The 144179-nt window shown below is 39.0% G+C and overlaps 2 protein-coding genes across 2 annotated transcripts; both read right to left on the reverse strand.

Moving 5' to 3' along the window:
• Positions 1-3342: 3342 nt before the first annotated feature.
• On the reverse strand, positions 3343-65073 carry LOC310917751 (myosin-IIIa-like; the record flags this gene model as incomplete). Its single annotated transcript, XM_083876261.1, is given in 26 exon segments — positions 3343-3807; positions 5669-5809; positions 7513-7553; positions 10083-10192; positions 18970-19108; positions 19766-20678; positions 21475-21598; positions 24764-24850; positions 25489-25651; positions 26285-26396; positions 29209-29414; positions 32254-32331; positions 32954-33033; position 35153; positions 35157-35570; positions 37851-37906; positions 38616-38769; positions 46054-46201; positions 48023-48210; positions 52420-52534; positions 53856-54058; positions 54819-54902; positions 54983-55087; positions 55846-55962; positions 58280-58379; positions 65051-65073. Coding segments are annotated over 26 exon segments (4017 nt in total). The 3' UTR covers positions 3343-3692.
• A 4566-nt stretch (positions 65074-69639) lies between these two features.
• LOC310916224 (myosin-IIIa-like) lies at positions 69640-109011 on the reverse strand (the record flags this gene model as incomplete). The annotated part of the gene is made up of 6 exons (XM_083873600.1): positions 69640-69789; positions 71051-71127; positions 85236-85335; positions 86099-86203; positions 103845-103979; positions 108844-109011. The coding sequence occupies 6 exons, from the start codon at positions 109009-109011 to the stop codon at positions 69640-69642; spliced, it is 735 nt and encodes a 244-aa protein (XP_083729726.1).
• Between the last annotated feature and the right edge of the window lie 35168 nt (positions 109012-144179).

A 144179-nucleotide genomic window follows, 5' to 3' on the forward strand; every position in this document is an offset into this window, starting at 1 on the left:
CCCCCGCCTCCGCGCACCGCCAACGGAGGCGATTTCCCCACCGAACCGCTGGGTTTCTCTCGCTAGTTTTAGAGAAGCAGCGTGCCCCGGGAGCGCCGTTACCTGTTGAGTGCAGAAAGGCGTAATTTACGTCCGCTTTTTGGCAACCGCAGGGTTTTTTGTCGCAGGTGCAGGTCGGCCTCGGCTCCGCTACACCCGGGGCTGCTGCCCTGGCGCCGGTTTCCACGGGCTTCTCGGCATCTCCGTAGAGCAGGGCTTGACAGCGACACGGACACACGGCCTCGTTACCGGGGCACGGACCCCCGTCCCCCGCCCCCCCGGCCCGGGGCAGGTCCCCGGCGCTCCCCGGGCGCGCCCCCGCCGCGGGCTCCCGGGGCCTCCCCGCCCTTACCGCAGAGTTTGTTGCCGATCCCTCCCGTGAACTTCTGGGCAACCTGACACCAAGCTCTGGCTGCAAGAGAAAATCGAGCGGAGGGTCCGTGGGGACGGGCGTGGGCTGGGGGCGTCTCGCCCGCTCCCCGGGAGCCCCTGCCCGCAGAGCCCCGCGGCGCTGCCCCAGCCCGGGTCCCGCCGGCCGAGCCGTCACAAAGGGGGCTCCGGCGACCGGGCAGCGCTGTCACGGCGGCTCCGTCGGGCCGGTCCCGTCCGGCCGCTCGGCGTCCCCCTACCTGTGCCGGGAGTCTCGGCGGCTGCGGAGCCCTCCTCGGCTCCGAAGGGCCAGAAGCCGGAGCCGGGGCTTGCCATGGCGGAGGCGAACCGGCGGGGCGGGCGAGGAGCGGCGATCTGCAGCCCAGGCGGCCCGAGCGAGTGTGCCGAGTGTGAGTGTGCGGGTGTGTAAGAGCGCGCGGCTGCGCCAGGCGGCGGCAGGAGAAGGGGCGGGAGCGCCCCGGGCACGCGTGGGTGGGTGGGAGCGTCTCCCGTGGGCGCCCCCGGGGCGCGCTCCGCCGAGCTGCTGCCCGGGACGGGGCGGGCCGCTCCAGGGGAAGAGGTGACCCCTGAGGCCGCCAGTGGCGACGGCGTCGGCCGTCCTAAGGGGTGTCGGCACCCTGCACTGGAGGAGCGAGGGGCGGCGGTGGGAGCACGGTAGTGCTCGGGGCAGACCCGAGCCACAGGCGCGGCTTGGGCTGGGGCTGCAGCTGCCGTGCGGGGCGAAGGCGAGCGAGGGTGTGTGTGCCTTCACCCTTCCGTGCGGCCGCAGCCCGGCGGGGCGGGCGGAGCGGGCTGAGCCGCCCGGTGCCGCCGAGCGGAGCGGAATGGTAGTTTTCCAGGTCTTGGCGGGCGGTCGCGGTGGTCCAGCCTGGTACCTCGAAGGGAAGGTTGGGACTACGGGGAAGTGTCGTCAGTCCTTTAGGATGCAAAGCGAAGGGAAATCTCCCCCCCCCCCCCCCCACCTCCCACTTTTGCACCGGGGCACGTACGAGCAGGGCACTCCCGGGCGGGGCGCCGAGGCCGGGGACAGCCCGTGCCGCCGGCAGTCCCGGGGTGGGGAGCAGACAGCCCCCGAGCCCCCGCCGTCCCTTCGGCCCGGCCACAGCCACCGGCGGGCGCCCCGTCGGGCCGGGCCGGCGCGGAGAAGGCGCAGGTGGAGGGGCCGGCACGGGGCTGGGCTCCTGCTGTCCCCGCTGCTCCCGGGCAGACAGGGGCGTCCCGGCTCGTACGGACGGGCGGGAGGAGCCTTGCGCGACGCCGCGGCTGCCCCCCCATGCCCCTGGAGCCCCGGGGCGCTCCGGGCGCTTCCCGCAACATTCCGAGTTGGGGACCCTGGTGGAACCGCCATCCAGCCCCGAGGAAGCAGAGGGTCCGGCGGCCAGACGGGAAGAGCACAAGAACAACTGTTCACATTCCCTTCACGACGTCTCTGAAGCCAACCAAACCTCCTTTTCCCACGCAGCCAGGTCTCCGCGGCAGCCTTTCCCTGCCGCGGCTGCCTCTCCTCTGTCACAGGAGGGATTTCAGGCCCTGCCTTGGAGGGTGGCACCAGGACCACACCAGGTCAGGATGTGGCTCTGCCGGGACCGCTGGGCACGCAGGGCCCCCACGCTGCTCGCAGCCAGGCCGTGTTCAGCCCGGGGCATCTCTGTGCTTTCTGCACGTACCCACATGGTTATGAGGAGCCATGAGACCTCACAGAAATGTCTCAATGCTTTAAAACACTGCTGTGGTGGGAAAGCAGAAGAAAACCAGTCCAGGCATCTCTTTGTGTGAAATTACAGTCTGTTCCAGTTGCCGCATCACCCTGGCTTGCACGTAGACAATAACTCCAGCTTTCCACGGCCAGAGGCTGCTGTGAGCCCTTCCCTGCCTTGCTCACTCATGCCCCAGTCCATACACAGTGTTTTGTCGATTCTGGGTGTAATTCAGACACAACCAGCCGTATCACTGGTTTGTACTTTTTTATTTATTGTTTTCATAATACATGACAAAGCAACTTTAAAACAGATTTCAAAATTTTAACAATTTATAGGAAATTTTACATTGCAGTACATTTTAATCTGGTGCACAGCCTTGTAGCTAGTTACAGATCAGGAAGCAATGGTTATCTGCCTCTGGGGAAAAGGCCAAATGCGCGCGGGGAATGGACAAAACCCACCCCCTGTGGCTGACTGCTGCCGCCAATTGTCACATTTAGGAGAGCTGAGGAACAGAGTAGGATCAGGCCTTTATGCTGGCATCATGAAATTTGCCTTGTCTTGTTTTGCAGCTGGGAACACGCAATTATGAATCCTGAAAGGAAGCGCTGCAATTATCTGTGTGGTTTCTGTGAAATAAGGTCTTTTGAATAAGGAATCAGGGGGAAATTTGAACACTGTGGCTATTGCTTTTATTTTCATTTAATTTCTAGTGGAACTGATTAAGAATGATCATTACATTTCATCAGCAATCAACCAGAGAGTGTATTTCTGTTCCTTTCTTGGTACCCCAGAGATTAAGATTCCTAAAAATCTAATGCAAATGAGAACAAAGCAAACATGATTTAAAAGTTCATCACTTAGTCAAAGCTCAGAGGCAGAGGAGAGGGCTGGATATAATTCCCATAAATGGACATCTCCAACATAAAGATTGTACACACAATATTGACCTTTAAATCTGGCTACTAGCTTTACAGTAAAGTCAATAATGAAATAAACTGCCATAGTATGCTATCCAATAATCGTATACGTTAATTTTCATGAGAGAGACACTTGCCACAAATGGGTCATCCCAAAAATTAGGCTATGTAAACTAAATTAAGCAGAAATTCCCCCATGGTGCTCTTGTAATTCTTTTTCCTGTAAAAGAATTTATTAGAAACAATAACTTTTTCTGAAGGTGCATATGGAAATTTGAAAGCTTAACTAGTGAACTATAAAGTAAATTATTATTTTGATTGGATGAGACTGATGAAATGGAAAAAAAGAAATATGCACTGAGGAAAGTAAACTAGATTTAAGCTGTTTAATAATTGTAGGATGCAGCAATGGTACACAAAAGAAAGCTGATTTTTGTATTAGGGAAGAATACGATATGTGTCTGACAGTGTCCCTTTGCAATGGTGTTGGGCTGTGAACCACAGTGATTCATATTCACATGAACACACACATAAACTTGAAACATTGAAGATTAAAAAAAAAAAAAGGAAACACATGGTATAAAATGATAAAAAAAAAATTATGCTAATAAAAGCCAAATGGCAGCAGGAGCAGCAGCAGCAGCTAGAACTGCTGGATAAGGCGCCGGCGCTGTGAGGTCTTTCGCAGCAGTCGTCTGTAGTCATAGGGATTATCTTCAGCTTTGCTCTCTTCCAGGGATCTTTCTGCAACCCTCGACCTAGGGATTAAGCACAGAAGTGTTTTAGAAATTAGAGTCAAAACATTTACCTTGGCAAACATTCCTAATCGACTGCTTAACCTCCACCCTTGTGGGGAAAAAACAAAAGGAGAAAGAAAAAAAATCAGCTGACTTTGCTAGGCCTCTTCCTGTGCTGCACAAAACAAGCACCTCAGAACAAACACATTATATGCTAGAAGCAGATGAACACAGAAGAACAACATGTTCTTCTATGAAGGGGACATTATGAAAAGACACAAAAACATTGAGAGTATGGGGATGCTTTGCAGTAGGATTTGCCTGATGGTTACTGCACCAGATTTTCAGTTGGCATAAATTTGTTTGTTCTGTATTTAACCTGCTGGTGGAGTTCACTTTAAGCGTCCATCTCATTTTATTTTATTTTCAGATGGCAAGATGCATTTTGGATACCACCTCTGACAGGCTGGAATAGTGATGTGGCACCAGCTGTTACCATAGAGGAAGATTAAAACTAAAAGACAGTTATTTTAAAAGTAAATTACTCTGAAATAATTACAAAAATTTGTAGTGTTCTACACTTAAGGTGCCTCCACCACTGATTCTATACCAGTGTCAAAGGTAAATTGCTAAATATAAAGTACTCAATGCTTCACTTCTGTAGATTGAAATGGCTGTACAGTCTTTATGTCCTGGTGACCCTATTCAAGAGATACTGGAGTGCAAAAATGTTTACTAATTGCATTCATCTGCCCTCTGAGGTAACCGTAAATTTAAAAGTTACACATATTTTGTTTCACTATGGCTACTTAGGCTGCAATCAGAGCAGCAAACAGTAAAGGGTAAGAAATGCCTTTTAGTAAACTCAGTAGCAAAACTTTCACTCACCTTAACCAGACCTCAGGGTGACAGATTTGGTGTAATTAACCAATTTGGAAATGCAACATTTTCTAATAGTTATGAACTACATGTTAATTCCCTGATATTATTACTTATAATTACACATTTTCACTTTCCTGAAACTAATTTAGATCCTGTGTTTAAAAAGGCCAGAAATTAAATATGGAAGGTGCACAAAACGTTGTACATTCTAAATGTTCTACAATTATTTCCTCTATTACTGCAGATACATTTTCAAATTCAGTGCTCATCTCAGGCTTAGCATCTCCCTTAAGACTTTGACCAAGATAGTTTTCCAATCTTTTCTTACATTTAGGAACATGCAAGAAGATACAATTATATTAAGATATATAGATGTTTGCATGTGCAGTGTGTGTGAGTGCATTGGCAAGAGTGAGAATATGAATTTCCTTAGCCTGGCAGTGGTCACCCTCTATGAAGTCTATGTGTGAAGAGAGAAGGTTGAGTGAACCTTCCCTTTGGGGTTTTTCTCCTGGCTGTCCACCTTGGTGAGGTGCATGCAGGCTACAGACACCTGTGCTGCTACAGGACAGCAGGAGAAGGAGGCAGTCAACCTGATGTCTTACCTGCAGAAAACACGCAGAAAGTCTGGTGCATATCCACCCTATTTAAAACCTAACTAATCAGAAATACAGTTTTTAGGTTTTGCTTCAGTTTAATTTTATATCAGAGATGCAGAATGTCTGTCCATCTGGCCATTGGGAAACCAAAAACTGGCAGTTAAGCTGAACACCAATCACACTGGTATTTATCCCTCTTGCATGGGGAATATTTCATATTCCCATTTTGAGATGGGAAATTTTAGCTATATGTTTTGCAAGATAATTTGGCAAAAATTCACATGTAAAATATTAGATTTATGTGTAATTTGGAAGTGCATTTCTTTTCTTTTTATTAATATTTTGAATATGTCTACAAAGATAATACTTATTTTTTCCTGTAACTATTTTGTATGAATTACCTCTCAGTAGCTCGTAAAATGGAAGTCCTGCGCTCAATTGGGTATCTCTTCCTTCTTGTGGTAGTACTGCTGTCCTTGGAGCTGGAGTCAGTAGATGAAATTTCTTGGTAGTAGATATCTAAATCTAGCACTTTGCTCAGACTGTCAATAAATAAGAACACTAAGTTAACAGTTTAACTTTTTATTATTATTTTTAACATACAAACCCAAGGCAGCCAAGTATCATTATTAGTTCTGTTTTATGTTGAGGATCTAAGGAGAAATATATATTGGCACAAAAAATCAGTCTCTGAAGTATGACTGCTGTACAATGTAGATATTGAGAACTTTGAAATGCTAAATACTTTTATATATTCATAAAGGAGACACAGATTACTGAAATTGTTTGGGTTTGCCATTAGACTCAGTGGAGAAGCATTTTTATGGTATAATTCATCTGGTCTATTTTAGATATCTCTTTGAGCAAGAGATGAATTATTTTCCTAAAGATGACTATTTTTTTCTCTGAGTACAAGAAGAGAGTCTAAAGCATCTAGTTTGGATATGTGTGTCAATAATGCAGGTATCTCTTATTTTGTTAGGTGAATGCTATCCAGGGTATTATACATACAGAAAAAATCAATCCCAACATCCATTTTAGTATGGCTAAGGAAAGAAATAATATCCTAAAAAAGAAACTGAATAGAGAACTTCAGAATTCAATCCTCACATTGTTAAAAACCAGAAGTAATTAATTTATTTAACTTGTTATGTTCCACTAATACAGAGTCAGCATATGAAAGAAGATGCAGTCACGGAACTGGTTAACTAGATTTAAGATGAGTGAAACCTAACTGAGGCTAATGAGAGAAAACACTAGATTTTGGTGTGTTAGTTATTTTTTCCTCCTAGACTGGAGTCAACAGGTGTGAAATTTTTTTAGGATTCAAATGACATGAGAAAAAAAGAGCAAACATGGGGGACGTGGACATAAGGTCAATCCTTTAAGATGCAGCATAATCAAGTGCAATTTAAATTGTGGTTGAATGAAGTTCAAAGCTGTAAGCACATTTTATATAGATGTAATGTCATGCAACATCCTCTAAGATCCATATTTTAGCCACGGAGTTTGTATTCTGCAGCCTCAGCCGAGGATAGCGCAGAGCCCATTCATCTGGCAGCTATGAGCAGGCTGCCATCGCACACGGTGCCACAGCAGTGTCACTGAGGGGCCAGCAGAAAAGCTGCCATATAGAAACACAAATAAAACAAAGCTATGATGCATGTCAGGAGCTGCAAACCAGGTCTGCAGCACACATAAGGATCTAAGATACGGAAGGACAGAATATACCTATTGCCTCCTTTTCTGCAGAGATCCATCAGAATAGGTTAGCTACACTGGGAAGAAAATACTTCCGGTTTAAATTTCAGGGGCTTCTTCTTTAACTGTTATTCATAGTTATTGTTTTAATGTTTTATTACCTATTTCCAGACACTCATATATTTTTAGGAGAAAATTTTGAGAGTCTTTGTATTTTTGCTGACAAAAAAGAACTGGTTACCCATTTGCTTTGACTAGACTTTTAAGCACCTTCAATTATTTTCTGTGCCAGAACTATCTTTGATGTGGACCTTATCTTATTATAATGCCTGTGTTACCATGGTAAAAGACCATGTTTTAGGAAAACTCAAAGGCTGAATTCTATAATGGATTTTAGTCAATGAAAATTGCATTTTAACTTTGTATACACGTCCCCCTGTGAATCACCAAATTATTGTTAAATGCTTTATTCTCCTGGTTGAATTACAGCTAAAAACTATTCTAGAGTACTGGAGTGAAATAGTGAGATAATGAAAAAAATTACCTTTCTTTTCTTGGTTTCCGTTTTTCATCTTGTATTGATTTCTAGGAAAATAAAAAGTAATTAAAAATACTAAAAGGAAAGCTTATTCAAACATACAATTCATTAGTGTTAGGCAGAAGAGCATTGTATATTTTTCAGTAAAAGAAATGATAGAAAATGAGCAAATGTCCCAGAAAAACCTCTTTTAAGAACCTTTGAGACTGAGAATGAGATTAGCATTGTTGCTCCCAAATTTGTTGCCATACTGTGAAAAAAAGGCCAAATGATGATCAGAACAGAAAAAGGAGATCTGAAACTTTCAAATAGCTATAGCTGTTTTAATGAAGTTGATAACACTATCTCACTGAGGCAAATTTACTGTGATGCCATGAGAATTTCCATGAATAGAAGAAATGCGGTGGGAAGACGCATAATCCTATTCTCATTAATGCCAATGTAGTCTTCACACAGGTTTAGCAGAATAAAATGGACAAAGGCCCCATTTAAAAACAGTATAATAAGTGACAAAAGAACCTTTAGGATACAAGATTTCTAAAAATGCAGAGGAGAGAAGAGTCATAGGGAATGTGAATAATTTCTTATCTCTAATAGAGTTCTATCCCTACAGCCAAAACAATGCTATGTTGCAGCACCTAATGCATCATACTTCAAAGGCAGTATTTTTTTGTGCAGATTGTGGTCTTAATTGTGTTTCTTGCAAATGACTGAAAATGTATTAGAACTAGGGACTGTAAAATCCCTGAGAATCAGAAATCCTGATGGATTTCAGTATGCAGGCAAATGAACACGACATATAATTCCAAAATGAGAGGCTGATTTAAAGAAATATGCCCCAAAATAAAATTCTCGTGCCTTATATGAACAATGGGCTATTGTCAGACTTCTTTATACCTGTATACCTCTTCAGGTCATCTGATATGCAAGGAGATGTGTGAGAATGTAAGGTGTCTAATTAATGTCTGTAGCCTGATGTGAGAGAAATATCTGATTTTGAAAAGATAGAGATTTTTTTTTTTAAAAATGCACACATATTGTGTTTCTTCACTTTCATATGATCTGGGCTTGATAATAATCTGTGAATGCCTGAAGGTCACAAAGATTTTTAGTAAGGTAGAAAATCCTTAATAGCTGGGAAAATGGACTGCTCTCTAAAGCTGACTACCATCTAAAGTTAGAGCTTAATGACATACCTAAGGTCTAAGAATTTAACAACTAGTAAGTCTCCTTTCTAAGCTTCGGTGTATAGATATTTACATTGAACCTTTCCCTGACCAGTGAATTTCATGTCAGGAAGACAGCTTTCTCTTTTTCACTCTGTCTTGAAAATACAACTCATTGAAGGTAATATTGATTAATACATTGAAAAGCTGCTGCTAAAAAATTGATTAAAAATCTCCTGGCACTATTGCAGTTTTTGTTTGCACTGATGCCATGGCTGTTTTCTGGTATGGGGCTGGCCATGTAACAAATTAGCCCTCAGAAACTACTATGTTCCTCACCATATAGTCTTAGTTTCCTAAATAGGTATTTATTTCAGAATTGCCCTTCTCATAAATTTCTGAATACAGATTCTGTGTCAAGCCTTTCATTTTAGTCCTTTATCTCACCAATCTTGCTTTCACAAAACAAATTTTATTCTTACACGCAAATTTATTTTTAAGAATACAATTTCTTTTCAGAATATCACCATTCCAAAGCTGTGCTATTTCAAACCCTCAGAATAAAACATAGCTGTATTTGTCTTTTTTTGGTATGCCAGACACAACCGTCCCTACAGGCCCCAGTGACACCTTCTGTTGAAAGGAGAAGCAATTGCTACGGTTAGTTTATTAGCTGGGTTCTCACCGGCTGTTAAAATAGGTCACTAAGATACAGGCACCTCGAGCAAATCAGTTTAATTGCTTTTTTGTTGGAAGTGCTTTCTGAGCTGCTTTTACATTTTCACTCTTTCTGCTTGCTTTCTTGCCTTTTTTCCTATATTTAAGGGCACTGAAGTCAAGAGGGGAAAGCAGTACTCAGTATCTGAACTTGAACCAAAGTCTATATATAGTGACACTCAAATCCATTAGTCTCCTGAGCTGTTGGTATTTGCCAATGCCTTCATAATCACAATCTGACACATTTGTAAAGGAAGTTACAGTGTGCATACTAATACAACTTATTTTAGTATTTGCTCTCTCTGCAAGATCAAGCACTAATTTAGATGCTCAAAATAGCTCCAAACAAACCTGTGCCTCTCCTGGTTCTTTCCTGTGACTTACAAAGAAACTATGGAGACAGGGCACTTGATTTGGGTATTGAAAATGCAAATGCTACTTATGCACATAACGACAGTACATATGTTTAGGTACAAAAGTAAATACTAGTCTGACATAGCTCCCCAGTCTGTGTAACTCTGTACTTCCATTTCAAGTCTCGTTTGAAATGTGAAGTTTGTGGCCTGTCTCCTTTCAGCAGGACAAAGGTTTTATGCTGCATTAAAAAAGAATAATGGGAATTGGGCAATTAGAAAGATAGTTTAGGTGGGAGTTATCTGACAGTTTTAGCCAGGAAAAGCTTCTTAAACTCACATGTATTAGAGTGTAGTAGGTGGAGTCTTCAGGATTATTTAATGTCTTGGGCTTCCGTGGCCTTCTGGGGGGTCTCTGCATTGGGCGAGAGTCTTCTACTTTGGCCACAACTGCAAAAAAAGCAGAAGACAACAACGCTTATTTCTTCACAGAACTGGAGGCTTTTGGAAAAAACAGGAGAGAATTTCACCAAAGAGAGAAAAAAATCTACATAGCCACTTTTACTGCTTGCAGTTACTCAAGTAAGCAACTGAGTTGGACATTTTCATCAGCAGAGATTGGGTTTATCCACGTGAATCCTGACTGCCCACACGGACAAATGCCACATAATGAATGCCAGGCTGGAACAGCCTGAAGGTCTGCCTGGCACAGGCCTCTCCTTCTGAAAAAGGCTGATGCTCCACGTTCAGAAAAGGGCTCTGAAGGGTAATGGCTACTGTGAGGCCATTGTGTTGTAACGGGGACCCGTGTGGCAGGGGTGATTTTTTTCAGACTCAAGTCAATCTTTAAGGTACTGAATGAGGGAACTAGCATGAGGCCTCTGTTTCAGAGGTTGTCCTCTACATTATCACAGTGAAGATTTTCCTCCAGGTGTCCTGCTGAGGCTTTTCATTTTAAGCCAAATCATGTGCCACTGGGCAACACAGCATGACCATGTCTATCACATCCAATGTAGTTTATGTTAGTGTACTCAGATTCTGGTCTCTATTTCTACAAAAGGCTCCTGTGAAAATGTGAAAAATGCCTTCACTCTAATAGAATTGAAATCAAGATTTTAACACAAAATGGAACTACTGTACCCTGGCAGTCTCCCGATCTAGAGTTAGACACTGACTTGCATATTACATTGGCTGGCACACAGAGAACTAGAAAAATATCTTGGGCATTTCCTTGTTGAAAATCTATATGCAATTCAGTGCCGAGATACAGGGCTGCTTGGGTTCATAGGTTGTTTGTCACAGAGACAACACAGAGTGCAGGGTTCCTAATGCCAAGGAAGACCACAGAAATGGCCCTGGAGGGACAAGAGACCACAAATATACAGCTTGGTGAACCTGGTCTCCTTCCTTTCAGCTTCAGCTATAGACAAAATTAATGGTGACAGCAGTTCCTTCATGATGGAGAACGACGTTGCACAGCAGCAGAACACCAATGGCAGAGGGGGATCACAGAGACACATCTGGGGTGGTGAATGAAGTCACAGCATAGTGATCTGAGTGTCTAAGGTATCCTGCATTATCCAGCGAGGTTTGATCTTGCCCTTGTCCCACCACAGATATACTAAGGACAGTCCATGAAAAAAAATATCTCCTTATTCATAAATGAATATAGTGAAGTTGGAATGGGGATCTAGATGCCAGTGAACTACTAAAGTGTGTTTTGCTGATATAATCCACTTCCACGTGAAGTGACTTTACCATTTTGTTTCCCTATGACCATCAGAAAGCCTTTTACATGGTAAAAATAAAAACTCTCCATGTACAGCAGACATCTTTTTAATTAAGCAGGTAGCACAATAATTTAAAATGAGAAACGATCAGTAATACATCAGTGTTGACTCCTGCAAAATTAGCTGTTTAAGTTTTTTGTTATGTGTGATAAATAAAGGCTTGTAAAGGTCACGGGTATACTGAGGAGCCAGAATGAATAATGTTAATTTAAATCGTAGCTGGATAATGATTACATTTACTGTTTTAGTTCTTATCTGAAATGCAGACTGCTTCTTCCGTAATGAATGAACAAGTATCTTTTTAACATTTTGTACCTAAGAGAACAATGGTTCTCTAAGCCATGTTACAGATAATTCATGTTAAACAATGAATTTTAGATGCAATGAATTCATTTCAGTAACCTGTATTAAATATAAGTGACATTCCTTGATTTCAATAGGTACAGAAGGCTTGACTTGGCTCTTAATGTGGGCTGTTACTACCTTGCTACATTTCAAATGGGCCACCTGGAATTATCTGACTTTCCATTTGTTTGAGAGAAGAGGCATATCTTCCCTATTTTATTTTTAAACACAACAGGAGTCCAAAGTGGAAACACTACCTTAAAAAAATCAGTTCAAATTCAGTGTTGTTGAATAGAAACACCTAACACCCTGTGTGCAGGACATTTTCAAAAATTTTGTCAGAGATCCTGACTGCATGAAATCTGGAAAAAAAATGAAGCCAATTTCGGGGGCTCTAGGAAAATCCCAATGAAAAGGCTCTCATTATGCCTAAAGATCTTTTACTGTCCCTTAAGAATTCATCACTTTGTATGCTGTTACATTATTTAATTCATCAATGTCAAACAGATAAAGCATTATTGTATTCTAGATTACAGTTATTCCAACTGAAATTACTTGTATACTTCTTGTATGCGTGCTCTGCAAAGAAGACTGCTTTATACATTCAAAAATATAATTTTGGCAATGATAAAGGTTTCAGCTTAAAAAAAAAGCTTTTCATCTCAGCTCTTGTGTTGTACATATGTATAAGCTGTGCAAAAGAATTGAGGGGAAAGAAATACCACATTGGGGCAGGCAGCCTTCTAAGCTTGGACCTTCATCAATCCTTTTTAAAATTGAATATTGGGCTGAAAATGCATTTCTGAGTTTTTCCTACAAATTACACAGTAAGGTTTTGTTTTTTTTGTTTCATCAGAAAGTGAAGCTGTTATTTCCTTTTGCACTTAGATTTGCATGTTCACCGCTATTGAAATTCAGCAGATGTGGTAGTTACTTGTATTGGATAATACAAAGTAAATTTTTCTTTTATTAATTTCTAATAAATACAGAAGTAATTTACTTAGTAATATTGAAAGTTGGGTGTGCAAATTAAATACACAAGTCTGATAAATGGTGAGTTCGATGTCCTTATTTTCCAGATGGCCTATACCTTTCTGCAGCAGGCAATGAAGCAGAGAGGAGAAATGAAATAATTCACTTATTAACAGGGCAATTATGTTGCTTCTGTATTCCATTACAAAGAAAAGGTTTTTATTGAAGTCCAGTCTCTCCATAGTAAAGCCTCTCGTAGCTTATTTTTACTTAATACTTCAAGTATCTCTAGCAAGATCTGACTATGTGCTTTCTATGTAAAAAGAAAACTGATGTTTCTCCTCTAACAGTCATTCAAATGGATATTTTACAACACTGATACAAAAAATATTCACACAGTAGCTGTTAAAGCACTTTGGAAGTGCCAGGTTGGCACTACCATCCCTATCCTACTAAAAGGGTAAATAAGATGCACAAAGACATATGGCGACTTGCTGAAGGTTACATCCTAGTTAGTCATTATCAGAGATAAGGACTGGAGGGCTGTGCTGCCAGCCCACATCTTGCTGTAGGATCTACCTGAGGAGGTGCTGTCAGTGCTGGGACACACCTTAGGAGCAATGTTTCTTAGGAGAAACTGGAAACTTTGATGCAACACAGACATTCCCTAAAGGGTTTACCAGGAGGAAGATAGATTGAATAGCAGGTTGAAATGGGGGGGATTTTCCTCCTCAGGCTTCCCAAGTGTATCCAGTCAGTATTTGGTTAGTCCAAAAAAACCCCAAAACAACAAAACCAAAAAACCAAAAAACCAAAAAACATTAAACAGTGATGATACTAAAAGTTGAAGTTCTTCTCCATGAGAAAAAATGAAATACAGAGTTAAGGGTCATGAAAGGCATGTGAACAGTGTGGCTGCCAGATAACATTCAAGAACGCTTAGTAAATCTAAGAAAAAACATCTTTATTTGCTTCAGTATCTCAGCTAGCTCATTTAGCACTACCACAAAGGTTCCTACCTAAGTTGCACACACAATTCTAAAACAAATTAATACTTTCATACTCAGCCCTCACTAAAAGATCCAAATACACTGAAAAGTGTACTTAATATGTATGTGTATCCTGAACACCATCACAGACTCCAGGATCTGAGGAGAGCTGCATGCGCTTGAAACTTTCAAGGATGAGCAAGAAATGTTTGAATAAAGATGAGTCAGTATCAACAGCCCTTTAGGTTGAACTGATTGTACATTCTGATGTACAATGATAAGCTTGGAAGACAGCAATCTCGAGGAATCAACATCCATGGAGGCTAATGTAAATTAACTATGACTTACAACAGATTTTATACTGAAGACTGGAGAAATAGTGTGGTTACAGCTGTGATAAATATCTAAGGGACCAAAGGTCTCTATTTATTAAGCCACCTGGAGAAACAGACAAAGCCATCTTCAGGTCATTTAAATGAAATGTTACATGCTTGGTTTAGAGCTGTTCCACATCTTATGGAGACAGAAGTATAAAGCCAGGCTCAGAATTAAGCAGGAAGGAAAACAAGGAAAAGCACTAATTGTATAGGTTTTTTAGAGGGAGTTGAAAGTAATCAATAAAAATGGAAATACAGCAACTGGAATTCCAGGACTTGATAATGAGAAGCTAATATGTTTTACTGCTTACAACATTTATGTGCATACCTTTTTACTGTTCTAATTGTACACAGCATGAGGATGTAACTGCTCAAGTTTGTAATTTGGACCAAGAAAAGCACTGCTCTTCAACATTCTGGTTAGTAAATCTTAGGTATTTTTTAATTAATGGGATATATAACACAGCCATATTTGGAAATTACGGCTGATGGCTAGAAATTCTTAGCAATCTGGAAAAAAACCAGAGGGATTACTCTGGCACAGACCTAGAAGTAGAAACTGCAAGAGAGTGAGAACTTTCAGATTGTGTACAGCAGAGGTTGACAGTGTTTGATCTCATGTCTAAGTCCCACAGCCCCACTGAGGGAACCAGTTTCAGTCTCTGGCTGACACTAATACAGAATCACAGAATAATAAACACTGGAAAAGACCTCTAAGATCATCAAGTCCAGCCTTGACCAACTTGCCATGTAGACCATGGCATGAAGTGCCATGTCCAGCTGTTTCTTAAACACCTCTAAGGATGGTGACTCCACCACTTCCCTGGAAAATCCATTCCAATGCTCAAGAACTCTTTCAGTGAAGAAATTTCTCCTGATGTCTAGCCTGAACCTTCCCTGGTGCAGCTTGAGGCCATGTCCTCTGGTCCTATCACTGGTTGCCTGGGAGAAGAGGCCAAACCCACACTGGGCTGCATCCTCCTTTCAGGCAGCTGTAGAGAGTGACAGGGTCACCCCTGAGCCTCCTTTTCCCTCAGCTGCTCCCCATCAGACTTGTGCTCCAGACCCTTCACCAGCTTTGTTGCCCTTCTCTGGACTTGCTCCAGTACCTCTAATTTCTCTGAGTCTGGTGAGCTGGGTTTACTGCTTTTTAGGAGAGGATATTTAAGAAAAATGGATGTATTCCACTTCCACAACCTCCCAGATCTTATGCTCTTCCATGTATCTCAGCAATTCCCAATACAGATCTTCTACATCCTGGCTGTGTGGTGCCCAAAGGGCCACTCCTGTAGCTGAGAACCACCAGCCAGCAGTGCTTGCATACCCTGGTTTTCCCCAGTCCCACGCCTCATTGCTTCCTGGCTGACTACGCACTTGCAAAAAAAGAAAGTCTGGTTGCTGAAAGACTGGGTTGCTCTGCTCACCCAGTGCTACATAGACTCCCTTTTCCTTGCAAAGGCTGCCCATTAAATTCCCGTAAATAGTGCTTTGACAGCCTACAGCAGGAGGAATCCTGGATGAAAACCCTGCTTGTGTCATTGCCTCATTTAGTTGAAAACATTCTCAGCTGCATTGGGGTTCCTCATACCACGTAAATTTCATTCTAAATATAGAAAATTCTCTTCCTGAGATTTTGTACTTGAACTGTCATTTAATAAGTAGAGGGATGAGCACTATGACTCATCTGGGGAAAAAAAAATCCTCCCATAATAATCAAATTCCCCTCACTTCAGGCTTTGATCTCAAAAAACTTGACGGCAGCCATTTGTGCATGTGTTCTGACACCACAGCAACCCAAGGCTCACTAGCAGTCCAAGGGTGCAGTTCTGGGGTGCAGCTATTACATTTGGCTGAAAGCATGTAAGAAGCAAATATAACCTACTCAGAGCTTCTAGCCACAGGGAAGTTTGTTTATTCCAGGAACCTCTTGCAGCTTGCTTTGTGCATTTAATAAATATGAAGAAACTCATTTAAGAACAACTTAACCTTGTGGATTTAAGATTAAATTAACCTTTTACTCAGATGTTCTTTGAAATGCAAGCTTTGCATTTTTATTAAAAAACAAAAAAACAAGCAAACCATTTAAAAAAATGTGAACATTTGTCACACTATGACATCAGCTGACCCTCAGTTCTTCCCCTTCTCTGGGTAGCAAATGTAATATAATATTTTATCAGAGGAAGTGGTAAGTTGTGTTACTGCATAATGGCCACCGACTCACAAAGGCAGCCAAGCTCTTCTATCTAGCTATAAAATACAATTCATGTGCCATAGCTGTGAAACAACATATAAAACTAGTGAAGCTGATGAAAAAATGTAAATAAATGTAAATGACCAACATAATTAGAAATAGGTAAATACTACATGATTTAAAGAACACCTAAAGCTCAACAATCCCTGCCTTCATTAGAGTAGGACAGGAAAAGCAGCCATAGAGGGAAAGCTGAAGTAAAAGCATATCCTTCTGTAAATGAGTGTGTATAAATCCTACTGTTACACATAATGTAGGCAGTAGACAGGAAGGTTCCTCCCTGTTAATAAGACAGTGGATCACCTCGTCTACCTGCTTCACTTTAGCATGACCATCTGCAGGACCATACCTCAAGTCTTTGGAGGTTTTGGAGATATTTTATTATTTTGCATAGAGGAAGAAAATATGATATCCAGAATGTTGGTAGCTCCTGTGTTTTAGACAGTACAACTTAAATGAACTGAACACAGGCATATTGTTACTTAAATATTCTCTGCATCTAGTAAGATCATGTTTGATATAATAAGCATCTTCTTAAGACAATACAACTTTCTGATAAAGTGAGTTTCCAACTGGCTTAAAGGCAAACTGTGGAATTACTACAGTGTGTTGTCTTCACTATTTTGTGCATTGGTCATAGCTGGAAAAAACCAGTTTTCCTGTCATGTAAATTACGTTCAAGTATAGAAAAAGAAAGTTCACATTCCACACCAAGAAAGATTTTTCAGTGGACAGGTTAGCACACTTTACTGCTGGAAAACTTCTGCACTGTGACACCGCAGGGTTTTACACCAGCGTGACATTTTCAGAGATAAAGGGAAGTGAAGTGGCTGACTGGTCACCCCTTTAGGCAGGGTTGGATGCACAGGTGACAAATCCTGGCAAACTTTTGTCTCCTGCAAAGCTACTTAAATTAATAGCAGTGTGAAGGGTAGACTTCACTGCATTTTGCACATGGCAGGAACATACTGGTACATTTGCACCTGGTGCACTCGTGCAAGTGATGAGATCTTTAACTGATAAAACAGGGATTTGTATATTCCTTTTCCCTCTATCTACCTCTTTTCCCTAGCTTCTGTTGCAAAATGTGTTAGAACCAAGAGTATTTTCCAAAGCATACATTTTTAATTTCTCAGTTTATCTTGTCAAAAAAATCAGCAGTATTTAGTAGAGAACTCAATAGAAGACCATGACTGACAATCACAAACCCTGCTCTGTCTTTAATGAAAAGTCATGGCACTTACTTTTCCATTTCTTTTCTCTTGCTGACTTTGGTCTTGGGAACAGGCTGAACTAGACAGATTACCTACCAGCAGCCAGTTTACACTTAGAGGTGTAAACACCAAGCCCTCATTTTAGCAGCTTGCCCATTTGAGAGGACTCCGAAGTGGTACTGAAGTACTTTTAAGATCTTTCCAATGTAGTCATGGGAACAGAAGGAAGTTTCATCACACATGACAACTGAATCCACAATGTTATAATGAAAATAGCACAACTAGCTCTGGGCAGTGAGAGACAGTCCTAGATCTTATCCCAGCTCTTCCCCAGAGGCAGTGCAGTGAGCTCACACAAGCCTCACCACACAAATGGAGACACAGCCTGTTATCTGTCACATCTGCCCTCATCTTCCTCCACCTGCAGCCCCAGACATGAGCTGAGAAAATTCCCTGTTACACCTATTCCAGCAGAAGAGGTCTGAGCAGCTCAGTCGGTTCTTTGGCATCCTTTTGGTGGAGCACAGGTCATAATGACCTGCATGCTCAGAATCCCATGTCCTCTTTCTTATCCCAGTACTCTTCTCTACTGCCACCCAAGCTGCTCCAACCATGTTTGCATTTTGGGAACCTTCACTGCCCATGTTAACTGGAATATGAATAACTCTGGAGTATTTTTCTAGAGATCACGCCCTCTCAAGTGTGTGAGTTAGTTGGATGCTGAATATTAATGAAACTTTACATGCAATTTTAAGGACATACCCACCAACATGCATAGGAGTTACAGGTTTTGAATAACTCCAGTTACATCTGTGGATAGCTAAAAAATTCACTCAGCATATATATCATAAACTTTAGTATATTGTTTGACATATTACCTAAAAAACTGTTTTGTTTTGAAAGCATAGTCCCATATCCTACCAAAAGCACATACAGTTGAGTTACAACTGAGTTAACAAGAGCCAATATGGAATTTTTACCAAATAAAGGTATTCCTAGAGATTCTGTGTCTAGGTCTCACAAAGATTCATTCAGCAATCCTAAGCAGCACTGAAACAAAACACCAAGAAAAACAGTAAATACATAAATTCCAACCAGGGTTGGGTATTTCTCTGAAAACCACATTCCAGACATGTACTGATACAGGGCTTAGTACAAAAATATACAGCCAGAGTAATATGAGCAGCTGGAATTAACTCATCTCCTCATTCCCTGACATGATCAGGAGTAGCTTCTTGTCAGTCCTGTTTACAAATGAAAATTCTGACATCAGTAAGGTTAAACGTTACCTGACTGACAAACATGAGAAGAAAGCCGGCCATTAGCTTGCTTATCTTTGGACATCATCACTGGTCTCAGCTGATGGGACAATATCATTTCATTCAGTTTTTGCTGCAATGCTAAGTAATCTTCAGATAATTTTGATATCTGAAAAAAATATTTTTACATTATTATGGAAATAAGTATACATATTCCAAGGTTATCAAAGGTAAAATATTGGAGTAGAGAATTAATTTAAAAGGTATTGCTTCACCAACTGCAGTGCACACCTCTACCACATTTACCTCCTCATCTCTTGAACGAAATGAAGATGGGAAAAAAAAGACACATAGGAAACTCAACACTGCACTCCAGTTCTACAGCTATTTCTTATTGGTTCACACCTGTGGGCAGGTGGTGCATTGCTGATGCAAGATGGCTTCTAGACCTGTAGGCATACTTCTCTGCACATGTGCAAGTCTCTGACATTGGCACAGCAACTTTAGTTTCATTTACAGGGACATTTCACAAGTTACTGAGTTAGGGACCTTGATGGGGAAATAAACATTTGGAAGGTAAAGCTGCATTTAACTTAAATCAGATTCACATTATTTTTCCCAGTACTCTTTGACCTTTCCTCCTTCCAGAAAAGGCTATTTTCTCTTGCAAACCAAAAAATGCATTTTTATAGAACACACATAACAAAATCTCTGTCTTAGTTTAGAGAGCAAAATCTTGGTGCCATAAAAGTCAGTAAAATAACTTCGCCATTCTGTCAGTGCTCAGAGTATTATGTTCCACATACATTGCTTAGAAGCTTCTTACCTGTCGTGAAAAGGCTGCCAAATCACAAGCCTCTTTCTCTGAGTCTCCCTTCAGTGTCTTAGAGTCTTCTGCCTCTGTACTGGTGCTTTCCCTACCTTTTGTTGTTTGGGGGTTGTTATTTTGAACATGTATTGCTTTTGTTGGCTCCTTTATTGTTTTCTCTTGACTTTTGCAAGGTAGTTTCCCTTCTTTTCTGAGTTGTCCCCTCCTTCTGTAACCCCGGTAATTGCTCTGAATTACCACAGCTGCCTTCTCTTTGTCTTCATAACCTTGTTTTTCTGCCTCAGCTTGCTTCCATGAGCCTCTCCTTAGTGACTCTTTTCTTGTGATTCCTTTACCTCCTGTAGGAATCGCTGCTTCACACTTTAGGTGGTTTCTTTCCACATCCCTGTCAGTCCTGGGCTGCACCACAGCAGATTCTTGATTTTGCCAGTCTGCACTGAGTGTGTCTTGATTGTCTTGCTGGGGTCTAGGTTCAGCTGCGGTTTTGAGAGAAGACTTGCTGGGTAACTCTTCCAAAGAGTCCTGTTCTTCACCTTCACTAATCTCTTCTACTGTCAGGTTCTGCTTCACAGAAGCTGCCTCTCCTTCAGAAGATGTTTCCTGTTGCTCCTCTATATTCTCCGTGTCACTGTGCCCAGAGCACTTGCTGTCAGTGACAGCATCAGGTTCATCTGGAGTCTCCTCACTTGCCACTTCTTCCAGTGCATCATTTTGAGCTGGCTGCAGTTGTGCTTCAAGGAATTCCACAGCAGATAATTCATCCTCTGCTATGGCAGCTGCTGCTTCTTCTGTTCTAGGGAGGGCATTCTCCACTTCAGTTGGACTTTCCTCAGGATCTTGAAATTCTTCATCATTTTCCTTCTTGCTAATGGTTGCTTCATTTTCAATTTCTTGCTTTCTAAGTGATTCCCTGAATGGAACAGAGTTTTGGGCAAAAATTACAGCCGAAGGAGATGAAGAATAGAGACAACTTTACAACTACCTTTGGTGGTCTTTGTGTACTAACTGGCAATTTGATACATTGCAACATAGGAAAGATTTAGTGCATACAGCTGTGATTAAAGACAGCAATTTATGTTGTCGTTGTTGTTATTATTATTATCTCTTAAAGTGAAAAGGGATTATATTATTATCCTCAACATCATCATCTCTTAAGTTAAAAGGGACATCCCTATTAAACTTCAGGGAAAAATGCCAGGAAGACAATCTAGGTTATGTGAGAGCTGATAAAACAGTAAAGAATTAATTTAAATGTTAACAAAAACATAAGGCATAAACCTTTTAGTGTCTCAAAAATGTATAAATACACACAATCCTAAAGATAATCTGTGTTTCTGTCATCACCTTTGCTTATCTTGGACAGTGACTTAAAATGAGAACAGGTCCTTGCAGATATCTATCTCACTCTTGTCTGAACATTTTTTATTATGAGCTAATTCCAAAAAGAGACACATCTATAAATTACATTAACATTACAGGTAGGTACAGTATTGTTGATCTTTCTCCTAAATATGCCAATATTCCTTAGGCTTGAAAAGATGAGAAAATTTGCTACTGCTATTAAAAACCTTCATATAAATATACATTCTTTATACATGTCTAGAATAATCCTAATTTGCTTCACTCTTGTCTTGTAATGTTGTAATTCAGTGCTGTAATTACTGGAAAGGGACACATTTGAGTGACAGAAGAGAAAATAACACTACCTCCTGCTTCTGAAGACCTTCCTCTCCTTATATCCCCTGTAGTGAGACTGAATTGTTACTGCTGCTGTGTTTCTTGTTTCAGTTAGTTCTTTTCTCTTCTTCCTCAGTAAGTATCCTCTGGCAACTGATACAAATTGTAATGCAAAACAACCTTAGGCAACAAGCAATGGGTGTCAAACACATTTCAGACAGTCAAATGCTAACAGCATTAAACAAAAGCTAATAAGGAAATACAAACCAGGGTGCCTATTATGATTATGTTTCATCTGAAATTATTCCCATAAAACCTTTTTGAGATTTTAGAAAGCTTTACCTATTCTACATGAGGATACAAACAAGCTCTTCCTTCATATTTTGTTGGAATAAACAAAATGTAGGAAGATGCAGAATAGAACAGAAACACAGAGCTATAGAAGTGCCTCTAGAACACAGCACTCTGAGCTTAATGTACCTGCTTTGCTTGATTCAGGCAATTGATCTGACTCTGTCTTTAATTTCCATGGGAAATGCCTGATTATCAGCCTATAGTGATTACCAGGCTGTCAAATGGCACAGGCTTGGAATTAGCTGAACATTCAGTAGATCAGAGAGAAACTGAGAATTTTATAGCTCAGCAGCTATGGAAGATTCAGCTCATGCTCCTTCTGCAAAGACTCATTATTCAAAATGAAAAGGCTCAGCAAGAAAGATGTGCTAAGATCCACAGTAACCAGGTACACTGTGACAGAGAAACTCCCTACTTGTGCTTTGTGGGAGGCACAAGGTTAATTTTCTGGTCTGAACCAGAAATAAGGACTCAAACATGGGCCTTCCCTGAGCCATGTAGGCACTGATGGGTCACTGGGGCCTTGATGCAGTTGCCAGCACGTTGGTATCTGGTGCCATCTGAAGTGCTCCAGGATAGCAAGCCATCCACATGGAGCTGGCAGAAAGAACAGGACAGATGGGACTTTCTGGATAGGAAAAGTTGGGTATACCAGGTGAAAGAAAGCTGGAGGCCAGACAAGATAACCAGGGCACCTCGAATGAAACTAGTATATATATATATATACATATATATATACTAGTATGAGGGCAAATGAGCTGGGCATTTGCTGATTTTGAATAAAATTATTCTAGGCTCTACTGACTAGAGCAGCAGTCTAGACACCTAGATCACATTTAGACGTCTACATGGAAGTGTTTTAGTCAGAATCTGAATTTCATTCTGAATGTTGCTTCAAAAATTTTTGAACTTGCAAATAATTTCCTAATGGGAATTGGCACAGTCTCCACAGCACTGTGATTTGGACAAATCTGCAATTCTAGGCATTCAGCTCAAATATGCCAATCCCTGGCAAAATAAAAAGAACATAGTGTTTTGTCAAAATATTTCTGTTGAACTCTAATCCCAAATACAGTACCAAGAGCATGGGGATAGCAGGTTCAGGTGATTTAAATACCCTGTGGACATGGTAGATATGGGACTCTTTTTTCAACTCTGCTGAGAGTGTTTTGCATCACAGTGCTCACTTCAAGCTCACTTGAAAATAAGAAGGGAGCATAAGCAGTCTGTTCCAACACATTCGTTTAACTTAGTGCAAAGTTTTATGTGCTTTAACATTCCCCACTCATAACTTACACCAGCTTTGGCTCCACTAGGTGCAGTCGATCAGTATAAGAAGCACCATATTAAATGGGCATAAATTACACCTTGATAACTGGATAAAGGATAAGGAAATGCAAATACTTATTGGGAGTGGATTTTACACAAGTGGATTTTATATTCAGTTTAACAGGGTCTTAGAAAAGTGGAAATTGTAAAGCACTTGGAATACGTCTTGAGTTTCTTGGACTTCTGAGACAATTCTCTTTCCATTTTCATATAAAAGCAACTCAACAGGAGTTATTTTGAAACAAATCAAGTTATCCAGGGACATGCCAATATAAGTTGCATCTGGTCTTTTTAAAGTATTCTGGTTCACTTCTGAGGTTTTCTGACAAGTTTGTTATGAGATAGTTGCTATCTAAACTTTGTTTTCAAACTGGAAAAGGAGTTATGTATTGCTTTAGAAATAAATGGGGGACAAATGCAGAGAGCTAAGTAAAAATGGGCTTCATTTTAGCTTTGGTTTGTTTTGCACTGAAAAAGTTGAAACTGCAGACATGACAGAGAAGGTGGACAAAAAGAAACATTTGGGACATCAACAGAGTGAAGAGATAAATTTATGCTTTTTCATTTGCTAAATATCCTAATATAATTGACAAAGTTCAGATGTGTAATAATTTTTGGCACATTACTGGATTTTATCCTGGTTTTAGATTGTTTTCTACACTGATGAAGTTTTACCAACTGCAGTGAAGTGATCTTCAGTACACACTGGTCCAGTGCAATTAACAGACACATCTGTCAATGATTAAAACCAACACTGGTGGTGGTATATATACTCATGAAGACATATCTGAGGTTGTTTAAATCTAGATAGCCTGGGTACTGGCAACACTAGCTTATATTTGGGTTGCCATCTTTGTAATTACTGAATATGCTGTGCAGATTTGTGCCAGCTGTTTTTATAGAACCATAAAATCATAGAATGGTTTGGGTTGGAAAGGGATCCTAAAGATCATCTAGTTCCAACACTGCTGCCATGGGCAGGGACACCTTCCACTAGACCAGGTTGCTCAGAGCCCCATCCAACCTGGCCTTCAGTCCTGTGTCTCTCCAGCTGTACTGCTCCTGATTTCAGAGCTGCCTAGACTGTGTCTAGCTTGGGGATGTCTCTGCTGAGACAGGGGAGACCAAAGTACAGGGAGCAAAAAGGGATGTCCCATAGCAACTCTGGGCCCAGGGCCATTATGGCTGCAAAACAAAAACAAAGCTATGGCGAAAAAGAAAAAGAGACAGGAGTAAATTTACAGCTTGCAGTCTTCCTGAATATAACCATTACTGATACATAACAAACCCTATTCCTAATGGAGCAGCACCCATACACACATGATACGCAGACAGTGTTGTGTGGGTTTCAACAATACCCATAGCTGGGCAGCTGTGTACTTCAATATCTCAGGAGTGACAAGGTTTGCCATGGCATTTGAGCATCCCACTTCACAACAGTCAAAAATGCCTAAACTACTCTGAGGTACAGGTAACAGAATACAGACTCATTTCAACTACTGCATATAGACTTATAATAGATAAGTTATACCTCAGAATATGCAAATGAGCATAGTCAACCACTGTAGCGAGAATCTGGGTCACCATTTGTCTATGGACAGCACATTAAAAGCCAAGAAAGCAAACAATTCTTACTTGCTTGAAATTTGGTAATATATTCTTCCACTTTTTTATTATGCTTTGCATTTTTGTATTCTTTACGAGCAACAAACCCCCTGTAAGCTGAAAAGAGATGTTAAAAATTAGGTAATCCACTAGGTACAAGAAAGAATAAAAATATTCTGGAATTACAGACCTCTATTAAAGTATTCATAAATACTTTGCAGGCTTTATCTTTCAAAAACATGGCAAACAAGCACAAATAGTAAATCTACATAAAAATACATTTTCTGGTGAGTAAAGCTGTTATGAAATAAATGAATATAAAACAAGATAATCAGAATGTAAAACAAGATTATGTTTGAAAGTATTAAAAAATCAGTTGATGCCTCCAACAACAGGGTAATTGGCCTTATTATCTAGGATAGTTAATATATTTTATTTTCATTATTACATGATACAACCTTGTCAGTGCATGCCAGAATATTATTAATAAGAGCATCATCTGTGCAATCACACCATTCCATTCTTAAAATTGCCTTTTAAATGTAACACTGATAAATGTAATTTAGAGATTACAAAGAGATTGTCATAACCTGGTTAAAAATTTTTTTTCTTCGTAAGAACAGATATGACCAAGATATTTTGTCAAATGTAGCAGCAGGAAAAGAGCAAAATCCACAACCAGCAGGTACATTCATCTATCAACTGTATATATGCACTAGCTTTAAGCAAAATGTTTAATATTTTAAAGCTATTACCTGACTGTATTTTAATAGCACTTTGTTCCCTTTGTTCCTTTATCTTTTTGTATCTCCTTGAACCCAGCCACCCTCTGACATAAGCTTGAATCAAAATAATCATATCAACTGTCTCCTTCCGCATTAAATTCAGCTGCTCCACATGATAGTATTTGAGGAATACCTTAAAAAGAGAAACAATCAAAATTTTAGTTACCTTCCCAGGCCTTTATTCACTCAAGCCATTTAACGTCAACAAGAGTTACAGGCTGGTTTCAAATGATGAACAGCCCTTTCAGCTGTAGTACCTAAAGGACCATTCTTAGAGATAGCATTTTCATTGTTTGGGATATTAGTTTACCTTACTCCTTTCTTCAGCATATTTAGTCAGGTCTCTGCTTATTAATTTTTTTAGGGCAAAGTTTTTCAAAGTTCCAGTGCAAATCTTCAGTCTGTAACTATAAATCTGTTTTCAAAACTACAAGGCTGACAAGTTTTGCTAACCTCACAAATCTAATGTACGTTACATAAATGTGATCCAAATCTGGAACCTTCAATTTCTCCATTTCCCAGTTTTAAAGCTAAAGCATTGTTTATTCACTAAATTGCTTTTATCAAACATGAAACTCACATAAGTCCTGAAAAATGAGTCCAGCACAAGGGTCACCAACACATTCGTGGTGTATATTAAGGATCTTGCTTTTTAAAAAGAGCAGAGACCAAGAGCTACTCCAACCAAATGGGTGAGAAAACAAATTGTTTAATATGTAACAATGGCATACTAGAATGATGAAGATACAATATATTAAAAAATTACTTTAGTTTTTCCAAGAACCCAGTTGTCAAGGTGAGCTTTTTCCAAGATGGCAGCACAGGTCTCCGGGCTGACTGGAGGATCATCATTTGTTTTGTAACAGATGAGGTAATACCTAAAGACAAATGCATGATTCTTTATTTGATTAATGGAGGGCAATACATGCAAATCCATTTAAACCATTCTTTTAAGTAATAAAAACAATTGCCTGAAAGAAAACATAGCACTGAAAAAACCAAAACAGCATATGAAATAAAGTGCAGTTATTTATACACAGTATTAAGAAACTCAACCTAAAGTGGATGAGTGACATATTGCACACCCTGGAGGGTTTTTTAATTCTATACCAACACCAGGAGGTTTTTAAAAAGAATTTAACCCAAGAAAAGTAGCACACCATTTCTTTCCTGCTCACTACATTCTATGAAAGTGATTTCAGTGGAAATATAAAATAAAATAAAACTATTTTAAAAGCTTTTCTGCCTAAATTATATTATTTCATATTTAGAAATGTCACAAAAATTTCCTATCCTATCTCATGTGCTAGACCATCTACCTTTGAGATACTTAATGTGATGAGATGCATCCCAGCTCTTGTTAGCTCCTTGGAATCAGTTTTGCAGATCCTTTTGAAACATGTAAGTGCCATTGTGACACATTGTCGGAGCCCAGGGCATCCCTCTGGGTGCCCTGGAAGGTCACAGACCTCGGTAGAGAGATCTGAGACCTGAGCAAGAGGTTTTGAAACCTGGACAGGGGGGTCTGTCCAGGGAGGTTGCCTGGCACAGAGCCCAGGAAGACACAGGCTTTGATTTCAGTCCATGGGAAAAACTTCCAATGCAGAGAAGAATTACAAGTCACAAATGTGTAACAGACAGTAGTGTAGTTTATCACCGGGTGGAAAATTTTGTAGTTTTGGGTTCTTAGAATTGGGGAATAAGATGGAGGATTTAGAGTGGAACCCTGGGTTCTTCTTGTTCTCCCTTGGCATCCATTTTCTGTAGTGACGTGGGCACAAGGTAGTTTGAGGGGATTGGGTCAAAGCAGAAATGACCCTTCTAGTACAGTTACTAGGCACTGGTATGAAATTATAAATAATAGACACATAGTTATCTGTATAAAAGCAATGCAATGCCCCATCGGTGGGGAGTCGCATCATGTCCGAGCTGCTGTGAACACCTTGGCCAGGCACAAAGAAATTGTAAAATAAGAAATAATAAACATGCTTGAAACCAAGAGAAAACAAGACCTTGAAGATTCCAATTCATTCTCGTGTCTGGCTCAAAGCCTTCAGAGGGCAAAAAAGACTTGCTCAAACCACCACCTGACTCTCGGGCAAAGAAAACCAAACCCAAGAACACATCATCTGTAAGTATTTAATCTGGCAAACTCATTACTCAGAATTAATTCTGACTACGAAAAGAGGTCACGATGCTCACCCATAAAAATTACCTGTGGTACACCAGCTCAGCTGCTGGATAGAAAATACTTGTTTGTTCCAGGGCTTCAAAATGCTCTGTAACAAGATGAACCATATCTATCTTGGGTTTTTAATTTAAGAAAATTACATGAATTATGTGTGCTACCTGACAGTACATTCTGCTTTTTTCCTTGTTATTCAGCCTTTAAACACAAAGCCTGGGTTTACCAGCTTTAAATGCTGGTAACATTTGCTCATGGAATAATAAAAAAAGAGACAATCGCAATTTCTTATTAACCACCTACAGTTTCCTTTTTTTTTTTTTTTTTTTTTTTTTTGTAAAACACAATGAATTGGCCTATTTTATTATAACCAAACAATGGTGCCATTATCTCAGGTCTACCTGTAACTCTCAACTATAAAAAAAATCCAAACCCAAAACAAGACACACATTTAATAAAAATCCTTTTTCCCTTGAGGGCTGCATTCTCAGTGCCAGAGATCTCCACAGCCTCACTATAATCAGGGGCATGCTCTCTAGAGAGCTACCCCGTTATGTTTACTGCTTTTATCTATTTTACCTGAAAAGTTAAGTTTGGGTTTGTTTTTGGTTTTTTATTAAAAGCTGTCACCAAAAGCTACAGCACATCTTGTAGTGATAACTATCTTTTTCCATGCTGCAAAAAGTTGCTTTCTTCCAAAACAGCAACAGTTCCAGGACTACTTTTTCAAGAAACAGGGCTACAAAAATATTCCTTTGCTGTTCCCCTCTCATCTCATGCACCTCAACACTCTGCTGCTAGCTCTCTGTTTCTAGTGCACTATTTCTTTGAAGTGCTTCTGTCTGAACAGGTGATGCTTGCTTCTTCCCAGTTTTGATCTCTGTACTTACTGAGGCAAATACTCAGGGTCTTTATTTGTAAGAGAGAAGTACAGATTTTTGGGGTGGAGGAAGAGGGTAGTTAAAGGAGTAATAAACTCACATTGAATTCATTATTCTGATTCTTAACAAGGGACTAATATTTAGGAATTATATTTTAAACAACACTATGCACTCAGTGAACTTTTCTGCCCTAGACTAGAAATCCCAAATTATCATCTACCCTCCACAAGCAGATGATGCAGAGTGCTGAAGGTTGGGAGCTAGAGGAACTGTGGTGTTCCTTGGATACTGTGGATGAAAAGTCTTGGCTTTAATTTGAAGTAATAAATTGCTAAAACTCAAGTCCTTGAAGAAACTTGCAGAGTATAAGCAAGTAAATTTTTACCCAAAAGCTCAGAGAGCCTGAAAAATCATTCTGAGATTCATTATCTTTCCCTACCCATTGAAAACAGGTCACTAATCTTGTGCCTGAACTCGTCTTGGTCACCCAGTCTATAACCTTCTTTGACACAGGAAATGTCTTTGTGTTTTTTCAAAAAGACCTTGCCAAAACCACTGCTGGTGCTAAACAAGTACTGGATGGCAATTTTAGGAGACAAAAGAGCTCCTTCACGTTGCTGTTACCGTTTTATGAAGTTAGCGAAGAGTATACGATGTGAGTAGCCCTGCCTTCGGATCCGTGCTGTCTCCAGAATTCCTGTGTAACGCAGCTGGACCAGCACCTTTTCTTTGTCAAACTTGTTTGCCTGCCGGTCGTTGTTTGGCTTGATGCACCTGACAAAATGAGGCTGGCCAACAACCATTTTGGATAACAAATCCATCAGAGAATACTGAAAAAAACAAAAGATCAGAATAATGTACAAAACCATTCACATTTCATTAAGCTGATGCTTTAAGAGTAGATGAAGTAAATGACCGAAAACCAATTCTAGCTTTTCTAAGCTACTAGTGTATACTGCTTGAGAGAAACACTGATTCTAAATAAATGTACCAAATTTCATCCAGGACATTCTCACAGATTTCCATGATGTCCAACATATGACAGAACACTTACACTCTTTACATTTATTTGCTTATCTTGGAGCTTTGTTAGGTAATTACAGCCATTTTTCTTTTTATTGTTGTCACCTATTTGAAGACTCCTGTTCACCCAGAGAGTAAATCATCCATCTATGGATGGGAAGTGGAACAAACCAGTAAATAATTCCTTCATTAGGCTGGAGGAAACTGAGGCTACCCCAGAAGAAGGGCTGGTTCAACTGCTCTGATCTTGGCATATCCTGTTCATTGTATAGACTGATGGTGATACGACAACTGCCCCACCAAGAGGAAACTTCTGAGGAGGGCAAAGCTAGAAGATCACAATTCCAAAATTGCACTTTTCCCACCTTACCAGAGTATCAGGCTAGCAGAGGGGATACAGCCTGTAGCTCCCCATGCCAGCTGAGGGGAATCTGACTGTAAACAATCTTGACTGGTGTTTTGAAAAATTGCTTCATGGGAGGCTCTTATTAAAACACAAAGAGGCTCATTCCTCAAGATTCAACCTGACTCAACAGAAAGAGGCAGCCAGGGGGTAATGCAGCTCAGCAGTAGGTTGGTTACATGAAACCAGTGTAGGACGTCAAGAGCCATATGTTTCCTATTAAAATGTGCAACTCCATTCTGGACAGAAGCTGCACCATGCAGCAAAGTGCTTAATTAGCTCCATCACCAGTGTGCCAACTGAACACAAACAAGTAGGACACGCTAATGGGTATCTTTTTTCCATGCAGTCTGAGGTGGCATATGCTTTTCTCAGTCACCCATAGATTTCTGTGTATGAGTAAACCAGTGGGGCTGAAGGTGAACTTTCATTTAAGAGCATTAGCTATCATGATCTGAGGAAGGATTTTCACTACAGAAAATAGCATCAGAAAAGTGTAAACTTAATTAACTCATTTGCAGCCTCTGATGCTAGAAGTGTTGAATGCACTGAATCATAGCCATTAATTTGAATGAGATTCAATATTTTTTTCCATCTAGAATATTCAAACAGTACATAGCTTTGGACCACCTTGATACCTAAACTGAAATTATTCCTCACAGTTCACAAAAGTTGTGCAACTTTATCTAAAAAAGAGATCTGGCTCCTCATTGTTCTGACATAGATGTAAGTGAATTCCTACAGGTCATAAAATCATATACTGACTTGGAAGGATCTCATCAGGATCATCAAGTCCAACTCCTGACCCTATGCAGGACAGTCTAAGAATCACACCATGTGCCTGAGAGTATTGTCTAAACACTCCTCAACTCTGTCAGGCTTGGTGCTGTGACCATTTCCCAAGAGAGCCAGTTCCAGGGCCCAGCCACCCTCTGGGTGAAGAACCTTCTCCTGATATCCAACATAAACCTCCCCTGACTCAGCTTCATGCCTTTCCCTCAGGTCCTGTCACTGGTCACAAGAGTGAGATCAGTGCCTAACCCTCTGCTTCCTCTCCTAAGAATGTTGAAGGTGACACTGAGGTCTCCCCTCGGTCTCCTCCAGGCTGAGCAGACCAAGTGACTTCAGCTGCTTCTCATACAGCTCCCCTCCAGACCCTTCATCATCCTCATGGCCCTTCTTTGGACACTAACAGTTTAAGGTCTTTTTTATACTGTGGCACCCAGAACTGCCCCCAGCATTCGAGGTGAGACCGCCCCAGAGCAGAGCAGAGCAGAGCAGAGCAGAGCAGAGCAGAGCAGAGCAGAGCAGGACAATCCCCTCCCTTGCCTGGCTGTGATGCTGTGCCTGATGTCCCCCAAGATAGGGTTGGCCATGGACAAGGACTCCCCAGACCCTTTACATGGTGCTGGTCTCCAGCTTCTCATTGCTTTCACAACACACAACCAGGCTGCCCTATCCCAGATGCAGAATTTGGCCACTGTCTTTCTGAAATGTCATATGGTTGGTGATTGCCCAGCCCTCTAATTTGCTGAGGTCTCTCTGCAGGGCCTCTCTGCTCTCAAGGGAGTCGACAGGTCCTCCCAATTTAGTGTCATCAGCAAATTTACTTGGTATTTCTTTGATCTGTGTGTCCAATTCATCATGAACATTCCCTCAGCCACTTTATGCTTTGCTGGAAGAGATGACTAAACAAGAGTTGGAAATTCAGAACAGAACAAACTCTGTGTGCCACTTCAGAAGAAAGTGCTCTTCACTGCTATTTTCTATTTTAGGACCAGCAGCACAGGCAGTGCTTGGGAAAAGCTCTGCTGAAGGAGCCACAAGGATGAACTCTGGGCAGCCTCTGTGCAGTGACCATCAAGAACTTTCTCTAGAGCTCCTGCTTCCAATTAACTTTGCCCTCCTTCTTAAACTCTTCAAGAAATTATAGAATTTCTTGAAGACTGCTGTCCAATCTCCCTTTATCTTCCTTGGTGGAAAAACAAGCAAGTGAAAGAATATTATTGATCATCATACATCATCATGACAGCAATGTGGCTGTGTAATCAAGTGCAGTTAAAGATGAAACATCACAATCTTCTCGAGATATTTGCACTGCACAGACTGCTGCATCATATATGCAGTTCACAAACTCTAAATGGATCACCACTGACTCTAACTCAACAGGTGCATTTCAAACAGTAAAAGAATAAAGATTTGTTGTACTCTAGAAATATTTATTAAAAGATCTGATATCTTACTCTAAAATAAGAAGCAACTGTCTGTGTTTTCATGCTGGTTGTTTCTCTTGGATGATGCCCAGTATCTCCTGCTTCATTCTAGAAGGATGAAGGGAAAAAATTACACTTTTCATCTCTTCAGTTACCCTGTAGTGCCCTTTCCATTGCCCCAAGAAAGCACCCCTCAGAGAACATAAATATTTTAAAAAGTATTCTAAACAGCAAAAGTTACAGCATGATCACTAGCACAAATCAGTTACACCAATATTTTGCTACACAATACACAAACATTCACACACACAAAGGGCACAAGTTGGTAACAGAGCATCTAATAACTGCCACAAATAACTGGACAATGTCTGAGGTCCTGCCTGTTATTTCATCATCACTGTTAATTTGTTAGTTCTCTAAGGAACATGGCTATACTCCAAAACCAATATTTTAATTTCTCTTTTTGCTACAATACAGTTGAGAAATAGTATTTTTTCCCCCGGAAGTTGTTATAAAACTATAGCCAAAAAGAAGGGAAATGTTAGGTTTTTACCTCACGGAAGGAATATGAATTGCACAACACAAAGATATCCAGCTAAACAGAAAAGAAAATAGGAGAGGGAGAAAAACCAAGGAAGGGGTTACTTGCTTACTTTCAATACCAAAACAACTACTGCCTGTCTAGTTTAAATCAGGCTTCAATGCAGAATCACAAAATCGGTTTTCTTACCTTTGTATGACTGATTGATTTTTGGGAGGTCCACATTTGATAACTGATCGTAGTTTTGCTTTTGGTGTGTGCCAGGTTACCTGTGGGAAGAGAAAGCAACCTACCAAAGTGCTTACATCCCATCTAAACTAAGAATGATCCTGAAGCACCTTATTCATACCCCCAGTGCAACCACATGATTATAAAGGTCATGGACTTTTCAGAGCATGTCCTCATTTCCCCTTTAACCCTTGGGATGGAATGAGCTCTGAAGAAGTGGCATGATGATTTTTTCTCCTTCAGCTTATATGTCATTTACTAGATAACAAAAAAACCAAACAGACTTCTGTAGAAGGTAAGATAGATACATCTTAGACCATCCATGTGGTTTTAGCCTAAGAATGTTACTATACTATTCTAGCTCTAATGCTACATATTAGTTAAAGAAAAATGTGCTAATACCCTTTTCCGGCCCTGAGGAAAAGTGATGTGACATGACTCAAGATTATATACTTAAACTCTACTCTTCAGTACTCTTTCAACCCCTTCATAAAAATAAAGTTAGATCTTTCTACAGAGCTTGCTGGAAACTGTCACTATCCTGTTCTTTCTCTGAAGTGTGGCTGGGTATTCCTGGAGGCTACGACCTGACATGGACCAAAATTGTCCCAGGGAGGTATTCTAACCATTAATCAGAATGAGCAGCCCTGTGGGAATGTTTCAGCTAGTCTTCACTGCCTCTGTTTGGTTTACTAGCACAGACAAAGTCTTAAGGCTCTAACTTTGGAATTCTAAGTCAAGCATTACCTTCATTATGATGACTTTGAAGGACTAGGTGTATTGGCATGCTTTACACAGACACTGGTCTTTTCAAGGAATAATGAAAATTCTGCTGAGCTTTTCATCATGTCTCTCTGTGTTGATAAACTTTAACCATTGCTGCATGCTGCCACTGCATCTGCTAATAACATAACATCTCTGGGATCTCCCTCTCCACTGGGAGAGAGTACATCTCTCTGTGCTCAGCTACTATCAGGAAGAGGTGGATAAGAGCTGGAATAACAGCTGCAAGTATGTGTCATGGTAATGCATATGGTATTATGTGATGATATCAAGGCATAAACCTCCCTGGGGTTCAGCTGAATATCACAGGGTGGGAAGGAAAAAGGTTTACTAACAGCTGATTTCAGCTATCTGAAAATGAGGTGTCTATAGGATCCCTCTGTATTCAGTGGAGAGAGACACCTTCAAAGGAGATTTGTCCCATCCCAAGAGAAACACCTTTGATAGGCAAGATGGGTTGGACTTTGGGTAAATGTCTACAATGACTCTGATTCTAGATAAATAACAGGAATCAGAAACCTAACTTTTAGTTGGCTATAGCTGGATGGTTCGAGTCAGTTTTGAAACACCACATGCAGTTTCACAATATTTAACAGGACTAAAACAGCCTTCAGAGCCTGTTTTAGTCCTTCAGTATCTTGCAAAACATTAAGACTTGGGATCAGTTCTTGGAGCCATTTGTATGCTTATTTGGACTCTATGGAAATTATAGTTTAGTATATTAGCAGATATCAACAAGTCAAAAAAGTTCAGGCAAGAGCATCGAGCTCTGTGCTTTCCCAGGAACACACACTTAAAATAAAATTCCAAGACCAAATTTTGCATTCTATTAGCAAAGCTTCCTTTGTAAAGAACAGAAGCCTGGCCAAAACCTCAGCTTCTGTAAGTTATGATAACATTTTCATTTCCATTGAGCTCTTCCAATTTAGCTTTTCTGTTCTGCTTGAAATATGTCTCCCATGTAGTTGTACAAGAAAGTAATGTTGTAAAGTACTTACTGTATGGCATCAATGCCATCACACAGGGAGTACTACAACACAATAACAAACTGGTTGTAAGGAGACTTACCCATCATCCTGCAGTGGAAGGTAGGACACTTTGCAAGGACATAGTTCAAATAAGGTGCAATTTAGGAGTAATTTCTGTAGAGCTAGTTTTATTCCTCCACCTCTACTTATGAATTTCTTGAGGAAGAGCTTACTACAAGGACCACATCAATTACCTATTGTAAAGAACTCTAAGACTGAAAATAGAGGCATGTCTTCTCAGTCTCTGCAGCAGATGTTAGGAACCCCAACCTTTGTTCTCTACCACTTAGAGATAAATTGCACTGAGGCAATTTACATTTGCCCTGTCCCAAACAGGACAGTGACTTACCTCATCCTTCCTGTTCAGTCCTCAACTCAAGAGATGCACTCCACTCCCTGTCTTGATCCCCTACCCTGAAGACAGGACCCTGAAAAAAATCTCTCCCACTTCCTTGGCACTTGACCAGACCAATCCCTCCCTTGCATCTTGAGATGGCTGCAGCTCCGTTCCATATAGATTCCATGGTTGGAAAGTGAAGCCACAAAGTGTGTAATGTCATCAATGAGTGGTCATATGAAACCTGGCAGTGGTCATCATGAAGGGTGGAGAAAACTAAGATCACCACAACAGCAATACCTGTTTTTGTGAGAGGATGAGTTACCAGCTGTCGCGTCAGATTGTTTTCAGATGATCGCAGTAGCAGCACAATATCAGCTGGCAGAGTATCTCTATTTTTGGCTAGGAATCCACTCGCATTATATAGAACCTGTTTAAAAAGTGCATTTATACATCTTCTGGGGTTTTGAAAAGTAATTGTAAATTTAAGCTTTCTGAAATAGGGCTTTTACTATCTCAAGATACACAAATAGTTTTCCAGCCATCAGGCTCACTCTCACTTCTAGTCTTTTTTTTGATCACTGAAAGTTCTACCTTTTCAATACTGAGATATGATGCAAATCACTAAAAGCAAATCTATCATTCCAAAGTTTGAGACATTTATTTTTATTAATGCATGTAGTAGTTTTAACCTGTGTGGATTTATCACCAGGACAAATGTATTGCAGTCCTCCTTTACACTTGTACATGTGGTAATGCACAATTAACAATGCATTTATTTCAACCACATCACACAGGATTACCCATATGACTGTACAATCTTTCTGTGCTATTCATATTATGCTGTACTGGACCCAGGACTTAACACTCTTCCTAGGTATCTCTGCATTAATTTTAGAGGAAGTTTGCAGAATCACAAACTGCATATTGGCAATTGAAATCTCCCTAAAAATTCCAAGAATGGTGTACGTAATTGAAAATGTAACTTCAGGGCTCTATCTTGTTGGTCTAAGGGATTCACAAGAAAACTTGACCTGCCAAGAAGGGTAGAAGATACTGGGATACATAATTTAGAAAAATACATCACAATACAACTCATCAACAGCCTTAAATTATGAAAAAGACTTGTAAAGGAAGAGGAAATAAATTGTTCTTCATCTCCACAGTAAACTGCACCAGGGGTTATGAATTTACATGGCAGCAATGGAGACAAAAGTTAGACAGCAGAAGAAACTTCCTAATGAAAGAGTTTGTTGAACACTGATGGGGCACTGGTGTAATTCCCCATCTTCAGTGGCTGCTAACAGGATTGGTAGAGGGAGATCTGGCTTTCCACTCCTTGCAGTGAGTTATGCTATGCTGGTGAAGTGGAACTCAGCTGGAGAGGAGGTTCAGAGGAGTTACAAGAGGCTCTATGTAGCTGGCTCTCTTACATAAGGGGTAAGGCATTTTCCATCAGCTGATGGGCAGTATTTGTCTCTTCCCAGGCCAGCTGCTCCAGCACTGTACAGACCCAACATGGTTTCCCATGTGAGACATCAGCGCTCGCTCTGTACCCTTTAAAAGAGCTCAGAAGGAGGTGGGAGCTCCTGCTTTCCCAGGGCAAGGTTCAGGTGACCAGAGTCATCCTGCTGCAGTGTAACAGCAGCTCCTCCTGTGTTTGCAGGGCACGTCCAGCCAGTCACCTTGCATGGGAAGGAAGGATGCTGCTCACTGAATGAAGCAGGAAGCAGGGCCTACACTCTCTGTCTGTCTGTCTGATGACAAAGTACAGAACTAAGAAAGGCTGATGGTGTGTAGGAGGCAGTAGAAAGAATGGAGCTGGGTCCTGGTTAGAAATAATGGGAACAAGCATGGTGCAGGACTTTGAGGAACTAAGGGGATGAGCACTGAGTTACATTACATACCAGTTATGTTTTAAGTCTTCTATACTACAGTCAGTTCATTTACCTGGTGACATTTAAGAAATATACACTCCAGCTATTGCTTTTTTTTTTTTTTTTTTTAATGAGGCATAATAACTTTTCAATTTACTTTTTATATGTAAGGCACTGCCAGCATTCCCATGTCTGGACTGAATAGACAATTGTTGAGAAACAACCCACGTGACCTCTTCTACTTCCTTCCAGCCCTAGCATTCCACAATCCCCAATTAACATCATCAGGTGTCTTACCTTTCCTGCATAATGATAAATTCCAAAGGTTAGATCTACTCTTTTGGGTCTCCAAAAATATTTTGATTTCAAATTATCTTCAAATTTTTCTGAAAGACAATACATAGCTTATCTTACTGGAGTTACTATATAATCATTCTCTTCTGAAGCTGTATCCCTCCAAGGATATTTCCTGACTTCTCAGCCAATGCAGAGGCACAAAACAGACACTGATATTTTCAAAGACAGAGATACCATAATGGTCTTGTAACAAAAGACACTGGATGGAGAATATGAGAGCTCTTGGAAAAGTTACTTACTTTATTCCAATTTTTTAAAGTGTTACCTCAGAAAATCATGGAATCATAGAATCATTAAGGTGGGAAAAGATATCTAAGATCATTGAGTCCAACCCTTAACCCAACACCACTCTGTTCACCACTAAGCCATGTCCCCAAGTGCCACATCCACATGCGTTTTGAACACTTCCAGGGCTAATCTTTCCAAGATTTTGATCTAAATATATGAAACAACGTAGAAATCTTTCCTAAGGATACCTTGAGGAGTTGTGAGGAAACATTTACTGGTTGATTGAGTGCTTCTGTGCTGTAGACTAAAAAACATGAGGATAAAAGAAGAACAAGCTCGTATAGTTGCTTTAACATGGGCATTGTTACTGAATGTTATTAGGTTTTCTGTTTGGCTAAACCTCTAATCTGACACTTTGCACATTCAAAAATGAGTAAAACCAGGATTTATTTGCACAGAAATACCACTGAAATAATGAAGTCAATGGTAATTGCAGCGGCTCAGCACTGACATATTCAGGATCTGAATTACAATGACTTCAGATGTTTTAATTTTAATTTGTGAATAGAAAACACTCAGAGAGCATAATTTGCTGAAAAGCACTGAAGCGTGTTTGCAGTCATTACTCTTAAAAAGTATTAAACTTCTTGCTCAGGTACTGCTCATCAAAAATCTCAGAACTGAACACGACTGAACTTTGCAAACAGTGTTCTCAGTCTATGAACCTTGAGTTTTAATTCAGTTTGATCTTTACTTTTCAAGCTCTGCAGCAAAAAAATTCCTGAAGGGGGGAGAACTTGAAACCTGGATCTGCAGCTTAGGTTCATTTGTACTCTTGATGTTTCTCTATGAACTTCAAGGACAAAACCATCCCATGTCTCCCTCAAACACACTGTGACACTGAAATGGGGGCTCACTAAAAGCATAACTAGCATGTAGTCTGAATTGTACATGCCAAACAGAAATTGAACAGAAGACAAGCTGTAAAACTGTGAAATGAACCATTTACTTACCTACAAGTGTCTGATCTGTTGCTTGTGGGAATCGACTTTCCTCATCCAGCAAAGACAATAAACCCATTGGTTTCTGCAGGAACATATCCAGGAGGGGCCTGTTGTCCTCATATTCTATCACTCTTGCATCAACACCTTCATAAAGGTATTCATTCTGCAGCAAGAAACAGAAGGCATGCTTTGTCTGTGTATAATGAACCACTTCAGAAAATAATTAACTCATTGTCAATTGTAGCAAATGAAAACTACATTGAGAAAGTATGCCTCAGGGTTAAAGGCATCAAGGTTTTGCAGAAACAAATGTCAGCTGGGATTTTGGGTTTGAATATGTAAGTTCAATACTCCTATGGCATATTTGGTAAAGTAAGATATTTTACATGAATAGCAAAAATTAAAGAAACAGAGTTGAAGAAGACAAAGTATATTGTTTGTAAATAGAGACCTCAGGGTCTATTTATTTCCCAGGTCTGAAATGTAGAAAATTTATTAACTATTTAGAGCTATATTTACATTCCCAATTCATTGCTCAGATCTAAGTGATGGCTAAGATTTACAGAAGTGACTACAGGTTTTAGTGGCTTTACTTGTTTGATCACCCTCCTCAAACACCTGGAAAATTCTTATGTGGAGAAGAAAGGTGCACATACTGTCTAAAAATTAAAGGATTGTGTACATACTTCCTAAGAATTAAATAAATTGCCTTAGATTTGCCTCTAATATATTTTCATTCCTTTAAAGGAACTAGGGAAAGGTATTCCCTAAGATTTAAAAACAACAGAAAAGCTGGTGGGATGGACTTCTTTCTTTGCTTTTTTTGTTTGGTTTGGCCTGGCTGGTTTTTCTCCTGAAGACTGCAAATATCTCTGGATTCCTCCCAGACTAAAAAAAAAACAAATAACAAATGTGTTCACAGTATTTTGTGATGGTTTTATCTTGAATATAATTTAGATTATAGCTGGAGAACACAAGAATGACCTTCCTTAATCCTTTAGCAAGGCAGAAGAGATCTGTGGATTTACCAAGAGAAGGTTGCTCTAGGGACTGCCATGCCCCATTATTTTTGCTTGCATTAGGTAAAGCAGTAGCAGTTATCTACCGCACAATGCTGCTGCTTGTGCCAGGGCTTCCTTCAGTCCTGTGCAGGCTGCACTGTGAAACACAGAGCTTTTGATCTACTTTAAAAATCATCTCTCTACCAAAGGATAGGACTTTATTATAAGTGTTGTATTAATTTATGGTGTTAACATTACAGTTTTGCCATCCTGAATTCATGCTAAGAAGAGTGTCACAAAAATGAATGATGGCTAACATTAATGAGTTCAAAGACCTTTAACCTTGGAAGACCTTTCCTTATGTGTCGTTCACTTGAGTCTGAGTGAGTGAAGAAGGCAACACATTAAGCATTTAAAAAAGAAGTTCTCTTTCATATATAATAGGAAAACACCTGTTTCATACCTCTTAATCTCAGAGGAACAGCAAAAGGCATAAAATCAATAAGATTTGTCTAAAAATACAGGCATTAAAAAAAAAAAAAAAAGATCTGCTGATCCATTTGAAAGAGGACACAAAATATATACCTAAACCCTTCCAGTATCCACATTGGTGTAATTTCCCAGGACACTCTTCACTCTAATGATAGGTTATAATTCAGTTTATATGCCATACAAGGGTGTAATCAGTAAGAATCTTGCCTACAGCCCCACAAGGGCTCCTCATTTGAGACACATAACATTAAGCTCATCCGTGTCTTCCCTGAAGCAGTGGACAGGTGTTTTGCTTTTTATTTAATCAATGACCTGAGTAGCAGGACAAGACAGGAGAGTAATAAATGTATCACTGATATAGGTGAGAAGTTAATTATATACCTGTAGGAGCTGGTGGCAGAAAGAGAATGAGTCTGTGTTATCTTCCAGAGATAACATGGGAGTAGGGGCAGTTTAACTGAGGGCTACAGCTGCACTGACACACAGATGTTCATGGAACCAGCTGTTACTGCTTAGGATTATCTAGAGTGCCCTTATGAAGAGGGCAAGGGGAAGAGACTGCTCAGGATGGATCTATCAGAGGAGAGTGTCTCTGTGACACTCGAACATCCTCAAACAAGCACTCACAACCAACCTGTCTAATCACAGACTTTTTCCAACTTCAAGTGCTTGTGAGAGAGGCTGGTTTAGAGAACTGATAAAAGTGTTCTCCTTGAAAAAGAAAGGAACTCTTAGTAGCTGTAATACCATGCTAACAGCAACATCTGCTCCCCTCCCTGCCCGGGCAGCCCACAGGGCCTGACCTCCAAGCCTGCAGTGTATGTGACCACTCAGTTTGTGTCCACCCTTTGTGTCACCATCCTTTGCATCTCAACAACTGAACGAGTGTCAGCCCTGACAGTTTTGGTAATGCTACCATCTGCCCAACAGGATATGAAGGAGTTCACTCCATCACTTCCCACGGGCTCCTGAAGGACAGCTGATGACTAGGCCAGGCACTGGTGTGACAGATGACTCAGAAATTATACTGTACTACATTTTCTGATGCAGTGCTGGTTTCAAGCACATCATCAGGATACAAGTAGCAAGTATAAAAGCTTTAATGATGGACATCATAAAACTGTAATGAAATAGGTCTGATTCGAATTAATGAGATGAATAAGCTCCAGGATTTTGTAATCCCCTGTGATGTTTTGAAGAAAGCTCCACAAAATAGCTACTTCTTAAAATTCTAAAGCATAACCATTATAAAGTATTCCTGTGGATAGGATGTCAAAAGGAATCGCTGAGTTACACTATTAATTGGGATCCCATCTCATCTTAGTATTACATGGTATCTTTCCTATGATCAAAACTATGTAACACTAGCTTGTATCACCTGGTTTCAACGGCAACAAAAAAAATATTAAATGCCTTAGGAAATGGTCTTCATGTTTAATAAAGTAATGCCATTTTGCTGAGAACATTTTATGATGATACTTTGGTTTAAATGAGGACACCAGAGACTTATTCAGAAGGAACCTCTTCCAGCTGAAACTAGAAGATTAAATTGTCATGAGACTGTAAAATAAACATTGCATACATTTAATGCAAAAAGTATCATCCTTCCAACTGTCAGCAAACTTGCTACTTTCCAAAATGTTTTAGCTATCTGTCATTACACCTTTTACTTCTTATGGGGGAATGACAAATGGGAAAGGGATGGGAAGGCTGTCTTGCTGGACAATGTGACTTGCAGATCACGGAGCTGACAGAAATTAACTTACATCAGTATCTAATATGTAAGGGGAACACCTTGAAGGACAGGACTGAAGGACGAAGAGTTCTGCCTTGCTTTATATTAACCAAAAAACTCCTATGTGCTAGCAAAACTAAAAGTAGTGACTTAGTTGAGAGGCCACATTCTCTCCCCAGTCAGAAGAGATAGGGATATATCTGTTTGTCTCCATTGACTACTGGGAATCTACACTACCTTTATCTTAAACTGTATCCCTACTTCAGTCTTTCTGTTAAATTAGTGAAAGGAGATTGCATTCAGGCCTAAAAATCTTTATTCCTTTATTCTTAAATGCAAAAATTAAGTCACCAATAAATAATAATCTTAATTTTGACTTGAGTTCTACATGTTGGCCCACAGACACTCCACTCTAGCTGACACCTTGAGCCTCAGGTTGTGATAGTACCACTGGTCCTTTTTTCTACCCCTGTCACTACTCTGGCTTTTTTTTTTTTTTTTTTTTTTTTTTTTTTTTTTTTTTTTTTTTTTGAGGCCACACTTCCAAGAAAAGCAAAGCAGTGAACACTTTTCAGATTCAGCTACAGAAAATGGTAAAACAATGTCACCTGTAACACTGTAACACTGAAAGTACAATTCAACCTGATGAGTGTATTTACTACTTGGCTTCATTGGTCAAGTTGCCAAAATATGATTCACCTTCTATGATGAGCATGGGTTAATGACAAACTAAACTATAATCAACTGATTTAGCCCTCAACTTTCCACTAGATGTGTCAAATTTCATCAAATTGCACGTGATACGATATTGAACAGGGCAAAATAGGGAGAAGAATGAAAAAACAATGTGTCTGTATATTTTATGTCTCTTGAGGGAAGTGTAAAAGGATTTAAATTCTTCAGACTTCCTTGGGTCAATCTACAGGGTTCAATGCAGAGTTGTGTTACAGATTTCTGAGGCAGCACAGGGCTACCTGACATGTCTGTCACTCACTGCACAGGGCTGCAAAGAGACACTAGCCTGGGTCTGCAGTGAGAGGATAGCTCCAGCAGCACAACAATCAGGGCTAATGGAAAGTCAACACAAAGGTCTTGGTGACTTCTGCCATCAGCCTTCTCACAAATATAATTTCTGTCTTTTAGAGTCTAAAACACAAAGCCTTGCATATGAAGTTGTTTGTAAAGTCAGGCAGATACTTCAGCAAAGGGCAGAGGTCATCCTAATGTTTGTTTTTTACATCAGTGACATTTTTTATTTAAATTTACAATTAAAGTACATTACTGATGTAAACATAGGAGAGTCCTTACAGTGAACAAAAGAGATTCTGAAGCCACCTGCTTTCTCAAAGGCTGTTTTTGTGTGTAGAACTGGGACAACCATGTAATAAATAAGTGAAAAGTGATGTCTTATAATGACTATGAATCATACCACAAATCACTCTGTGCCATTGGGTTGTAATGCATTTCCTGTCTCTGAAAGGGAGAGATTTACACCCACACCTGTATGAACTTAATCTATATAGCTCCATCTGCACTGCTGTAGTAATATCTTTGTAGACTGGTACAAGATAATATAATGAAGCTTGATATAATTAATCTGATGTAGTGGTTTGATGTAAATTAAGGTAGACAGTCACTTGGTTGGTATTACAGGCTGGATGTGGACACTTGTAATAGAAATATTAGGACTGGTATAAATGAAATATGAATGGGAATGTCCACATAAGCATCATAAAAATAGTCTTAAAAGAATAGCTGTGTGATAGCCTTTGATTTGAATGAAGAACATTTGTTCATAACAATAACACTGAGCAAAGAGCTCCTTACATCAAGAACAGAAGGCCTTCGCTGACATAAAAACACAATGCAGAGTGTTAGCAAGTGGAACACCCCCTAAACCTGACAGCAGGAGCATGACTGTGAGGTTATAGCACATCACACACAATTTTCTTATGTGCCCACCAAGGAAATGGACTGTAGGCATGAAAATATATATATTCCAAAAAAGTAAATCTTTAGGCCTTGCCTAAAAATTACAGATGCTGAAGTAAATAAGGGTTTGAGGCAAAGAACGATTGCTAAAGGCTGTAAAAGATATGTCCAAAAGCCATTTCAGCAAGAAGAACCTATCAGACATGACGAAGACTTGCCAGCTGGTGTCCATTATTCTATATGTCACTCCCAAATTTTCTTGGCCAGACCCTTTGAACAGACATACAGCCGCCCACACACACCCACATGTGCCATGGTGCATTCTATGTATCTGTGAGTCAATGAAACCTAGGAGAAAACGTATGGAAATGGGTAAAATTTATGTACTTAGAGATTCTGTGAGTAAAGATTATCTTCCCCTTCCATAAAGTCTGTAGTTGTACTAATTGCCTACAGGGAAAAATGGGCAGATTATATATTGTCAAAATAAGAAGTTAGTTTTCCCATCATCTGCTCAGTAGCAGAAGAACCACTCTGACCATGGTGCAGCAAGGCACATACAAGAGAGTAAATTGTTCCTACTACATGGTGACACCACAAACCTCTGCATTAATATTGGTCTTGCCAAAAAAGCTCTGTAACAGGATACCTAGAAGCAAGTAAAGACAGATTACACTGAACTTGACTCTGATTAAAAAAGAGAAGGAACATTAAGACAATATTTGGGTGTACAGGAATAGAGCTAGGAAAGCCAAGGCTGGTCCCTCAGCAACAAAAGGCAATTAGGGAGAACGTGGTCCTGCTGCTGAACAAGTTTGTGAATGACATAGAAAAGGCTGAGATATTCAATGCCTTCTTGCATTGGTCTTGACTGGTAATCCCAGGTCCTTGAGACCAGGGGAAAAGTCTGGAGCAAGGAAGACTTAAACTTAGCATGGGACAATCAAGTTAGTGAACATTTAGGCCAAGTGGACATATGCAAGTGCATGGGACCTGGTCAGTGCCTGAGTTTGACAGGAAAAAATATTGTTGCTGCAGTCTGTGCTATTTCCATGTCCCAACTGTTAGAAAAAACAATAGCCAAGTGCTCTTTTTTGTGAACTTGTGTACTTTGTAAAGAAGATGCCTAAGTAATTACAGCAAATCAAGTTAATTTTTCTTTGGATTTTAGATGACATTAAAACCAAGGAAACAGTTAAGTTGATAATCTTGCACATAAATCTATAAAAACAACAAAAGATACAAGGCTGCAAGACAACATTTCCTGAAATAATCAGGAAGAGGATAAAACATTGAGCCATTAAAAAAATTGTCATATTACACATAAATATATATACCTCTAGACTGACACATCTATGTACACACCTGTATACATGGACACATTCCAAACTTGTATCTATCTCATCCTTAAACAAACAGTGATTAACACTGACAAAATACTCTGTTTCTACTAACAATTAAAATTATAATTCAGGAGAATTTTCATCCATGTATCATAAACACCAATAATTTCAGTAAAACAGCAAAAGTATAATTTCACCTATGGTTTAAATTCAGTCTGTTCTACCACAGAGAATTCTGAAATATTTCAATTTTCAGCAAGATCTCTTTTTTCCCCTGAACATGTTATTTCTTCAAATATTGTTATTTGAAGAAATATGATTTAAAGAAGAAATAATGATTTAAAGGTGCTTAATTTAATTCTACTGGAACTATTTACAAAGCTGAGATTATTTTTTTGAGGCTTTTCCCTCTCCTCTTTAAATTCATAAACTTTTATATTTACAATGCTATTCCTTTGCTCTGCTTTACAATGAATTATTTAAATTAAATCCATCATTATTTAGCTGAGATGATTTAGATTCTCAAGGAAAACAAAATAATTGTGAGATCTGCAGTTTTTAATAATGGAATTTCAGTGTTCATTAAGCTTATTAGTAAACTATTATGAACATTGCACTTTCAAAATTTTGTTACCAGTCATTTACTTTTTTACTAGAGAATCATACGTTACGACACTCATTATTCCTCATGAAAACAACATTGCATTTGCATCAGATTATCACAGTGTTATGTTGCTTAGTTACTGTAAATTTCAAGTTTAATGCATTTTATGTTGGCATTTTACTTGCAAATAGCAAGCATTGCTTCATGGAAAACATACTTAAAAATATTTTTATAATGTGCTATTTACAAGCTATTATGGAGAAGGAACAATGTGGTTTCTTGAGAGAAGGTTTTATATATTCAGTAATATTAAAGCTTCATCAAAACAACCAACACATACCTGTTCCCAGGCAAAGACATGTTGATTGAAGTAGAACTGAATCTGTTCATTGGCAATGTTGATACATAGTTGTTCAAAAGAATTTTTTTTGAAATTCTCAAAGCCAAAGATGTCAAGAATTCCAATATTCAAGCCATCATCATTTTCACTACAAAGATGAAATATACTTTTCATTGTTGTATCTTTATTTTACATTAATTACCTTCATTTCACAAAAGGAAATCATGGGCCAAATCTGTACACCAGTTACACAGGATAGGTTTTGCTGAACCAGATATCTCTTAAAATGACAACTGTTAGTTCGAAATACTGATAAATTCAGATCAATCAAAAGATTACTGCAATGCAGACCAGATATACTGAATAACACAACAACCAAGTCAACCGATAAGTGAATAGGGGATTTACAACTTTATTTTTACACTAATATTTATTTGGAAGTAATTATTCTAAAAAGCTGACTACAGTACAGAAAGAACATGCTTCTTTTTGTTTCTCTTGTAGTAACACAGGCTTTACTCACCAGCATCCTGAAATTAAAGACTGTTGTCATTGAGTATTATTTCTTCATATTATTTACTCACAATAATTAAAATTTCTTAGTTTAACATTAAAGTAAAAAAGAATGCCTAGCTAGACCTTTTATGCAGCTAAATAAGTACTTTATGCACTGGGGTGTGGTATGAATTTAAATTACTAATTAAATTCCGGAGAAGCATGGGAAAAACTTTGGTTTGATATTTTAAGTAGGGCATACTGTGATCACTTCTGCAACTGGAAAAAAAAGCTCTAATATTTATTTGCTGAAGCAAAAAATTAGGAGGATATAATTTTATAACAAAGTGAGGCTGACATTAGTGTCTTTTCTAGGTAAGTAAAATATAAATTACATTCTTTCTATAAAACCTCTTTGAGGGGCTATATGCAACCATTTTAAAAATAAAGATTTAGGAAATCAGAAATTAAGAATCAGCCTCAAGACATTCATGAATAGTACTTAAACCTCTTTGTAAAGTCCTTCTCAAAAAAGGAAGTGTTTTATTGTGGAGGGATCCAAATTTGGACACTATTTCATCTGTCAAAAAATTACATTTTTGTTGAATAGACTGCTAAAATTTACCTGCCCCATTCCCTTTTTAGAGCCAATTACATAAAAATAGAAAATGCAAATTATTTTACTACCACAAAATCAAGCAAAAGTTGTTTAGTTTTTTATTACAGTGAACATTTCAGGTTCATTTTTCTCCCTCCTCACCAGCATAATAAGTAAGTAATCAGTTTGAAAAGGGCTCTGTAACAGGCAAGTGAGAGAGGCACACAGGCTAGAAGTGCTGCCCCATCTATCATGGATTTTATCCTATCACTTACTGATTAAAATCCTGTTTATTGTTGCTCTGCTGTAACAAAATACTTAAAAGTTTAGACAAATTTTAGGATTGCAACCTTGGCTCTCCTCTGATGTTTAAGAAGAAAAAAATTCAGGAAATCCAGATCTGCAAACCAAAGCTATTTGTTATTGACATGGCATTTAAAATGTCACCTTGTAAGTGTAAAATGGACAATACCTTCAGTAAATGTGTTTGAAAACTATTCCCACACTTATATAACACCATGCTCATAAAAAAGTGACAAAAGCAACAACATCAGTGTAAATAAGACCAGAATTTGACCTGTGTAATCAACATGATGAATATCAAAAGTTTACTCTGAAAAAAATACAAAAGAAAAAGGGTTAAAAGTTAAAAGGGTTAAATGAGTAAAGATCAACAGGAAAACACCAGATGCTTTTGCCAACCATATCTACTGTATTTTCACTATGTACTATGAACAGGACAAACCATTTTTGAAATGGTGGGATCATAAAAAAGTAACAGAGAAAAAGAACTTAACTACACTAAATGCTCTAGTGTAAGACAACATTATTCCCACAGAAAAAAGTATCTCTTTATTCTGCAAAATCTCCTTTTACCTCAAATGTTTGTCAGGTTTGAGTAAAGTGTTGATGCGATTGACTATCCAGCTGAAGAGGCGCCCATACAGTGCTTTGGCCATGGCATCTCTAACATCTGTGGCTTTTTCCACAGTGTTTGGACGAATAATTGTTTCTCCTCGAGTCACTACACAGTGAGAGGTGAGGGCCTCTTGCAGTTCATCTGCCTGAATACACAGCAGGGATGCACCTGGGAAGGAATGTCAGAGGCATAGCTCAGAGACAGATTTTGGAAGGTTGTATGCAAGAAGTACCCAAGTTGTGAGGTGTGACTACCCCTCTCTGTTATAACCCACTCATACAAATCACTGCTGTTCTCCTTTTGCTCCAAAAGAGGGGTGTTTCTTACTCAGTTACACAATACTTTTCTATGGCAAGAAAACATACAAGAAGATAGCATGAAGACTTCATTATCTCCCCAGGTGTGATTACTGAGAAGTGTAGCAAATTTCTGGAGAATCTTTGCCCCTTTCCCTCCTCTACTTCCCAGCAGCTTTTAATGTAAGGCATCCCTTCCGAAGAATTAGTCAGCTGTATTTCCACAGGCACGTGTGGGGAAAAAGTAATGAGCAGCTGAGAAAGAAACTGGGAAAAAACTATTCAATGTGTTAACGAGCTTCTCCGTCAAATGTTCACGTAACCTTGGAAAAATTCCAAAGATTTTTTCAGGCATCTGCAGTATTAGTCATGTTCCCTGTATGCCAGTGAACTTGTTAGTCAAATAAGATGCATAACATGGAATTTTTTTTCTTTTTTGCATTTGAATTCAGGTTGGCTTAGAATTTATCTATCTTCAGTTTTTAATTATTCTTGCAAAATTTTCATGTGAATACAGTTTTCATTGATACCTCTCTTACAATAAAATAAATTTGCTATGAAAACACTAAAGAAAAACAATGTTAAATCAAGAAAAAAACACTCACAGTTCTCAAGGGCTACTGGATTGGAAATGTTGCTCTTGTCAATCATATGTTCAGATACTACTGCAGAAAATTCAATGTTACCCACATTTAAAATGGCAGCCAGGACACTGTATACACTTCCAAGTTCCTGAAAAGTGTATTAAAAAAAATGCAATACTTAATAGTCAGGTAATTTACCCCTGTGGTTTGTGTGATGGGCACATGCGTGTGTGTTGTTTCCTGCAATCTGCCATGTGCCCGCTAGTTTTAGGAGCCTTATTCCTATTCTGTACTAAGCAAAGTCTCTCAAGAGTAAGACAGTCAAAGAGGGCAAGACAAACCATAGCCTAACTTCTCTTCCCTACTTGTTGACCAGACAGGATTGGCACGAAGTAGGGAAAGCAAAAAGAGTGGTGTGCACACCCTCTTACACAGAAAGAGTTCAGAGGTTATTTATATCTACCCTTCACTGTGTCTGCAGGTGCAAAGGTGTCTAAAGATTTAATACCTAGGTCAACAAAACTATAAAAAAATTTGCATTGATGTTTCATTCATGGTGGAAACAAAGGTACTCCAAATAATAAGTCTATATTATCTCCCACCAATGTCATCAGAAAAAGTTTCACTTGGAGAAGAGTGAGACCTCACATCTCTGATTTGGCAAAGCACTTTACCGTTCAAAATGTCAGTTAGGAACTCACCAAAGCATCTTAATATGGACTTTGCTTAAACAAAATCAGATTTCAAATTATTTAGGAGGTTTTGCCATGGTTTAGTTGATAAGGTGGTGTTAGGCCATAGGTTGGACTTGATGATCTCAAAGGTCTTTTCCAGCCTTGTTGATTCTGCGATTCTGTGAAAAGGGACTCCGTCTTGAAAAAGGCTGTTACTACTCTGGACAGTGAAGTGATATATACAGTAAATCAAGTACCTATGCATGAATACATAAATTCCAAATAGTACTTGGAATTAAGAAAATAATGTTTTCATTGCAGGTTTGACTTAAATTTTAATTGGAAATTTTCATCTGAGCATTTTTTTACTCAGAAAATGCTAGGTGTACCTGTAAAGCAGACTAGAAGTTTGCAACACTGTATTTTTTGAGGCATACACTAATCGTGTGTTTTATAAATAGCAGGTTGAAAATTTTTGTAGTAGTTTTATAAGAAGCAGTTTTGCAAATCTGATTGGTATTTTATAACAATGAACTTCTTATAATTGCACAGCATTTTATCTATATTATTCAATATATTAAATAGTTTGCATCATTTACTCAGATAAAATCTCTAATTGCTCTAGAATACTTGAGCTTGTTTTCAACACTTTCAGAAGTTAATCTAGCAGTTAATAAATAGTGATTCCAGTGACAGCAAGACAAACCAGATAAGCTCACTCTAAAAAATTATGCTGAGGATAATTGGCACACAGTTTACTTAGGATTAAACACTCATTTTTATTTTAAGCTTAGGGACATGGTTGAAATGCAAAGAAACGGATAGCTTAACTTTTGCCATCATGCTGTACAATATGTATTGCTGCTGACATTTTTCTGCCCTTTTCCAGTGTGTTTGAAATCTGGCTTGATCTGTCTCATACAGCATAATTATTGTTCCCCTCAAGCAGTCCTTTCTTACTAATTTTGCCATGTAGCCTGAAATAAAACAGTGTGATTTTAAGACAGGGAGTACTGACAGTAGTTACTTTTAAAACCTGTCAGTCACTTAAAAGCAAATTTCAAAGAAATAAAGCTTTGTTTAGGTCTCAATTTTAACTGAGGATTTTTTTCTGTCCATGGCTTTCTGCTAATAAAACACTGTACATGCTTATTTAGAAATTCCACTGTGCACTGGGATGAATCTCAAAGCTTAAGGTTGCATTACTAAAAGGTGAACTTTGGAAAGGAATTCAATGTCCTATGGGATATTTTTTTCACTGAAAAAAATTTGTTTTTGCACATGTATCTGATATCAGAACCTCAGTTAGGGGAAGAAGACTCTTCCTTCACTGCTGCAAGCACAGCCTCAGAGAGGCTAATTCACCCTGGGGAGGATGCAAGGCAGGCTGATGTGGCTGGGGCTCACCAGTAGCCACAAGTAGATTACCCGTGGCACTCAGCCTGCTTCTGAAACTGCGGGGCTCTATAGGTACATAATTCTCCACAGATCCTGCTTCTGGTGCCTTGCTGAGTTAATCAAGTGAAGATCCATGCTAGAGCTGCACAATGCAGCCAGTGACCCAATTCTAACTGCATCTCCAATGTATATGGAAGGCCTCTTTTGGATGATCAGGATTATTGTTTCCACCTGTCCAAGTGAACAAAAGAACTGGAAACAAAAACAGACTTGCTGCTTTTCATGCTTTAAATTAGGACTTATCAAGGTCTCTGTTGCTGTGACAAAACTGCTATCAGTGCTGAACCATGAATGTCCTTTCATGCTGCTTCTGGAAAGGTGAAAGCACAAGTGAAAGGATGTGATAGTACAGGTGTGATATTACTAAACACAGTTGTGAATAACATGTAGAGGAGAAAGAGACTGTGAATGCCACTGCTACTACAACCGAATGCAAAGTGACTATGGAGAAACAAAATAGGTGAATAAATCTGTTCTGCTAGCTATTTCAAATGTTTACATTGAGGGAAGCCAGAAATAGTCAACAGAAGTGAGCAATTTCTGTGAAAAGCTCCTTACCACATACAGTTTTGTCAAAGAAATTAAAACATTCATCCATTCTGCGCTCTAGCGCTATATTTCACAGATATTGTATGGATCATACCTCTACTATTTGTATTGTTTATAAATAAAGTCAGAAATAAGTGATACCTGTGATGCACCACTTCTAAGGTAAAACTAGGTCATAGTATGGGATTTCTTTCCCTTATAGATCCAATCCTTTTTCATCTTAATTCTACCAATGATAGACTGAGGAGACAGGTTTAACAGCTAGCTGAGCAATGATACGAGATCATAAAGAAAAAATGGGTTCATTTAATGTTTAGTGATGAGATTCATCTCCAAAGGAATTTAAGAACTTCATTCAGTTTTATCCCTGGAGTTATGAAAATGTATTGAGTTCATCAATACTCAGATCAATGAATTTTTAGAACTATTACTATGGACTTCCTCTTAAAACTGAGACGAGGCTCATATTCACAGGCCTAGACTTATTGGCTAATAAACAGTTACAACATCATTTTCTATGCAGTGATTTTTTAAAATCTCCCCCCACCCAATTACTCAACTGTGTTGTGTTCACTAATTTCAAAGTCTTGTTGACTAACACCATTTTATTGGTTTATCAATACATTGAAACCTTAAAAATTTAAATGTTACTATACAACAGTAAGTTGACTGTGCAAGATCCTGAAACATAAATGCAAGGAAGAAAATAGCAAAGGAGATTTGAACGCTTTATATATGTTTTTCCTGAGATAGTTGGTAAAGTTAACAAAGGAAAAGGGTTATCAGCACTCACCTCCAGTGTAAAACCTATGACTTTGAAGCACTGTTCTATTAATTCAAACTGAGACTTATAAAAGCTATTGTTCATGAAATCTTGCACTATTCTGAAATGATCATTTTGCAGATATCTGAAAGAGTTGATGGATACAGAGTTAGAATATAAATGAGGCTGAGAATTCAACACCGCATTTCTTAGTAATCAATTTATGCAAAAATAAACGGCATTACCTGGGAGGTCTATATTCTGGCAGTTTATAATGTGCCAGTTTTTTCTTTTCAGCGAGACCAGCATAAATATAATAAAAAATATGGAAATTTTTCTCTCCTCTGAAACAACAGAAACAACAAACTGATTTAATAATATAACCATGCTACATTTACCAATGACACACATACTATTAATAAATGTTATTTTAATAACAGGCAAGACTTACACAAACTGACAGAAGACTCTGAAAGAAGCCTTATTACAGAACTTCCTGTGAACACCCTTTTCACGCCATTGTGTGTTTGTCCTGACACTGCCAGGGTGGCTGCTTGGTGCTAAAGCAGCTCAGTGCTGCTCTGCCCTTGATGCAGTTGGTAGATGCTGTGTGAGATCTTGCACATTGCTCACCCACCCACACTGAATGGGCTGTTTAACTCCAGTCATTTTAAAAAATCTTGACTGTGGGAGAGGTACATACTCTTAGTTCACTGAATACAGTAGGTCTGCTGTGTACTTTAGCCCTGAACCAAGAAGCAGACATTCAGCAAAAGGGCCTTATGAGTTGGCATGCTTTGCCTAGAAGCTAGATGCCCAAACCTAGGACAGAGGTTTATTACAAATTCAAGGTTCCTGTGCTCCTTACGAGAAAGAACTAGGTGAAAATTTGCAACTACAACTGAGCCCTAAGATGCCCAAGTCAGTCACTGCTGAATGGCAAAAAGGAATTGTGTTCAAACCCCTGCAGTGTGCATGAGCTTAGGTGTATGCCTCAGGAGCACCATTAGAATGTCTTGGGTTGGGAGAGACCTTATGGATCATTTAGTTTCACCTTCCCTATCATGGGCAGGGACACCTTTGACCAGACTGAGTTGCTCAGCCCCATCCAGCCTGGCTGTTAAGTATACCATCCGAGTGATATACTTAACACAGTACCCCAAAATCCCACAAAGAAATGTATACCTGAACTATTAGAAATTTTTTAACTCTTTGCACATTCTTATTTTATATATCACATGAGCATTTTTGTAAGTTTTGCTTAAATAACCCGGAGGGCAAGGAAAAAGAAAATCTGAAGTAGTTTTCAGCTAGCTTACAGATTTATAAGCTATGCATGTACAACTTTTTAAAAAAATAATTCCAGGTACTTTATTCATCTTTGTGTTTTGAGCCAAAGTGATTTCCTGCATCATAGGCCTACTCTGTAACCTCCAAATTAGGGCAAATACAATTTTTATACTTACACTGCCTGGTGGACAACTCTGGATTTTTCAAGGAGGTACTCTGAAATCTGAGCTCCTACTACAGTGCCACCACAAGTGAATTTCATTTCCAGATATTTTCCAAATCTGCTTGAGTTATCATTGATGATGGTGCCTGCATTCCCAAATGCTTCTACCAGGTTGTTCACCTGGAGAATCTTCTCCTGCAGAGTCCTGTTATTAGCCTGGATATGAAAAAGATACTGCTTCAAATTATGAGCAATTATTCAAATACCTACATCTTTAGGTGTTTTAGGTGTTTCTTTAATCTTCTCATTGGTATTGTGAAATGTGACATAATCAGGGCAGCCATTCCCATGGGAATTATATGGAGAGAAAGGCATATATATATATACATATATACATACACACACACACATATACATACACATATACACATACATACATACATATATATATATATATGTAAAATGAAATCTGACAGAATATAGCAATCTTCAGAACTAAGGCTGTCTGGAAAAGGTAACACACATAATGATAACAAAAGTACCAATGAATTTCTGTGGTTCTGAGCTGGCCAATCTGTTTTTAGGATCCTTGTTAGCATCTGGTTACTGCTCCACTGCACCCCACTAATCCAATAGTTTGCTTTCATCTTTCCTGGGGCATGCAAAAATGGTTGTGGAAGGATGACAAGCTAGAAGAGGATTTTATTTGGTACTATTTAGGTGACTTGAAGGCACTCTAAACTAAACAGGGATCTGACTAAGTCACAGCCTTCACTACAGTGGGTACTTTTCCTTGTGGAAACCCCAGCATATTTTCAAGTGACCCTAGTTCAGGAGGGAGGAAGAAGCATCATGTTTCAATGTTTTTTGGAAAATGTGCAACAGTCTCACCACAAAACCAAAGCCCTGTCCACAGGTTAAGCCCTTTAGGCCCAGGAGGGCAAAGTCTTAAAGAGAAATCCCCTCTGCCACTTACCTTGCCCAGGACAGTGAGCTGCTGAACCAGCAGATGGGCACTTTGTGTCTTGCCAGCTCCACTTTCTCCAGAAATAACAATACACTGCAGAGAACAGAGCAAGACTGAGCTCATCACATACATCTCAGCCTGGCAGAGGATGTAATTAGACACCTCATCTGTACCTGATCAGAGTTGTATGTCACCATGGACTGATAGCCTATGTCAGCAACAGCAAAAATGTGAGGAGGGTTGGCAGTCCGTTTGGCTCCAATATACAGTTTGGAATGCTAAGTGTAAGAAAAATCAAAACATTATCACTGTCCTTTAAAAACTTTTTTTTTTTTAATTGAAGTTTGGTTTTATTTTTAGATTAGTGTACAGCATGCTGAGGTTTTCAGCAGTAATGTTTTCTGAGGGAGCTGTTACCGCACTCACTATACCATGAATCTGTATGTATTTAGGACTATAAGAACAGCTAAAGAAATGAAGTGCAATTTTCTATAATTTTAGCCCTGATTACACTATGAAACTCAATTTATTAGGATAAAATTTACTGTTATCAGACATCATAGTTCCAACCTATTTAAATTTATTTGTGCTTCCCTTCCTATTAGTATCTCTGCATGACATTGATGTTAAAACTTGAGATCTTTTCTGTACCTGTAGTATCTGATAATTAATAACCCCAAATTATTGTATGATCCAACTTTAATATCTTTTCCCTTTTGTATAACAGGGAGACAAATTCCCCTTTGTATAATGAGGAGACAGATTCACAGAAAACATTTTACAGGATTGCTTTGTGCATGATCTACACTGTAGACATAAAGACATTAGAAATTAATTCTTTTGGAGTTTCTCATTTCTGTGTTGAAATTCAGCAAGTGTCAATATGCACTTGAAGAACATCTCTACTGGTAATTCTGTTTTTCAGAGTAAGCTAAAATAAATCTCAAGAAGGGTCTTACTTTACACTTAACACAAATATTTATATTTTAGTGGAAATTGGTGCTAGTTTAAAATAACAAAACCTAAATTTTCACACCTGTGAAGAATAAATATCTATGTTCCGAAATGGGTTGACAGCGATGAGAATGTCCCCAACATATGTGTAGATCTGGTCCTTGGCATAACCCTTCTGCAACTGTTCCGTTACTGTATTCTGATGGAGAAGGAACAGGAAGAGTGAATCACATGGGGGGAAAAAGAATATTAGGAAAATGTATAAAATACTTTATATAGTTTCAATGAATGAGGATGGGGAGGGGAGGTATTTATAGTCAGGACTACAATGGATCATGACCAAAAGTAAGCAGTATTTTCAAACACATTGGCATTTCTAATTTTTTGTGTCCAAACTCACTTGGAACAATATATACTTCCAGATCCTCAAGTAGCTGTAGAAAAAGGAGTTAATAAGTACTGCTTTCATTCAGTTCATCAGAGGTTTCCATGAGACAGTCTTGTCTACATTTCTACTACTACAGCTTCATATAACTTATCAAGAAAGAGGCATTTGATTGAGTCCATAACTGCCATTACAGCTGCTCTAACATTACTCTTGTTTATGATACAACACAGATGTTCAGCTGTTTGGTTCCTATTAATTTAAACAATGAGGCATCTTTCCCTATTAACAAGCAGTCTCTGCTGTGATTGTTCTTTGCTGTTGCAGAGCCAGTTCCCCCTGAACCAAGAAAAAAGAAGGGCCCATTAGTGGCATTCAAATTTCTTGATGTAATTTCCCTCAGCTTCTTCTGCATACATAGCTGGGTATATAAAGTGCCTGGTTAGGTTTCCAATCAAAACAGGACACAGAGCTGAATGAAGAAATTCAAACCAGCCTTGAGACTAATCTGAGGTACATGTGAAAATATTTATGCCCCATACCCACTGGAACAGACCAACTGGCAGCAGAGGACTACAGAAGGAATTGGTTTACATCCTCATCTACCTATTCACAGTGTTGAACACTGTGTCCTATTTAATACACTTAAAAACTGAATTCTCAACAGCTGTAGAGGCTGTATTTCCTGAATGAGAAAACATAAGGAGAAAATCTTGGTTTTCCATTGCCTTGATAAACATTTTTGGTTTTTAATGCTCTCTTTCCTTTTGGCCACAACCAGATTCACATTACAGAATTATTTTAGGGAAACTTCTGCCCTTCTTGAAATTACTTCTTGCACCAGTTGAAGGTCTCTTGTCTTGCTCTGATGATGGGGCTATCTAAACCAGAAGAAAAATTTGAGTGGAAGAAAGAATACAGTTCTGAGAAGCTGCCATTCATATGTGAATGTGGTTTTAAATTTGATTTAATTTAGTAACACCACATGGTCAAACAATGCATTTAGACAGAGGCTTCCTAAGGACTTCCATGAGAATGCTCCACCTCTGAGGAGATGGGATAAATTCCAGTTTGTCTGGTTTTTTTGTGCAATAAAATCTCCTTAGCTCCGATTGTTTATATGTATCATTGTAAAAGACAAAACCCCCCCACAACAGTCTTACTCTTCCCGATACTAAAAAAATGCTTAAACCTGAACTTTTTCCAGTAGATGAAGTCTGGGTTAGCTCAATTACAACTAACTAAACATCAAGCTACTATAACGAAGCTCTTGGGAAGATGGGAGGTGTTCTGTGAGCTATCAGCATTATACAGTTTACCAGCTCAAGTGCCACAGTGAGTATTCTGGACTGACAAAGATACAATATACCAGAGAAGTTTTACAGATAAGAGAATGTGAATTATAGTCTATGCACAGCCCAGAAGATGAAGAATGACAGTTTGTTTACAACCACCGATGGCCTCCCAGACCTGCAGATAATGTGCTGCAGCCTGATTCTTCTTTCTGGTTGTGAAGCTTAAAGCATAAACACAGCAGACTTCCTCCCTCCCTTATGCCATGCTTCCCTGCAACTAATGGACTAATTTTTGAACTTTGAAAAACCAGTGGTATTTGTATCAGTAATTTGGTCAAAGGTTCACCAGCAGGCATTGACAGATGAGAGGCTCCGCTGATAGAAATTGACCCTCATGCATTTCCACACCAAAATAAGCCAACCCAGTCTGGGGAGAATATGGTGAGCTGGGAGAGTATAGTTTAAGACAACTCTTGCTGTTCAAGTGATAGGGATAGAAGGTCTTGGACCTAGACCAATTTCAGGTTAACACACCACTGCAAACCGGATGCTTAGCTGTAATAAAATCCAGTTATATAAATCGTGTTTAGTCAACGGTGTTACAATACTGTTTGGTCTACAGCTGTAATTCCAGAGATTGTTTTAGCTTTGAGTTGGAACCTTTCTGACAGAGTAAATCTTGTTCAAAACATTTGTCATAAAGTAGTGAATTGTCATTGTACACTTACACAACTGAAGTGTGACAATACAGTTGAATTTGAAAATCAACAGCACACCATTGCAATTTAATATGTGATTACTCCTCTTCAGGAAAACATGAAAAAAGAGGTTCTTACCTCATCCAGTACCTCCAAGGTTGCTAAATCATCTACCTCTTCTTGGTTTGAAACCAGTGACTTACTGTAGTTCCCTTTCTTTGTGTGAATACGCTCAAATCTAGAAAAGAAAGAGATACAATCTGATGTAAGGAAACACAAACCAGGTCTTGCATCTGCAACCATCTTGAAAGCCAAAACATTCCAGTTTTCCATTGTTCTGAATTTAAACACACAAATGTTTGAATAGCAGGTCAGGAGTCAACTTCTTGGTACAGCACAACTGCACCTGATAGCTCAAAAGCTATGATTTGATCGCAGAACTGCTACCATGAAGAACTTTGTCACTCTAGAGATCCCTGCTTAGATCACACCCCTACATCAGCATCAAGATGAGCTTGGCAATACAAGTGAAAAAAGAACATATTTATGAAGCATGTAATAGTGAAACTCTGGCACCAACATGCAAAAAGATCCTGCCAAAAGTTTTGTATAGGACAAAACCAGGGGTGTATGATGAAATAGTACAGTAAAGATGATGCAGACAAAGCACTGAGGATGGAAACATCTCCAACTTAGTAATTATAGCGCTCTAAAGTCTGGCTGAAATGACCACACTATAGAGCAAAGTGCTGCAGAACCACTGGGGTAAGTGAAATACATCTTGACGAAATTTTCTTGCACTCACTAGGAAAAAAAGTCATACATGAGAAGGAAACAAAATCTCAAGTATCTTTCTTATCAGGATTAAACTTCAAGTTTAACTTTAAATTTGTTTTAAAGTTATATTTCTTTTCTCCTTCAATCAAACTATAAACCCAATTACATGCAGTCTTATTTTAATTAGCAAGAAAATTCCCAGAGACTTGGACTATTCTTTACCCAAGAGTAAAGGCATTGCTAAATAGAGCAAACACAGCAGAGAATGCAAGGTTTACAATTCGTATTAGTTCTATTCATTCTATGAGATGAGAGAAAATCAGGGAAAGGGAAACTGAATAAGTAACAGCAGAAGTCACAAACTAAATCAAGCTCAGATGTGTAATAAGGCACAAATACAGAAAACCTATTAAGTAAATCTGATCTCCTGATATGACCTCACTCCCCTTAATGCCACTGGTGGGAAGGCACCTCTCAAACACAAGGAACATCTACCTGGGTAAACTAAGACAGTCAGGAAACTGTTGTGTGAGGCATTCACTCTCTACCTTGATCCCAGACAAGACCAGGGAAATTCTTTATTTAGTTTTGATATCTGGATATATCACACCAAGATGGAGAGTTAGAGTGACTGAACATGACACTGATGGGAAAAGCTGAACACCCATTGATTTACTGATATTTAATGGGCTGTACCTGTTCCATGAACATCACCTAGTTCATGAGTGCTGCTTCAGGTCATGCTGGCCATGCACTGATGAGAGATGTAGGTGCAGAAACTCAAGCAGGCACCAACTTGGTGCAATAACTAACTGCCAGGACTGAAAAGGGACTGGAAGAAATGGGCAAATGATGCCCTCCCAAACTGTAAGTGCAATGACAATCTAGATGATGGAAATCCAAGCAGGAGTGCACTTCATCTATCACTTTTCTCAATTTCTTTTGTCTGTAACAATCATTCCTTGAGAATGACAGAATGGCCCATCCTCATCCTGGTGCCAGTTTCTTCCTCCTTTAGACAGGTACCACTAGGGTTTTTTAGTTGTCCACAATGCAAAGGTAGGAGCTTCACACTCATAGCTGAGTAATTCTGCAACTTTAATATCAAGACATGTAAGACTTCCTTGCAAGAGCTACCACAGTTTCTCTGCCAAAATTGCAGCACAGTATCCAGTGAGGAGGGTAAATGACCAGGAAGCACAATGAACCAAAGGATTGACAGGATCTACATTATCCTAGGTTTGACCTATTCTTTCCCTTCCTTTGGAATCCAGTTTTACTACAAGAGTTGTCTTGATAGTACTGTTCTTGCAATAACAGTATGAGACAATTGTATTAAAGAAGATGTGGTAATATTCAGATTTAAATTAACTCCTCAGCCTTGCATAATCTGCTGCTGTTTGATTTGCATTTAGCAGCTAAAGGACATTACTGAATCCAAAGTCAAAGGTGAAGACAATATCCTACCCCCTCAACAGAAATCCATCCCCTTTATAATTCACACTCTTATTTATATCTCTTTTTAAAAGTTTCATTTGAAAAAAATTAAATTTGGACAGCTGAAACGATTTCTCCTTTGTACTTCTATGAAGGTCATTTTGTGTCCAGAGGATGCATCTAATATCAGTGTGACTTTGAGAGAGAGCTATCAATATGTACACAAGGGAAAGATATGGGAATTGCAGGACTATGTCAAGCTCTACTGTTCTATTTTTTCCATTGCTGAAGAAAGACACTAGATAAAGATTCTGCCAAGCTTTGCTCTCCATTTCTGGTGGAACTGTTACACATTGAACACATTTTTTTTATTATTATGTTAGATCCTTAAATGTTACTGCATATCAGTGAGAGAGTGGTATTTCCCAGGATTTCAATACCATTTTTCATTTAATGTAAAAACTAGCAATTTTCTTGTAGGAATGGAGGAGAATGCTCCAGTTATGGACACTTTTCTTTTTCTATCTTTTCTTTTAAGGAAACAGATCTCTGTGTATGCCAGGGAAGTTTAATTACATAAAATCGATCCTCATGTAATCCACTTCAGCTGACATTATGAGAACACTAGTGCTTGTTGGATCAGATTATATTCTCCATTCTCCAGAGTACATAAGAGTGGCAGATTTGCAGAACACAATATTTTTCCACTTTGCTGTCAAAGGGCACAGACCCCTCAAGGGCAGTTATACTACTTTTTTCCAACCACTTGAAAAACACCCACATCAGTGCTGTTGACATCAGTGCTGAAGTTTCATTAAGATCATGCACATAGACACTGTGAACTGAAATAACCATGTATGTCTGTTCTGCTCAAAATATGTATTGGGGCATTGGATTTTACAAGCATGCCCGACAAACAATTCAGGCAGCTAAAGGCCAGAAACATCAATGCAGTAAGGACAAGAAAATGAGTCAAGGCAGCATTGTTTCTGTGCATTCTCTTTCACACCAATGCTCCCCTTCCCCACTTATTTCAAGATTCAGTTAAATCAAAATGAGGCAACCACAGCTTTTCTTCTTCAAATTGTCAGAACGTATTTTAAAGATTTCTGATAGTTCCAAAAATACCATGAAAAGGAAAGTGTGACTCATGATGCCCTGCTGAACTCTCTGTCTAAACTGGTTGGAGAACCATCTACAGACTAAGAAGTGACAGGAAAATGGCTGGCCTTAGTCCGAGTGTAAAGAAGAACCTAAAAATAATGAAGTTTTTGTAAGCTGAAGGTGGAAATGGCTGTACACCTCCCAGCAGTTACAAACAGCAGTAAAATGACAAAGTAACACAGAGAAACCTCTACAGGATCTGTCATTGCTGGTGATTCTATTTCTCTGGAGACAATTGCACAAAGCAATATTAATTCACACTTAAAATCAAAACCTTTTCTTCATAGATATATGATGTGAAATCTGCTTAAATAAAACTACAGTCTGCTACCTATGAAAAATCTGTATCTGACTGTAGAAAGTGTAAGACTTCAGTGTTAAGCCTCCAGCTGCATCTGCACAATGCTTTGCAGACAAACCTGTGTTCCCCTCTGTATTTAAATGATTGACAGCACTGAGACTACAGGCTGCAGTCTCAGGGAGCTGTGCTGCAGCTTACGCAATGTTTCTGAGAGCACACTGTTGCCCTGCAGAGCTATGGGGTTTTTGATTCAGAGGTGGCCTGTGCCCAGCTCTGCACAATCTGTTTGACAAAACTTTTCCATGACCTGTAAATAAAGCAGATTATTATTCCTTCACAAAAGCCTCAAGAAACAGTTGTATCCCTAAAAAATTTCAGAGATCTTAGCTGAGCAAACAGAAGATCTCTAAAAGGACTCTTTGGGATTAGATCCTCATGAGTCAGGCCCACACACTGTGCTTACAGCCATAAAGGACAATAAAGGACAAGCTCCGTGGGTATGAAATGTCCCACCTTCAGGAGAGATGAGTTGCTGAGCAAGTGGATTGCCACAACAGTAAAGTACCATTTGCAGAGCATTTTTCCTGAGGAGTTCTGAATGCAGGAGGAACATTTCTCTCCTCTTTTCTTCAGAAGATAAACTATTCTTCATTCAGGCATTGCTGTTGTCCATTGTGTTATATAGAAGAACATTATTAAGATATAGAGATGTGTATTAGTTATGAGACTGGAGATCTGCTTATTCTAATCTATCTTTTTACCCAGAACTCCCTACTGCTTCTACGTCCTGTGAGAAGTTTGCAACACAACCATCCTATGTAGGAGTGTCCTCAATGCAGAAACACACACTTCTTGGTACAACAAAGCCCACACTGAGTTCCAGGAGAGGAAAAACTGGCCTAAAGGAATCAAAGATTGAACTGGAACTCTAAAACCTCCCAATTAAGCCACTACTTCCATCCAGATGTCATCTGGAAGCCTTGGCCAAGACAGCATTGGACTCTGTGTATACTATCTTGTACTGCTCCTCATATTGCCTTTGTCAAGCCAGCATGGTGATCTCCCATCTTCTCTTACAGCCTGCCCTGCAGAGCTGAGCTTGAAGGGTCGGTGTCAGCTGCTTTCCACTGGCAGGATGAGTCCAAGAGGCTGGGACAGAATGAGCACCCAGAAAATGGGTGACACAAGTCTGTGCAATCACGGAAAGTCACAAAAGGAAATTTTATGGTACTTCCAGCTTTTAATAAGGGTCAATAAATTAACAACCACCTTTTTCATGTTGTATATGAACTTCTATGAAATTATCTCCTTGGCCTTTCCAAACAGTTATATAAACAACTGTTTGGTGTTGTGTTACTGATTTCAGTGCCAACCCTACATGGTCAATACAAGAGGACAAACTCCTAAGAAAATAATTCAGCTCACCCAAAACTTTGCATCATTTGGCAGTAGAATAGGTCTCTTTCCCATAATTACTCAGAGAGTATATAAAGATGACTCTTAATCTGGGACCAGAGTAATTTGCTGAAATCTAGGTGCACTGAATGTCCCTCATGTACAGCTCATTCTAGAATGACTCACAGTTCCTGGGAAATACACAATGTACTAATCATTGCATATTTCTACAGAGATTATTGTAAAAGCAGTCAAGAAGAAGACAGCCAAACAATTCAAGATAAAAGTCTTACAAGCCTGACTGTCAGGTGTAGATGCGACAGCTCTGAAGGTTGTTTCAAAGACAGCTATTTCTGTCGCTGAGTAAAATTCTTTACAATGCAGGGATTTTTTCCTTCTTTTGGCCTAGCAAGAAGTGTATTTTTAGAACTATTTTGGGGTATATGCTGCAGTGCTCATTTTTAATAACTATTTTCATCACTAATTATAAATTTTAACAGCTATACTGCTATACTCAAAGCCTTTGTCAAGCTCAGGGCCCCTGTCCTGAAAATTACTCTTCTCACAAAAAATCCACCAAAATTAATTGCACCTAGTATGCAACTTTGCCTGCTTCACCTCTTCTCTAAAATGAATTTATCCCATATAGTATATCTCATATAGCATATTTGATATATAGCTCATATATCATTCCCAGCAGCAGATTTTAAAGATGTTATAGTCAGGACGCTACGGGAAAATGCTAATGTATCAAGGGATACATTGTCATTTCAGCCTAAGTTCAGATCTAAGAAAGGTTAAGTTGCAAAAAGGTATTTTTAGCATTAAAAAAATGATGATTTTAGAGAAAAATGTACTGCATTTGCTCAAAGAAAAAAAGTGGCATTTTAAATGAAGCTCATTGCTAGTGTTCATGCTTTTTTGAGTCTTGAGTAGCACAAGATATTGTAGTGTTAGAACACTGCTCAAAGGTTACTGAAAAACCACTGTTATCTTCTATAATTTCAATTAAATCTGGAGCCAGGCTGTGGCATATAGCCACAGTTTTATCAAGGTTAATTGAGATCTTTCTGGTTAGTCAGGTGGTTCATGGGCTCTCTTCCTCTTGTTGTTTCTCTTGTTTCCATCTCTTGAGAGGATGCAGTAAAATGACGAACCTAAACCTTGGTTCCTCTTCATTAGAATAACAACACTGGGAAAGTTCTGAGGGCCCTTGTGACTCGGTGACTCCTCAGTGTTAGGAAATGAAAATGAAAACCTCAGGAACAATGCTGCCAATGGGAGAGACTTCAGGGTGGCTCCACTCTGTGTGTAGAGATTACACATCCCTCCTGAGCACACACAGTGCACAAAGATAGGATATGGGGGTAAGGACCTCTGCAAAACCCCCTGAGAATGTGATGAAACACTGCAAGCTTTTCATTTTGAACTGTATCAACTGCACATTCAGCAAACAGCAAGGTAAGATCACAAGCACATCAACAGACTGCTGCTGAAGAAAGCAGTCAGAACCAAATTACAGCTCAGCCCAATGGGCTAAGAAGGTGACTTGATTTTGAGTGAAAACAGAAACAGTGCACACAATAAAACCTAGTGACTGGACCTCGGTTATTAATTTTTTTTTCTTTTGAAATACAAAACTGCAATTAATGAAGTAAATTTGATGAGGAGAGTAAACACATACAGAGAAAATAACCAGATTTCTATCTTTCAGCTTTAACTCAACATTACCAAATTTATTGACTTTATATTCCAATGCCCATTTATACAACACAATACAGGTAGCAGGATTTCGTCTCTAAGTGGAAAAAAAAATCTTTAATCCCTTAAACTACCTGTCTCCCACTGTCACTCCCATTGTCAAGAAGGAAGAGAGTTATGCCTCAAATTAGGGATTGAAAGAGTGTGAGCTCAAGATCAGGAAGAAGTTTTACAAGGCAAGTTGCCAGCAACTAGTGAAAGTTCAGAAATTTCACAGTAGGACTGTAACACATCAGTGTAAAAACAGTGCCAGAATAGCATGAACAAGAAAAGAGCAGCTCTTCCAGGGGCTTGTCACTATACAGCCTAGGTCTTGACTTTAAATCAGATTTACATGGTACTTCTGTACAGACACTGCTTTTAATACCATTTGCTTTGTGCAGATTAAAGGTCAGAAGATACATATGATTAGTAGTAAAAGACTTTTTAAAAAGCATGACTACTGAATTTGAAGATCTTTGTATAATCTCTTATCCTTCACAGCAGAAAAAAACCACAAATGCTGTTCTGTAGTCAATCTTACAGCGTATTTCACAAAATTACACAATCACAAAATCATTTAGGTTGGAAATACCACTTGTTTCTGTTTCAAATTCCTAAATTGAAACATGGGCTATGCTCAGTTTAACCATAGCATTTAAATTACACTCTGAATTAAAAAGTACAATTTTTACACAGATTTGGATAAGAAATTATTCCTACTACTATTATTACTATTTTGAAATATAAAATTCTGTTTTCCTTTGGGAAATGTAACATAAAAGTTATAATTGATCAACTATAAAAGCATAGGTAACTTCATCAGATAGTAATATATTCCCTTAAATTCTAGTTCTCACGAAGAGCCATCAGCTTATAAAACACAGTCTAAACAGGACAGAGAAAATACCAGTAGATCATCCTGTTCTTGAGCCACTTGACTGCTCTATGCACATGCAAATCGGGCCACTTCTTTTATGTTTGTATTGTATAGAAAACAAAAAAAAGTTTATGTGGTTTGCTTTAGGCAGTGTTTACATTAAAAAAAAAAAAAAGATTTGGAATAAAAGGAACATGAAAACAAAAGTGAGTTCTCTGGGTAAAAAATGGGTAAAAAAAGTCACAATATCTAATACTGGAATATACAGGAAGTCACAATATCCTGACTGGAAGCTTGATTTTTTTTTTTTTTTCAAAATTATTTAGGCTTTAGAAGAACTGATATCACAAATATTAACAAGATTTCAATTCATATAACCTAATGGTTTGGACTTATTTTACCATACATCATTTCCCTGTGTTTTATATGCTATTTAAAGTGTGGATTATGTTGCTGGTTTAGTGCTCAGGACAGACATCTGATAAGCTTATTTGAATTCAAGAATCTTTCTGGATTAAGCAAATGTCACTTCTGCAATATACAGAGCATATAAATCCAGGCTGAAGCTTAAATTTAAGCCAAATGCATAGTTTCATACTGAGATGTCATAAAAGAGAAAGGACTACCCCTCATATATCCAGTTAAAGTTGAAAAAACTTCAACATCATAATTATTTAGAAATATATTTTTACTATTATCTTCAAACACAGAGTAAATAGAAAATTCTCCAGAACTAGAACAGAAGACTGCTGTATATATTGTTACTATAAATGTGTGAAAGGAAACCTGGCAGATATTAATAAGCTTTTTTCAAATATATGATAATGCCAAAATGTCTTTTAAATTTCACATTCCATCAAAAAAAGAAAAAAAAAAAGCATTATAAAAGCATTATGCTTTTCCTTGAAGCAGGAGCAGTCACATCAGTAGTACTTCAATATTTATCTACAACATTTCACACCTGATACATGAGTGTACTGTATGAAAATTTTTCAATTGTAAAACTGAGCCAAGACATTTTCAAGTATTTTAAATAAAAGCCATCAGGTGTTAAGTGATTTTTTCAGAAATGATATCACTTAGATAATAGTAGAAGAAAGTATCTATTCAAGAAAATATAAATCTGAAGTTTGCAAAATGTGGTCTGTTAGGACTATCACTTACTCCAGTCAGAAACATCCAATTCCGGCAGGAATCTGACTAGCTATTTTTAGCATACTTGCTCAAACTAAACATTAGCTGACCATGCAAATGTAAGAAAATGCAAAACATTAATTTCCCCTAACCTTAGCTGTCTAAAATCTGGGATCTAAGACTGTATCTTGAGTCACAGAAGAAAGGGGAGACACTTCTAAAGATTCTTTCATCCTGCATGTGAATCATGATGTCTCTTTCATAACCTTTCATTGATAACCTTTGATAACCAATGATAACCTTTCATTGGTTATACAGGGGACCCCAAATATCAAGCATTCTATTTTTTTTGCCAGCTAAAGTTATAAGGCTTGAATCTTTCTCTGGGTGCTAGTCATTCTGAAACAGTGGAAGTATCAAGACTGATGAACTAGTCTACTTTTTAGGTACTTTTACCTTGCCTTTTCAGTGACTCCCATTTGTTGATGAACATCGATAAATTCCATGAGTTGCCTTTGTAGCACGCTTTCTTTTCCTTCAATTTGCTTAATAAAATCATGCTGCAGAAGAGTAGATACTGTTGGACGCTTCTCATAATCTTTAGTCAAGCACCTGTGCTGGCAGAAAAAAGTATGATCATTGAGGGTTCACAGTTAAGTTTTGAAATTCTTGTCTGGAGTTCATTCATTCATGCCTACATAATAAATACATCCATCTTAATTAAAAAAACACAAACTGATATGACAACAGAATTGATGAGTCTAAAAAGTTAAATTATTGCATTTTAAAACTAAATATTCTTTAACTTAAAAAATGTCAAGGGTGTTGAAATGTTTTAAATACAGAGCCTCACTTGGAAGTCAAACTGGATTTACAAACTAGCCTTTTAAGGAAGAGTATTAGTTGCAACAGATTTCCACAAAATATATTTTACATATGACATTTACACATTCCATTATCAATCAGGGTGGTCTCAGTTGTTACTCACTTGTTAATGAAGTCATTGAATTCAGGTGACCACAGTTCAGGCTGCTGTAGCGTTGGAGGAGGATTCCTGCAAAGGTCAACGTGGTGATAAGTTAATAAGCTCCTCACTTGACAAAAACAATGTGTGAAAGCAGGCTGAGTAATGAGTTTTAGAAGGCCACCGAAAAAAGATATTGATTTCCACTGGTAAAAGGAGCATGGCTAGATGACGCAATGCCTCATTGGTTCTCCTACTTTACATAACTAATAAGGAGAAATAGCATCGAGATGATCTACCAAATGTAGCTAAGAATCACTGTGATTTTTTCAATCAAATCAATAAAAGGAAATTAAACTAACAACCCATTAATCACTATTCACTTGTAATGACAAGTTCTTTTTTCAAGCCTGAAACAATATACTTTCTTGGAGAAATTTTAAAAATAAATTATATTTTAAGTTTTCTCAGAAGGACTGAATTAATCAACTTGCTGAATAAAGGGTCCAAAGGAATTGGTTCTTTATTAATTATTCCTCATTCATCAGAAGATAATCAGAAGTGAAGGTCTAAATGCAGATCTACTCTAAATGAATGTACTGCTTTCTTTTCTATTGTTAGAGCTGTTTACTCTCAGCGTTAATTTAGATGAAATGGTCCTGACAGTTTTCTTCCACTCAGAGATGCCATTTTCACTGAGTAGGGTCGTGAAGACAAAAGGAATGACCAGCCAATGGACGAGGTGACCTGCTGTCTCTTTTCAATCAAACATAACTGCTTTTCTTTAGGGGCTGCTTAATGTTTACTCTATCACTCTCAGGTTTTACTTAACGGAATGAAAGGGTACTGATCTTATATTTGCTCCAGGGCAGGAAGGTGCCTAGTACTTGTAAGACTATATGCCAGAAGCCTTTTTCAAGTCCTAGTTGAAGTGACTGACCACAATAGCTTGCAACTGCTTTTTCCATAGCAAGCAAAGGTAGGAAGAGCATTCATACTCTGCTTCCGTGCCACGTCATCCAAGATTTCTTAAACCTAAAGGTAATTTAAACTAACTTGGGTGTCTTGGCTGAAAAGGACTCTAAGAACTTATATATACTATGTGTGCTCAGCTGTTGTGGTACTGCTCCTGTTCTTAGGGTTAAATCCACAAACTATTACTGTATGATCATTACCTGCAGACTTGGAGATTGATGTTCTTTGAAATGCCATAAGTGGCACTTTGGGTACTTATATTTTCAGCTTCAAAGCAAAACACACAAAAGAAGTTGCTATTTGCACTGCCCAAGGACACCAACAGTAGAACTGCCAGAAGCAGCACAAGCTAATGAAAAGCTGAAGCCTGAATATATGGGACCTGTTCACCACTGTGGTGGATTCAGAGTCCGTATTCCTATCATATGTCATTCTTTGTAACACAATATACGAGACTCAAGTAAGTCCTGCGTTCATGTGGCAGCAGCTCACTCAGGAGAAGGCCCTATGATTTTTTCTTAAATGTAGCTACAGTCAGCTCTGAACTCAATGTGCAAACATGGTTAAAGTAGAGCTTGCAGAAAATACAGCTAGGCAAAGTATTTTCAATCCATCTCCTAGTATAAATAATATAAAGAAAATCCACAAACTTATATGGTCTAAGTTTGAAGAAAGCAACCATTTAGGTAAAGGTTCATTCTAACCCATCAACAAAGAAACACATCAAAATATTACCTTGGTATTTTGAAGAGTGCCCTCATGGGGTGCAAATCAGCAAGGGGTGGATCTCCATCTCCCAACTCTATAGCAGTAATACCCAGTGACCATGCATCACATCTAGCATCATAGGAGCTATCTAGCTGCTGCTCACAGGCAATCACCTGTCGGAATAAAAAATTGGGATAGTTAAATGTCCACATTTAAGAGCACATGTACAGTTGGAGGAATCTCTTACAGAATATTCAGTGAAATAAACAGATATGCACACATTTAGAAAGCTCAAGAATCCATCCAATGGCTAAAAAACCCCTCAATGTTTAAACTAGAGAAAGGAGGTATCCATGAACACCACAGTCTCTGACTAGATGTTCTCTGATTTGAAGAAAGGGTACCAATCCACGGCTTTTTCAGTTGAAGATGATAAACTGCATCCCACAACAGAGGAAGCAGAAGAAAACTCAGCAATCCTACAACTCTTCATATGGATTATTCCCAAGTAATTATTGTAACTATACTGCTTTCTCTCTGAAGTGAAACCATCAGGAAAGCAGAAACTGAATTCACTATCTCTTACTGAGTCCTTATTTGACAAAATCAGTCAATTCAGATCAAGTGGATCTGGACAAAGTTCATTAGATCACAGCCAAGTATTTACCTTTATATACATTTCAGCTCACCCATAATGCTGGATGAATCTAGAATTTGACATCCCATGAGCTGCAGACCTAAACCAACATGTATGCCATTAGTTATATGGCAAGACCTATGTGTATTAACAGAGTGTGTTGCTAAAAATAAGTATGTATAAACAGAGTAGTTTCATGTGCTATAAACAGATGTACTTGCATGTATTTGTGTGCACACAAATACTCTAAGTAAATAAGCTTATTTATAAAGAAATATTTTTCCTGTCTCAGCTTAAAATGTATCTTTATATGCTTCAATTTCAGTCTGGAAAAACCTCCACAGAATCATAGTGCCTCTTCTTCATCCATAATAACATTTTTCATTTCTTGCTGCAGCAAGTATGGATATATAGTATTAAAAATTTTCCAGGTGTAGAAGTCAAAAAATAGAAGCTATAACATAGTACCAATCTGGACTCCTTCCATCCATGGGGAGATATCTATAGCTTCAGAGCTTGAAAGGCTGGAAAGTATCAATAGTTGATTTCATATATTCTATATTCTTCAGTATTTTATAAGCATTTCAGTGTCTTGCTCCCTGTCTCTAATATTTTAATTTCAAAAATAAACCTCATTTTAACTTAATTCTTGCAAAGATGTAAGACAGAAAGGTTTAAAACACTCTTTAAAGGATAATGCTGTTCCATTTGGTGAAAGGACCAGGAAGAAAGGCAAAGAGCAGAAATGCAGAATAGAGCAGCTCGAGTACCAGTGACAAAATGTTTTGAAACCAGACCTCTGGAGCCATCCAGAACGGGGTGCCCACGGAGGTGTTCCGACGGAGACGAGTGCTGGTCAGCTGAGCAGACACACCTGGAAGAACGAGGGGAAGCTATCATCAGAGCAGTGGCTGTTTCCATCCAGGACAGCCCTTCTGAAGGGTGACATCCTCATCTTGTCATGCTACAGCTTCCTGCGCAGGTCAATCTCAGATACATCTTTCCAGTTGTCTGGAAAGAAAGTCCCAGTCCTGAAAGGTTCTCCACATCCTTGTTTCCAGTGGCTTCAGCAGGACCAGGACTTAGTCTCAAATGAGCATTTGATTAGTAATCTGACTCCATATATTTTGACTGGTTAATTAAAGGTTTTCTATATCCTGTTTCAAAAGAACAGTAAAACACCTTAGAGAGGGTGGAAAAGTTTCCTCCACAGCTTCTAATGCTCAGTACTGACACTAACCCTCTCTTTCATTATATATATATATATATATACACACATATATATGTATGCACATATATATATATATTTCATGTTAACACTATAAACAATACCTATTCTTGTCTGTTAACTGCTCTGCCATAAAAAAGAAACAACAAAACAGTGAGACCTCAAAAATTCTTACAAAAGCAGAAGTCTCTCCATGCTCAAAGCACATTCTCAAAGCAGCAATCCTGTAAATCAGCTTTGCAATCTGAGCTGTAGTTTACGGAATTAACTATTTCAGGCCAAGGGTTGGAAAGTGAACTCTGAAGATCAAAGATTCCTTACAGTTTTGAGTTAAAAGACACTGAAATATTAGAAATTCAAGTGGGCTACAGCACAATTCTGAGCAGCCTGCCACCAATTTCCTTCCTTAAAAAACAAGGGTGTACTTATGTCTAAGTGAATGCCAAGGGGACAGTACAACACATGGAAAAAACAGCCCCTCAGCCAGCATGCCTTAAACTATTATGGATTTATGAGTCACAAATAACAGTGAAGTCCACACATGGAGAAAAACAGCCCTTCAGCTAGCAAATCCTAAACTGTTATGGATTTGAGTAATAGCCAACACTGAGGTCCACCAGAGGCATATTCTGAAGAGCTGATGCCATGGATGGCCAGAAAGGTCCTTCCTGTGCTCTACATATGCTCCAGCCTCAGTCTGACTGTCACTGGAGCTCACTAACTTTGCCTTCATACATATATCTGCTTTTTCTTTAAAATGTAAAACTTCGTTTCACTCTGTGAGTTCCATTTCATTGTTCTGAAACATATGAAGCTTCAGTGAGCACCACTGTCCAGTTTCAACTCTGTACTGTCTGGTCTGAAAATGCTTGACCTTCTCTGCCTGAAAAGCCTGCAGACAGTTTATAACAAGAGCAATTCACATTAACTATCCAATGGGAGTATTAACTAAACCTCTGTCCGGATAGCATTTGATTGTTTTGGGGTTTTTTCAGTGTAGGTAAGAAAGCGTAGAGAGCTTTTCCCCTCTAAAGTTACCTTTTCAGCTCTGATTCATTAAATATCTGAATTTGGCTCTCACAGAAATCTATGCAACATCTGAAAATAAAGACTGCAAGGAATACCCTGCCTGCTCCTTTGAGAAAAATGCAACCACTGTGGCTGCCTCTCTCTAGTCTAAACCAGCCTTGAGAAAGCTCGATCTTTTTCTCTCTTTATGTCTGCAGAAAGTCCAAGAAAAAGTGTTATGCATCATGGAAAGCAGGACAATGTGAGACTTAGCACAAAGTCCACAAATCCTCCTTCAACTCAGCAAAGCAAGGGCTTTGTTTTTGCCATCTCAAGGAGTTGTCTGAGGTCCAGCTTCCGGCTCACAGAGTCTGTGGCTGTTCTGAGCTCTCAGAAAAACATGTAATTTAGTAAGCACACATCACCTCAGCTCTGAAACCACTGCAGGGATGCCAAAAGACATTATTATGTGAGATCCTTGATTTCAAAGGGAGCTGAGGCTAGTCTCCCTTCCTCTGTGTTGTGGGAGTCCCCTGTGCAAAGCTCTTTTTGCAGCCTTGGACAAGGAAATGAGATTCAGATCTGCAGGGAAAGAAAGGCACTGACTATATTTTTATGATTCCAGTGTCAGATTTTATAAAACATCATAACTTTCTGTAGAGATAAGGAACAAAATATAAAAGATACAATAATGTGTTCAATCTTTCCCGTCTATGCACTATTGGGTTTTTTCCCTCTTCAAACTGTAATTATTAAGTGAACTGCAGATTTTTTCCTCCTCCCCCTTCTTTTATTTCAGTAAAAAACTGATTTAATTTGAATTGTTCACCACTTTCTTTAGGCTCTTGGGGGTTTTGTGTGCCTTTTGTTTGTTTGTTTGTTTTAATCCTTTTGCTCTCAGCATTAAAGTGGCATTTTAGATTATGCAGCGTAGGTCTTATGACAAATGATATTTCCGTGGGCTTTTTCTGTGTATAGAGGAAAGATGATGTAATTCCACACTTAGTAACATTTCTTCCAGCATTTCAGTAACCAGTCAAGCATATAGCTGGCCACTTTTTTTTAACTTGCATATTTTCAAGCAAAACCATCTTGCTCCTCCCCTCTCCATTTACTACTGCTTTGTTGCAAAATGAGCCAAATATTATCCTGAGAAAATTTAAAATATGTCATAAAATGGTATTTTATTACAATTTAATTATTTTTCTTATGAAAGTTAAGAGTTAGTTAAGAGCTTTATATATATGTGCATTAATAGTACCAAAGCATACCAGAAAGAAAATATTGTGCTTATAGCTGCATTTCTTCTTATTTTTTCAGGCATCATTTTACTAATAATAACTGAAAGTCAGGACACTTACACTATGAATATTATTCAAGGTTTTCATTCTGAAAACAGGCATATTGAAATAACCTTGCAAGTAAAGCCATCTACTTGTGACCTTAGCACTCAATATAAGAAAAACAGGGCAGAAATTAGTTCCCTGTTATTAGGAAAGACTTGTCTCATAGTGCCCAATCTGAGCTGACAACATTCTGATCTAAACTGGGAGGCTGTACAACATCCCTTTATGATGATGTCCTGTGACAGAAGAATGCTGATTTTAGTGGTTGATGCTAGTGAGGGAATGGCAAGCCCTAGCAAATTGTACTAATCTCACATGTGACACACAGCAGGGTGACTGGATTCACACATAACGACCTTGACCTTATCCCCAAGGGCTTACACTCCTTTAGCTATTTCTTCCTTCTATATTTGTGCTTTCAGTGTACACTTCACTACCAAAGCACCTTCATTGTCACCTCCTGCAGATTAAGAACGTGTAACTCCATCATTCCTCAAGGTAGTGTCTGGACCAAACACGGCTCACACTGTTAACCATGCAGATCTAAACAGGCCAAAACGCTCTGAATTATTTCCCAGTCTTTTTTTAATCTCCTAGGGAAACAGACGTAAAACAGCAATAGTGTTTCACACTGCATTCCCCTTAAGCTCCCTGGCAGGTATGTTTTGTATGTTTTGCCATATGTGTTCCACATTGTATGTTGCAAAAAGTGGTCTCTCCTTTCTCATCTCTTTGCCCAAAAGTGTGGAGTCAGTCTTTTATAAATCACTCAACTCCACCTTTTTTAGTAGAGCTGGAGGCAACAGGTCCTAATGGTCCCAGGTTTTCCTTCAGCACCTTAAGCTACGCTTTGAGAAGAAGCTACTATTCCTGTCAGGAAGCAGACAGGGAAATAGCTACTTCCCTCACAACAGTGGTGGAGTTATAATTCAATTCCTTTGTAATTGCTGATACCCTTGATACTGATTTCTTTGTTTTCTTATTTCAGGTTGTATTGGTGTAATGATACATAACTATTCTGAATATTTCAGACAGGGCAGCTGAAATGCATACAAAATGCTAAGAAAAACCTCAATCATGCAATTCCTTCATACTACAAAATGACAAAAGACAACAGGGAAAGAACAGTATTAAACCAAGGCAATTCTGGTAGTCCAAATGACAAACATCACAACACACTAGGTATGTAACTACATGCAACCACATATATTGGCATCCCCACTTAATTTAATTTTGATTAAATTAGTTTTAATTTAAGTTTAATTACTTATCATGAATAGAAAACATAAAGAAATTTAATAGAAAATGTTATTAACAGACCCTAAGGACACAAGTGTTGGTATGATGACCTTACAAGATGATGTTTCAGAACCTTTTTGAAACAATGTCAACATTCAAAATTCCTTATGGATTATAAACTGACCCCAAAAGTAAACTTCTAAATAAAAAGAGCACAGAGGCTATACCGTTTTCTTGCATGAGCTGTTGTGAGAAAAGCATGCTTGAGAACTGTTTTGTGATAAGGGCTCCAATTAAGCTGAGAACCAAAAATCAGGTTCTGACCAATAAGATGGAAACAAAGAAATAGGAAACAAAGTTGAAATTATGAGTCAAAAATATTAGAATTTTCAGCAGCATTTTATGTTGAAAGGTGTTATGTTATGAGGAAGCATGACTTGCTTTTCATAAATCCATGCTACCTCCTTCCAATCACCTTCTTGTCTGTCATATGTTTAGAAATTATTTCCAGGTTTATTGGCTCCATCGCCTGTGATGGAGATCATATGTGGGTCTGACCAGACTGCAGTTCTCTGAAACCTACTTCTTGCCTTTCTTGGAGATTGGAATGGAAATAATATTCTTCATTGCTTCAGGAATCTCCTCCAATCTCCAAGACGTTTCAAAGATTATTGGCAGTGATCTTGCAATGACATCAGCCAGTTCCCTCAGCACTCTTGGGTGTGACTGCCCAACAGGCCTCACAGACTTGTGTCCATCCAATCCTTTTAAATGCTCTCTTAACCTGACCCCCCTTTACTGAAGGTACGTTTGCCTTGCTCCAGACTTGCCTACTGGTCTCAGGGATTACAAGTTAAGACAAAGTGGCAAAGAAGAGATTCAGTGTCTCCACCTTTTCCATGTCCTTTATTTACATTCTCCATCTTTCTGTATTATTTTGATGTACATAATTTTTTAGTGCTGAAAACTAGTGTTTCTTAAACCCTCAGGAACACACATACTTTAGATGCAATTTTTTAACTGAAATAGACATATCCAAAAGATAACCAAAAGGCCCAGAAAGATCAAAAACTTAGTATCCAAGAAGACCACATATATAAATTGCCTGGGAGATGAAAAATCATTTACTACAAAACCAAGAGCCATGGAGTAAAAGAGGATAAAAAAGTTAATCTCTACTATCAAATACAGGGTGTATTAAACATAAATATAAATATAAATGGATGTTATAGAAATGAAAGTCCAGTGGCTTTCATGGTAAACTCACCATGAGACTTCAGGATAAAGAAAAGATATTTTTTAAGCATACAAGGAAAAAAAAATTCAAATCCTAAATGTGATACAGAATCATTAAAAGGTACATACTGATAACAAAATGACAGACAGTGCCCTAAAAAACAAAAGGCAAACGTTCACTACCTTTGTGTGGTATATAATCTTTTTTTAAAACAAAAGGGTTTAATAGAACTTCTTTCTTTAATAAATCCAAGACCTTTCATTTTACAGACTGGGCCTCCAGTGGAGCAGGTGACCACAGACTCTCCTCCACATGCTCCTGCTGGTTCAGTGCATCACACCACCAATGACTCTAATCAAATCTCATGCTTCGGGGCTTCAGCTGGTTTCCTGAAAGGGATGCATGGGAACATTTGTTGTCCTGTTGCACAATTGGCCAGATGTACTTGGATAGGAGAACCACTCTTCTCTAGAGCCTCAGGGACTTGTACAGCAACACACAATCTGGTGCAGTATGATGGTGAGGAAATTCCCCCTCAGATGCCACCTTCCTTATATGTTAAATTTCAAACTTACTGCTGCTTTGACACCCCAAAAGGATTTTTTCCCCCTATATGACAGGCAGAACAGGAGATTTTTCTCATTGTTCTGACATGGTTTTTGCATTATGATAATCTGTTATGATAATGCTGGCAACATCTATGCTGATGGAACAGAATATTTCAAATATTTAAGTTTAGTATACACAGATGAAACCAGAGTTTCTAATAACCTCAAGAGATGACTGTTTTGTGACCCATGATAAAACCAAGTGGAAGCCTTTGCTGGTCAGAAAGGGCTATTTTCTCACTTCCTGTGTCAGGCATCTGACACCAGCTTTCAGCATCAAGCTTCTTTAATGCTTAAGCCACCAGTGACATCCTTATGTGAATTAATAGAAGAAAATATTTGAAAGACCAAGTGAACAGCTTATCCTGGATATAGCATTTAGCCACATGATTTCTGTTTTTTTGTTAGTGGACAGCACAAAGCTTTTCATTCAAACGTACCCCCCCCACTAAATTTTCATGACTAAGCCTTCAACAAAGAATTAAACATTTAACAATGAGAAAGCTCCACAGCTCAAGTCAATGCAATCCATCTTATCCCTGCTAACTCTGGGTTGAAAAATTTGGAATTATTACTTTGATTGGGTTCAAAGCAGTTTGACAAGCTGCTCATGAAGAAAGCTTTCTTCAAAGTCTTTTACTTTTATTGGTTTTTGCCATGTCTCCCAGTGGATGCATTTTAGCACCAACATGTGAATGTCATGATAGATGGTATGCAGAAATGACAACACAATAACAGCCTGGGTTTGATCCGAACCACTGAAGCAGACAGCTTTATTATGGATGCATGCTAGAATGACTAAGACAAATAAAAGTTTTGCTATGACTCATTGCTTAAAGTAAGCTAAGGGCAGAAAGAAAATTATTTTATTTTTGAATACTTTCAAATTAAATTATTTTAATTAACTGTTCATTTTTTGCAGAATGATTCAGACAGCATTAATAGCTAATGCAGGGCAAGCACAAAGGACACACTAGGAAATTCTGACTACTCCAGAATAAGAAATCTACAAAAGTTTGGAACACTACTCAAGGTCATGCTGAATTCCTCTTCATTGTCAGCAGGACATGCAAAGCTGGGAATGACAATATATATTAAAGGGCACAGAGGATAATTCCCCAACATTCAAACTTGGATCACCCACAACTGACTTCTCAACCTGCTCTCTGAGCACAAGGTGGCTCTAGACTCCCTCCATTGCAGCCTGATCTGTGCCACGTGCAATCTGAGCACAGTCCTTGAGAGCCTTCTTGGCCTCTGCAATGCCACATGGCCCAGACTCTTGCCAGGCTGAGCTGTGATCAGCCAACAAACTGCATATAACAAGGCTATTTGTGGACATTTAGATCATGTCAGGAATGGCCAAAGCACTGTGTCACAGCAAGACACAGTGAAATGTCATGGTAAAAGGAAGACACCCAGTGCCGTGGTTCCCTGCCCAACCTCTGACCAGAGATTTGAGATGCTTTTTTCCGCACAAGACCAGCTGAAAGCTTCCTCATGCATCAGAAAACCAGGAGAGGTGAACAATTTATGAGATGGAATTATCAGGATGCAGTTTTATCACAGACTCCTTATTCCATGGAGACTGTCCCCATTGTTTTGGACATACCGTACAGTGTAACTGACTTTACTCCTCTTGCTTTGTCATTATAGCAGCTGCTGGCTCAGATACACTTCAAAAACTCAACCTTTAACACATTCACAGAATTTTAAACATTTTGACCTGTATTTCTGTACCATAATAGGCATAAATATCATGGAACAATATTTGACAGAAACACCTGTGCATTCTAACTCCTGTTGATCAATTGTTATTGATCACTAGTAGTGGTAAAGCACTACTAACAATCCATAATTTGTAAGGAAGAGTGGTATACCACTACTGAGACACAAGACAGAATGTTGGCAGAATTACTCTTTCTAGGGGAAAAAAAACCCTATAAATTTATTTTAATGACTCAATTGAATTATTAAATTAATACCAGCATTTAGTATTGCCCAAATGAAATTATGCATACATTTCAAAGTAAACATAGAATGTTTACATATACACAATGAAATACGTATATACACTTACAAATACGCTATGAAAACAGTATCTTGCCATTGACTAATTTCACCAAATTGCAATTTTGAATAATAATAATCATAATCATCATCATCATCATCATCTTAATACTGGCATCTAGGGATGCCAGTATTAAGATTTCTCTTCATCTTAACTTTGAAAGACTTCAAATAGTTTTAAAGGAAGATTGATCATTCTCTTCATAGCAAAATAATAACCACATTACATTCCAAACACAAAAGCTGACCTCTGTCTACCTGCAGTTTCCAAACTACATAGAAGCAATAGTTCAAGTATTAAACAAAGAAATAACAGTACATCTAGAAAGAGCAAATACATATTCACTTTCCCAATCCATTTTTTCCCCAATGAGCTGTACTCAGGTTAAATCTCTAGCTGACCCTGGCTACTGTCCACAATAAAACTATGCTAACTATATGCAAAGTGAGATATCTGAAACTGCATTTGAAATGTCAAGAAAATATTCACACACGACTTATATCCAACACGCAGAAGCAGAAAAATGCAAACTAAGTGTTTTTAAAGTACAAAAATCACCCTACCTTCACTATATATTCCATTATTATTACAATACGTGTTTTAATTACGTAACCTATTTATCCACAGTGTGAAAGGAACACTTGAAGACGTTATTCTATTAACTGCAGCAACACAGCTTGTATTTTTCCACCATCTGCCAGCAGCAGTGAGATTGCATTACCTTTTTTCCATATTTTCCACTGGAACCTGGTTTACATATTAAAAAACACAGATCTTTCCTATGTATTGCTTATCCAGAGCCTCTACTGATGGAGAGTTTTAAGTACTATCTGCAAAATGCCTAAGAAGCAACTGAAAATGGACAGCGTCAACCCCTTTCATTACCCCCTTCTCCACATTTACATTACTGGGCAAACTATGAGGAATCATGGGATCTCTTGAAGCTAGAGATAGGCTTGAATTCTAAAGATTTAATGAGTCTGCCCCCATTTTATTTTCCTTATGGGTATTCAAATATTTCTAATATCCATCTAGATGTCTGACTTTTTTCCCAATGGCCTTTCCTGGTAATAACAGCAAAAATCTAATTACATGTGGTATGAAAGTATGCTAGATGCATAGTCAGGCTTGGCCTTCAGAAAGAAACAGTGCTGCTGGAAAAATACGCATTTCTTAAGTGGGCGAGTATAATTTATATTTCTTTCTGGACATTTCCAAGGCAACAGCTGCTCATCCTGAGATATTTCTAGTCCAGGAGAGCAGGCTTCAGTAGTCCTGAAGAAGTATGAGCTACCTGTGCTCTTGGTAAAGACTATCAGCCTAAAGGTCAACCCTCAAAAATACAGCTAAAGAGAAATTTTCCATCAGCATTACAGTCTCCTCTTTTTAGCTAAGGGAATAATTTTGCCATGTGACCATAGCTGTTTCAAAGCTTTTAATGGAAAAATGGTTCTTTCCTCCATGGCTTCTGAGACATTAGCAACTTGTCTAGTTTGCCAATAGGGAGTTGTGTCCTCTAGGATCCTCTTGGATAAAAAAAATATAAGCATGAAAAGCCCTGGCTTTAGAGGTTCCAGAAGCACTCAAATGGCAGGGGATTTCATAAATAATTTCAAATCGTTCAAAACGAAATGTCACTCAGACTTTTTCAGACCAAAGTTAAAGTATAACAACAACAACAACAACAATAATATAGTTAAACTTCTTTTCTCCCATTTTGAAATAGCACATTATAGAACAGTACCTTAGATTGACATTAATTCATGAAAGGCGCTGTGCAGCATCTTTCAGAAAAGAAACTGAATTGAGGGACTATTCAAAGAAGCAAGTAGTTGTCAGCAGAAGCAGATGTTACACCCTCAGTATCCCATGAAATTGGTTGCACATTATAAGATGCAGATGAATATATGAATTTTTACTGAAGATGAGGTGTGCTATGTGTTCAAGTGACTTCAGGCAAGTTTTTTGACTGATGGAAAAAGATCAGACACTAGAAGATATTTAGGCAGCAAAGGCTGCAGATAAATTTGTGACATGACTTTCAAAAGGTATCTGGCATTAAATTAATTTCTTTAAATTTCATTACATTGATTTCTTGCATCTTTAGAGGCTAAAATTTCATTTGAAATCTGTCTTTTTAACATCAATCTGCTGTGTGCAACCAGAGTTCTGAAACAGATGTAAAAGACTTTCTCCACAGAACAGTAAAAAGAAACTGTGAATATAATTAGGAATATTTATCAAACAGGAATTTAATTCACACCTTACTTGCCTCCAGTTCTTTTTATACAACAGATTACATAGCAGTCTCTCTTTAAAGTGCTACAGAGAATTTAATATAAATGGATATTTTTCTATCAAATCTGTATTTTATACAGAAAACATAGCAGCTACATGTGAATATAATGCACCTATATGATGTGGTAGAGGACATTCCTTGCTTGGAGCCTAATTGCTGCAATTCTCAGATAGCACATCCTGCCCCAAAGCTTTTCTATCAGTACAGCTTAGCAGCTAATTCCCACAAATGTTCAGGTAGTGAAATTGCCTTCAGTCAGCCTTCTCTTACAAAGAAAATATGGACTATTAATGTATTTAGAAGTTGAATGACTTTATAGACTGAAACTGTGATCACTGGACATTCTAACAGTAGATCCCCTTGGCTGCTACTAATTATCTGTAGAAAGTAAAAATTATTTTGTTTATTTCTGCTGATCTAAATCATAATACTGGGTGGGTGCAAGGCCAGAGGATTCATCCCTGATAACAGTATTTCAAAATTTTTGTGGCTTGGACAGTTTAAACTAAAACTTTATCTGACAGCTCCTTGATAAGTAATAGAACTCCAGAAGCATTGTTGTGGGGTGTTACAGAATCACAGAATGGCCTGGGTTGCAAGGAACCTTAAAGACCATCTAGTTCAAACTCATCTGCCATGGGCAGGGACATTGTTCACTAGACCAGGTTTCTCAGAGGCCCATCCAACCTGGCCCTGAACACTTCCAGGGATGTGGCATCCACAACCTCTCTGGGCAAACTGCTCTAGTGCTTCACCACCCTCACTGCAAATATTTTTTTGTCTAATATCCAATTTAAACTTACTTTTTTTCAGTTTGAAGCCATTCCCTGTTGTCCTGTCCCTACATGCTCTTGTAAATAGTTTCTCTTCAACTTTGTTCTAGGCATCCTTTAGGTATTTGACTTGATTTAATCATAAATCTATATTGGAATTGGGAGTTTCTTAGACACAAGAATATTACTGGGGTGATTAGGCAATACTCCAGCAGAATTTTAAGGGAAAGCAAAAATTTCCCTCTTCAAAGCAATCTGAGTGAGGTATGGCTGTGGGGCTGTAGTATTCTTTCAAAGTCTATCTCTTTAACTGTCAGTACCTCTAGAATGGTAAACAGTTAAGAGAGTTAGCCTGGATTTTGGAAGAGCTTTTCCCCACCTTTTCTGTGTCACCTCAAGCAACTTAATCTCTCAAAGTTTCAAATACCCAGCTGTTAACTGGGAATTAAAGTAATTTACTTCTCCATAAGGGAGTTGTGAAGGTTATCCATTACAGACTGTGAAGTGTTCAGAAACTATGGCCCCAACATACATAAATACCTATGATACAATGACCACAAAGCAATGTGTATAAATTGTGTCAGAAAATGAAGCTTCTGAAAAGTCTGTATCGCTGTGCAAGGAAGGACTCACCATGGCAGAACACTATACACTGAGTTCAAAGAGTACAAAAGCAATGAAAGAAAAACAAAGCCGTTTTCAAACGTGATGTAATTCACTAGAAGTTAACTGTTTTTTCACTTATGACTCTTAAAATGTTCCTAAATGTACTTTAGAAAAAGGACAAAAGAAACACAAGTTAAATGATTGCACAACACATGCAGAGTGAGAAGAGGTCTTTTTCTAGTTTTGTGTTTCCTAAGGCACTTCACAAGCCCATCTTTCAGACATAGAGTTTATGTTTAGAAGAAAACCACCACAAACAGTATTGCGGGAGGACAGAAAAGGCTTCTTCAGGAACATCTCATCAGCATCCAGCATGCAGGAGGATAGTACAGATAAAGTTATCTTGGGAAGGGCCCACTTCCTTGGTTATGTGTGTTCAGCGGTTGAAGGAGTCCTTGGTTCCCTGCCTCTGCTCTCCTCTCCACACACAGATAAGCTGTGCGCATGCTAGAAAGGGTGATGTGGTTATTTGGGTTGGGATTTTTTCTGTTTGTTGGCCCCATGTAATAATTGGTTCAGCCTAAACCAAGAATTTTGCTTCCTCTGAGTATTTACTGGGTGAAAGGACACTGTACCTCCCTGTCTATCTTACTCTGTAGCCTGTCAATTTTAGAGGATTGCATAATAAAAGATGGCTGAGTTTAAGTCCCTGATCCAATAAATGTTTATGTACAACAGTTTGTATCAACGCCAACATGAGAGATTTTCATCAACTCACATTCCTGACTAAAAAATGATCTTGGAATCTGATTAATGTGGGATTAAATCCCCTTAAGTAGAAGACACAAATCCCACAAATCTCAGCTGAATACCTTAAGCAGTAGCCTGAATGGTGAATGGTACATCTTTCATGATGATTTTATGAAGACTATAAATTTATTTCATCTGAAACTATTCATTATTGGCTTCAGATTGTTTTTCTTCCTGGGGAGATGGAGGGAAGCCAGGGAAAATATCAATCTATACCTAAGTTAAAGTACCATTTGTGTATTCCTTTGAGGGGACAGATCATTACAGGCCACTTTTGAGCCCACAAAAACGTGTGTAGATTTATTTCTTGCACGTGTTCTAACCTGTATTTTGGCATCACAATTTTCCCACAAGAATTTAAGATTATTTTTCAATTACAGCCTTATCGGTATATTGCAGTAACTAGGGAATAAAGAATTCAGTTTTGATATCTGCATAAGTGATTTAATTTTCAGAAGCATTGATCCTCTAACAGCCTTCAGCAACTTAAAATTTTTTCCACAACAAATTAAAAGCCTGTGGGCAAAAATACTGGATTTTGCCTCCCAATAAACTTCCAGACCACCAGAAAATACTAGTAAGTATATTGCAGATGATTTAGGAAATATGAAGATTTTTCAATGGAAGATTTTATCTGAGGAATATAAAAGAAACACATGACATTTCAGAAGAATTACTAACCCTAACAGCTGTGGGGAATTTCTGTGTGAAATCATGAGAGTTCCATAAATACAATCCACTGGCTGGAAGATACTATACTAAAGAGAGTTAAAATTCCATGATTAGTTTAAACAATTGTTATGTGTCAATTGAATCAGTATCATTAACAAAATAGGAGGGCAAAGGAAAAACAAAGATTTTCCATTTGCTGAATTAAATATATTTACAGTTGTCTGCTATGCTGTGAAATAGTGACCAATAAATTTACTTTTGACATAAGAAGGAAGTGTTCTACCTGAATATAATAGTTCATAACAACAAGCACTGCAAGTTTTTATACTTTTATACTTAACCCTCATATGAAACAAGAGTCAATAACTTTTTAGGCAAATGACTGTGATATGGCTGATAAATAACAGGTTGCATCCACTTACCCATGTCTCACCTCTTCCCTTTTGGTGGTGACACCAAAGATTCAAAATCCTTTTAGGCCTAACAGGCTTCAACTGACCTTTTTAATGCCAATTCTTAGATTTAGATTTCCCAAAATCTGTCCTCCCAGACTTTAGAAAGTGGAGATTACCTACATAATATTTCCCCCTCTACTGCCTTCAAGCATCTCTTGTTTTGTTTTAAATCAAATGAAGGAAGTATATGCATCTGAGGTGGAGCTCTCCCATTCTTCACAATATCTAGTAAGTTTTAAATGCTCTCATATAAGACATGAAGCTTTTTCCTATCAGCTCCTAATTTCACTGAACCAGTGTATGGTTCTTGGAGAGACTAAACACCAACCTTACTTTTAATCCTATTTACTCGCTTTGCCATTTCACTTACTCTGTGCCTCAAAGCATTTGGCACTTACCACCACCATATCACAATTTCTGGTTTTTAGCCATGCTATTGAAACAGCAGTACCAAAATTACTAAAATTTCTATCAAGTTAAAAAAAGTGACTTTGGTTACCCAAGTGATTTTTAATGAAGAACCTAAAAACTTAACAAAAAATTAACATAATATTTTCTGGTTTATTTACTCTATTCTATTTTACATACTTCAGGTGTAAAACACTGTATATATAAGTAAATATAACATACCAAAATCTACAAGCTTGACTCCTCCTTCTGTGGTCAAAAGGATATTATTTCCCTTAATATCACGGTGGATAGTTTTGTTTTCATGCAAGTGCTGAAGTCCCTGGAAGGCAAGACATAAACATGAGCTTTTAATAACAGCTCTGTCCTCTCTATTACATTTGCAGAAAGAACAAGGTAGTGGAAAAGTATGAAAAATACTCTTTTTTTTTTTTTTTTAATCCAAAACCACAGAGATGTCATTCTTACTGCAAAACCATTTGCCACATAACAAGGAAAAAATATTCTTTAATTGCCTCACTTTATGACAAACTGAAATTTTAAGATGAAAGCAGAAAAATATCACTATAAATCTACATATAATACCTTTAGAGCATAAACTGAAAGAAAACTACTAAGACCTAAATTCCACCAGAGAAAATAAAATTTCAATTATAAGAAAATGATAAATAACGACACTTGATCTTAATGAACAAAACCAAATTCTTGTAGCAAGGTTTGAATTTGCCAGATATGTGGATTATTTTACTATAAAAATAATTTGGATCCAGACATAGGAAGCTGAACAGTATTTTGACAATATTTCTGCTAAAAGGGAGAATTTTAGTTAAAAGGAAAACTGATCAATGGTCAGAAATCAATTTTTATTCTCTTAATAGTGAAATGAACAGATTAACTGGTATTTACCTTGCTTGCTCAAAAAGAACCATTCTAATTACACATTGCCTTGATTTCCTTAAACACTGCTATAATACAAGATAGTGAGCTTGTTAGTGGAGACATGGTCTTCATTCATTTAAAGAAAAAAGTATGAGCAGAATACTGACTGTGACAGAATATTTCCTTTCATTGAAAGCTTATCTTACCATCAGAGCTTCACGTAAAATGTAAGCAATTATCAGTTCATTCATCCTTTCGCCTCTCTTCAGAAATCCTTTCACAAGATCAGTCACAGATCCACCATTGCACAGCTACAAAAAATAAGGGGAATATAAAAAGAAATTAAGGAATGTTGGGGTAGCCACCTGGTTTTCATTTCCAGTATTTTTTTGTATCTGTAGCCAAAGGAGATTCCACTAAACTGACAAACCACAAATTTGTCTTTAAGTGTACCATTTATACAAACAACATACACAGCAATTTTTGCCAATTATTTTTCACTGCTTTCTGCATTTAATTCTTCTTGTCCAAACACAAGTATAGTAGTGCATCTCTTTGTTTGCCTATGTCCATGATTGCTTTGCACTGAAACAGAAGTAGATTACAGTGCAATAAATTAGCTGTGAAGGATGTTTTGTGGGGCATACTAATTGTTTCTTATATTCATCATGGGGAACTCAACACCAATGCAGATTACTACAACATCACTTCTCAGGTACAAAAGCTACATACATTAAAAAACGGATTTAAGGCATCAGAAGACAGGCAGCAGAGACATTTCCCCAAATTAAAGCTTACTAAGGGTAAAGCTGCCCTTTTTGCCAAGCAGCACTTAATTCCTAGCACAGGGAGATGTGATACACAAGGCATGGGCATTGTGGAATGTGATGAAAGCATTGTGGAAAGAAAGGTCTCCCACTGAAACAAGGTGTGCTGTGGGTGTAAGACTAATTATAGCCCTTTTTGCATCAACCCTGTCAGCTCCTTGTTCCAGAGGCAGAGCTACAATTTTTCTGCTGTAAGAAGCAAAAATGTAACTTTAGTGAGCACCTACTACTGTAGGAGTTACATGTCTGCAAAGATGAAAATGGCACTTAAGCCCTTAAACTATCCATAATGCACCTGACAATATGCATTGATTGAAGAGCCATTTGCCTCTGTAAAGGAGTAGGTGCTTCCAATAAAACAGTAAAATAAATTTTAATTCTTATACAGTATCATCATCCAGTAGCTTTTCATATGAAACTAAATATCCATGTAAGATATTTTAACAATGCAGCACAAAGCAGTAATTCCTTTGCACTACATTTGAAGTATATTCAAATCAAAGGCATCATTTACCAGTAAAACCTTTCAATTATGGAATTCTAGATATCAGATTATTTTGTGTATGTATATTTTTCATCTGTTCTTCTATGCCCCTACATTTTTTTATGTGCTGCAATTTAAAAAAAGACTTGCACCTTACAGTAAAAAGCATTTTCTATCCCTTTGTACCCAAAAATTACAATAATTCTCTGACTATCTTTCAAACTCCTAAGCTGCACTGAACTTGCACCACATGAATACCTACAGAAATGCCACTCAATATATAACTCTTGTTGCAAGAAAAGTTGTATTGGGTCTTGTTGCTGACCCATTGGGTCAGCAAGGGCTCTGGTCTGACAGAGGCTGAGCTCTATGGCAACAGTCTTGCAACTCACTTAACCTCACCCTTGCCTAAGTGGGACAATATGCATGCTTAGAGAGGGAAGAACTCATATGCTTAAATGATGGGATTAAATGCTTTACTGGATAAGGATCAGATTCCCAAGCAGGAATTCATTTACTGTCATTAGCCATGCTGGTCTGCCTTCTACACTGACTTTTTCTAATTAGTTTTTTTTTACAATGACATTTTCTTTTTAAGGTTTGTACCATTTTAACTTTGGCACATCACCGACTTATTTAATCAAACCAAATGGATTATTGTAATTCTGGTTAATTTAATGCTGTTGAATTCAGGGCACTGAAACTGTCTGACAAGTTACAAACCAATTGAGAAATACATTACACATATGATATTCTTATATTCTTCAAACAATTTTTCTTTATTATCTCAAATTACATTTTGCTTCTTATACATGGATCTTTTTCTTTACGGACCTGTACACTCATTCACTGTAAAGAAAACCAATGCAGAAAGGAATATATTCTTCTTGTAGGCAGAAGAAGGGAGAAACTGCACCTCAGAAATCACTCTCTTTATTGGCAGGAAAGCCAATACTGGATTTATTTGCCTGGGTCATTAATGTTAATTTTCACTTTCTTTAACATGTTGCTCTAATTAGTTTTTCTACTACTCTCACAAGAAATAAATTCTTATTATGAGATAAATATCTGCATTGTAAGATAAAACTTACTTAAAATATCAAGTAATGTAAGATACTAAAACTGTGATTATTTTAGATCAAATAAAAATTGAACCTGGGTATGTAAAAGGTCAGCTAAAGAGGTCTTCAAATAAAGAACCCAGAAATCAGCCCTACCACCATGGAAACCCTCCACCAACTCCCAAGGCAGGGTGGCTGCTTAGACAGAGTTCAGCTGAGGATGTTATAGACACAGGCTCTTGCACACACAGAGGAAAACTTTTTGCTCTTCTGTGTCAAAGAGCTGTACTTTTACTTACATCAGACAATTAATTTTTTTTTTATGAGACCTCTATCATAGGAGGAAGAGGGGAAAAAACACTGGGTATTAGAATGCAAGCAGCTATAAGGAGGAAAAGGGATTATTGGAATACAACCACAATTAGAAAAGGAGATTATGGCAGACACTGCATGTGTGTGCTCTACGCTGTGTGGGTGGGAGGGGGGACAATGACGACAATGATGACACAGGTTAGTATTAACCTTGTTCTATTTTTATCATCATGGGTAAAATGTTGTATCTTCTCTAATTTCCTGTCTCTATTGGGCATTTTTTGGAGGTGAAGCTCCCATATGTCCCTAAAATCTGCACATAACTACAGTTGAAACGGTGATTCTTTCTCCTGACTCAGGTTATCATGTTGCTGCATGTGTACTCAATCCACAGGCATCATACACACCTCAAAAAGTCTCTCTCCTAATGAGTCAAGCTCTTCTCTTCCATCTCAAAACAAAAAGCTAGAGAGAGTTACAATACTCCTGCCCAATACAGTGCTGGGCCATGCCTTCTTGGGAATTTGAGTAGAAAGGAAATAAACTATCCTTGGGGATGTTGATCAAGATCTAGCCCATAGAAACTTATAGGAATAAAAAACCCTAAATCATAAAAAAATAAATATATCACATAATCTTGATATATATAATCCTTTAATGAGAGATTATGGGATAAATGTTATTTAACAGTACTGCTAGACAGAAAGTTTCCTGGGGTGCTGTTAAATATTGCAGCTTATAATTACGATATCTGCTGCTTCTTAGTAGCATGCTGTCCACAGTAAATACACTGTGTAGCCTCTTAGCAAAGCTGAGTAGCTCAAGTTAAGCCAACTGAAATGCTTGGATGACAAGAAATCATGAAGGCAACAGAGAGAATTTTTTTAAAAGATCTTTCTAGTTTCCAGTGAAGCAAATAGAGAAGAGAGGTGCTGGTAGCTCTTACTTTGTTGCAAACATTATGACCTCACATGACCAAATAGCTGTTCAGTCTGTGTCATTTGCTCTACAGCATTTGTAAAATCTCCTCAGAACACTTTGATGACAGGCACTATAAGCAGAGAACAAGAAATGCACAGAGAACTTGGACAGCCGTACAGCAGGAGCTGTGTGTCTGTCTGAGCTCTGCCTCAGGGCTGCTCCCTACCCTGAAGGTCACGGCAACTCAAATGACCTTCCACCTGTCATGAGACATGACCACTTCTGGGAAGAGAGGATCATAACTCTATTTTTTAGCTATTTTTTTTCCCCACATATTCACACACATTCTCTTTCATACACAGAAGCATTTCTCGTGGTTTGTATCAGATGGAAGCCCCCATTCAGCTTTGAGTATACTCAGCTTAAAGGGACAGACTTTCAGAATGTCCAGCTGGTGAGACACAGGAAGGGAAGATATTTGTGATCATCCCACAGGGGAGTAATTTAGAAATGTCAGAACTTTGCACATGGGCATTTTTCATCAAATTAATATTAGTCACTTAATATTGTCCCCTTGTGATTTAGAGGTATTTTCCTTACTGGCAATTTTTTCAGTGCCTGCATCGATAGAACGCAAATATTATCTACAAAAACGAGCACCTAAAAGGAGGGTAAACTGAAGCCTTAAGGCTACCTAAAATGGGGTGGAGAAGACAGAGACAGAATCTTCCTGGTGTCACACAGCAAAGAAGAAAAGGCAAAAATCCCCACTTCAAGACAGGAGATTCCTACTGGACATAAATGAAAAATTTTCTCAATCAGTTAAGCACTGTGAGAGATTACACAGTGAGTCTGTGTTACATCCATCCTTGGAGATATTCAAACTTGAATTGAAAGAACAAATCTGTAACATTTCAGTTAGTCTTTGAGCAAGGGGCTGGACCAAATAACTCCCAAAGGTCCCCTCCATGATGTACTTTTATATAATTCAGAATATATGATTTTTATAATATTTAGTTCCTAGTCTGGATTTTCAGACAGCAGAAAGAGTGGGAAAGAATGAAGGAAATATTGCATACCTAAACCAATGGAAAGAAAAATTTAATAGAAATCTTGATTCATTGAAAAATTTGCCTTAAAGAGCTGTAGATCTGATGGCCATCCATAGCTGTATCAAAAGAGGTGCTTAGGAATCTTCTACAGTGGTAGAAAAGGGCTCCTCCCTTATGATTTTCTGGCACTCCAAAAGGCAAAGACTCATACTGGGATGACATGCAGTTCTCCACCCACCCAGCTGCCACAACCATGTGCTACTGTAATTGAGCTATTAGTATGCTAAGCTATCTTCAGCAAAAAAAAATTATAGAAAAGCATGATCCTAACACATGAAATGTCACTTAAAATTGCCATCACATCACAGTCATGCAGATGTTCTTTTTAGGTCTTAGTCACTCTTCACCTGACCCGTTAGACATTTCTCCTCTTCAGCTCTTGGGATTCTGATGCCCATTGAAGATTCAGTATAAGCTCCCCTTTTAAGAAAACTATCAGTTTTACTTTTGCTAGGGCCATTAGAGCCTTTAATTATCCAACTGCTCCTGACTTATGCATCTGTACTAAGCTGTCATGTACTGTTTGCTTGCATCCTGCAGTTGTCAAGGTGTTTTCATCTTACTTCAGTAGCTTGGATGCAAACAATGGGACAACTACAATTGCTTCTTTCCCTACCTGTACAGGCTGCTCAGACATAAATGACTGGGCAGCACATCACATATGCACAATTTATGTTATGCATGAATTATAGTTAAAATATATGAAAAAGTCCAACCTTGCTTTAATGTTATCACACACAAGAATGCTAAAAGCATCACAGTTGCTAATCTCTATTTTTTTCACTGTTCTTAGAATAGATCAGTAATCTGACCCGCTCTCCTAAGCAGCACTGTCAGTCTCTGAGCTGACTGCACCTTCCTTTAAGACTGACTGCTATAAGAACAGAGATTCTTAGTTATTGCTGGTTTGTAATCATAAAATTACAGAAGCAGACAAGTGAAAGAGATCTCAAGAAATCACTTAGTCTACCATATATGCACTGTGTACAGACCTGGTACTTTTAGATATGACAGATACATGTCTAACTTGCTCCTAAAAATCTCCCATTGAGGAAGATTTCAGTCTTTCTACGTAGCCTGTTTCTGTGTTTCTCTAGCCTGATAGAGCACTTTCCCTGCTATCCAACCTGAATCCTTTTTGCTTTCAACAAAACTGCATTACTTTTGCCCTCCCTTTCAGCAGTATCTGATAATAAATTATCATTATTTTCTATTTCCATCTGTCAGACTACTGTCACAATACGCCTTTTTTTTTTTTTTTTTTTTTTTTTTTTTTTTTTTTTTTTAAGGCTGTACAACATTAATTGTTGTAACCTTTTGAAATTCTCCACATTTTCTCAACCTGGACTGCCTTCAATTTGCCACTGATGTTTGTCTTACATTTTGCCCCAAACTGCATACAGAACTCCCTTGGAAGTCTTGTCTTAGCTGAGAAAAGCTGAACAGAACATAATCATCTCCATTTTACAGAGAATGCCTTTCTGCAGAACCACAGCCTGGTCAGACATGTCCCATTTTTTCTTCCTATGGATAGCAGTACTTTGTATTAATCTCTCTTCTGTGATTCAAAAAAAATTTCTCTGCTATTCACAACTGTGAATCTGATGCTATTCCCCAGTGTGTCTATAATTCAGCTAGGTATCTACTTCAACTTTTTATGTGGACTTTCTTTCATCACTCAAGTTTTTACTGAACAGAAACAGACCAAAAGCAGATGCCCACTTGAGATTCTCACAGCCTAGAAGTGAACTAAGTCCAGTTTAGTGAAAAAGAGGTAATTTCTTTTACTGTTTTTATGCAATTTCTGTATTTTCACATTTCCCTCACAAGCATGTCACATGGGACCATATAAAATCCTTACAAAAGACACATTATCCTGTTCAAAGATGATATTGTATTAAGATAACTTGTTCTGGTCCAGTCCAAGTTGACCATTTATAATATTACTGGGTTCTGCATGTTCTACAGTGGTTTCTATTAATTTATTCTGGAATCATTGTGGGAATTAATGTTAAGAATATTGCTCTGTATTTCCCTAGGACATTATTTTTTCCTCACTTTGTAAAGATATATACTAAGTATTCCTGTATCTCATTTCTCTAGTAACCTTGTCTTTACTACTTTTGCTACTTTACTACTCACCACATTAGACCCTCTGAACTTGTCTTTAACTTTAGCCAAGCACTTTTGTTTCTCCAGTTTGAAGGCATTCTGAAATTGCATTCTTACTAGTCTCTTACTGTGGTTCTATTTTTCTTTGCACCAGCTAATTCGTTACTGTGTTTTAATGTGTTTAAAGAACTGCCAGTTACCCTGGTACTTTCCTGTATTTTTACATTATTTTTCCTAAGTACAGGTACCCACCAGTTCCTGAAGCCAGCTAAAGCATACTCTCCCTGAGCCCATTATCTTTACCCTACTGCCATCTTTACCATCCTTTCTTTTCTTAGATGAGCGAAAGCAAGTATTTTGGGGCCTTTTTCACTCAAATTTCCTCCCATCTCTTTTCAAAAAAGATCTTCTCTATTAGAACAGAGTAGAACCTACCTAACAGAACAGAACCTACCTAATACAGCCATTTCCAGAGCCACTTTCTTTGCCCTCTCTCTCCAAAAAAAACCTGTCTATCCCATAGTTCAGCTGCAACCAGATAATTCTTATTCTCTGCCTGCAGTGTGACACATTTTTATAATTATTACTGCCAAAGAGCACATTCCACTGACAGCAGTTAACATCTACCACCCATACTTGAAGGTTCTTGTGAAAACTTACACGGAGCTAAATCAGTTTCTTGAATGGGCCAAGTGGTTCAGTACACAGCTCCTGTCCGTGCAGCACAGTTTTAATTTCATCTCAAATGAAATGTGAATAAAGATGTGCACTGTAGCTCCTATTTTTCCTAACAACTGGACAAGACAACCCATAACCAAAAGAAACCACAGCAATGGTTTCTCTACGCTTTTAGATAAAGTTGATTGTTTTCAATTTAGTGTGAACAAAATGTATCAGTGAAACAGGCATCTTTCCTGAATTATTTTGCTTCAGTAATCAAAAACCATGGGGCATTTATGATTTTTCTATCTTATACCATCTAGCGCCTCTAGGGCTGTGTTAGTCACAGCCTCATGGGTGTTTGCTGCTTCTGATTTCTTTCTTTTCAGTTTGGTTTTTAACTTCTCATTTTCTTTGCCATGCACATGCACTGACAGGACAGCCAGCCAGAGGAAAAGCTGTTCTTTGCCTGTTTCATCTTATGCAATTCTAGCCTTCACAAACTCTTATATTTCTCAGTCAGATAATAGATATCTTCATATCATGGTCAAAATGGTAAAGCCACAACTATGCAATTATTGCCTAAATTTCTTCTTTCAAAGTCAGCATAACTGAATGAAGCCAACCAGAATTTACATAAACAAGGGAAAAAAACCCCAAAACTAATCCCCAAAAGGATTTTTCTGTTCTAAAACATTTGTAATATTGTGGAAAAAAACCAAAAAAGGTGACAGTGCTGTTACAAAGGTTTAAGGGATAGAGCCACACTCAATTCCCCTTCTAGCTCATCCCAATGCAAATTTTACATTGCACCATCTCATATTTCACAATCTTTATGTTATAATACATTTACATCCCCATCAAGTTGCTAGTGAACAGATCAATGTATCACCTGTCCACATCTTCTCAAAAGATTATACAGCTGAAGAGGTACACAGTTATTACTTCAAATAATCCTCTGTAAAGCAATGGGAGCAATTTAAAACAGAAATTATAAAGGAGCTTCAATATAGCTTCATGACCTGACAACATCATAGCATAGGTGTAATTTTTTAATAATCAAATAAGTGGAAGGGTCATTTTGCAAAATAAGAGCTACCCTAACTACAAAACTGAGAGGCATTGGTCAGTACAGAGACAGGACTTTCTGGGCAAATACAAGAGGCAGCTTACCAAGAAGGAAGATTTTGATAAAGCAAACTAAGTGCAATTCATCATTTTATCATACACAAGGAGCAGTGGTAAAAATAACATTTAGAGGGCGAAACCATTCCCTGGGCTAGGGAGAAAAAACAGGGACTAACTTTGGGATCCATAATGACAGAAGTATTTCTACTGACTGCTGCAAACCTTAGCTGAGGCTCTAGAAAACACACAGAAACCCCTAAGCAAATAGGGCAGCTTGTAGTAACAGCAGGCACTTCACAGCTTTTATTTCCTGCTCAGAACTGCATTACTTTTGTTCACTCTTCATCAGTTAAGAAACATTTCAAAGCACCTTTCTTTTCTGTAGCATCATTTCTATGTTATTCAGGCTTCACACAGTAGTTCCAAGTACTGCCATGTCCACACTACTCATAATCCATTTTATGTGCGTGTTTCTACACGAAGACAGTAATTTAGTCTAATTCACTGTAATTTAAATTACTGCAATAGAAATCTTCCCTATTGAGTTTGAAATCATGGCTGGGGAAGCACAGATCCAAACAATGGGGCTTGTCTAAAGGCTGCTTTTACAAAAGGAGTGAAGCTGAAACCCACTCATCCCTAAGGCAATTTGTCTCCTCACGGGAGTGTGTGGCGACACGGAAGGAGCTACAGGACTCTGTAACTGTCTCAGGACCCTACTCAGCAAGAACATTCTGAAGGACTTTCTTAAAGATAATTTTATAAGAAAAAAACAATGCTAAACTCAAAAGCCATATTTTTCTTCTCCTTTTTTTATCTTAATGAACTACTGGAATGATTAACTGGGAGAGACTAGATCAGACAGAATTGAAATGGAAGTGTTTTGTAAACCAATCTCTCCCTGCTCACTGTGTGTGTGTGAGGCAGTTCCCTGCTTCCAGGGTTTGAGTTCAGCAATGTCAGCAGCTTCCTGAATTGCAACAAATGCTGGCATTACTTCTGGAGCCCAGGAAACCTTTCATCACCACTGACACCTGTCTTGTTTCTGTACCTCCCAGCTCCTTGTTCCTTTCTACAATACTTTTCTCCTTTAGTCAGAAGCTTTCAGCCACCTCTGCTCGACAAAGAATGAGGAGGACACCCCTCTCCCTACCACTGGAGTGCCTTCAGTCATTCCCTTTATAAAGAGACCCAGCATGTAAACTGAGTGCAAAAGCAGCAAAATTGTCTATCACACTTCAATTTAAGTGCTTAACCCTCAGGTGTCAGAGAGCAAACCCTCCAACAAAGAGCAAATAAGTCAGTCCAATCATTCTTTTGATGAATGATGCTATTCCCCATCACAGTAAAGGAGGCCTGGTTATCTCAGATCTAATCAAAAACTACACCAATGTGGGGTTGGTGTTTTGTTTTATTTTGTTTTTACATTACCTTACATCTTTTGTAAATTTGTGATCAAAAATAAAATGCACAGAAAGCAAAGTGATGTTAAACATTGAAATGTGAGAGGCATATTTGTCATATGCTACTGAATTAAATAATGGTATGGTAAAACTATTTTCTGGGCTTCTGCTTTACTGCATGGGAGCAAAAATCGTTAGAGGTTACTGAAAACCAGGTTTTTGCATGTGAATATTCTCCAGCAAGGTAGGCCATAACCAGTTGTTTAAAAGATGCAAACTGTACAAACCACAATGTAATATGAAATATTCATTATGCAGAGAAATTATGAGTATTTAGTAAAAATTCGAAGCATCAAATGATAGTTGTAGCCACACATCTTGAGAAAATAGGATATGATTCAAGAATGAAAAATTGCTATAACTGGGAAGCAAAGAGGGACCCATTAGAAATGGAGAAATCAAGCCCAATTCAGGCATGTAATGGATCAAAACATTCAGTATTGTTCTGAATGGTGCAATTATAACCAAAGACATTTCTGAAAAATGACCTGTGTTAAGAAATATGAAAAAGCAATTTTCAATTGTTCAATTTTTCTGCTATATATGCCATTTGAAAATAGCTAATAATATTTAGGCAAATGACAGCTTCCTGCCCCTCACTCAGCCTTTTATGAAACCTAAGTGGACTTGTTATTTTCCACTATACTAATTTCCTGAAGCATTACTGTTTTACAGCAAATATCACATACCAGAAAAAGGTGTATATCTGTTTTCTTATTATAACTCTTATTATATATTCCATTAAACAGCACATCTTCCATTCAAAGATTTTTTTGAACTCCATAAATTTGCCTTTATTCCTGTAGATGGGAACACATCTGAATAAAGAAACTCCTGTATCTAACAAAAGCATACTGTAAACATGCCAAAGGAAAATCCTAAATAAATTATTAAACTGTCCATACCACAGGGTTCTCTATTTCATGCAAAAGAGAAGTAACTGATACAGTGATGTCTCTAGTTTATCTCAGGTAGGCTCATCTTTTTAAAAGCCAAAGTGAGACTGTTGGGTTTTGCTTCAAGGCACTCCCACAAATTCCTGTGGGGCTCACTCCAGCCAGGGCTCATTACTCAGAGAGGACTCACAAAAAGAATCATGTGACTGAATTTGGATTTTCCCACTCTTGCTAAAATTGTCACAGCAATAAAAACAACTCCAGTTTTCACACTTCTACCAATTCCTTATAGAATCATAGAATATTCTGAGTTGGATGGGACCCAGTTGGATCAAACAGACCAGCTCCTGGCCCTGCACAGGACAACCCCAAGACTCACTCCATGTGTCTGAGAGTGTTGCCCAAATTCTTCTTGATTCATCAGAATTGTATGACTTTTTAAAAGACAAAATCTTCAGTCAAATGGAACTCAACAACTGAAGTCACAACAGCTTCAATTACATGAATTTGTTTGCTGAACTTTTGCATGATCAGAGACTCCCCAGGCTCTGTGCTTTCCTTGCAGGCTGCAGAACCTGAGGCTACAGATATTTGCAGGCAAATATCTTTGCACATTTAGAACAGAATTAGTTGCTTTCCAACACTGACAGCCACTCCTCTCTTCCTCTTCCATGTACAGAGAGGTGCCATGAAGAGTGACACCACCATTAGCTGAGAAAGGAAAGACATCAAGCTACCGGAGAGAAAGAGCTTTGCTGCCAGCCATCAGGACTCTTACACAGTGCTGGAAAACTCAGCAAGAGAGAAGGGCATCTTGCTCTGAGCTTTGCTTTTTTGTGCCCTGCTTGGGCATAAACAACCCCCTGAATAGCCAGCCTGTGGCTGGGGGGATGGATATGGTTCTGGCAGGGAGAGTGTACTGTCACCCCGGCATGGCCAACACAACAAGACCTTTCACAAGCCACTACTCCATACATGTTACAGGACTCTTTGTCCTTTTAGACTGGGATTTGGGAATGAGGTGAAAGCATCACAGGCTTGGTCAAGGAAGATTATCTAGACAAACAGATTTTTTAAAAGTATTGATCTATTTACCTAGCACACAGAAGTTATTACTATCCCTATATAGCTTAGAAAATTAATGTGTCAAAATTAAATGAGTAAATATATTGTCAGCTACTTCAAAAATTGAGATGATTGTAAAAGTCAAAGAATTTGTCATGGTTGGTTTGGGTTTGTTTTGGTTCATTGGGTTTTTTGGGGGAGGGTGGGGAGAGGGGTGGTATTTGGTTTTTTACAGTTTCTTGTTTTTCTTTATATTTTATATGACCCAGACTTCTAGCTCTCAAACAGCTGAAGCCTCATTCAAGTTAAGGTACACAACATCAGTGAAATATTTTACCCTCCTTTTTTTTTCCAAGCAAAAATACCAATAACTGGATCTTTGGACAGTTGTTGCTCCTCTTTTGAAGAAACCACACTGCAATCTAAAATTGCACTATTAACATCTCAGCTCCAAAGTAGGAAAAAAAATTTCCCATCCTCTCAGTAACTGGACTTGCTGAGACTGTTATTTCTTTACATGGACATACTCCATATATATGACATTATGTAACAAAGCAGAAGATTGTTGCTGTTGCTGTGGTTGTTTAAATAAGAAGGATGCACTTCTCTGAGTTTCACCATCTATTAGAATTACAAGCAATGTTTAAAAGGCAGCATGAACAGAAATTCTTTCACATGGTCAGTGAAGGATCGAAGACAATTACACAAAATATGGGGATTAATTATACTCATTTTTCTCTGACATACATGTAAATTGTGCTGTCATTGTTCATTTATGAATCTGTGAGGAAAGTTTATAAATATTCCATGAACTCTAAGGCTCTCTTTGTGACCACAGATTTGTAAACATCTGGAGGCATCTGATTTGCAAAATTTCTCTCTCCAAAGAGGAGATACAGCAGTGCAACTGCACAGCAGACTCACTCCAGGCCAGATGCAGCAGTGTACATGTATTGTTCAGCATTCTTAATTTTACGTTGCAACACCTTATTCTCTTGGCTTTAGTGAGTACTTATCCCCAGCCAGCCATCTCCAATCACACTATTATTCCTTTGAACCCTCACACTGGCTGCCCTTTTTCAATCACGTCAAACATGAGCTGGATACTTTTACTGTCAAAGCCCACAGCAGTTTTAATACCATTTCTTATGCAACAAGAGATCTACTTCTATTTTGGATCAGCTCACAGTGCTGGCATCCATCACTGGGTATCTATAGGCACTACATGTTTTATGTTCTGCTTTGAAGGAGCAGCTAATACAAACCAGAAAACCATAGCACTATCCTCCTTCAAATCCTCCTTAATAACTCTCCTGTACAACAATGCTGACAAATGCTTACTGCTGACTGGGTTCACAACTGACTTCTGTTATCCATTCAGTTCTCCTCTTCCAAAGCCATTTGTTCTAGTGGCTTAAACCTTCAAAGAAAGCTCTCTGCTATGTCGAGTCACTTTTCTGACAGGAAAGTAGTGAATCATTGATACTCTACACATTGTGCTGCGTTCTCCATCTCTAGGAAACTCAAGAATGGTAGTTCTTCTAAAGGATCTCCATAAAGCCAGAAAGGAGTTCTATTAGGGATCTCAGCTTGTTACAGTCTCATTCAATTTAAACATCTCACCAAAGGCAACTGACCTTATGACTGGTAACTGGGCAGGAACAGTAGTGGTGGGCTACTCTGCATCTGTAACACAGCAATAGTCTGTTGACTGGTGTTCTCCCAGCTCTTACCCCATTACGAGTATTTTGGCAAGCCACTGGAAATAAAGTAGCAGTAATGGACTGACGTAACCCTGGTATCGCAGGCTGACAGTTTGATATACTGGCATTTTATTCCTTTTTTCCATATGGTGCTATCTTTACAGTTGTTACAATGTCTGTACTCTGATTAACCATGGGTTTTCACTTTGTCTATGTTTGCAGAAAGAGTGGCAGGTGAACTGATGTACTAGTTTTCTGTATTCTAGTTTAATTCAAACTCCTGAGAGCTTCTACTTACTGGGATTATTTATCTTGTTTCTGAAAAAAAACCCCAACAAACAAACAAACAAACAAACAAACAAACAAACAATCACAAATGAAAGCATCCCAAGGACTTAAAAAGAGAATTTAGACATTTGTACATTCCACTTTTTTTCCTCTTAATGTTAACTTTATATGATAAAAGGTAAGTAAAAAATCTGAATCACTTCAGGCAAACTTTAAATCAGCAAACATAGCTGCCAACTGAATCAGAATAATCCATCACAACAGTATTTCTGTCATTCTTTTGAGTTAACTGTGTCTGGTTAGCAGGTTCAATTAACATCATGAGAAACATTCAGAAGATGAAACTCAAAGTACACCACTTTGCCTGCAAAAATCCAGAATTACACAATTTATCAATTTATTTAATGATTTTTCCCATGTTAAAGGGTTGAGGGAAAGAGAAAGGCTAAAACAAAACCTCTTCAGAGAAGCAGATTCCAAGTATAAGCTACTCTACACTCCCACATGATTTCTCTGGTGAAGATTACACTAGGTCAAGAAAAGGTTCTACATGAGAACAAGGATGAATCAGGTTGACTCAGTCTGGACTGTGCATAACCAGCATCTGTACGCATTGTATCAACTACTGTGCAGGTACTTATTAACAACAGAGATGGTTAGAAAATAACATATTCCTCCTTCTCAAAAGAGCAGGAGTCTAAATTTCTTCATGGTCAAATGGAATTAGATTTAGAAACACTTTTGCAATGTTGAAAACATTATATTCTACTATGTAGAATATTATACAAATAGAAATCAGCATATAATAGTGATACAAAAATTCAACTTGTATGCTCATAAGAGGAGACTGTAGAGCATGCCTGTATCATCATCAGTTTAGCGTGTCCAAAAATGGATACCAAATGGAATAGTCTGAGACAACTGTAATACAGCAATCACGGCTGTTGGAAAGCATGACGGAAATGGACTGCAAAAACTGGACAACTGACTCTTCCTGAACAGCATCCTCTAGTGCCACCACAGTACACAGAAAGTTGAGCTACATGGACCATTGGCCTAACTCAGCAGGACACTGCAAATGTTCTTGAAATGTTCACATACACACTTCAGGGGAAAAAAAGAACCACCTATAAAGAATATTTTGTCAGTCTTCTTGACATTCAGCAGAGTGAAAGGGATGTATTTCTGTAACACTTCTTGGCAATTCCCTCTACCTCTCCAGAAATGAGAGGTTTCTACAATACACTTTGATATTACAAACCCATATTTTTGGGTGCAAAGCCCTTTCAAAATTTTTAGTTTTAGTTAAGTTTTAGTTTTATTAAATATTTTTTTACTGTAAAAATAATGCATTTTCCCTCTATTTCGTATAAAAATATATTCATGACTATAAAATACAATAGTGTACTTATGAGACTCACAAAGCTAAATTCATCTTAAAGAGGGTATGCATAACTTTGCATCTTTTGAAAATGGACTGAAATGCTTCCTAAAGTTCTACCTAATCTCTGTAGGAAGTGAACTATAGAAATTTGTTGCATTATGTTTCTGGTTTACAGCAGGAAGTAAAAGCTGTGTAATACCTACCACTTACCTTGCTGTGGCTTTTCAGCCTTCACTCTTTCTTGCCTAGGTTGCTCTTTGCACCAGGCAAGGCCTGTGACATTTGTTCTCCCCACCTGCCCCAGACCTACATGCTCACCTGTAGGAGCCTGATACAATTCCTCTTTGCTCCATCTTTCATTAGATGATTTCCAACTATCTCAGATACTTTCCCTTCTGAACTAACACCCAGAGCAGAAAGCTACAGCACACACTGCCTCAGCTGTGTCACCATGCTGCTGTCTACTGACATCAAACTGCTAAGCTGATTCATCCCAAGGATGGGATTTCTTCCCAACACAGACTCAGTAGGACTGCTTCTCCTGCCTGCATCTCTGGACACACATGGCAAAGTTCAATGCACCTGGCAGGAATCCTTCCTCCTGCAACATTCTGTATCATAAACATGACTACAACAACATCCAAGGAGGAGTCGATGTTCAGCTTATCTGAGTGCAGCCTACAGAGAGAAAGGCATTTTTGAACTGAGAGTCAAGAGTACTGTCATTCTGTACAGATGTTTTCTTGTTTCACTTTCATTCCCATAGGTAGTTTTCTTTAAAATGCATTGCATGGGAAAAATCTTAAAAAGCTGATTTTTTTTCCTCTAGGGAAAAAAACCCAAACCCAAACACCTAAATATATGGATTCAAAAACTCCAGTGAATAACTTTATTGGTAACTGCAGTGGTGATTCTAAATGCATTACTAAATGCTGAGTTTTATCATCTATCACAACCCATTCCTAGTGGAATTTGAGAAACTTTCTCTCCAAATTGTCCTGCCCATGGATCCCATCAAAGAACATAAAATAGAGATGGTGAAGAGATGTTCATTCTTATAAAGTGCAGGACATCTTAATAGCTGCTGTGAAAAGCAAACTGCAATGGCCTCGCACACAAGCTGATAAGAAGGTGTCACTTGAACAAAGGAATCTGTTTTATGACAGTTTTCTTTCACATACACTATTATTAACAGGAAAGCTTCACCAAAGTCAATACTGAAATTTACTTTCCTACTTATGCATATCTACATAGACCAGCTGAAATCCATTGCATTCACAGATCTACACATGCAGATAGAAAGCATCCAAGACTGTTCCACATGCTCCATACTTGCACATGTACAGCTTGGCATAAAAAGAGTAAATATAAAACACACTCCACACGTAAGCTCGTGTTTTTCACATAAAGAACATCATTCCACGTGAAATATAAAAGTTGAAATATAAACACTTGACTGTTTCCTCCCAGTCTGTTTCAGCCTGCCTGTTTGGCATCCATTCGTTACAGGCCAGAAGTTTCACAGATGGGAGTTTCCAACGCTCAGCAGACACAACCGAAGCCGGATTTTCCAAGATGCTCACTTCACAAAGACCCGATGCCTTTTGACGTCAGTCTAACCTAATAATTTGTTATGATTTGCAATGCAAACCATTCTTAAAAACATCTTCCGAAGGAACACGGAAATAGATTTTTTTTAGATCCTATGTATTACTGATAGCTTGTTTCTAGAATTTGATACCATTGTATCATTGAGGTATTTGGCAGGAGATTTGTATTTACTTAGATGAAAAATCATAAAATACAACCAATTCTTCAACCACAACCTTATCAAACCCTGATCAAATGACAGCAAAAATCTTGATTCTTAGGAAAAGCACTCTATTCCTGTCAGAGATACTCTTCATTTTCCTCTAGATACAAGAGGAAGTTTTTACAGAACAAGCTGTGAATCTAAAGCAATTGTAATGATCAAGCTCTTTGCTCACAAATTACTCAAAATTAAAGACAAACAAACCTTGCTCTGAACTTAATTTGAGGAAATCTTGCTGCGGTCAACAGCATTTGGGCAGTAGCTGCTTTTATTGGCTTATTTATCTATTTGTGCATTTACCTCCTACAGAAAAAAAGGAATTCAGTTAAGTAATTTCTATAATTTAATTTGGAAAAATATCACTATACTGCATTCTTTAACTGCTCTGTCATATGTTAGTGTTATTTAAAGAAATGGTACTACAAGAAGATTCCCATGGCAAGCCTTTCACCAAAGAAAGATTTTAGGTAGCAAATCCTATGAGTTTATTAGAATTTATATTCTAGTTCTTAAGGCACAGGACTATCAGTGTAATATCAAGATAAGAACACTGAAAAATTTAATCAGAACAGTAAAAAGACTAAACAACAGCATTTATCACTTTGCATGCAACCACTCTTAAAGAAAAACATTACACAAATGACTTGCACCTCATTCATTGAGTTTATACCCAACAATGAAATACCACCTGCAATAAACCTCCTATTTTTCTCAATTATTTACCTCAAGAACTAGCCAAAGCTGGTCTCCATTTTTCACATCTTTCTTATAGTACATGCCATAGAATTTGACTACATTGGGATGATCAGAGAGAGCTTTCAAAATGTTGTACTCAGCTTCAATTTCTTCATCAATATCCTAGTATGAAAAATGAGAAATACATAGCAGTTAACAAATAAATAATGATAGCCATTTAAAAAAACCCCAAAAAAACCAAAAAATAACAACCCAAAAAACCTCCACAACATATTTTCTGTCAATTCAAATGTAGTTTGAAATGATACAAAGAAAAAAAAAATAGAACATGAATATATAATTCAGAGAACTACAAAGTCTGGTTCTGTTTATTGAATACAAAACTATTATTTTTTTTTAAATTTTATTTTCTCTTTAGCAATTTTGACTAATGAACACATGGGGTATAACAGAGCAGCCCTCAGGACATTGAGGAAGGAGCAAGGGTCCTGGAGGACAACAAGCAGTCCATGAGCCAGCAGCATGCCCTGGGGTCCAAGAAGGCCAATGGTTGCCTTTCTGGAAACCGTGGGATACATTAGGAACAGCATTGCCACTGGGTTGAGGGGGGTGATCCTGCCCCTCTACTCAGCCCTGGTGAAGCATGTCAGGAGTGCTCTGTCCAGTTCTGGGCTCCTGAGCACAAGAAAGATGTGGAGATAATGGAGTGAGTCCAGATGAGAGCTACAAAGATGATAAAGGGATTAGAACATGTCCCTTAAGAGGAAAGGCTGAGGGAGCTGGGTCTGTTCAGCTTCAAGAAGAGAAAACTGAGAAGGGACCTCAACATTACCTAAAAGCATCTGAAGGGAGGGTGTCAAGAAGATGGATTCAGGCACTTCTCAGTAGTGCCAAGCAACACAAGAGGCAGCAGGCAGAAACTGATGCACAGAAAGTTCCACCTTAATAAAAAATTCTTTACTGCACGGGTGACAGAACACTGGAACAAGTTGCCCAGAGAGGTTGTGGAGTGTCCCATTCTGGAGAGATCCAAGAACCTCCCAGATAATCCTGTGCCACGTGCTCTAGAAAGACCCTGCCTGAGCAGGGAGGTTAGATCATATGACCCCACCACTGGTCCCTTCCAACCTTAACTATTCTGTAATGTCAAGGCAAAGCCAATGCAATCACAAGTAGGTAAGTATGCAGATGCTTTGGGAAATTACGTGTTATTGCCTTAGCCTTAATAGCAACCCCAGGTAGAAATGGTGCAGCTGGAACTACCTCTCTATCGCTCTGTGCATGAATAAGTACAACTGCAGCCACATCTTATTCATTTGTCATCCCACTTTCTAGAATTATGTGTGAATTCTTCTCCTTTTCTACTGTCATAGAAGCTGGTGACATCTGTGGTCTGTCTGGGTTCTGCTACTGAACTATAATTGTGGCATTTTGTCACACTCTCTTTAGAGACCTTGGGTTTCTTAGACATTGAGAGAAATCCTTTTGGAGATGAGATATAAGGACCAGTTTTGCCAACAGATGCACTGGGAGCTGGTCAAATCCCTTCAGACCAAAAATGGACACAGGCACTGGCAGGCTTTAGCAGGCATTGGATGACTCAGGCAAACCTTTCCCACCTGTGCACTGGAATTGCTCATTGAGGGATGATGATTACACTGCACTTGAGTCATGCTGACAAAATATTCAATCCCTCCTGACAACAGACATAGGCAATATATCTGCAGCCATTTTCCCCTCATTCTTTAGATCTCAAAAAAAAAAAAAAAAGTTAACATACTCATTTCAGATTTTAAACATTTTTAAATACAATTTACTATTTACAACTATACAAAAAGAAGTGAAAAATTCTAGAAGAAGGCTCCCTTATGAACTGCATTATCCATATGAATGGATATCATATCCATATGAATGGATATCATATCAGTCAAAAGCATCTACTCAGTACCAAAAACCTGTCTCAACAAAGCCAAATAGAAGTGACCTTGGCAGAGAAAGGGGATGTTTTGTATTCCCAATGAATGATGCTCCTTCTCATTCTGTTGAACACACCTGCCCCAAGGGCACTTTTCTCACTTGTTTCTTATACAGGTCCCTCCAATATCCTATTCAAGTTCCTTACACAAGCCTTTTGTCTTGAGACCAGCTTGACTGGTCTCCAAGAACTTCCTCTGTCACCAGGATCTTCATGAATCAGGCCACTAAACTTTCATATTAAGATTATCAGGATAAGTCTTTTCACAAGGAAGGATTTTAGAGATCTTGCTATGGAACAACTGAAAAACAGCAGGAATTTTCTTCTTTACAAAAAAGAAGATGCTCTCTTTAAGGCAATTTTCCCACAAGAATACAGAAAAAATACAAGGAAAGAATAAAGAATCGAAACACTGAAGGTGGCAGAGAATGGAAATAAAAAAAAAGTGGAAGCAGGGATGAAGACAGAAAATGTATCTGGCAAAAAAAATAAAAGAAAGGAAAAAAATATACAGTCAAAAGCCAAGAAATGAAAAACAAAGCATATAATAGTTTTGACTGCCTTGGGGAAATTGGAAGAGAATTAGCCCACTGTCCTACTGTGAATTAATAGAGGTTTCTGTCTCCTGAGGGGTACTCAGATTTTATGAGATTTTTACAATTATTAGGAGAAATTAAATGAATAAAATATTTATTCTGTGCCTACTAAAAAGAAAAACATTCCTTGGTATTTTATGAAAGAAAAAAACCTTTAAATATATGGTTGAATTTAGCATGTTTACCTTCAGAAAAGAACAGCATTAGAAATGGCAGATAGAAAATTTTCATCCTATATATAGGATAATTTGCCTAAGAGTTCTTAAGTAGAATGGTATTTATTTATAGTCCTGAGGACATGACTAAGGCTTCTCAGTTCCATCTCCATATATTCTCATTTCAATATTTTTGCTTTCCTGTTTCAGTTTCAAAAAGCTGAACTGTTATCCAGCAAAAAGAGTCTGCTCTAAAGGATTAAGCATTAAATGCTTACTTCAATCTTATATCACCCATGATAATGTAGGTTCCCAATTTAATTTTGAAATATCAGTTAAACTAAACCAGATTTCTTCTGCTTTGTTTCCAGTCTACCTCTCAGAGGCACAATTCTGAAATGATCTCCAAAGAAAAGGAATGGTAAAATGTAAAGAAGAAAATATATAAAGTATCTTTTTCTTCATTGCAATGGCTCCCTCTGCAGCCATTAATAATACTTTCAGTTTAAATAAAAAGAACTCATTTATTGCTTTCACTTTATTTCCAATACCGGATTGTCATTTTAGCTGTAACAGCAGCTACTCCAGACACCCTGTATATAGAAGAGGGCAAAGAAGAAAAGTGTTCTTAGAATAAAAAGACTAAAACATTTAGTTAAGAGTCAAGTCTTGGAAGAAAGATGTTGACTGCACTACTGCCATTTTTTCATTAAAATAAAGAATATATTTTCATCAGTTATACATTTGCCCATCTTCAATTTCTTATATTGCATCTTTATCCATTCTATTTCTTCCATCTCCTTTACATACTATTCCTTTCTCCTACTTAATTTATTTCTCTTTCCTCTAGCAACACCTCTGCTATTTCTTTTTTCTTCCTATTATCATCCTTTAATCGTTTATTGCAACCTCTGAAGTGTACAGAACATTGAAAGCTTCACTGATTCCTTCAGGAATTCCTGCCATAGCCAGCTGCCATTTAAAAATCACTCCTGAACACTTCTGAAGCATAGGAAAGCAAAAGCATTTCCTGCCAAACAGGTATTTAGATGAACACCAATGGCAAGAAAGTCATGCCTATTTATTGTAAGCACAAGGACTTTGTTTACAGAAAGCAATAGAGTAAAAAATTCTGGTAGTTCAATACATTTGAACTCATCAGGATGCTTATCACTTAGCAAGTTATGTTTACTTTGGAAGAGTTTGTGTATTGAATTGAGATGAACACCCTTTTGTTGCTTTGAAAGCATGCTGAAATAAAAAGCAGATGAGTAAGAAACACAGTAAAGATAGTGGAAGACACTATGCTTTTACCAACATATTTCATAGACATTTGAGTCTATGGGATCATAATCTGACACTGTGTGATATGCAGAGGTAGAAGAGCCCTGTGTGGCTGTGCAGCTCCAGACCTGTAGAGTTCACACAGCATGGCATGCTTGCTTTTCCTGCCCAGAGGTCGTGTCCTGGAAGCACACACCTCACAAACCTACACTGGGAGTGCAGAAGATGAATTTAAAAGGGCCTCTGAAATAGGAACAGCTGCTTTCCCATGTTTTGTTCTCAAGAAAAGTCCCAAGGCACACGCAGCACCACTGAAGTCACTGGGATGTGCCTTTACAAACCAGACTAGTGTTCTTCCTTTCACTTTGACCATTAATCTGCCACCCAACAAATGTGAGTTACTGAGAACAAAACCATGCTCTACAACTTCCTAATTCCACCTCCCAATTGCCTGGTGCTTTGTGTGTAGAACTAATCCCTTTGCATTTTCTATTTCAAAAGATGAATTCTTCTACATATTTCGGCACAGTCTGAAAGCACAGAATGAACAATAACAATAAATTATGTTATTTTATTTTTGAAGTATCACTCACAGCATGTAACTCAGCAACAAGCTCAGATGCTTGAAGGTACAGCTTAAGTACTTAAAAGTACATAACTTCCTTACTGGCCAGTATGTCAAAAACTTGAAAAAAGGAAAGGGAACAACAGTAAAAATGGAATAAACTAGGATTCCTAGTACTGAAAAAGAAAATAATCAGCTCTGCTTCTGAAAACAAGAGAAAAGGGGTAACAAAGTAAAAGTGATAAAGTTTAGGTATATTTCTGATTTTTACCATAAGCAACCACTTCCAAGATCACTTCTGATAAGAAAAATGCATTGATAGCTAGCCTGATGTGTAGCAGGCTGAAATAGTTTATTTCACTGTCACTTCTAATACAAATTATATACAAAGATTAGGAGAAAAAACAGACTACATAAACTCACAATTAACCAAGTGATTTAGGTAACTTACATGAACAGGATCCAAAATTTTGACTGCTGCTTTGCTGCCATTTTTCTTATTTAACACCTTGAAAACTTTTCCATAAGTTCCTTTGCCAATAGTCTCAATTATTTCCCAGGTATCTGAAGGATCAGGAAAGCTATCAAATATTATTGTTTTCCCAGCCAGCGGAAGCATCTCAAATGATGGCTCCTAGGAAAAAGAGATGTCAGTGTTCACTCAACAAATGGTTAATGGCAATTTGCTTCCTAGAAACGGGAAGAGAAATACACATACCGGCCTCAAATACTAAGAAATGTTTTTGTATATAGTGTGCATACACAGATAGCATAATGAACAAGAGCTGCTGCACTTGAATTTCCTTTCATTTCATATTGTGTTGACTGCACAATATCAAATGAAGGTATGTGCAGTCAATACAGGATCAAATGAAGGGAAATTCAAATGATAATTTGAACCAAATTCAAGTTTGAGTGAAGCCAGTGGAAGCTTTCCCACGCACTTCAATGAATATATATTGCCCCTCTGGGATCTTTGGAGGGGCAGGGGAATGAGAGCCAAGTTCATAAAATCCCAAAGAATTTAGGTCCATTACCAAGAATCAGGCTAAAAGTGGAAAGAAACCCACACAAAACCTCTTAAACAGTAGCATTAGGTTCATTCAAAATCTGAGAGCAAACAATCATTTTTACAAGCCTACTCTTAGGATTTGAATTATGACATAGATCTCAAAAGGCCAAGCAGATCAAAGCGACAGATCTTTTCACAATGCTATGGTCTCCTGACAGTCAAGCACTCTCAGTCATGGAAAACTTGCTTACCAATGTACATCCTTTAAAAACTGGTTTACATCCTGTAAAGGACACAGCTTCTACAATGATTGAATTGTATCCACCACGGACCAGGTTACATCAACACCCTGGTTCACGATGGATACAAATCACCAGGGAATCTGCAGCTGTCTGTTGTGTATTTGGTACCGCAGCCAGTACTGGCTCAGCTCTTTGATTCCAAATACAGTGGGAATGAAATGACTCAATTTTACGTGATACAACGAAATCTCCCTTAACACTATTCCAGGTTAAGGTCAAAGTAAAGATCGAGATCCAGAGACATACAGCTGTAATAATTATATCTTCAGTTTTCCACTCCGGATGTAAAATTTGCTTCTTTCTTCTGTCCCACGTGAATCACAAAGACTCAACTCAGTCAGGACACTGACTGTAGTCTCTTCCTAAGGCATCACCTTATGCCCAGTCTTTATCCATGCCTTGGGAACTTCACCACATTCAGGCAAAGCCATTTCTTCCCCCAAAAAAGAACACAAGGGAGTCACAACTTTCTTTTTCTTTGCCTTTAAAGTAGCACTCAAACACAATAATTCTGTTGGAGTTTTTAATCACTTCATATATAAATGCTTTGTAATTTGCTTCTGCACTTTGCTGTTATTAGGGGACTACGTGAAACAATAAATTTGGGATGATAAAGGGATGAGGATTCATAATTCCAAACCCTTGCTTTGAGGGTTTCAAAAATGATAGAATTTGAAAAAATTCTCTATCTAAGCTTTAGTTTTTTTAAATTGGGGCTAACTATTTGTTTAAGACCTTACTGGATACTAAACCTGTAACTAATGAATTTTTTTTTATAAGAGAAAAAAGTAAAAAGGTGTCAATGGTCACCTTCATAACAACTGAGGCATCCAAACCATATTGAAGGCTGTCTACATACAGGCTATTTTCTACAGAATATGTAATTGTCCATTGAAGTCTAGAGCTGGCTATGTCTCACATTACAAGAATACATAGGAGCTTCTGACCTAGGCAGGAGGAGATAAGCAGTGCTGAAGAAAGGAAGATTTATTTCCTCCCGTTCCAAGATGAGCACTTCTGACACAGGAACTCAAAGAACAGCCTTACATATTTAGGCAGTGCCAGACCCAAGCAGGGAACTCTGATACCTGGAATCTCCAAATAAGCAAAGGTCCACCCCGCTGTAGGGATACTTTAAATGAAGCAGAACTCAAAGCAGTCACATTCCAAGCTGGTGCTTCAGACAGCCTCCCTTCATTAACTCCCTATACATTGACAGAATGAAGCTGAAATTCATTAACTCCCAGTATCAATTGCTTATTTGTCTGCAGAGACTGGTACAATGAGAACTGTTAAAGGGCTAAGGAAACATGAACCTGCAGGTGCTATTTGGCTACCAGAGGAAAAGTGCTAGAGAAATTGCCATGTGCTTTTGTTATCTTCTGAAAATCACACCAGCTGCACATCATCTAGTCTTAAGAAAAGTCACCAGGTTAAAAAATACACATTCAGTAGCTGTCATACTTAGTTCAATAATTTAAGAGTGCTATTCCAGAAAAAAAATCATTCACTCCAGTTCTTTCTTTTGATTTTCAGCTTCAAAATCATAACTTGAATAAATTATACTGAATACCATGTTTCCTCACTTTCACCAAGTTTAAGAACAAGTCCCTGCAGATAAATTGTTTAGTTTCCACTTCTATTATTAAAAATATATTAAATAGAACGATTTCAAATGTTCTAATCTGGATGATGGATAATGTTTTATTATATCTCAGTGAAGTTGTGAAAGCTGATAATGATTTAACCTCATATTTTAGCAATAAATTGCACTGCTTTGGGAATATGTCTGGATGCCCAACCAACTGGATGATTTATCATATCCTTCACCATTAAAAATTTACTTAAAAGCCATCACAATTTATAACTTGATCCAAACCTCTAAGCTGGGAACGCACCCTTGAACTGCTAGGAAAAAATCAACTTTTTAAAATACTTCTGGTGTGCTCGGCATGACAGTTTTCACTCAGCTGCTGCCCAGATTTTGGCTAACCTGCTGGTGAGGCCTGATGGATGCTGGGCACAGTGCCAGTAAGTCAAAGCAAGAGCACCAAGGAGGCAGACAGGTGGCCTTGAAAGAGCTCCAGAGCCATTATGAGCATTACGCAACATTATCACCAGCAAATCTCTGTCTCCTATCACCTTTCCTGCTGCAGTTTCCCCAGAATCTGCTCACTTACAAAAAACGGTGTAGGCCAAATCTCCAAGCTGGAAGGTATAAAATATCAGTTACCCAAAAAGCTTTAGAGGCAAATCTAACAGAAGCTGGACTACTGAGGCCTTCCTGCTGCTTGGTGTGATAAAGGGAACACTTGCACTGGGACAGAGGAGAAGGGATAAGCAGTCTCTTACCCGCAGCTAGGTTTGGTTTTTTTTCTGGTTTTGCTGGGAGGTGTAAAAATTAAGAGTTATAGGTTATAAATTATGAAACCATATGGATTGAATGGTGAATAAATGAATTCACACAACAGACTGACCTAGGCAAAAGGAGACTGAAACCCTCTTTGTCGTGTTTGTTATAGTTCTTAATGAGCTCATTTAAACAAAGTTGAAATCACAGAGTACATTGTCCTGTAAGTTTGAGAGAGCCAAACAGACTGACACAGCAATTAAACTCAGGATATTCAAGGCAAGGAACATATAGATTTGGAGTTCCAAGAAAACAAGGTTTGGGGATTTTTGGTTGGTTGGTGGGTTTTGTTTTTATCTGAGAGGGGGATTTGGTGCCAGTTATAAGAACAAACTGGGTAAGAATTCTTATGAGCCATTCCTATGTGACTTTTTGCTTCACATCAAACATTTGCACCCTACACAGCAGACCTCAGGCCAAATATTAGAGATACCCAGAGATACCCTGTTCAGCAGCTGTGCTGGCAGACCAGTGCATTCTCATTTTCAGTATCTAGTCACTTTGGAGAGGGAAGGGGAAGCCTGCTGAAGTAAAAGTATATCCCCTCTGGACTATCTTACTGCTGCTACAGGCAACTCAATGAAGTACATTTATCACACCCAAAGCTTCACACACAAACCAAGTGCCCTGTGGAGGACTTTTAGTGAAAGCCACAGAGCATTAAAGAAAGTGCAGTTATGTGGGAATGAGCAATTGGTTTTGCCTCTGCCAGCTGGGTAGAAAGCACAATGGAGCCTGAATTTCACATAGAATATTATACGTTAATCCAATTTTTTCACCACTCTTTCATACCATCTAATTGTGCCACTTATAAACCTTCCCCCTCAATAGTTTCTGAATGGACCTTCATCTCACTTGGGTGAAAACATACTCACTCCCTCCATAAAGAGCTAATAAAACAAGAGCCCCTTGACTCATGTAATTCATCTTCCTCCACACAGGGAGCCTATAGGATTAGCAAAGCAGACATCTATTCACATTTAACTACAATGAATGCAGTCTTTAGGTGCCCATCAGCATCTGGTCTCCTGGCTACCACAACTTTCTGGTCTTGAAAACTGGGACCAGGACCTCATTGGTTCAGTTTGAAACACACCTACTGAGGTTGTCTTCTGTTCTGTTTGTCCACAGCACTCTCTCCTTCACACTGCAAACGCTACTTTTGTTTAACCAGACAGCTCCTGCACACATCCTACCCTGAAATGTGCCAGACATCTTCCTGTATGACATGACTGGCAGATGTCAGGTGCCAAGAACACTGGCTCACATGGCATATCAGGTCTGTTACCTCTCTGAAGGTGACACAATGCATTCCTTCAAATTGTGAAACTCAAATCTCTAGCCTAATGGAAGCCAGAAAAAGTAATCACCCTAACAAAAACAAAACGAACAAAAAGAGACTGCTTGTTATATCAAATAAAAAATTCCATCTCACCTCACTTTTTAACCCCTTTATTCAATATCTAATTTGGAAGTTCTTTGGTCTGGCACTGATCACAAGGCACAGTGGGACCTTCTAATACTTAATGCAATGACACAATCAAATCCCAAACCACACTTCTTCTTATTTCATGAGTTATATCACACTGACAAGTACTTAATAAGAAAGTTAAAGGCTGCCACATAGAATTCTCAAAACAAGCCAAAAAGCATGAGGCTACAATATGCCCTTCATCATACTAGCACCTAGCAATTTCTGGATAAATGTCCAAATGATTTGATTATTCAACTAAGAGCATGGACTGCAGCTCAGATTCACAGCTAGAGCTATAATGACTCATTTATGCAGTATATTATCTTAGCCATCATTCAAAGAGTAAGTTTTGCTCTGGAAATTCAAATATCACCCCCATTCAGTTCTGGGGGAATATTTTGGCCTCTGATTTTAGTGACACAACATATATCTGAATGGGAACTATACTCAAATCTAAGCTCGGTGTGAGCAGATTATCTAGTTTGGCCATTAGTTAAAGACAAGTGTTTGTAGGTGTGAAGGCTGGTTTTTTTGTGATTTTTTTTACTTCACTTGTCAAAAGCTGAACGCATTTAACATTATAATTTCACTCTAAAACAACAAAAAAATTGCATAATTACATAACTTTGTATGCTCCATATGTCTAGACAAATTATCCTCTTCAACTGCACATCAATTTGCTTACTACTTTCTACTCTATATATTCCCCATTGCTTTCAATTGTCCTTCCCATCTGCAAGAAACCTTCCAGAGGGAAAAAAGATCTCTTAAGTCCCAGCTATGGTAGATAAAGAATAAAAATCATCAACCTTCTCTAATAGTCAGTCCATGTCTTTTGCTGTTGTGTGCTTACACGAGTAAGAAAGACACAAGACATCAATTTAGGTAAGCTTCACCTAAGCTGATGTGTAGAATACACCTACTGGAACCTAGATGCTATAATTCCATTTCAGTCAAAGCAGTAAAAAATTGATTCACCTCACCTGGTTAGCATTTATCTTAGCATAAGACAGCTTAGTCTCCAGACACTGTTGATTCTACTGGCTAAGTTTCCATTGCCTCCAACAGGAGCTCAGTTACACTGCTTCAGATGCAGACATGCTAAAGTAAATTAATTCTATCTACTTAAATGCTAGAAATAAATAGTTCTAGCTTGACAACTGACAAAATGTATCAGCTCCATACTACAGCCAGGAAAACTGCAAGCCAGCCACATCTCATCACCTGAAAGCTGTTAGACAACTTGGACATTGTCTGATGATGCACAAACAAGTCAAGGACCATGCAATGACATTGCCAAGCAAACTTTGAACCCAGCAACTAAACCTTAATTTTGTAATTAATGTAAATGCAGGAATAAATGTTTATGTAAAGCATTTGGAGGAAAGGAGTGGTGATCAGTTTAGGCAAGTATCAGACAACACATCTCCTGGGCACAATTCAAAGTACATACATCAATCTTAAGGCTGTTCATAGAAGAAACTAGCCTGCTTTTGAGGCCACTTAAATGTTTACTCTCTGAAAGGCTGGGTAACCACTTCTTCTGTTTCTAGAAACACTTCTTTTCTTCAGTGACTTATCCAGTGACAACTTTCCCAACAAAGCAAGACAGCTTTCAGAGACATTTGATGCCTCTGGACTCCTTGACCTTTGTAAAACTTCTATACGCAGTAGAGAAGCAGTACTGTGTGGTATTAGCACCTGATCTCCTTCTATTGATAAATGCATATTGAGTGTCCACACTGACATTTCATCTGCAGATTATTATTCAGCTGATTTTCACATTTTGACTTGGTGCAGACTGAATGGGCCAGCCCTGTCCCCGGGAGGCTCCAGTTCTTCCCTCTTCCAATGTTCTCAGAGGGCACAGATGCAAGGGATCTACTTCAGTGCCAGGTTCCACCTTGGTTTCCATCCATTCCCTGCCATCCCCCACAACAGTCAAAGTCACACTGCATGCTGAGGCTTACAGTTCTATGGTAACTCCATCACAAGAGGGGATTTTTAAAGCAACAGGTTAAAGAATCAGCGAGGGCTAAAAGTATTCAATCTATTTTCATGCACAGGGGCAACCCACTAGGTCACAATTAAACGTGATAGCAGTACAGAACCCAAATCTTTTTCAAAGCCAATCCTTAGTTAAAGAAAGGGTATGAAAAGAATAAGGAAACAAAATGCTAAATTTAATTACTGTCATTAATTTTAAAAGTTCTGATGTTTTGAAAACAAATGATAGCTAAAGATTTTCGTGGCAATTGTCATCCAACAGACAATATTTTTGCAGGGGCATTACAATCATGAAACAAGATTAATAATGGAAAGGGGAATGGTTCATTATCAAATTGTATTTGGACTGTGTGCCACCAGAAGTAATGAACTGACATTAGCAATCCATGAACTAAATTATATCCAGCTAATTTTGTGGCTCCCAGAAGAGAGGCACTGCAAGTGATGAGAATAATTTTTCAATGACTAAACACTAGATCAATATATTAGCAAATAACTTGGTTTTCAAAGCTAAAGCACCACTCAATTTTTCTATTTTAACACAGTAAAACTTCATAAAGCCATAAAAATCAATATGGTGTAATAGCACTCACTCCGTATTTCTCAGAACTTCTAACAGAAAAGTGGCAACTCAAAATTAATTTAGCTGCTGTATCAATGAGCTTTGCCCGGGCTTGAAATTAAGGCGATACAGTAACTTGATAGCAAGATAAGGAAGGCATTGCAGACAACGAGCAAACTTGCTAGCACTTAGCATGAGCCGACAAGAAGTTACAGGGTGCGAGTGTTCCGTGGGCACGGTGGGACCGCACAGAGCCCTGCCCTGCCCTGCCCTGCCCAGGCACGGCCCCGCGGGTCCCGAGGGCGGGCGGCGCTTTGCCGGCCCCGGGAGCGCCCGGCTGCCTCACCGCGGGCCCCGCATCTCTCCCGACTGCCCCACACGCCTTTCCTAGCCAGAAACTCATTCACAAAAAAAAAAAAAAAAAAAAAAAAAAAAAAAAAAAAAAAAAAAGTGCAAACGAGCAGGATTCATCTGAAGGAGAGCCCGCAAGAGCCAACCCGCACATGCCCCGGCTCTGGGAGCTCCCGGCTCCGCGCAGCCCCAGCCCACCCGCCGCCCCCATCACGGCCGGGGCTGCGGCGGGAGGCCCCGGCCCGGCCCGGCCCGGCCCGCACCACCCCGCGGGGGCCGGGCCACCGTCCGCCGGGGCCGCCCCGAAGCCCCTCGGCGAGGCGTGGCCGCCGGGCAGCGCAGCTCCCCGGGGAGCCCCCGCTGAGGCACCGGGACTCGCCCTGGTCCTCTGCCCGCCGCTCCCGGCCGGGGATTACCCGCAGCGAAACCTCCGGTGCCCGCAGTGCCAGCCCCGCCGAGGGGCAGGGGCCGCGCCGCCTCCGGCCGCCGTGCCTCGGTTCGCCCTCCGCCTCCCGCGGACGGCCCGGCCCGGCTGCGGTCCCGCCTCGGGGTCAGCGGCGGATGAGCGCCTTGCCCCGCTAATCCCCCGCAAAGCCGGGAGGGCTCGGCCCGCCCCGGGCAGGGCGCGGCGGGGGCGCCGGAGCGGCCCGGGCTCCCTCCCGGCGGGACAGCGGCGGCTGAGCGCCCAGCCCGGCCGGCCACGGCCACTGGGGATCCCGGGCCCGCCACGGCTACTGGGGATCCCGGGCCGGCCGCCTCCGGAGCCGGGTCACGGCCCCGCAGCCTGACCCGCCCCGCGGGGATTACACGGCGCCCAGCGGGGCTGTGGCCTGGCACGGGGGAGCCGCGGCCCGTGGCTTCGGGGCTGCCCATGGCTGCGCTGCCCTGAGGAAACCTAATGGACCTACCTGCCCTCTAAAAATAATTCACATCTGGTGCGCGCCCCGAGCTCACATTAGTACCTGTTGCAGAGGTTACTACACCACAGCTAAGTGTAATAACGTAATAGCAGGGTGAAGTTGTGAGACAAAGTGCTCAAAAGTTGGACATGGATGAATTTTATAAGTACAGTTGCCATGTGGTACATGAACCAGGCATTAGTTATCCTGGTTAGGTTTTCTTTGCAAGATCCCAGGCAAATTCACTGCAAAGAAGCAGCCAAACTCTGCCAGCACTGGGGACCTTGTAGATGCATCAGAGAATTTGTTGCATTGAGTTTGTCTCCTTTAATTTTTCTGGTAATATTTGAACCTGGGTTTTGTTTCCAGACAGGTCTGACATGAACTATCTATGTTCTACATCTTTCTCAAAAGCAGAGTAGACACCAGGTAGTTAATGGATGGCTTCTCTGTGTGAATATTTCTGTATCAGATATGGCTACTTATACCATCCCAGCCATCAAAATAATCACACAGAGAAGAAACCTTATGTAATTCCTCCCTGCAGAAAAATCATCAACAGAAACTTCTGAAACCCCAAAGCTAAACAGCCATGAGCCAGTTATATATAAGGACAAGAGGCCTTTTTGATTTCCTTCATCCAAGTACTATTACTTTATTGTATAAAAATTGTTGACAATTTTAGTCTGTGCACTGCATTATGCATGTAGAAATTTATGAGGGATAGTTTAACATCCCATATAGACTTTATTAACTCCCTCTGTTGCTGACTGCTCTGTCCCTTCATAACAGTCCCTCTTTCCCCGGATGAGACCCTATAAAATTACAAAATGAGATTCCTAGTTTTATGATCCCATTTTACTAATTACAGTTGGAAGCACTAGCATATTAGGACCTCAGTTGTAAAAATATCCATATCTTTTAGGCTCAAAACAGGAGCAACACTCAGTGAAAGCTTCCCCCTCCCTGAGCAAAGCGCTCATTGCTTTCAGTTGTGCTTGGGAGTGCCTGTCACCCCACTGGCTTTCAGCTGCATGTCTAGTGGATGGCAAGTCACATGCAGAAGCACGACAGTCTAATCCTCTGATCATGCAGAAGCTTGGCCAGAATGCACCATCAGAAAAAGGCTAGAAGCCTCTTAGTGGAAATTCAGGTGCAAAAAGGAGTGATGGAGTGATGGGTACCCATAGCTCTTCTCCCAGGAAGAGCTTGCGGTGCATCTGAGACCTGGAGGAAGGTGCTGAGAAGTGTTTAGACACAATCATGGAACCAGAAAAGACAGTAACATCAGTGGTTGGCTGATATGATCCTTTCCACTTCTAGCAGTGCTGTTGTGAAACCACTGCTGCCCACCTCATCTAACTCTCACTGTGTGCCAACGTTACCATCCCTTAGCTGGGAAGACCTAAAATTCTCTATGAGCACTCCCTCTGCCAAAGGGGACTAAAAGGCAAAAACCTGTGATAGGGCTCAGATAAATCACTTGGAGTATTGAACACACTTATGTCTTCTGCATGAATTAATTTTTAAAGTGAACTGCTTGTAAAACTCCAAAAAACTCATATCTGTTTCATTTAGGTAATTGTGAACGATATATAAGTAGTGGCAGGCTGTTGCTGCAGAAGGGGTCCTAATTTAAACTGGTTAAAGTCATAACCAGTGTCCAAGGCCTATTGAGCTGGGCACTGTTAAAACAAACAGGGAATTTATGCCTTTAGGCAATGACAATCTATGTGTCAAATGAATACTGACTATGCTGGAAAATTTAGTCATGAAATGATTACGTGACATTTAGTGTCATGCAGCCTAGCCACATTCCTCCTTTGCCTTTATTTTCACTTCTTCATGTTCTTTTTCCATCTCAACCTGCCTTGGCTGTTGTTCATCATTTTCCAAAAAAAAAAAAAAAATACTGCATTGTTTTTATCTAGAAAGCCTTTCAGATGAGATTTCAAAATTCTAGAGTAAATGTGGGTATATGCTTTCTCTGCCTCAAAATAATTTTGAAAAAATTAAGGAAAAATATTATGTATTGACAATATGCAGATATATATTAAAAGATAAATGAAATGTGATCATCTCCAGCTGTACCTGGTATGAGGTTAAGTTGTGCTTAATGGCACAAGACAGCATCTACACTACCTTTTTAACAGATTGTGATTAGATTAGTTTCAGACTTTCTCCTTTCCTTTCAACACGGTTTTTACCTTTATTAGAAGCATTGTGGGTGCAAGTCTGAAAACTATTTTTAAATTACTGTGCGACAAATATGAACAGACAACATTTCAAAGCATCTTCAACATTGTATCACAGTAGGTAGTTGCTTTTAGAATGTCTTACTCTTCATTATTAAAATGTAATGGACCTGCAACATGCATAAGTAGAATAGACCTCTTTTACTCCAGAACTGATACATTCAGACTTCTACATTCTTAGAGGCTTCTTATCACAAGAAGGAGTTGGGGGAGGAGAGTAGGGAGGGTGGAAAAGATGCCCTTGTGATTAAGGCACCAAATTAAGGCTATAATTTACTTAAAACAGTATTTTCTATATTGTGAAAGATCATACTATACCCAAATAAAATCAGGATGCAGATAGGCAGGACACAGTGCACCCTCCCTACAAAAGGAGGTCCTTGGCAGCTAGGCTCCAAATGCTGGGCAGAGCTCAGCCACAGAGACTTTGTGGAACCTTAGGCATACATTTCTGCTTTTTATCTATTTTTTCTCTTTATAATTGATCTTTTAATAGTATTCAACCCAATAGGAGTTGTTTTGATGGCTAATGAGGTACATATGCAAATAACAAGTGACACACAAAAAGATCAGGAGATATATAAATGATAACTTAAGAAAATAAACAAGCATGCTTAACTATCAGAAAACCACCACTATAAGAGTCAAAGAACTTACCTCTCTGGGGAAGTGCTTTTTGACCTCTCTGGCTGCTTAACTGAGCACAGTCTGTAGCAAATATAAGGAACTCCTCCCCTTTGGTGTTTATTACAGAGAAGCAGTACTTCCTGCAACACCTGGGTAAATATCCTCTAGGAAAACCACCACTGAGTTTGTCTATATCTAGCTCAGTATTCTTTTGATCATAAATACCATCTACCATAATGAATTATCAAGGATGTCCAAAAGCATAAGTCATTTATTGAATGCATAGTTTCCTCTAAAGCAACTCTGAGCTTTGCCAGATATTTTCTTTAGTTGATCAAAAGAGCTCCGTAACCCCTTTTGAAGGTCTTAGATGCGTGATCCTTGTAATCACATTTAAGGGGCTGGTTAGCTCAGGAGATTGTTAATAGGATACAAAACCTTTAACATCCAACCCAGATCACTGCAGATGAAAATCCGAGACTATTCAGCTTTTTCATGTCCTATGACCTAACTTAGTTCCAAGGAGATGTGTTTGTAATTCCTCCAAATTTACAGAATGTGCTTTTCAGACTTTTTTTAAACTGCGCATGTAATACAGAACATTTGACAAACAGGAAAATAATTTAAGAGCTCAGTGGTAACTAATGAATCCAATTAAATCTGCAATCAAAAGCATTTTGAAATTTCCCACTCTTAGACTGTCTTCACAGTCTCAACAAGCCCATAGGCACAGAAATTGCCAGAAAATAGGAGTGGTTTAGGAAGCTGACAGTTCTTCACTAAAATGTGCCTCTGTAGGTCCCTGTCGTTAGACCCAGGAACTGCACATCTAGCACAGAAATATTACCTTTGAATGGTGATAGCCTAACTCATGCTTATTGATTAATATTTAATAGGTTAAAAAAATATAACAAGTAAAATGTGCAAGGCATTGTTCTGAAATTTCACAGCTGTTTCTATTTCACTGGGCTTGAGGTAGCAAAGTTTTAGGGTTTTGCAGGTGTTGTTTTCCATCTAAGAAAGTCCTGAGTTAGACACAGTTTGAACTCATGTCTCAAATTCCGTTTTTAAAAAGTGCTCCTAATTTTTTCAAACAAAATATTAGGGAAAAGATGCATTGGAAAATTTGGGATATAAAACTTTCTACAATTCTAAAAAATTGCAGTAGAGAAGCTCAAGGACCAAGTGGTAACTGCAGAGAACTATGCTGCAAAATGTGTCCTGGCCTGGTGTCAGCACTTACTTAGAGAGTACTCTTATCCTTTTCTTGGAACACACTGATCACTAAAATAACATTAAGGGATTTTGCATACGTGCAGTGATGTCAGCCAGTAAGAAGGTGTTGGGACATCTGAGGATTGCTACTTTCTGCATACCTGGGGGTAAGGGAAAGGGCCAATCTTGAAAATGTGCAGGTAAAGATCTGGGGTTGTGGTACTGCCATTTCCAGCTGTGCACAACACATCGTTCGGTCATGAAGCTGTCTTAAAAATTGTGGGATTAAAAATCTAAACAAAGCAATAAACAACATCAGTCACATGGTAATATTGGTCACGTGGGTCATCTTGTTAGTCATCGTGTTAATACAGCAGTTCCTAAACTAACTGCTTAGACATTTCAGGTTTGGTACTTTATAGCTTTTTGCAACATCTTTTTGAATCAGTTGTACGGAGGGTCTCACTTGTATCCTGGAATAGCAGTGCCTATCTTATGAAGTGTTATGTGTATTTCTTTACAGTTGTTCTCCTTCTTCCCAGCCCTTGAAGGTTTAGGTGATCAGCAGTCTGACATTAAGTAAAATGCCTATTAAACAAGTACCACTATTGACACTACTAAACACAAGTGTACTTTGGTATATAAATGGGACTGTGAACTAGTGAACTATAAGTACCATCAGGGTATTGATAACTGAAGAAGTTAAATTGAATTTTGATATGTGCATCTAATTAGCATCTAGCATTCAGCCTCTTCAATTCATTGCATTCCAGGTCCTGCTATTTAACCATTTTTTTTAATGGGGAAATAGAAGTCTTTTCGTATCAGGTGATAAAAGAAGACTCAGTGTTGCACAAGTGTATTTTTTCTTCTGCCTCTGAAGGAGTCACAGTGCACAAATGGAAGTGTCAGCCAGCAAAGATGTCATTTTGTATAAATGAGATGGAGAGACAATTTTGCTTGTTCAGTAGCCAGAGCACACACATTTCTGTACAGGTACTAAAGACATTATGGTTTATCTAAGACCAACTTGTCTCAAGACTATCAGTTTTAGTAGTCCTGGCAAGAGTCAGAAGGCACCAGATCCTTAATCTGTGGATTAATTGGATGTTGAGGCTACCATTTGGAAAAATTATACTACTATCCTCATAATATGTAAGGAACTGTAAAATGTAATTTAAGTATTCAGCAACAAGATGGAAAAGAATGGTAACCTAAGCAATTTCATGAGTTTTATTTGGCTATACCTTTTTTTAAAGCAACTACCTTGATTTTGAATGGAACTTACTTGTGAGGTTTGGAAATCTGAGGCTCAAAATACTATTCTTGGGCAGTTTGAAGTTTGGAATATCACATAATGTCCAGAATACTTCCAGCGGATAAACAGAATGTGTCCAACATTGTTTGTTTTACACATTTTTTCCCCTGTTTCAGACATAACCAGGAGCTTGCTGTCAGTCTATTCCTTCCCTTGGAGCCAGAGGTAACAATCACATTGCCAGACTTCCTACACTTCACAAATATATACTTCATTAATCCCAAACAGTTGCAAAAAATTAAATAAAGCCTAGAAAATTCTTTTTCTTTCAAGCGAAAGAAGAGAGAGACGCAAAAAGAGAATGATGACATAATCTGAGAATAACCTGGATGGCTTGTTCTGGAGGTTTTCTCCATTATTCTACCCATACTATTTTGAATTCCTCAGCCTCCTAATCCAGAGGCACACCACAAATGAGTTTTATAAACAGTTTCCCATTCGTGAGCCTGCCATTAATCTCTGAGGATGTTCCAAAGATAGCCCTTGGAGGATTTGGATTTGTCTTCTTTTTCTTTTTAATCCAGTTAGGGAGTATAGCAAACAGTGACACAAACAGGATTATGTTTGGAAGAGTTCTGTGCCTGGTTATGTGAGTGGCACACAGACACAGACACGGTGAGCTCTGCTTTCCTGCTCTGCAGTTTGCTGGCTTCCCAGCTGCTCCTCCATTTCTTCCCTGGTTGAAAAAACCATATTTATTTTGAAAAAAAAAATAGATTAAAAAAAAAATTAAATAAAGGCGGAGGAGAGAAGCTGTGTGCCATCCTGATTTTAAACTTCTTATCTGTCTTTGTAACCACACTTGTGTCCCACTGCTCTACTGTTAACTGGATGTGCATTTCCAACACGCCATTCCCCTGAATGCTGTGAAAGCCTTGTAATCTCATCCAGTAGCAGGAGCAGAACCAAACATCCTCTGCTCACACTTCCAACATTTCTGTGGTGATAGCTTTTTAGAAGCAAATAGTTATTAGGATTTTGTATGTAACAAGCACTTTTTTGAAATAAAAACATGGATTTTTTTAACACTGAGGGTAACTTAAAACACTGAAATGAAATACAGAAGGTACCAGTATATTGTCCATTACAGATTACCTTCAAATCAAGGCAAAGAATTTAAAACAATGAAAATCTGTTAAAGCATCAATAATTCTGTGTTCCTGGAAGTAATAATTGCATATTGATTATAGCAGCTGGTGTGCTAAATGGTCCCAATTGATCATCTCTCTCCATTGTTTGTAACTCCCTCAATTTCTGTCATTAGCTGAAAACTGTATCAGAAAATAATTTTGCTTCCCAGCTATTGTCAGGAATAAAATTCTTTAGGAGAAGGACAGATTGATACAGACTTCCATTAAAAACATGCCTGGTTTTGAATGTTTTTTAATCTCTTAAGATTTTGAAACCTACATGTAGCCAGATTTAAGTCTGTCAGATGGTGATGGACTGACTTTATAGGTTCTGAGGACTAATATAAGATATCCAGAGTGACTGGCTGTGGTATTTCATGTAAGTTGTTATAGGTAGCAAGGGTTCACATTTAAGAAGATACCTGATAACATATTCTGTCAAAAGCACTCATAAGATAATCAAGATAAACTTAATAACCTCTCATGTTTTTCTGACTAGAGGCCCAGTTCTCAAATATACCTTATCTGTACTATGTTATGATTTGCATTTAAAAAAAAAAAGTCACAGAATGCATTTTCTAAGTTTATGTATAATTTCTCTGTTAGGTAGTATTGATTTTGCTGCTGTACACTTATGCCTCAGATGGTGTCTGAAATAATTCAGTATGAATTGTAAGTCACAACAACACGTCAGTGTAAATTCCCTAGATTAGCTCTGAAGGTTTTCATAAACAAGATCTAAACTAAATGAAAAAGCCAACATTCAAAACCACAAAGCCAATCGTCAAAAAAGTCAGGTAAAATGTTTTCTCCTTCACATTTTCTAGATAGGAAAGAAGACTGTACTCTGTGTGTTGTTAAATAATACACCTTTGCAAAGCTGAGGTAAACTTATCTGGCTGTTCTTTAAAACATTTAAGTTGCAATTAGTGTAATGGTCCAGCAGTTTCTGTGTCTAGCTGCCTTCCAGTGCCAGAGTTAGATCTTCAGTTTGCCTTTTAAAATGTCTTTTTAAAAGGGATTGTTAAGAAAACCTGCAAAGGAACTGTAATGGATCTAACCCTGTGGAAGTTTTCAGTCCTGAAGTTGAAAATGGTCTTTATGAGAGTGCTGTAAGGTACAGATTGAATGGCATAAACTCTCTTCATCAAAGTCAGCAGCTTTTGCAGCTGCTAGTGCTGGAAAGTCCCAGAAGAATCATGAAAAGTGAAATTTAATTTTAATCCACCCTAAATTATGAGCATCAGTAGGTGATGAGTTTTCCCTTATAGAGCCCTGTGTGAACTGGACTTTGAACTGGTTTTCACACCAGAGCACAGTGTCTTAAGGGATGAGAAAGTGGGGCTGAAAGTGTGTTGCTGGAGGTAGAGGTAGGGCTTTTTCACCCCCCACTACAAAGGTAACACTGAGAAGAACAGCTGTTTTTAAGATATGATCTGGCCTCACTTGCAGGCAGTCTGAAGCACAGCCTGTTCCTGATTCTGTGGCCACAGTAACGTTCCCTTTATCTAAGCTCAAAATATAATATAATATAATATAATATAATATAATATAATATAATATAAATAGATAGATACAATAATTGATAATAACTAATGCTCTTTTCACATTCCTCACCTGTCCTTACACAACTGTAAATCCACAAACACACTATTTGGAAAGACTAAACCATAAATTCTTACTCCTGATATCAAGCCAGTCCCAAATGAAGTATTGGGATGAGGCATTTCATATGGGGTTGTATTATCCCATCTCTGTCTGTTACAGTGCTTCATGCACCTTTCTTTGATGGAGCTGAAATTGCTCACTGTTGGAGGCCCGACCCTAGACTGGGTAGCCCCCAGCTTTGGTTCACGTCTGTGAAAATTTAGTGTTCCTGCTGCAGCCTCCTGACCTCAGGAGTGGGGTGTTTTCCTATCCTGTTGTTGCCTGACAGTTTCCTGTGGAGAGCATCCTCAGCACAAGCCAAGACTGTCTGCTTTATCCCTTTTAGCTAAAACATAAGAGTCAGTCACTGTTTTCACACACAATTGAGACAACAATGTGATTTTTGACTTTTGATAAGCCATGCAGAGGTCAGGGCTGCTGCTGCTGCTATCCTGTGTGCACTGCCACCCTCAATCAGCCTGTCTAGTGCAGAAAGGTTGTTCTTGGAGATGGTTTTGTGTCCTGAGGTTCTGATTTTGATTGTGGCAGCTGCTTTACTTACCAGGCACGGCGGGACGCAGAGGGAAAGCAAATCAGAGCAGCGGGGGAGGCTGGTGCTCGCCGCCGGAGCACAGCGAAGAGCAGGGCCACCCACCGCTCCCCTGCTGCCGGCTGACAATTGAGCTCGGATTTCTACCTTCAGGTCTGCTTGAATCCAAAGAAACGAGCCCTGTGTAGCAGAAAATTGCATACAAACTTTCTGCAAATACAAACAATTTTGTGGTGTTTTTTTTTTTTTTGTTTTTTGTTTTTTTTTTTTTTGTTAAAAATAGACTTCATCTTAGGAGAAATTCCAAATCTCACCTAGGAGAGCTGTGTGTGCATTTCCCAAGCAATGCAAACCTCTTCCCTGCTCTCTTTGGGAGTGCTGGAAGGACAGGGAGGCTGATTCTATGCTCCCTGGGCCTGTCTGACTCGAGAAGAAACTCCCAAATTTGTTATGTGAAAGCTAATTCCTCTAGTTTAGTGTTCAGAATGCTACTGCTTGCAAGTATGGAACTGGTAATTACTATGGTTTTATAAGGGAGTTCATTATGGCACTGTTTTCTGGTTGGGGAAGCACATGTGTGTTTCTGATTATCAGATGCACTATTAAGATTAGCATTCCTAACCCAAATATAATTCAAGGTGACAGTAAAACTTAGGTTGGTTTGCAATGGGCTGGGGACTGACCCATGGCAAGCAATACTTTTAAAAGAAAATTAGTTATTTCTCTTATTGCCTTTTTAGATATGAGACAACAATAAGGAGCAATACTTTACACTTTCTGGCACTGTTTATTCCTAGGACTTATGGATATGCTGCAGTCCACATGCATATCATCAGCCCATTGCCACAGATGTTACAGTAGACAGTAGAGATCTCCATGCTCCCAGAGAGCAGGCAAGATTTCACTTCTGAAATCTGATACAGAAGACCCACTGCACAGAAAGCATCAGAGCATCTCAGATGGCTTTCTCAAAAGAAGCAAGGTGCAGGATATGATGTGTTTTGCACCTGTTATGCAACAGAGAACAATTTGCCAATTAATTCAGGTAGAAGAGATAACATGTCTTGGATTTCCTGCTCTTAATTTATTGAACAGCTAAGCCCTTGGGACTAATAAAAAGTATTTCATCCACCTGCAGGAGATCTACAGTTTCTGATATAATAGAAAAATACCAGCTCTCAGAATGGCAAAGTGTTGTTAACTGATGGAGACTTTGTATGAAAAGCATTTCTGTTAGACTATTTAAATAAATGTTCTACCTTACCTTCAAATTGTACTCCCCAATGGGCAAAATAATAAACAACAAGGTACATGGGTGAGCATTTCCTCATTTTCTTACCACTGTTTCTTGACCAGCCATGAGAAAACAAGGTAGGAAATAACCTTTCCATCTCCCAGTTTTTTTCATGGAAAATAGGTGACAGGAGACTTTGATTTCCTAATTTAATTTGTTACATAGGAGTGCATCCTAGGACCTAGGTGACAAGCTCAATTGTCTTAGGTACTAAACCATGACTGAGGGAATATGAATACAGAGGACTCTATGTGTTTACTTAGGAAATAACTGTAAAGGACTCATAAAAGACTAATTCAGTTGCTAGTTTCTTCTTCTCTACAGCTTCATTATACAAATTGGAAGAAGAGGTAATACAATAGAAACTCTTCTGGCTTGACAACAAATTCCCAGAATCTTCTCACTTTCAGCCTAATAAATAAATCAAATGTTCCTTATTCATGAAGATGGCAGTACCATCTTACAATGCTTGCTCTGATGCCAAGTGCAGTTTAACTAAAACATAGGGCCTTTTTGTTTTTCACTTGGGGACAGAGGGCTTATTGAGGTCACCAGCTGCTCTAGAAGTGATAACATTTTTCTGCAGAAGGCCATTAAAAAAATCAATGTTGAGTTAATATTCAAAGAACTGTTTTCTTTTTTAACTAGTTCTAGTTTGTACCATATTTATTGAGCTTCTTCCGGATGGCCTGTACCAAATCTCAGATGATTATGCATCTCCTGATTTGTGGTCTTCTTACACAGTTATGATATTTATTTATCAAGGTACCAGTGGAGTTATGATGAGATAGACCAGTGAACCATTGTCTTGCCTCTTCTTATTATATGCATTATCTCTTTTACTCTCTGACAGGCATCTCTGTCTTCAGTAGTTTTGAGGACGTATCCTCAGTCTGTAAAGTTGGTTTCACAATGTAGTGAGGTTCAGTCTCAGTTTTATAATGAGATTCATGACTGAAATCTTCAAACCAAACTGCAGACATGTCTGTTTTTTAGTTGAAATAGTTTTGCTTTCTTCCACGGGCAGGAGGCTGTATCTGCTGAGATGTGAGATGTGTCACACATGAGATTCAACTTACAGAAAACTGAGAACTAAAAAAAACCTGTTTAGTTTGCAAAGTAGCTGAGGTCAGAGTCTGTAAAAACCATCCTCACTGAAGCACCTGGTGGTGAAGTCCCCCAGCCCAGTGCTTGACAGTCAAAGACATGTGAGGTTTGTGTCCAACCTCCAGCTTGCAAAGAGCTTCTGAGAAGCAAAGTTGATTCATGTGACTTCCAGGAAAACTTCACTGGCAGGGCCTTGCTTATGATTCTGTCTGGATCTGCTCAAAAATTAATTTCAGCTTCTTTCAGGCTTCTTTGATTCTCCATTATGTTGGTCACCCTAAGTCAGATTTGTTGTCATCCAGGTTGGTTGTCTTGGATTTCCTTGCCAGCACCTCAAAGATTATTTGCAGGATAAGGGGCTCTGCTTTTCTCCTAGCTTTAAATAGCTTTAAATAATTTTTCTTCTCATTTATCATACATTCTACAGTTTCTAAATCTAACTAGATAAAGTGGGATGATCAGTCACTTTAATTATTATTTATAACTTTGCCTCTACAACTTCACTTGATCAGATTCCTATTCAAGTAGAGAAACAAGAAAGTTACATTAGATACACAGCAGAAATCTTTTCCAGTTTTACATAACACAGATTTTTAAAATTATTTTTCTGTCTTTCTATATTCCATGAAATCTTTCTCAAAGGAAAAAGTGATAATGGAATGTTTTTATTTACTATTTTCTTCACGTTTGCTGTTTTTTCCAAGTTTACTATGTACTATTCTCTGTATTTACTATTTCTCCATATCTCTGGATCTCTGAGTTGAGGTGTTGCTTGTTTTGGTGGTTTTTTCCTAAAGAGAAAAGGACAAAAATGTGGTGGACAAAATTCAAGGCTTGTTATTTTCGAAAATGCTCCTCAGTGCTAAAACAGCTTCACTCTCAGTTCTTCAACAGGGTGACTTGCAAAGAATCCAACACAGCACACTGAGTTTGCAATACCATTTTTATTCATTTCACACAGATCTGTAGACAGCATCCAGAGCCGAATTAGGTCTGCGTTGCTACTGAATGACCTGGCTCAGCATCACCGAAAGATTTTTGCAAGCAGCTCCTAATAATGCCATCAGGAATGTGACATATTAATCTCTCATTTGCAGAAGAGAGAACAAATCCATTCAGTTGCAGAATAAAAATACTGTTAGTGTTTGAGGAACTTATAGAAACCTGAACCATTTAACAACAGTAACAAGCAACAGAACAATAGTTTTGGCTAGTTATTACCATGCAGTACAGTACAAATCAGTACAGGTACAAAGATAATGCAGTGTGTCCCCCCAGTCTTCCACATCTGCTAGGATTTTTTGTAAATTGCAACAGCATTATTCCAGCTTCTAAGAAAACCTGGGAATGCATACTATAAATATTTAGCCTATTGTGGAGGCAGAACTGAAGAGAAGACAATGAAAAAAAACTAGAGTAAAAAATAGGTCTTGATTACCTTTGCTATGGTAAAACAAATAAATTTTGCATTCATTTGTTTAAGCTGGTATTTCCATCATATATTCAGGTTTGCTTATCTGTAGTAAGCAAGTTACTCTTCAGCTATTTTCTGGTTTTATAGCATGATTTCATACCCCCTTCCCAATAAATATTATTTGTTTAATGGAGCTCAACCATAATCCAAATAAAGCAGGGATTCTTCTGAAATCCTGCATCTTTACTTTTATCTCTGAACCAGTATATATTTTAAATTTCTAGCTCCATTGTTTAAAAATGGTAACTCTAAAAGGGAATATTATAGGGACAACTGTGAGGAAGATTCAAATCTATTAACTGGTTAGTAGAGGACATGTAGGTATCTAAACCAGAAAAAAAAATAGAGTAAAATCAAATGTTGGGAGATATCTGAAGATGCTGCAAGGACAGGTGAAATTGTGGGTCATGGATATTTAAATATTTTATATGTGCCTGTGAGAGACAATTTTTTTTTTCCTATTCTGCCACTTGTATATTCATGAATAAACTGCCACATTATGAGAACGTGGCTGGAGCATGTTGTGAGTCAACACGAACATCTCAGAGGCACATTGGGTGGCTTCAGAATGCCATCCTCTCCTGGATAGATCCACCCAGCAAAGGGGACTAAGGTATCTTGCCAGGAGTGTCCCCAGAAATGCCTTGCTGTTTACAGGTGAGACATGGATTTGAACAGGCTCACAGGGGGGTCTGGCTGGGGGTGCTGCAAGGACCAGCTGCTCCTCAGGTTTCTCCCTAGCAGTGTGGTGGGAGCACCTATAAAACATCCCAGAGGCATCCTGCAGACTGAACAGGAGGACTTGGGAAGGCCCTTCAAGGGCCCTGTTTCCTTCCAGTGAACATGCAGCAGCCTTGCCTGACTGACACACTGGCAGCATTTCTTACTGGGAATGGGGAGCTAACCAACTCAGCCAGTTTTTCTGCATACCTTTGAATTCCAAGGATGGTGGTGATTGCAATAGCTAAATGTATAAAATATAACTTACTGCTGTAGCCTAATTCAAAGCCAATCAAAAGGACACTACAAAAGACACCAGCTAAGACAGATCTCCTCTGGTGCACTGAAATAAAGGTCACCCCTATGCAAAGGAGTGGGTTCCTTGGTGGTCTGCTTTGATGCTGGCTGGTTTTGAGTCAAGAGGCATATCTGAAGAGCTCTGTCCTGCTGTCTGAACTGAGAGCATTGCCAATGGGGGCTCAGAGTGTCTCCCCAGTGTTTGAAGACCTACCTATGGCAGCCTGTGGATGTCTTGGAGGTCTTCCAAGAAGGTGAGGATCCCAGACAAGAAAAACAAGGCATTTCTTGAGGGAATGAAAGGAGAGATTTCCTTAACTCATAAGGGAGGAGCTGCCAACCACATTTGAAGAAGCTCTTCAGGAACTAAAGTAAGGTAACATCATACATTTCTTGTCACTGCTACAGCTGCATGAAATTTACTTCTGTTTATACGTTTTAACATACAAAGTTGTGTTGGTTTTGCATGGCATGCTTCTTGGTAGTGGAGGGGAGTGGGGAGCACGGAGTACAGAAGCTGCTTCATTTATCAAAACCTCTAGTCTGGCCCCACCAGAGGAAGTATGAACATTTGTGAACTCTTTCCAAAAAATAGTTTCAAAATGACAGTTCATCTTTCACCTACATCACATTCATTTACTATAGTTTTCAAACTTGTAAAATATATTTTTCTTGTGATTTATACTGAACTTTTTGTTTGGCTCCCTTAATTTGTCTTCTGGCCTGCAATTCAAGTAGCATTCATCATGTAGTCCTTTGGCTAGACCTGAATCTTTCTGGCAAAGTAAAATCTCTGGACTGTGGGAGTTTTGTGGTTTACCATAGCCCTGTGTTCTTGCCCATTCTAGAACAAAGAGCAGGGCAGCTTCTGGGGCTAAATTCACAGACTACCTGCTTGGTTTAAAACATCCAAAATGGAATTTCTAGATTTTGGCTACATAAATTTACCTGTAAGCTCCCACCTGTCTTTCTGGATGTGATCTGATGCCCCACAGACAGTTTTTTTACTATGAAAAATGAGTGGTCATAGGCAAGGATTCAATATTACATCTACAAGTTAGCTGTGACATTCTTGTTAGCCTGACTAACTCTCCTTATAAAGGTCTCAGCTGATCTCATGTGTACAGAAGAGACAGGCATTTGCAGCTAGCTGGAGGATGCTGTGGGGTGCTTTCTCTGTGGCTTTGATCTCCTCACCAGCATCTCAGACTGCTGGCAGGATCAGGCCCTCCACTTTAGGAAGGAGGGAGGAGGGTGCTGCAAGGTGCTTCATCTGTCACTCTGGCTGGTAGTTCAGTAATTTATTTTCTTCCCCTTTAATAAATGTCCTATAGAAGGTCTAGAATCTTTGCTTTCTCACTTCTGCCTTGGAGCTGCACTCTGTCACTATGAGCTGCTAAGATAATTTCTTTCAAACTGCAGAAATGGAAAGAGGACTTTGTAATAATCTCAGATCTATTTTGTCATACTAGCCATGGGCTTATATTTGCATTTGAGGTCAACCTCCCAGTTTCCTGCTGCCCCAGCTTTGGCACTCTGTCTTGAGTGTGAAGTGAGCCAGCTAAGTCAAGACACAGCAAAGCATTGGAGGATACTTAGCTGAAGCTCAGCCTGTGTCTTGACAGGGCCCATGGCATAACCATCTTCAACAAAGCCCTGTGAGGTTCTCTACTCAACACTGGATTAAAAGGAAATAGCAATTTATCCACTTAATAATACCAAAATAAATTTGATGGAAATGGTGATATTCTAGGTGAAAAATGTTGTGCTTAGGAGTCCCAAGACAGTGTAGTTTTACAGCCAGAGACCTGGCCTAGGGAACAAGTCTGGAGCATTCATGGTGTGTGTTTGTCATCAAGTAAGAGACATCATCAGCTGCCAGAGATTGAGATATCCGTGAATGAAATCCAGAGGGCAAAGTGTATAAGGATTGTCCAAGCATACCTACATTTCTGTTTGTATTACCAGAAACTTCTCTTGAGTGGAGACTATCTAATCACGTGGGTTTAGACAGTCACACACCACAGATCAGCAGTGCTGTGATGGAGCTTGAGCTGCATCGGGCTCACTCAGCATGGCTTTCCAGATCACTGAAAAACGCAGAACAGCTATTGCCATAGCTCCCATCATTACTACAGTTTCCTTTGCTGCGTCAGCTGACAACATATATCTACACCTGCCCTTGTGCAGTCACGTAGGATGGCAGAAAGTCCAGACCAAAGCAGTAAAGTGTATTTGACAACCAAGGCAGCTTAACAGATATGAGATCCATGTATTGAGCAATGTGAGAAATATGCATGGCAACTTTTGATGGAAATCATCAGAGGCAAAGGGCCAAACTTTCACATGCTTGTTGGGTGAGAGACAATAGGCCCTAGAGTAGTTAAAAGAGCCATGATATGTCAGGAAACTAAGACAGCAGAAACTGCTAGGAGACTGCCTAAGATACATCCTGCTGCCACCAAGAAAGAAAATTGGGCTGTAGAGACAAGATAGAGAACTGCACCAATGCTACAAACAGGAGAGAGTGCTGAGCCTGCAGGAAAAAAACAGAAAACATCTTTTTGATTTCTATCTTGCAATGCTTCCATTTTTACAGGAGCAGTGCAGGTTCACCCAGCCAGGCTAGGACTGTGAAATAGCCACCAGAGTAGCAGGCTCTATGAGACAGAATGAGCTTTTTGGTCTTTCTGTTTTGTGAATAAAAACAAGCATTTAAAATTGATCATGACACCCAGTGTTAGTACCTAATATGCTCAGTGTCCCCCCTTTTACAGTAGCTCTGTACGGTATTCCCCCTTTACTCCATGTTGTTGAATTCTTGGACAATTAAATAATTGCTTTCAGGCAAATTACTTTTACCAAATTAAAAAAAAATATATAAATTGCTGTGTTAAAGAGTCCCAAGTCAATGAGTCACCAGGCTGCTAATGAACATTCAATAAAAATATAGGGCAGTCCCTCATCTACAAACCATAAAACCATCTACCTATGATGTCCATTCCCACATCCCCACAGTTAACCAGCTGGCAAACAACACTTAGGGGTTTATCAGCACTACTGTGCACATTGTGCTTTCTTTGCAGGAAGGAGTCAAGTATTATTTATTTCAACATCCCAAGCATAACAAATTAGAGGTTTTAAACCAAACTTTGTATTTAAATGTACAGATGTGTAGATATACTGCAGGTGGCTAGGAGGTGGTTTGTAACTCAGGATGACATTAACCTGTACCTTCTGTCCAGGAAAAAAACATACATAGTGAATGGTAGGAAGAAATATTCAAAAGAAATAGAGTACTACAGAGTGCTTTGGGCAAGTCTCTTTAGAACACCAAAGGACAGAAATACCAAGCATCAGCTTTTCATCAATGAGTTAATATGTTGTCAAAGGTCTGACCACTGCTAACGTGTCTTTGAATGGAAGAGAAACCTCAGCAGTTTTATCTCTCTCCATGAGCACTGACTCATCTTTTCTGCCTACATTAAATATCTACTGAACTAATCTAAACCTTCTGCAAATGTCTCTCATCCTTAAAAGAAAGGGGTTTTCTGTATTAGTTCTGGATGCATTTTTATGAACCAAGATAAATGAGAGTTGTTAACACACTCTTCAAGTACTTATTCAGGTTTTCAGGCTTGAAAAGTCAAGCTAAGTACATCAGTAAAAAGTCTGCATTCAGCACCACAGCACCTCTGTCCTTGGAGCATAATTCCTCCACTCTGGGATTAAATTCCAATGGACTTTGTCCTGCGAGTCTTACAGAAAGTAATTAATGAAGAGAGGCTATATGAAAAGATATCATTTGGTATAAGAATGAAAGATCACATACAGGGGACCAATATGTCTCTTGATTCCTCTCATATTTGGCCTGTAATTACATGCTGAAGTGTAAGGATATGAAGAAGCCCAAGTGGTCCGTTAGCTCTGCTTTTTCTCTAAGGGCTCAGATAAACTTTTTCTTCAGTCTGGTCAAACCATTTTCTGGAATCAAAATTCTATGACTTTAAGCAACTTTGTAAGGTCATCAAAACTTTAACTACTGTTTGTATAAGAAAATAATAATTTTTCTATGAGTAAGAGATTTAGCTTTCCAAATTATATCTGCATATGTATATATAGATGTTTTCTGATACTGTATTGTGTAGTGGCATGGGATTGAGTTCTCTGAAGTTTGTATGGTTTTCGTTATGTTTTATATTTGTTTAAAATGATTTGTTCAAAGTACCCCTTCCCCTTACCTTTTGATGGTCTCTTCCTTGAGAGATACTGTCAATCAACTTGTTAGATCTAGAAGATTCAGATCTAAAAGCCCTGGGATTCAGCCTGGGTGAAGGGGTAACACCTTTTTCCTTTGTTTTGTTAAGTTCCCCTGTCCTGGGTCACACCCTCCCTTGTTAGCTATTGGTTCTGGGTTCCCCTTTCAGAAGCACCGCCTACCCAGGTAAAAAGGGAGAATCCAGGGCCAGGAGCTGATCTTTTTTGCCACGAGGCCCAGCTGGAATATCAATAAAGCCTGGAACTCTAGCAAAAGTCCACTCTCTTTATTCCATGCCTGCAAGCACGCTCCTGCTTGAAATCTGGACCTGCCTAAAACTTCATCATATCTTGACAGAGCTTAGCTAACCGGTGGGCAGCTCTGAGGACCGTGATAGTATTGGATTTGTGTGGCCAGGTTTTGGCAGCAGTGGGAGGAGAGCTTCTTTGAGAGTCTGCTAAAAGCTTCCTCCATGTCAGACAGAGCCAATTCCAGCTGTTTCCAGGACAGACCCAACGCTGGCCAAGGCTGAGCCCATCTGCCATGGTGGCAGTGCTGTTTTGATAATGCGTTTAAGAAGGAAAAAAAAAAAAAAGGTTTTGCAAAGAAGCAATTGTAGCCAGAGAAGAGAGGAGTGAGAATATGGGACACAATTGATTCTGCAGACACCAAGATCAGTGGAGAAGGAGGGGAAGGAAATGCTTCAGGCACCAGAGCTGAGCTTCCACTATGACTCGTGATGAGGGACATGGTGAGGCAGCTGTGCCCCTGCAGCCCATGGAGGAGCCCCACGCTGGAGCAGGTGGATGCCCAAAGGGCTGTGACCCTGAGGGAAGCTCATGCTGGGGCAGGTTTGCTGGCAGGAATTGTGGCCCCATGGGGAACCCACACTGGAGCAGCCTGTTCCTGAAGGACTGGAATGGAATGGACCCCACACTGGAGCAGGTCAAGAAGAACTGGTGCATGTGGGGAGGATTCATGTTGTAGAATTTCATGGAGAACTGTCCTGTGGTAGGCACCTCCTTCCTCAGACTGGAGGAGGAGAAAAATTGCTGTCCCAGTGGAGGAAGCAGAGATGAAACCAATGTGATGAACTGACTGTAAACCCCATTCCTTATCTCCTTCCACTGCTGGAGGGGAGAGGCAGAGAATCAGGAATAAAAGTTAAGCCCAGGAAGGAGAGAGGTGGTGGAGGGGAATGATCTGTTTTACTTCTCATTATCATACTCTGATGTTGATTAGCAATTAATTCAAGTAACTTTCCCAAGTCAAGTCTGTTTTGCCCATGATGGCCACTGGTGGGTGATCTCTTCCTGTTCTTATCTCAACTTATAAACCTTTTGTTATATTTTCTCTCCCCTGTTCAGTTGTGGAGGGAAGTGATAGAGTGGCTTTGGTGAGGACCTGGCCTCCAGTCATGGTGAAAACCCCACAAATATAAAGGCAGGTTGTCCTTTAGAACAGTCCCTGGGTTGGTTTGGACATTGCTTGACTACCTGGAATCTTGTGGTTCATGCCTGGGACAGAATACACACTTGTTCAGTGAGTGATTAATTTTCCCTTATTAAGGTTCACCTTGAAATTTCAGTCAATGGTACAGTTAAGCAGAACTGCAAATGTTCTGGACAGCTCTGTCAGCACCAATATTTACAAAGAGTATCATAAGGGACTTAATTTTGTTGCTCTGTGCAGTAAACTGCTCCAGTAAAATGCTCTGCATTAGGGGCAGGTTACAGCTAACACCTGGCAAATGGTGTGAAACAGGCTGGAAACTGTAATGATCATACAGTAGCATGTGTCTTGTATTTCAAGAAATTACTTCTGTCCACCCACAATATTGTTTTAAGTGAAGTACTAAATGAGCCCATAGTTCAATAGGTCTGTGTGAAATATTTTAACAGTCTAAATGTTCCAGATGAGGCAAGGCTAATGGCAAGTTGCAATGCATATATGTGCAAGAAAAATCGCTTTACCACATCTGAAATAATATTTGCTAGTGTAACTCCTGGAGGCTGATTGCAGTTCATACTCAGATACACAGTGGATTACCATGACCATGTGAAATTGCAGGAGGCATTTCACTACAGTAGGACACAATCATGCAACGACAAAATGGAAAGTTGAGCTAATGATCCTTTCATACGGCAAAGGTATATGTGGTGAGAAATCACAGACAGACAACCCTGAATTTCGTCAGTGCCTGAAGTACCTCTCCTTGTTTTGTAAGACGAGGGGACAGTAATGTGGTGCTCCTGAACCATTCTGGGGTGCCACATCATACAGACAGAGAAGGAAGAATGCTACCTGATGCTTTTTTGAAGGATCCAGGTCTCCTTCACTCAGTCACTAACCCAGGCTGGCCATATATAATAGAATTGATACAGTCATAACCTATGCAGGCAAGTCTGGAGAACCAGCCAGGACAGCTAGAACTAATGCCACAGATAATAAATATAAAATTATTATTATATAAAGTGTCTGAAGACACCTGAAGCTAAAAAGTGGCTACGACCATTTAGGAACTATATAGGTTTTGTCATCACCAGGGACATATAATTTTATTTGTATGTTTCCTGTTTCCTTTTGTAGCTGTATTACTCTCCAGAACTGTGAGGTACTTACTGATCACACTATCATTTCTATAATTTCAAACTCATTTTTTATGCTTTGGTCTCAGGTCACTTTCCACTTCTTGTTTCCTGCAAGTTGTGTCCATTTATGTTCACCCACAGTGAAAGGAAGGAAGACTTTTATGCATTCAGGATAGGAGTTACCAGCCTGAGCACTTGAGTGCCTAAACTAAAAGTGACAGACAGCATTTGACTTAGTTCTACCCTCTGGAGGAAATACTCTTAACCTCAAACATTTGGGCAACAGAAGCTGGGTCTGACAGCATCTCACTCTCCATCTAACAACTTTTCAGTGGTTTCTTGTAGTGCAGAATCCTACTTTTCTCAGTACTTGCCTTCCTTGCAGGACTTTTGCATTCTCCTCAGCCTTTATGCTCCCATGCCCTGCCTACAGGTTCTTGAGAAACACCTCCATCCCCTAGCTGGCTGTGTGGCCCTAAGGGATGGCACAGTCTTCTCTTCCTCTACAGGTTTCCTCAGACCAGGAGGGGAGCCATCAGGATGAAGAGCAGCCTTCCATCCTGCTGCCCTTTCTCTCAGGCCTTTTCACAGAAACATGTTAACACACAATATGCAAGAAAGCATTTTAAACAGCTGTGCGACCCATTCAGCCATTTAAGCCAAAGTTTCCCAGATGGAATCTGCCCCAGCTAGTGTGAAGTGCACTGGTAGGGCTGCAGTGACAGCTGGCTACCAGAAGACATTATCTTCTGAATCAGTATAATTTCCAGACCAGTGAGACATGGGTGCAGTTTCAGCCCTGCAACTTCTAAAATGAAACAAACAAAACTTCTGCTCACGTTCAGGCAGAGGTCTGTCCAAGAGGCCAAGAAAGCCAGTGGCATCCCAGACTATATAAAAAATAATGTGGCCACAGGACCAAAGAAATGTTTGTCCCTCTGCACTCAGCACTGCTGGAGGTGCAACTCAAGTCCTGGGTCCAGTTCTGGGCCCCTCATTACAAGAAAGACATTGAGGTGCTGGAATGTGTCCAGAGATGGGCAGTGAAGCTGGTAGGGGGTCTAGAGAGTGAGTTATATGAAGAGAACCTGAGGGAGCTGAAGGTGTTTAGCCTGGTGAAAGGGAGGCTCAAGGAACTTTATTGCTCTCTACAACCACCTGAAAAGAGGGTGTAGCCGCATAAGATCAGTCTCATCTCCCAGGCAGCCAGTCACAGGACAAGAGGACATGGCCTCAAGCTGTGCCAGGGGAGGTACATGTTGAACATCAGAAAGAATTTTTTCAGTGAAAGGGTGGTTAAGCATCGGAATGGGACCTTCAGGGAGGTGAGGGAATCACCCTCCCTGTAAGTGTTCAAGAAACAATTCAATGTAGCTCTCAGTGCTTTGGTTTAGTTGATGTGGTGGTGTTTGGTCAGATTTTGGACTTGGTGATAGTGGAGATCTTTTCCAACATTAATGATTTTATGATTCTCAGGGGGCACGGCAGGCTGTGAAGTACCTGGGCTTTCCCTATCAAACCCTCTCTGCTTTTTTATCCTGGTGAGTGGGAGAAAGAAGAGTCAAGATCTAATGAGCCTTTCCTACAATGAAAGGCAGTCCTGCCTTACAAAACTCTGGTGCCATTAGGAATCATTTTTCAGACAGGGACCATCAAGATGGCAAGGGAGTTGATGGCCAGTGGTGAGCAGGGAGCAGTGACGTTTCTGGCTCCTTGGTGCCTGCAGCACTGTGCAGGGAGCCCAGCTTGCCCTGGCCCAGCAGAGGGCAATCCCAGCAAATAGGAATCAGTGGCGTTGCTGGGATCCAGCTGCAAAAGTGAAAGGTTGAAAAAGTAATAGAGCCACAGCTAACCCAGCTGCTTGTGCCTCCCATGGCCATTGCCACTCAGCCTGTGCATGAGTGTGAGTAGGAGCTGGGAGCATGGAATGTGAGAAAATGGCCCCATTTCTGCCAATTTTGGGTCAGCTTATGACCTCAGAAACTCTGCCCCTTTCAAAGATTTGATGGGATCAAGCCCTGCTGGAAAGAAGAGTTCTAAAAAGCAGCCAAATTGTGCAGACATAGGTATATGGAAAGATCCAGGGAGAACTGGGCTACACCTTGTTTATGCCTCTCTTTTTTTGTACACCTCACTTGTATAACATCAAAACTTTTCTAGGCCTGCCTGGAAGAATATTTGCAAGTAAAATAAAATCAGAGTAGCTTAGTAGTCAGGTACTTTCTGGGTGCTTATTTCCGCTAATAAATGAAATGACTCACTTCTAAGCTTCCAAGTACACTGAGTTTACTTTCCCACGCACTGGCATCAGCAAACATCTTTACTGTAAAGCATATTAGCTAGTCATAAGCTTTTTTGCCTATAATTTAATGCAATGTGTGCAAATCCCTGCTCATCTACATAGGTATTTGTTTGTTTGTTATTCTAGGCAGTTGATTAGCACTGAAAGCCAGAGATACCACAGAAATCATGCAATACCAAGAATCACTATACCACTTTTCTATAAAGAAGGGAACTTAATTGTTCTTAGCAGTATAAATGTACACAAAAGATCATGGAAAAAACCCACATACCTATTTGTGGTAATGTTGCAAGAAGCCTTTTGATGTTCCCTCCATCAGCACTGCTCAGCAAATGACCTAAAACAGTTGCACTACAGTAGACAAACCTGGTAGAGACAGAGTCACGGATGAATGCTGTGAGGTCTGCAGTCTCTTGGCCAGCCAAAGGTGATTAACAGCAGCACAGACTTGTGCACTACTCCTTAAAAGCTGCTGCAGGAAAGCAGGCTGGACAAGATAGAGATAACTCCAGGAGGCACCATTAAGGGGAGTTCTGTACCATTTGGAGAGGGGTCTCTTCTAGGGCCACCTCTTGTTCCATGAGAGGAGGAAGAAATTGGCTGGGATGTCTTGTGATTTTCATACAGGCTGTCATTTATCCCACACTACCACTGGGTTCAGAAGGGAATACTCAATGGCCTTTGAGGTGCATCTTCTGATATTTTATCTCTGACATTTAGTCTCAAGATAAATCCACAGAAGTCCCCAACAAAGAAATACCATTGCTGAACTCATCTCTTCACTCCATCTTTGGAGAAGATCTACCAAAATGCAAATCTTCAAGTAATGATTTACCCCAACCCTCCTAAAAATATATATTTCTATTGTGTATGCATATAGATCTAGATGTAGATCTATTAATATATAAATAAATTATAGATATATAAAATTCATATATATATGTGTGTGTGTATATATACACACATATAAAATGTGTGTATTCCATATCATTTCCCTAAGCATCATGATGCACTATGTCTTATCTATGCTTATCAATGCACAGTCAATTCAAATGTTAATGAGATTTAAGAATTATTTAAAACCTGACTGGGCCATTCAGCAATACTCCTTCATTTCATAATCAGCCTAATGTGGGTTAGAAAATCATATCAAATCATCAAGCTCATCTCATAAACCCTATAAAGAAGGAAATAATCACTAGAGAACCAATTTGATATCAGCTGACTATTGAATTAATTAGTAGAACAAGAAAGATGAGTATAAAATTTCTACTAGGAATAATTTCTGCAGAAATCAATAATACCACTAATACATTGATCATAAAAGGAAGTTTGGTTTTATGAACTCCTGCACTGCATGTTTTATTTGAAAATTTCTTCAAAACATTTTTTAGGCAATTAAACAAATATTTTTACTCCATGTCACAGTGTGTCATTAGGAAACATAAAGAAAATCTAATGCTGTCAATGATACAGTGAAATGCCTGCATCATTTTGTAATATGAATATAATACAAGCTTGCCCTTTCAAACCATTTTAGTTAGGCCCTCTGTATGCCATTTTGCTGAATGCAGTGACTTTTGCTGAGGGCTTTGAACTCAGCAAGAAAATATTTTGGCCTCATATATAGGCATGGAAATCTGTAATAACATTTTGGTAGTTTCTATCATTCTCTACTGAAAGAACAAGGAAGGAAAATACTGTCATTTTCTCATTTGAAAGGAAGGGATGGAAAGAATAGACCAGAACAGACCAGAAACAGACAGATTATTTAAAGTGGGATGATAAGAAGGTTCACAGAGAACTGCAGAGGTGGATGATTTCTACTCTTGCGTTTAAAAATCAGATCTTAAAATTATAATTGTGTAAATAAATTGATGTTCAAATACCAATGCAAAAGTGAAGACATAAATAAAACTCCCACAGATTTGAGTCAATCTGGTGGGGTTTATTCAGGCTAATGTTTGTTAAAAAAAAAAAAAATGTACAAATGTACTGGGTTGCAGCCAGCCATTATAAATTCATAGAATTGAAGATTGGCACCTTTCTGCCTCCTTCTCATGTGGAATTGCCCATTCTCCAGGCCAGTGTATTCATAATGCTCTTTTTTTTCTGATGTGTTCCCAGGTCCTTCATATTAATCACAGTGGAGCATGTGACAGTGGTTCTTGTCGTGCCAGGCCAGAAGAAACACCTTGCCTTCAAGTCTTGTACAATACAGAGGTCTGATGGATGTGCTGACCTGTGGAGATTTGCTGTGCCTGGGGCTGTGCCAGTGCAGGTCAGCTGCTTTAATGCAGATGGACATCTGAGGCTGAAGGGTTGGCCCTGAAGTGCTTCATGTTATTGTACAAAATACACTTTAGAAGAAAAAGAAAGATTGAATCTGCATTTATGCCTGCCTTTGATTTCTCAATTTGCCACTCTGTATGTCCTGGACAGACAGGCCCTGCAGCAATCATGGCCTGCAGCAGTAGCCCACACTGTTGACAAAATGTGTAAGATGTGGCAGATCAAAGAACAAAGGTAATGTATGGACTGACTTAGTAATCTGCTACTGAGAATATCTGCTCATGGCATTTGCAATTTAAAGATATCCTGGCTTCTGGGAGCTTTTCTCTTTACACTCTTTAGTGACCTCTCCTTTCACAAACTTTGGTCATTACCCTCTATTTTGTCCTCTTCCTCTGAACTGTCAAATTGCCTTCAAACAAAGAAGCATTAACAAAATTCCTCCAAGGAATTCAGCTCAGAAGAATTCAGTCCCTTAATGTTTAGAGCAAAACATGTCAGTCCCAGCATTTCCATCCTCCTCTCTGGTCATCCTGTAGTCCATTTCAAAGCTTTGCATCTCTTCGTGTAAAGTCTGTTGGAGTTCTTACTGGTGCTGATCATTAAACTTTAATTTCCAAGTATGACCTGCTCTGGTAGATGTACATCTCCCCAAAATCCCAGCAAATGAGATCCTTCACCCAGTTCAGCTGGGGACACATCCAATGGGGAGTGTGAATGCCTTCTCCACATGGGCTAGCTCTGCTCTCAGGGCAGTACCCAGATGGGCAACAGGCTCATGACACAGTTCAGGTGATCTGTACTGTAACAGGGGGATACCCAGAGTCCAGAAGGAAATGCCCAAGCTTGATGAGGATGACTGCTCAGAAAGGACAATGTGAACAACATAGGAATGGTGAGTTTCGACCACTGTAGGGAGAAACGAGGGACAAAAATGGTAATTGAAATGGCATAAGTGAAAACACTGACTTTCCCCTGGAGTATGGAAATCCGATGGCTGATCCAGAGAAAAATTAGAAATATTAATTTAAAAAATAATCTGGGAAGCAACTTTGTGCAGAGTAAGAGGTTCCAATGCTTTGAATCAGGTGATGATGTCACTTTTGTTATGAACATCTTTTTTCATTGGACAGAAACACTGAGTATTTCATACTGCCACTAAGGCTGAAACACATTGCAGTACACTGGAACAAGCACGAAAACATTTAGACAGAAACCTCTGTTAGTTTTATACAGTCAAATACTTAAAGTCTCTACTAGAAGCTGGTTGACTCCCAGGTTTTCACACGGGGCTTACCCACAGGCAGTGAATCAGGCTCAGTGTTTTGCAGTTGCATTCTACCTTTGAACTTAGTAATTCTCTCATCTCTTAATCTCCTTTTCTGTAGGAACTGGCAGTCTGGCTGGCTTTAAGCAGAAGCTCAAGCAATGATTTTGCATTTTTTTGTGTGTGTTACTTTTCTTTTAATTTTGGTGTGACCTGTTGGGGGTTTTTTTTAATTTTTAGAGCACCACTCAATCTTGAATTTTGGATCTCCCATCTGATAATCAGTTGCAATAACAGATACAGGGAAGAAAACAAGTTAAGTCAGTCCAGTCTGTCTCACAGACAGATGCAGTTATTCACCAGATTCCCATGAATCGCATGATTTCTTTGATTGGCATTTAGGAAGAACAGCAGTGACAGCTATAT

This window comes from Zosterops lateralis, assembly GCF_965231275.1.
Source record: "Zosterops lateralis genome assembly, chromosome: 1".
Classification (NCBI taxonomy): domain Eukaryota; kingdom Metazoa; phylum Chordata; class Aves; order Passeriformes; family Zosteropidae; genus Zosterops; species Zosterops lateralis.